Genomic DNA, 144,179 nt, shown 5'->3' on the forward strand with positions numbered 1-144,179 from the left:
GGCACAAAGAATCCTGCTACGAGGTTGGTGCTCTCCTCGTCCTCAATCGCTGAACAGAAGTCAGGTCAAGGGACACCCCCGACGACCGCACCAGAACGGTGCTGGCACGCCCACGCAAGAAAAGAGATTGTTGACAAGCTGCAGCAAAAATGGAGCCAAACAAATTGTACTTAAATCTCATGTATTTGAATGATTTCTTTTTTTGAATTAAGGACAACCGTTTATATCGAATGAAACTAAGGAGTACATAAAGCGATGTGAACGGATCGAAAGAAAAGCAATGAAATGAAACAAGATGCGCAAATACATCTAAAATGAAAAGTAACCAGAACATTACTAAATACTTAAATGTATCGAACTGCACAGCATATGTCATGTGAGCAGTGTAAATGTAGTAATGGCTGTAACCGTAACTAGGGAGATACATCTTAAAAGAATTTTCAGTACCAGTCTACCAGACCAAGGTGAGGCCTCGGAGACTCGAGAGAATGAAGGAGACCAAGGGTGTCAAAAACTTGGACGTTAGCAGAAGAACTCTTAAGAACAAGAATCATGAATTTTGATCCCAAATCCAAAGACGAGCCAGAACCGAGCATTTTATACGGACTCAATAGTGCGTGGGCTAATAATTAAAGCCTAAACAAGGGCGCCACAAACCAAACACAAGCCCATGCCCATGAAAATATGTTTTGGTCCCCCATACCTTCATCTCGTCCTCCACCGTCACGGGCAAGCCACAATGTTGTGCTAGTATATTGTTGAACCCACCTTGTACGTGGTCATGAATGCCTTAACTACTTTCAATTTGGTTAAAAATTTGCAGAAATGATCTACTCATGAATATCTAAACATCTAAAGGTTAATTTATTGAAATGTGATCGAAAAGTAGGTCTTACAACTATCAATTAGAAAGTCCTCGTGAAGTCCTCAATTTAATGGTCCTCATTAGAGTCCCACCTTCTAAATACATTCAATTAGATGAATTTTTTTTTTTTTTTGGAAAAAGATAGCATTATATTAAGGGTTTTTGTCCATTTACCCCAATTCTAGGGATTTTTTTCCCACTTACCCTATTAAGTTTTTTTTAATTCCCCCTTACCCAAAACACTCTAAGGAGGTCATTCCCTAATACACCATTAAGTTTTTTTTTTTTTTTTTAAACTATTTTACCCTCACCCCTTTGTTACATAAAGAGAGAGAGAGAGAGAGAGAAACCATTGGAGACTTCGCCGGAGTCCGGCCACCGGCTGCCGGATTCCGGTCATCGGTCGCCTGAATCTGGTCAACTTTCACCGGAATCCGGTCATCGGTCGCCGGATTCCAGTCGCCGGCCGCCGCCCACCAGACTTCTCTAGAAACGTTGCCGGAGGTCCCCAAAGAGGTCGTCGAAGATCTCATAGGTCACCGGAAAGGTTTATTGCCCCCCAATAGACTTCTATTGCCCCAATAGAGGGCAATAAACCTCTATTGCCCCCCAGTAGACGTATGTTGCCCCCCAATAGAACTTTCGGTCGCCAGAATGGGAACTAATCTCCCTAAGTTTAGACAAATAAACTTTGATTAAAGAAAAAAAAGAGGAGATTACATCAATTCAAAACATCTATTGCCCCCCAATAGACGTCTATTGCCCCCCAATTGAACTTTCAGTTACCGGAATGGAAACTAATCTCCCTAAATTTAGACAAATAAAACTTTGATTAAAGAAAAAAAACAAAGAGATTACATCAATTCAAAACGTCTATTGCCCCCCAATAGACCTTTAACAGACCTCTATTGCCCCAATAGAACTTTTTTTTTTTTTCATTTTTCTTCCCTTCTGGGCCTTCTGCCCCCATTTTACCCAAAAAAAAAAAACGAAAGAAATAAATTGATTTGTGGCCCCAATAAAACTGTTTTTTTTCTTTTTTCTTGCATTATAGGGCTTTGACTTGATGCATTAACTCTCGCAAGCGTACGAATCGTGTCAAGTAAGGGAAGTATTAAAACCTTGATTATCGTACCTCGAGGATTAGATGTTGGACCTAACCGATGTAATTGGCGCTAGAATAACTTAAAAGCATACAATGAAAAATAAAAATAAAATAAAGTAAAATAATATTCACAAGGCACCAAGCCTCGGCAATGCTCGGCTTAGTTCACACTAAGCCTAATCAAAGCCACTGACTTGTAGCCCAAATGAGTTATGCACAATGGAAGGTAGAATTTTGTTCGGGAGTTTTGAATTGGGAATTAACTAAATTAAATGCAAACTCAAATAAAAGCAAACAACTAATTATCAAGCAAGAAATTAAAATTGGAATTCAAATTAATGGAAACATGGGAGTGTCGGGTGATTCACACTAACTATCTTGCAAATATCAATGCCAATTTCAGGAATGCATGCATTTCCTATATGTGTTAAGTCTCGTATCTAGTACCGGTCAAGGCTACTAAACCAATTATCCTTTCGGTGTATTGACTATGCCGGTTAGGGCCACAATCAACTCTCTAATTTAGGCATTACGCTAGAGAGCAAGATAATAGAGACCCAAGCAAGCTTAGCTACAATTAAGCTAGCTAATAGTCACCACACTTAAATCCTAGATGCAACAAGACTAATAAGTTGTCAATTTATCAATTTATTCATCACAATTGCCCACAACATAATTTCAAAGGTTGACAAAGCCTAGAAACATACTTCTAAGGACCAATAAATTCGGATTTAAAGCATACACAATGGAAATTGCATTTATTGAGAGTAAAGCATCAACATTTATACAAGATGAGTTAGGGCTTCACAACCCTAACTCCCAAAATAAAACTACTCACAACCTATTATTAAATACATCATCAAATACATAAGAAATTAAGAGAAATGATAGAGGATAGAGGGAACACAAGCTAGACTCACAATTTGCTATAGGCAAACATGAACCCAACTTGAAATTAAGCCCCCACTCTTTACCAAAGCCAAAATCCCTTTATGGTGATGAGCCTTGATGATGTGAAGTGAAATCTCCTTAATTATTTCTTGAGAAAAATGGTAGAGAGTGATATTGGAAAGTGGGAGAAAATGGGAGAATAGAAATGGAGGTGGGTTGCGGCACTGTTGGAGAAGAGAGAGGATAGGGAATAGCCTTTGGTCTGTGTGGTCTCGGTTTTTAAGAGAGAGCAATTAAAAGGGTCTCTCCGTTATGTGGCTGCAAAGGGAGTGAATAGAGATAAGGGCCACATGGCAAGAAAGGAGAGGGAGAGGGACGAAAATCGGCGCGTCGTGAAGAAGAGATGGACGAGGTGAGAATCATGGTTTAATTAAACCATGGATGCCACGTGTCAAATCTGGATTGGTTTTCAACCAATTATACAAATCTGCACGTGCATGCTGGTGGCCTAACTCCTGACTTAATTAATCAAATTAATGATTAATTAACCAAATCAATAGTTAATCAACACTTTTCTTCAATTTCCTCCCTCTTCTTCTTGTAATTTCACGCACATGCCCACAACTATGCGTAATTGCCTTATGCTTCTTTCTTGGCTTTGACCTTAGTTGACCACATCGACAATTCGTCTTTTTGTTGGTAATTCCAATTAGCTCCATTTTCACACAATTTCATCTCGATTCCCGCAACTCCGCTTATTTACTACAAAATAAATAAAAATGGATTAATTACATAATAATTAACTTGAGGATTAACTTATTTCTAGTGTTATAGATACAATTACATGCATAGAAATACGTGTAATCAGGCTTCTGCCCCTATTTACCCAAAAAAAAAAAAAAAAAAACGATGTCGTCCAATAGAACGGCGCCGTTCGAGCCCTGACAGCAAAGCCTGGCGAAGTTGGCGCATGGAGCAGAAGCATCTCGAACCCAGATCAACTCCGGCCTTGAAATCAGAGCTTCCCTTGAACTCAGATTTACTCCGGAATCTCGACGTAATCCTGGCCATCCTATTCGGCCTCTGACGAGGCGTCTGGGTGGTGCAGCTTCGCCAAGCTCCTGTACGCCGACTTGATCTCCATCTGCGACGCGTTGTTCTTCACCTGCAAAACCTAATAGAGACTCGAGGATCTGGCCAGATCGTGAGAGAGAGAGAGAGAGAGAGGACACAGTGGCAGTGCTTGTAATTCTTTAATTGGGTTGATGGCAAAATGGTCATTTTTTGTTAAATTGTGTAGGTGGGAACAAAAATCTGTTGCTGGGGTAAGTGAGATAATTTTTGTTCATTTTGGTGCTTTGGGTCAAGGACCCTTATATTAATATTGATCAATGGCAAAGGCTAGAATAATGCGTACATCTAACATCTAACGTAGAATCTCTAATCTAGTAACTCAGACAGACTTTTGACAAAAACTACTCACTACAAACAGCTCGCTTTAAGGCGAGCTTCGTTTTCAAAGACAAAATCATTAACTATCTATTACTCCACCTAAGCGTGCAACTATGGTACGAGAATAATAAATATTTATTGAGAAAACTCATAGAAAATAACCCAATGAACCTAGACTCACAAAAACCAAGAGAAATAGCTAACCCCTTGCCCATAGAGTTAGAGTTAGAGTTAGAGGAATTTGTGTCCTTAAGCTTGTTGCTAGTTGTCTTTGACATACAAGTCTTACTATACTCCTTGGCTTGAGTAAAAAGTGTTAGAATATGTGGACTTAACATTATCTAAATCACATTGAGATAAAACCAGTTGATTTAATTAATCCTATGTAAATAACAAGAAGTACATGAATATAACTCTAATTCCAGTTATCTACGTGGGTGTATATCTCCTAGTAGAAGTAGGGAACTCATTTGTAATCAACCTGAATTACATTAAGTGTTTGTGATAAACTCTAAGTCTCCTATGTCAATAAACATGAAGAAGTGTTGGACTCCTTATGGGATGAGTCCAACTCGTGGTTTTGGCCAATATATATAGGGAGCAAAGTCCCTGTATTCAACACCGAGTATTGCATATTGTTCAGCCCCATTCTGAAGCTTTTGGTGTTGACATACAGAAGACTTTCTTCTCGAGTTCTGCTGCTGCTATTCATTCTCGTTTCCAGTTGCTCAAGATGTCTAACTTTGGTCAAGTTGTTTCTGCAGGGATCCAGAACGTCAATGATGCAGGTGGAGTCCTAGTTCCACTAGGAAAGCTATTCTGCAGTTTCTATGTGGATGTTGTGCAGCTGGTTTAATTGATATTGTATATGTGTTGTATGATATGGTCTTGTGGTTGATGTATGTTGTTTGTTGCATCATGTAGAATTAACAATTGGTATCAGAGCTTAGGAATTTCATAAAACACATATCATGCGTTTTGTTTTGATTCAGAAAACCATATTGTGAAGAAACTATTTTCTGGAAAATAAAATATATTTTCTATTTAAACTAAAGCAGGCCTTAAGTGTTTTTAACCCGGTTTTAGTGCTAATCCAATTCATTAAATAAGCCCAAACCCGAGTACAGAATTTATATTATTTAAAGAATATTACCGTTAGAACATAACGGTCACATTGTGCTTTAGGGATCGGATTGATAGGGCTTACTGAGATGAATTCTCAGTTATGGGATTCAAGACCCCTTTTAGAATAAATTGGATCATGTGGAAAGGGTTGAAATTGCTGCTTATTTTCTTTTGCTTCCGCTATAAAATAATTGTTGCAGCGCTGTAGCAGAGGCCAAGGTATGTTCATTGGGAATCCCAGAACTTGTATTTCAAATTCTGCATATGGAAAGGGTTGTCATATGGATTATTGTTTAGCATATGGAAAGGGTTGTCATAATCATATTTGGAATGCTTGATCATGCATATTGAAGGAATTCTGCATATATGGTTGAATGCCTTACTGTAATCATGTGATATGAAGTTTCGTTTTTGGAAATTGTATGGTTACTGTGATGGTATGATTTGATGATTTTGATTGAGTATTGTTTGGTTTAAGTATGCTATGGTTTTTAGTTAACAACTAGAAATATGTCTCCCAACATTAAAATCTGCAGTATTGTTATTATCATAGCATAAATTAATAAGTTCATACAGAAACTGAACATAAGGTTATTAATTTTAGTTTTGTGTGATTCTTTGGAAAATTGTATTGATTATTTTGCACAAAGCAAATCTTCACTGTCGTTTTTTCAAAATTTGAGTATTAACAAAACTGAAACTTGTGTTACTGCATTTAAAATTGCACTTATATTTTGTCTTCCAAAGAAGTTGTTCACTGTGTAATTTTGAATGCAGAACAGCATCATATGTAATCACAACTATCTATTTAGATACCTTGAAGCTTTTCTTGTCCAAAGATCTTGACTGGTTCAAGGAATGACTGATTTTTGTAAAATGCAGTATGGTGATTTAGAACTTTAGAATGTTGAGTTTTATGCCACAAAGGTGTTACTTGATATTAATTCAGTTATGGGGTTTTATGGAAAACTAATCATGTATCTGCCTAATTTTAAAGCTCATGACTGTTTTTGAATTTTATGTCTTTTGCTTTATTTTGGTTGTGTTATTCAAATACATGATTTTGTTTTAAAGATTAACACACAGATAAAAGTTTTACTGCAGAAATCTTATTTTCTTTATTTTTCTGTGTTTTTAGGTCTAAATGTGGTCACTATAGGCCAAATTCAGTTGCTTAATGGATGGAATTATAAGAAATGGAGAAACCAAGTTGAATTTTATCTGTCTATGCATCAAAACATGGATCTTTGCTTGATTGAGGAACAGCCATTAGAGCTAGACACTGAGAGCACAGAAGAAGATAGAAAATATTTTAAGGAGTGGCATAGCGCCAACAGGAAAGCCAAAAATGTGATAAGAACCTCTATGTCTGACACAGTTAGGGGCTCGATCATTGAGCCAGAGCTTGCCATGGATTTCCTAGAAGCCATAGGAGATAAGTATCAGGAGAGTGACAAAGTTGAGGCTGCTAGGCTATCCAAAATATTTAATGAGCTGGAATTTACAGGAAAAGGAAGTGTGAGGGAGCACATTATGGAGCTGATTGACCTCAACTCGAGGCTGAGGGATTTAGACATGGGAGTTAAAGACTCTCAGGTTGTGCATGTGGCACTTCAGTCATTGCCTAACACCTACAGTAACCTGAGAACCTCCTACCATGCCCAAGAGTCTAACTGGGACTTGAACAAGTTAATTTCTATATGTGTAGTAGAGGAAGAGAGGATCAGAAAAGAAGGCAGACCAGCTACTGCAGTAAACCTAGTTGAGAAGCCTAAATGGAAGAAAAGGAACCAACTTAAGGCCAAGAAGACTACCACCACTAAAGTACCTGGCAAACCTGCAGAACATAAAGCTGAGAAACCTTTTAAGTTTAAGTGCTATTTTTGCAAGAAAATAGGGCACATGAAGAGAGATTGCAGTGGTTTCAAGGCTTGGATGATAAAGAAGGGTGAGTCTTTTCCAAATTCTGTCTTTTCTCTAGAAGTTAATTTTGTTAATATAGCATCTCACTCTTACTGGTTAAACTCAGGCTCACCTATACACATTACAAATTCCTTGCAGGGTTTAACAAACAGGAGGACACCAAAGAATAGTGAGGTTCAAGTCTGTGTGGGAAATGGCTCGAGAGTAGCAGTTAAGGCCATTGGGACCCTGAAGATTGATTTAGGCTTAGGAAATTTTCTTTTTCTAGATAGTGTTTATTATATTCCTTCCTTGAAAAGGAATTTGATTTCAGTAGGTCTTTTAGTTAAGATTGGTTGCAAACTCATTATTGATTTCAGTGGAATAAAGTTGTTTCAGGGTTCAAATTATCTTGGCTGTGGTGTGTTTATGCATGATTATTTGAAATTAAATTGTTCTGTTGCTCAACAGGAGATTATGTTGATTGAAAATAATCAAAACACTATTAAGAATAACACTGTCACAGGTACAAAAAGAACATTGTTCAATAATAAGTCTGCAAATATATGGCATAGAAGATTAGGCCATATATCCAAAGAAAGACTAAAAACACTCGAGAAAAATAAAATTTTACCTGCATTGGATTATACAGATTTGAATGACTGCATTGAGTGTTTTAAAGGGAAATTGACAAACTTCAGAAAGAAAAAGGCCTTAAGAAGTCAAAACCTATTAGAACTAATACATACAGACATATGTGGTCCATTTAAACACAAAACTATCTGTGGAAATTTTTACTTCATCACATTCATAGACGATTTTTCCAGGTACTGCTATATCTATTTACTATCAGAAAAATCACAAGCTCTAGATGCATTCAAAATTTATAAAACTGAAGTTGAATTGCAGCTAGAGAAGAAAATTAAGTTAGTGAGATCTGATAGGGGAGGGGAGTTCTATGGAAAACACACTGAAGCAGGCCAGCAAAAGGGTCCTTTTGCACTATATTTACTGGAAAATGGCATTAAGGCTCAGTACACAACTCCCTATAATCCTACACAAAATGGAGTAGCAGAGAGGAAAAATAGGACTTTATTAAACATGGTGAGAAGTATGATGTGCACTACAGGTCTACCTATATTTTTATGGGGTGAGGCTCTTAAGACTGCAAATTATATTTGCAATAGATCACCTAGTAAATCAGTAGACAAAACACCTTTTGAGTTATGGTGTGGAAGGCAACCTAGCTTGCATCACTGCCATGTGTGGGGATGCAAGGCTGAGGCAAAGTTGCCAAATGCACAGACACACAAGCTTGAATCCAAAACAGTTAGTTGCCATTTTATTGGCTACTGTGAGAAATCTAAAGGCTATAGGTTCTATGCAGCTCAAAATTTTACCAGAACTTTTGAAACTCATCAAGCAAAATTTTTGGATGAAGGTTACAGTAATACTAATTTTGAAGACTTGTCTTTGGAGTTAGAAGAAATTACTGAAAACGAAAATTTACAGAATATCTTGCCCTTAATTCAGACAAATAATGCAGATACAGAAACTCAAAGCCAAAATCAAGTTTTAGAAGAACCAGTAGCCTTAGAACCTCATACAGATGAACCTATGAACGATGTCCATTTAGAAAATAACCCTACAGAAGAACAAATTCCACCTCAGCCTAGGAGATCTCAAAGAGAGAGAAGACCAGTGTATGGAGAAGATAGTGATTTTGTAGTATACCTGCAAGAAACTGATATCCTAGGTGAAGATAATGATCCTTTAAGCTTCAAGCAAGCTGTTGAGAGCCATGAAGTTGAAGAATGGCAGAAGGCCATGAAGGCTGAGATGGAGTCAATGAAGCAAAATTCAGTATGGGAACTAGTCAGACCAAATCCAAGCCAAAAACCAATTGGCTGCAAGTGGGTGTTTAAGACAAAGAGAGATGCAAATGGCAATATAGAAAGGCATAAAGCCAGACTAGTAGCTAAGGGTTTCACACAAAAGGAAGGCATAGACTATACAGAAACATTCTCTCCAGTTTCAACTAAAGACTCATTTAGAATTATAATGGCTCTAGTAGCTCATTATAACATGGAACTGCATCAAATGGATGTGAAAACAGCCTTTTTGAATGGAGAATTAGATGAGGTCATATATATGAAACAACCTGAAGGTTTTGTGAAAGTAGGAAAAGAAGATCATGTATGCAAACTGAAAAGATCAATTTATGGACTTAAGCAGGCTTCTAGACAATGGTATAAGAAGTTTGATTCAGTGATTTCATCTTTTGGTTTTTCAGAAAATATTGTAGATGAATGTGTATACATTAAGACAGTTGGGAATAAATTTATTTTTCTTATACTGTATGTGGATGATATTCTTTTAGCTAGCACTGACATTAAATTGCTTAAAGATACTAAAGCTTTTTTGTCTAAAAATTTCGACATGAAAGATTTGGGTGAGGCATCCTATGTTTTAGGAATTGAGATTAAGAGAGACAGGGCACAAGGCTTATTAGGCTTATCTCAACACAATTACATCACAAAAGTGTTAAAGAGATTTGGAATGGAGTCTTGTGCATCAGGTGATGCTCCTATGACTAAAGGTGACAAACTGTCTAAAAACAAAAATTCTAAAAATGGGGGGAAGATGTCTGATATGGAAAGTAAGCCTTATGCTAGGTTAATTGGTAGCCTAATGTATGCACAGGTCTGCACTAGACCTGATTTAGCATTTGCAGTTGGAATTTTATCTAGGTTCCAGTCTAATCCTAGTCATGAGCACTGGGTTGCAGGAAAGAAAGTACTTAGATATCTGCAGAAAACAAAATCTCACATGTTGGTTTACAGACAAGTTAAGAAGCTTGAACTTGTTGGCTATACTGATTCAGATTTTGCAGGCCATTATCCGGATTCTAAAAAGTCCACATCAGGTTATGTCTTCATGCTTGCAGGAGGGGCTGTTGCATGGAAAACCATGAAACAGTCATTGATTTCAACCTCCACTATGCAGGCTGAGTTCATAGCCATTTATGAAGGAGTCTGTGAAGGCTTGTGGATCAAAAATTTTCTATTGCATACTAAAGTATTAAGTTCAATTGTTTCAGATGCATTGAAAATATTTTGTGATAATGAGGCTGCAGTATTTTTTGGTAAAAACAGTAAAAGGTCCAACAACTCTAAACACATAGACTTAAAATTCTATAGTGTTAGAGAAAGAGTGAAGCATGGTGAGATAAATGTTTTGAATATTGACACTGAATCACAACTTGCAGATCCTTTTACTAAAGCATTATCAGTTACAAGTTTTCAGAAGCATACCAAGAACATGGGAATTCTAAATGGTTTGGAGGCTTGAGCTCAGTGGGAGCCAATTTTAATTTTTAGAATTTATTTTGTAATAGGATTCTTGGTTCAGTCATTATCGATTTTAGTTTTGCTTGTAATCTTTGATACTGCAGTTTTTGAATAAAATGAGGTATTTCATATATGTGTTCTTTTGGTTTTAGCATTATTTTAATTTCTGCAGTCTTGAAAATTACAGTTTTTGAACTTTAAAATATCAATGTGTGTTATCAAGTGAACTTTTCTGCATTGAGGAATTGTTGCAGGTTCAGTTTCAGTTTTCAGTTAAGCAAATACCAGTTCACTAGTGTTTCAGTTTTTTGCTGTTAAGATTTTGAATTGTCAAAATCATTCTGTTGGACTGTGAGCATTGGATTTTGCAGGTAGATATACTTATCCAAATTTCTGCTCTTATTATCACTTTGAGCTTATGTGATTGCAGTATTTGATGTTAGTGATCTTTAATCAATCTGGTTATTTAATCAAAATTGGTTTGAGGTTCTGCATTATTTTCTGCAAATTGACCAAGCTGAATGAGCTATGAGTTTTTGTGTATTTCAGTGCACACTTCAGTTTGTTGTCTATATAGGGTTATTGGTTCAGTTTTGTTGTGTACAGACAATGTTAGTCCAAGTGGGAGAATGTTAGAATATGTGGACTTAACATTATCTAAATCACATTGAGATAAAACCAGTTGATTTAATCCTATGTAAATAACAAGAAGTACATGAATATAACTCTAATTCCAGTTATCTACGTGGGTGTATATCTCCTAGTAGAAGTAGGGAACTCATTTGTAATCAACCTGAATTACATTAAGTGTTTGTGATAAACTCTAAGTCTCCTATGTCAATAAACATGAAGAAGTGTTGGACTCCTTATGGGATGAGTCCAACTCGTGGTTTTGGCCAATATATATAGGGAGCAAAGTCCCTGTATTCAACACCGAGTATTGCATATTGTTCAGCCCCATTCTGAAGCTTTTGGTGTTGACATACAGAAGACTTTCTTCTCGAGTTCTGCTGCTGCTATTCATTCTCGTTTCCAGTTGCTCAAGATGTCTAACTTTGGTCAAGTTGTTTCTGCAGGGATCCAGAACGTCAATGATGCAGGTGGAGTCCTAGTTCCACTAGGAAAGCTATTCTGCAGTTTCTATGTGGATGTTGTGCAGCTGGTTTAATTGATATTGTATATGTGTTGTATGATATGGTCTTGTGGTTGATGTATGTTGTTTGTTGCATCATGTAGAATTAACAAAAAGAACCCGAAAACTTAAAAACCAATAATAGATCCCTCAAAACCCTAGTAAATCAGCTTGGATGATTGAGGCCCATATGCATTAAGGAAGGAAAAACCCTACCACCAACACCAAGACTAATTGTCACGAGCAGATCCCCAATTGTAGCACTTTCCCTGGTAGAAACATCTTCCTTGCCACCACTATCCACAATAATGGCTTCATGCATGCATTAGTAGACTTGTTTGGCTTGATCTCGAATTACTCTACCACTATATTGAGGTGTCTACCTCTGTATCAAACTAGTATTAATACATCTATTATAGATGAACCATCAACAATTTGGTGAGTAGAAGAAACAAAGCATGCAACGTATGTTTTGCCAAGTACTTTCTCACATACATAGTGGTAGTCAACTTTGATGTACTTAGTATGACAATGGAATTCAAGATTAGAGCAAGACAATAGCAAAAATATTGTCACATCAAATGCTAGGATAAATGAGAAACGCACCAAGATCAAGAAACAAAAACCTGAGTCATAGAATTTCAACAACAAGCAAGTTAATGAAAACCATAGATTACACTTGATGTAGAACGGATCGACAATGATCGAAGAACAGTTCGATCGTGAAAAGGGAAAACCCGATTTGCTGCAAATCTGGCGTTCAGTGTCAGAATTGTGATTGTTATACCTTTTCGGAAAGGGAACGACGCCAAGAACAAAACTTGTCACTTTGCCATGACGTGTGGGCTTTTTCGAGCTTTCGGGATTGTTTCGGGCCTCAAAACTGTAATTTACTATTTTTCAGAATTTTCGATTTTCTAGTTCGATTTGAATTTGTTTTGTTTTAACCCATGGGCTTTAGGGTTTCATTGTTAGTCGCCTTAGGGTTTCTTTTCTCATATATAAGCAACTTTAAACGGCTGCAGAACCTATCTTTTATCATATTATTAATCAAATTGAGAGTTTTCTCATCTATCTCTGGTGGACTCCAGAATTCTTGTTTTAGGTTTATTGCTTGTAAACCTAGGGTTACTTTCCGACTGCGTCAACACTAAAGCGTGAAACAATCTTGTGTGATTTGGAACTCTATGAAACTAGATTGGGACCTAGATAAACACAATAATCTCCTATAAAGTGTCGATTGTCCTGATCCCCAATATAGTCTGCATCTGAATATGATTAGATAATAACTTATGTTTGTATAACGAACCATGTGTGAAAATACTAGATGGAACAAGTATTGATAAAATGTTTTATCTCAATGAATTTAACTAAAGAGAGTACGATACACAACACGAAGATTTGCTAACGCAGTGTAAACCTCTCCACTGAGGAAACTTCACTGCGTGGCTTTTAACGTAGCCAACACGAAAAGAACAATCCAATATTAAACACAAAAGTTTACAGAACACAAGTAGTGTTGTTCATAACAAACACTTTCTCTTAGCAACAAATGCTAACTTGTTTTACAACCGTTCTAACTCTTAATTCAACATTCTAGGCAATCAATCTTCAATCTTCCTTTCACTCAAATGAATCACTGATCTTGAGAGTGAGTATGAATGATTATGCAATATCACACATGAAACAATTAAAGAGGGTTTTTAGAAAACGATTTGAACAAAACAAGTAGTTCAATAGAAAACAGTTTATCCGATCAAAAAAACCCCAACAAAAACTTTTGTTTTGAAACCTTTTTATAAGGGAGAAAAACTCGCCCTCAATCAAATCTTTTCTCAATAATTAATTAAGATAAACATGGAAAGGTTTAAAACAGTTTTTGAATATGCAATCGACATTTTCCTAAACAAGATTTCAAATTGATATGCATGTTAAACACCACTTTAATGCATAAGTGATTATTTATTCAATACAACGATATGCATATCAATTTAGAATTATACCAACTAATATGGAATGAATACACATTAAACTCAAGATCAGTGACTCGATTTGGCTTGATCTTTTCTTCAAGATCCGATCTTGTGATCTTTCTCTTTGTTTTTCTTGAAGCTCCGGTTTCCTTGTTGTAATGGGAAATCATTTGTTGAATGGCAATGGGCCAATATACTTACAATCTCCCCCTTTGGGCATTCCCATTCAACACATGATTTTTCCATCTTTTTGTCCTGCATGTTAGTTTTCACAGAGAAACACAAAGGGTGCTACTTGGATTAAGGAATCAGTTTCCATCCTTTTCCAGATCCAAGTTGCCAAAATAAAACAAGATTATCTAATAATAGTAAGCATCCAACAACAAATAGTCTGTGCTTATGCACTTACAAACCAACAAGAAAAAATAAACATTGTTTGATAGAAAATAAACTGCAGAAAGCATAAGTAGCAGAAAAATTAAAAGAGTTGTTACTTCTCCCCCTTTGAATGGGAAGGCACGTCAAATTCCTCACAAAGCCTGGTGACGTTGTCTAGAAACTCCTCGTCATCCATGGAATCCGAGCTCTCCTCCGGTGTAACAGGCTCCTGCATGGCGTTGGATGGACGGGGAGCGTCAAACCCGGGAGGGGGGCGCTGCATGTGCCGGATCTCCTGTGTGAGGGTGGTCAGAGCATGACGAGTACGAACCAGAAGAGAATGCATGTCGTCCATGTCCGTCGTGAGACAAGCAATGCGCCAGTCAGCCACCAAGATCTGGTCACGGAGACTTTCCAGAGAGGCAGGAGGAGGAGCAGCAGAAGATGCGCTAGACGAGGGTGGGCGAGGAGGAGGACTCCGACTGCGTACACGGTGCATGCCGGGATGGAGAATCCCAGCTCTGGCAGCGGCCTGACGGCCGTCTTCTGGAGGAGGCAGTCGACGATGTCCTCCAAGTCGAGTGGTCTGTTTTGTGCGAACCATGGTGAGAGAAACCAGTTAGTGAATGAACCTGCACACAAAAGAGAACCAAGAGTAAAATCCGAGGGAGACAAGAGAGGCTAGATATAGGGAACAGTTAGGGTTAAGGAAAACCAAAGAACACACCGATTGGGATAGCGTCTCAATAGAAGAGAGAAGTTATGACAATTTATTGTCCCTAGATATACGCATGCAGAAAACTTCTCCCCCTAAACTTAGGCATAATCATTATGGAAATTAAGAGCAGTCATAATGCCATCAAGGAAAGAAACGAAGAGACAAAAATATTCATAATCTGCAAATAAATCAGAGGATCGTTTCCTTTGCTAAGTATCAAGGCAATGAATGCATAGGTCATATCGAGAAGAGAAAAAATAGCATAGTTTAATCACAGAGAGCACAGAACATGTAGTGAGAAGCACATAGTTCAGAGTACGAAGCATGATGTATTCTATCAACAAAAAGAACTTGTACTCATGTGTAGACCTTAGGAAGCAACCTGTGATAAAAGTGAGTATAACCATGATGTGGGGCTTAGAAATAAGTTTAGTGACAGAGAGAAGGAGGGAAGTAAGAGAACTGAACATGTGATTTAAGCTCATGAAATCTCCTTAGAAGGAGGAGGAACCATTGTTCCCAAGCACGGATGTAATTTGAGTCATTGACTTCTTTTAGTTTGTGACAATTGGAACTCATGTAACAAGACTCTTCTCAGCAACTCCCAGAACAGATGTTCTTAGGGTACTAAACATAACAAGGATGTTCCATGGAGAGAATCTCGAGTAGTTGTCTGCAAGATTTTATTTTACGTGCAAAGATCACTCACCAGCTCGTTTCTTGCAAACCTTAGAAAGTTCACCACAACTAAGGCCTGATTACTTTGAGAGATGGGATACAATTATCCGTTCTCGTTTCTTACAAATCCTAGAAAGTTCACCACAACTAGGACCTGATTACTTTGAGAAAAGGGAATAAGCCATTTGAGCAAGTTGAGCAGTTCGTCTACTTCACTGAATCTCATTGGTCAAGAAACAAAAAATTGCCACCACATAGGTTATAGGTGAAAGTGCATAGTATGGTTACGTGATTCAGTGACTAAACATGAGTACACAATTTTATTTGTCCAGAATAAGGCATGGCAACAAAAGATACATAGCAGAAAATATGTACATTTCACTAGTGACTGTGGTCAAGGGATACTAAGATCACAATTTTCTCAATCAATAGTGGACAGTCATTCTTGTGCCTTAATGCTTAGAGCAAATCCCTAGGGCATTTCTCAACATCTCAAATCTAGCAGTGTCAAGAGGCTTAGTGAATAAATCAGCAAGTTGATTTTCAGTGGGCACAAAGCTTAACTCAAGGATGTTTTGTTCAACCAAATCCCGAATAAAATGATATCGAAGATCAATATGCTTTGTTCGAGAGTGTTGAACTGGATTCTTTGTGATGTTAATGGCACTAGTGTTGTCACAGAAGATAGACAACTTACCTTGAGTGATGCCATAATCATGAAGCATTTGCTTCATCCATAACATTTGGGTGCAACAACTCCCAGCTGCAACATACTCAGCCTCTGCTGTAGATAGAGAGATGCAATTTTGTTTCTTGCTGTGCCAAGCCACAAGATTATTTCCAATAAAGAAACATCCCCCAGAGGTGCTTTTTCGATCCTTTAGATTTCCTCCCCAGTCAGCATCAGAATACCCTGCAATTTCCACATTAGTGTCAAAGGTATAGAAAATTCCACAGTTAACTGTACCTGATATATAGCGAATGATTCTCTTGACAGCTTCCAAGTGTGATTCCTTAGGGTTAGCTTGAAAGCGAGCGCATACTCCCACACTGAAAGATATGTCTGGTCTGCTGGCAGTGAGATAGAGTAGGCTCCCTATCATACTACGATATAGTGTGGGATCAACGGATTTCCCATCCTGGTCTTCGCTTAGCTTTGTAGTGGTACTCATGGGATTGCTCACAGTCTTCTTAGATTCAAGGCCAAATTTCTTGATCAAATTTTCAGCGTACTTTGTTTGGGAGAGAAACAAGCCTGTGTCCATTTGCTTAACTTGCAGTCCAAGAAAAAAAGGTTAGTTCACCACACATGCTCATTTCAAATTATCTTTCCATGACAAATTGGAATTCTTTGACAAGATATCTGGAAGTGGAACCAAAAACAATGTCATCAACATACACTTGAGCAATGATAATGTCATTTTTGGTTTGTTTTACGAACAGTGTTTTATCAATAGACCCTCTAGCATACCCTTTTTCTACAAGATGAGTGGAGAGCCTCTCATACCAGGCTCGGGGAGCCTGTTTTAACCCATACAGAGCTTTCTTAAGCCAGTATACATGATCTAAGTTATGTGGATCTTGGAAGCCAGGTGGCTGTTCCACATAAACTTCTTCCTGAAGGTTCCCATTTAGAAAGGCAGTTTTGACATCCATTTGAAACAATTTGAACCTAAGATGACATGCTACAGATAATAGTAATCTCACAGATTCTAACCGTGCAACAGGAGCAAAAGTTTCATCAAAATCAAGTCCCTCGACTTGTGAGTATCCCTGAGCCACTAACCTAGCTTTATTTCTAATCACATTTCCTCTTTCATCACTTTTGTTTCGGAAAATCCACTTAGTTCCTATAACATTGCACTTACTAGGTCGTGGTACTAAGTACCATACATCATTCCTAGTAAACTGATTCAGTTCATCCTGCATGGCACTAATCCAGTTATCATCCAACAAGGCTGCCTTAATATTTTTTGGTTCAACAATGGACACAAAACCAAAATGAGATATAATGTTCATGCTTACCAAATTTTCGGTAATGAAGCACAGTAATACATTCTCTTCACTTACCTCAGAGGAACTTACCTGAATTGCAGCCTTTCTCCTTGTTATCGGGCCATCAGTTAGATTGCCGATGATATCTTGAGTGGAGTGGTCTTTTTGAACTTGCTTGAACCCTCTTCTTTGGGTGGGAGCTGGTTCAAAAATGTTGTCATGGTTTTCCTCTTCCTCTTCCTCAGATGATGTTTCAGTATTCTGTGATGGTGTGACCGAGAAGGGTGAGGTATCTGCAAATGTTACTTCCTGTTTCACACATTGATCATCAATAGCAACATTAATGGATTCCATAACAACACGAGTTCTTTTATTGTAAACCCTATACGCTCTACTGTTCAGAGAATACCCCAAGAACACACCATCATCACTTCTAGCATCAAACTTACCAAGGTGCTCTCTATCTCGTAGAATGTAGCAAGGACTGCCAAAGACATGAAAGTGTCCAACATTTGGCTTCTTACCTTTCCACAGCTCGTAAGCAGTTTGCTCAGTACCTGGTCTGAGGCATACTCTATTTATTGTATAGCAAGCAGTGCTGATCGCCTCAGCCCAAAAGTTTGTGCTTAAACCTGCAGCATGTAGCATTACTCGTGCCATGTCTAGCAATACCCTATTTTTCCTTTCCACTATCCCATTTTGTTGAGGAGTAATTGGAGCTGAGAACTCATGTGACACACCAAGCTCACGACAGTAGTTAGAAAAAGAGGCATTTTTAAATTCAGTTCCATTATCTGATCTTATTCTCACTAAGCAGTTATTAGATGACTGTTTCTCAATGATTAATTTTTGACTTAAGTTCTTAAAGGACTTAAACGTTTCAGTTTTGTCTTTTAAGAAGTTTACCCAGATGTATCTTGAGAAATCATCCACAACCACTAGTATATAGCTCTTACCTCCAAAACTTTCGGATTGAGCTGGTCCCATGAGATCCATGTGTAATAGCTCCAATACTTGTGTGGTTGTTGCAGAATTTACCACTCTGTGAGGTGCCTTAGTTTGCTTTCCCACCTTGCAGTCTCCACACATCTTGTCAGTTTTACCTTTTAAATTTGGCAAGCCTCGGACACATTGTTTGGAAGATAATTTCAGCAAATCCTGATAGTTGACATGTCCCATCTTTCTGTGCCAAAGTTCAAAGGTTTCCTCTGTGGATTTAACAGACAAACAAGACTGCAAACTAGAAGATTCATTAGCTTGAATATGATAACAGTTATCGACAGATCTCTTACCTCCCATGATACCTTCTCCTTTCTGATTTAGGACCAAACATCTCTATTTGTTGAACCGCACATCTTCATAGTCATCAGCCAAATGGCTGACGCTAATCAGATTTGCAGTTAATCCTTCAACGAATAACACATTTTTAAGGTTAGGTATACCTGGAGTGTTTACTGTACCTCGAGCTAGAATGTTAGCTTTCCTTCCATCTCCAAACGTGACTGATCCTGTGGTATTTTCATCCTCAAACGAAGTAAACCATGTTTTGTCTCCAGTCATGTGTCTAGAGCAACCACTGTCAACATACCAAAAATCTCGTCGCTTGTCAGCTAATGCAGTTAAAGCTACTAAACAAGTTGCTTCAATGTGAGAGCGTTGATGAATTTGGCTAGCACAAACAAAAAGACATGTATCATCAGTTTCATTAACAAGGGATCTATGATTTTTGCTTTCAATTTTTCTGGTCCAGACAACTTTTCTTCTTTCAGTATGAGGATTCTTCTTAGAAACAATTTCAGTTAATTTGTTAATGAGTTCCTTTTGTTCTTTAAGCTCAAACTGTAGGGTTTCAACAGTGCATTTTTCTTGAGAAAATTGTAAGTTTGAAAACCGTTCATTACATCTAGGTCTGATATGGCCAATCTTACCACAGTGATGACAAGTAGGAATAAAGGTTCTAGGGTTTGCGTACCTGTGTTGACCAGTGGGGGATTCTTGGTCAAGTTTTACCTGATGGTGTTGGTTTGAGTTACCTTCCTTTACACTTTTGACATGCTCATCAATGGAGACATCTTTCTGCTCTACCGATGGTTTTGAGGCTCGTACGAACTTGGTGCTTTTGGAATTTTCTCCAGTGTATCCTAGCCCACATGTATCATGAGGAGCTTTTCCTGATCCGAGCAACTTTGACATGGAAGTGGAGCTGATATCGAACTTGATGAATCTTTCTTGAGTTAATTTTAACTCATCTTGTAAGGACTCATTTTTAGCTAATAACTCCAGGTTTAGGACTTGTTGTCCCCTCACATCCAGTTCCAGCATTTTGATTTTGTTCAGAAGTTCACCTTTTTCAGCCTTCCAATTTGATGAGTTCTGATCACTTGACGGGATAGCCATCTCAGTTACAAGGTTTCTTCTTCCCTGTTCCCATGTGGATTGTGAAGTCTCCAACATGTGCTCCATTTTTTCTTTTTCTGTTCTTAGAAATTCAACTTCCTTTTCTAAGCTCAAGTTTCTGAGTAATGTGGCCTTTGAAGCTTTGTAGAGTTGTTTGCAGCGGATATTTGTTTCATCATCAGAGAATGTCTCATCACTGTCTGAATCAGGTAGAAGTGACGATACAAGTGCCAGATTTTCCACTTCTAGAGATTCATCATCACTCCAAGTTGAGAGAAGAGACTTGTTGATGTTGTTTCCATGCTTCCTATTTCCACAGTCAGTAGAGATATGGCCATAGCCACCACACTCATAGCATTTAGGTTTTCCAGAGTGAGTTCCCTTGAGGCATCCTTTTCCACTCTTGCCATTGTAGTCACTGCTGCTGCTGCTTCCCCCATAGGTGTTTTTCCTAGGAGCATTAGGGTTTCTAGAGGAGTTCTTGTTTTTTAGAAATCTTTTGAACTCCTTTGTGAGTAGAGCAAGATCTAGTGTTTCTTCTTCCTCTTCAGCCCCTTTTACTGCTTTGAAGGCTACACCCTTATTCTTCTTCTCAGGTTTTAACCTCATCTCATAAGTTTTGAGATTGCCGATGAGCTCATCAAGTGGGTACACATCAATATCAAATGAGTCCTCTATACTAGTGACTTTTGAATGAAATTTTTCTGGTAGAGCCCTGAGAATCTTTTTGACAATCTTATCTTCATCAAATGGTGCTCCCAGACTACGATACTGACCAGAGATTTTAAGAATTCTACCGTGGAAATCATCAATGGTTTCATCATCTCCCATAGTCATAGTTTCGAACTCAAAAATCAGTGCTTGTAATTTCTGAGCGCGTACCTTTTTGTTTCCTTCATATGTAGTCTGTAGAAGATCCCATGCTTGCTTGGCAGTATCACAGTGACTGATTCTCAGCTTTTCCCGTTCAGATAGGGCTGTGAAAATGCTGTTCTTAGCCTTGAAGTCTGCTTGCAGATCCCGAACTTCTTCCTCAGTCCAATCCTTCCTTGGTTTAGGGGTGGCAGTGGAGGAGCTTTCTCCTTTTGCTTTTACCATAGGTATAGTCCAGCCATTTTCTACAATATTCCACACATGTTCATCTTGAGCATAAAGATATGACTTCATGTATATCTTCCACTGAGTATATTTTTCACATCCACCTTCGAACCATGGAGGACTATTTATAGATCCACCAGCAGCCCTATCACGTGAATGTTCCATCTTTCCTGGGATCACTAGAAAGTTCTAGAACCCGCTCTGATGCCAATTGAAAATACTAGATGGAACAAGTATTGATAAAATGTTTTATCTCAATGAATTTAACTAAAGAGAGTACGATACACGACACGAAGATTTGCTAACGCAGTGTAAACCTCTCCACTGAGGAAACTTCACTGCGTGGCTTTTAACGTAGCCAACACGAAAAGAACAATCCAATATTAAACACAAGAGTTTACAGAACACAAGTAGTGTTGTTCATAACAAACACTTTCTCTTAGCAACAAATGCTAACTTGTTTTACAACCGTTCTAACTCTTAATTCAACATTCTAGGCAATCAATCTTCAATCTTCCTTTCACTCAAATGAATCACTGATCTTGAGAGTGAGTATGAATGATTATGCAATATCACACATGAAACAAGTAAAGAGGGTTTTTAGAAAACGATTTGAACAAAACAAGTAGTTCAATAGAAAACAGTTTATCCGATCAAAAAAACCCCAACAAAAACTTTTGTTTTGAAACCTTTTTATAAGGGAGAAAAACTCCCCCTCAATCAAATCTTTTCTCAATAATTAATTAAGATAAACATGGAAAGGTTTAAAACAGTTTTTGAATATGCAATCGACATTTTCCTAAACAAGATTTCAAATTGATATGCATGTTAAACACCACTTTAATGCATAAGTGATTATTTATTCATTACAACGATATGCATATCAATTTAGAATTATACCAACTAATATGGAATGAATACACATTAAACTCAAGATCAGTGACTCGATTTGGCTTGATCTTTTCTTCAAGATCCGATCTTGTGATCTTTCTCTTTGTTTTTCTTGAAGCTCCGGTTTCCTTGTTGTAATGGGAAATCATTTGTTGAATGGCAATGGGCCAATATACTTACAATGTGTATTTAAGTATTTTAAGTAACAAAGAATACACTTTGTTGTTGTCCAATATGTAGTAGCTAGCAAGAGACTGCATAAATTGCACACTTGAGTGAATAAGAAATATTTGATAAGTCTACATTAAGTACGGTAATGCCCCAACAACACTTCAAAATTTTGTAGGATCTATTAAAAACAACTTATTTAGCTAGTGTGGAAACCGATTTATCCTCCAACACGTTTATAGGTTTCAGCAAGTAAACAACGTACTTTGTTTGGGTGAGAGAAAGATAAGACTGGTATGTAATTTCACTATGAACACAAACAAAAACCCTTCGGCAATCCACCTTGCCAAGAAATCTACCGACCATGGCCACTACCACGACTTCATTGAGCGGTCAGTTCCTTCGTCAGATATAGAAAGCCGATAATCTAAACAAAAACATCACCCAACCAATGCTCAAACCAAGATCACTCTCTAGCAAAATGTAGGAATCCCAAAAGGCACACCATTCCCAACAATACTTGGAACCACTATGGCAAAACATAAAAAGGTCGAGAGAACGGCCCTGGCCGATCGACCCCAAGTCGGACGCAACCAACACAAGAAAATAAAGACAAGCCTTTGAAGATAGATTTGGTGCTAGACACTGCATAAGGAGCCTCAATTCTCAATGGTAAGACTTGAAAGAATCCTCATGCTTTCCTTAAAGAATCGCCATCCCATTAAACCCCTACATAAGGAAAGACCAAGGTTTGACCTCCATGGTCAATTTTGCTCAATTTTGACCACTGCTCTACGTTCTAGTCTCTTTGGGAGCATCATTCTTTTTGGGAAGTTTGGCAAGTGCATCGAGTTTGATTAAGTATCTCTTGATTTTTAGTGGCTTGCAGATAATAGGAGAAACTTCTATTTGTTTACTTTGAAGCAACTGAAATATTTGTAATTCGATTGAAACTAGCATTTAGAATCGATATTTTAATCAATGCTCGATATTTTTTCTGAACTTTTTATAAATTTGAAATACCGAAATCTCCATCAAAATGGAAATTTAAAACATTAATTTATTCTTATTATGTTTGTACCACAATTATGTGCATTAGTTTAGGGAACACTAGACAAGTTTTCTTTGAAACTAACACAAATTTATATTTATATTTTATTTATCAATTTTGGGTGTCAATCCATCAAAGGTATATAAAGGCATACAATACACAATAACCCATGATACGAAGGGCCGTCAGAAATGAGCTACTGCTAAGAGCGCTAGAATCCTAGAACCCTACGTAAAGATGCCTTTGATAGCAACCGAAACTAAGTAACCAAGAAACCATAACACTATCAGGAAAGGAATCGGACCAGGCCAAGTTCCCCGCCCAATTTATTTTTAAAGCTTCTGGGACCCCCTACGCAGAGGGGGCTTCCCAAAAGAAACTACCAACTGACTTGAAGCCTCAGCCGGAAACTTCAACTTCCTCTTCCTAGTCTCTTCTTAGGAAACTTGCAATCTTTAGCCAGAAGAACCTCACCCGCCACTTTAGGCTTATTCTTGCTGCCATGCGGCCTACCCAACTTGCGTTTTTTAGCAGGCAACAATGCCTTCTACCTTCAAGGCAAGGGCCAGGAATGGCTCAAAATCCAACTGAATATATGCAAACTGCACCAGCTGCTTGAAGCGTCTGGCGTAAGTCAACAGTTCTGCCTCCACCCGTCGTTTAGATCCAGCCACCGGTGGCACCTCGCTGGCGTTGTCACAATCGTACTTGAATCACACACAATTTTTTTATGGATATGCATGTCCATAAAAAACAATTAGGCCAGAAGAGACTTACCATAGAATCAAGGTCCATTGACGATCTAGTCTCTCTCTTTCTCCACAGTGAATTTCAACATGAAGTGCTCTCCCTGCTCACACACAAATAACCTATTCTTCAGGTTCCAGACAGAGAAGAGCGTCCCCATGAACGCTCTGACATCCGGCCTGCGTGTGGAGGCCGGACAATAGCCTCCCCATCGCATAGTGGTTGTTCGAGAGCATCGCCGCTCGCCAACATCGTCCACCATTTTCCAGCCTGTTACGACATGATGTAGAGAAAAATCTAGGAAATCCTATTATAGCTGTTTTCCATTTTAAAAAAAAAATTATAGCTGTTTTCTCTTTCTTTCTTTTTTTTTTTAATTCGGAATCAAATTACCAAGTTGAAGGGGGAGAAAGTCTTTGGGAGAAACAGAACGCGCCTCACGCGCGGAAAAGTAAATCACTGATCGAGCGTTTCTCTCCCGGCCGAACGCCGGCGGGCCCCCTGCCGCTGCGTTCCGGTCCGAGAGGGGATGAGGATGGAGGCTAGCGGCGAGGCTCTATGGCGGGGATCCGGTTCGGAGGTGGAGATCGACAGTTCCTACTTGGATCGGGGAGGTGCTTCCAGATCGGTTTCTCCTCTCCGTCGATCGTGGGTGGGTGACAGGGATTCCTGGCAGCGTGGTCCTCGGTGGGCGAAGTCTGGTTGGTTCAGGGTGTGGATGGATCTGAGTTTGATATGGGTTTGGGTTAGGACGTGGGTCTGCAGGCGGGGTTCCGTGTTGTTTCTAGGGCAGTTGGAGTGGCTCTGGGACACGGATGGCCAGCGGCGAAACGTGGAGGCTCTGCGGCAACTGGGGGATGGGGGACGGTGGCTGAGATCTCGATCTCAGGGCTTGGGCTTTAGGTTCTGGTTCTGGGTTCGGGCACCGATATGGTTGAAGAAGGGCCTGCACAGCGTCGTGGTGATGCGGCGGTGCAGGGTTGCTGCGTGGTGGGGGCGGTCGGCTGTCGGATGGTGGACGGCTTCTGCTTTGGCCCTTTGGGAGAGATGGTGGATGGGCCGGGTTTCTGCTTGTGGGCTTTGCTGCTGTTTTTTAATTTCTGTTTGTTTTTTTTCCAGGTGTTGGTGTTTGTTTTTTTCGTTTGTTGTTGGTTTGGGTTGTTTTGTTGTTATGTTTTCGTTTGTAATTAGACGTGGCTTTATGCCGGCAATAAGTCCCTATCCAGTTGTGGTAGGGCGACGTGGGTTCTATCCCGGACTGCACCTTTTGTGTGCCTGGTCTGCCCTAGTTAGGCTGCGAGTTCCTAAATGGTCGCAACCTCCTAGTGGCAGGATGAAACTTAGTGTCACCGAAATTATTTTTCGGTGGCAACATAGTGGGAAAGCTGATAGTAATAGTCAATTATGGCTCCGCGTGAGCAAAATCTTTCTGTTATGTCACCACCTTTGTAAAGCGAATAGAGTAGCCAATGTTGCACTCTTCGCTAATTGGTGCTCGGTAGAATACATATTTTCTGTTGAGACTCTCGTTATGATCTCGAGTTGTTCTCTTTATGCTTATTGTGATCTGGGGTTTAGGTATCATGCCCCCCCATGTATTCTGAGGTTTCATTAATGGACAGGGCTTGAGGGCAGCCGTGCTGACCCTATTTCAAAGTAGACAAAATTGTTCTCTTGGTTTGTAGGCTCCCTATTTCAACCGTTACAAATAAAAGAATGGTAAATTGCTCTAGATTTATATAGCGCGTTTGTTAGTAGGGAAAAGGAAATGGGAGAGCAAGTTCCCTCCCATCTTTCTGGTCACATGCTGCCTTTCTCTGACCTTTCTTTATAATTTGCTCCGACTTCTTATCTTTGTTTGTCTTCATAAAATAAGAGGTCAAATTGGAAAACTAAACAATTAAAATGACACCTCTCCAGACCCAGACCCAGACCCAGCTCTCCTCTTCTTCTTCTTCCTCCTCCTCTTACTCCTATTCCCATTATCCCATTCTCATAGTTGTCCCATTCCTTTCTTTCCTCTTTGGTCTTGCTGTTACTAGTTTGTGAGGTAAACTCCTTTATAACTCTCGCAGAAAGACTTGTTCTTTGTGTGCCTGCCGCTCCTTTTATTATTCCTTTTTCAGGTTCTTGGTGGGGTTTATTCCTTTCCTGATTTCTTTTATCTACTCGTATTCCAGATTCCTACTCTTCCCTTTTTATTCTTTCTTCTTGTTACAAAAAATCTAAAAAAGTTAGTGCCATTTTGTTTCACTCGCTTTCCACCCACATGCATGTTCTTCTCTCTGTCTGATCTGGATGGGATCACAACCATATCTTCTTCCTTTTTCTCTAAACTTGCAGGGGAGATAGTGCAAATTTGGTCTCTTTCTTTGAGGGGTCAGGTCACACAAACAAGAAGAAGAAGAAGAAGAAGCTCAAGAAAGAAAGGTGAGATTTCTCGAGACCTTTTTGATCCTCCAGTTGGGCCCACGCAAATTTCCATTCTTGAATTGGGTCTGATTCGTTTCTGGGGATGATTACAACGACTTTGTCAGTTTCTTAATCATTTCTGAACTGGGTCTTGTTTCTTTTGTTGAATTTACTGCTCAGAATTAACAATTGCTTTCTGGGTTCTGATTATACTCTATCATTTTGGGGCTGTGTTTGAGTTCCAGTATTGATTTGGTTCTCCTGAGGCATGGCTGCAATTGATGTTCTCAAGTATGCTCATAGTCCTGCACACAAAGCCATAGTCACCAAGGACTATGCCAGTCTCAGGAGGATTCTTGCTGCTCTTCCGCGGCTCTCTAATCCTGCCGAGATTCAAACTGAGTCAGCTTCATTAGCTGAAGAAGAGAAGGCCGAAGCCATTGCTGCCGTCATTGATCGACGGGATGTCCCAAACCGTGACACCCCTCTTCACTTGGCTGTAAAACTTGGGGACCAGACAGCCACTGAAATGCTTATGGTTGCCGGGGCAGACTGGAGCTTGCAGAATGAGCAGGGGTGGAGTGCACTCCAGGAAGCAATTTGCAATAGAGAAGAAGCAATTTCCATGATTATAGTTAGGCACTATCAGCCATTGGCTTGGGCAAAATGGTGCAGAAGGTTGCCTCGTTTAATTGGAACTATGCGGAGGATGAGAGACTTCTACATGGAAATTACATTCCACTTCGAGAGTTCTGTGATTCCTTTCATTTCAAGGATTGCTCCATCAGACACATACAAGATCTGGAAAAGGGGTGCAAATTTGAGAGCAGACATGACATTGGCTGGTTTCGATGGTTTTAGGATTCAGCGTTCTGATCAGAGTGTTCTTTTTCTTGGTGATGGGTCTGACGATGGCAAGGTGCCTCCTGGGTCACTTTGCATGATCTCACACAAGGATAGGGAGGTGATGAATGCCTTGGATGGTGCTGGGTCTCAAGCAACTGAAGAAGAGGTTCGGCAAGAGGTGGTTGCAATGTCTCAGACTAATATATTCAGGCCTGGCATTGATGTGACTCAGGCAGTTCTCTTACCTCAGTTGACTTGGAGGCGGCAGGAGAAAACAGAAACGGTTGGATCATGGAAGGCTAAGGTATATGATATGCATAATGTGGTTGTGAGTATCAAGTCTAGGCAGGTCCCTGGGGCTATGACAGATGATGAGTTTTTCTCATCTTGCAATGAAAATGAAACAGAAAGTGAGGAACTTGATGATATTTTGACAGAGGATGAGAGGAGGCAACTTGAAGTTGCACTGAAACTGGATTCATCTGAATCGACCAACGAGAGTGGTGATGGAATTATTGAGCATCGTCATAGTTGTTATGAGGCAAGAGAAATTCCTGTTGAGGATGTAAGCAATTGTAGAAATGGAGAGACCAAGCAGGAAAAGAAAGGATGGTTTGGTGGATGGAGGAAACGAGATACCAAAAATGAAGGACATAAAAAGACTGTCCCACCAAGAAGTTCTCTTTGTGTGGATGAGAAGGTGAGTGATCTGCTAGGAGATTCTCCATCCAGAAATCAAAGCAGACCCAGAAGAAATAATGTGGACGCTGTTGTGAGGGGCGATGATCACAGGAGAGGAAGGGATATAAAAGCATCTTCCTCGCTGGGTTCTGATAGCAGAAGTCGTCATAAGGATGCAAGCAAGGAGAATGAGTATAAGAAAGGGCTAAGGCCTATTCTCTGGCTTTCCCCCAACTTTCCGCTACAAACAGAGGAACTGTTGCCGTTGCTTGATATTCTAGCAAACAAGGTTAAGGCCATCCGTCGTTTGAGGGAACTGCTTACTACCAAACTTCCGGTGGGAACATTTCCCGTCAAGGTATGCTGCCGCCACTTTTTATCATTTGTTACCTGATTTGGTTTTATCTTTATTTCTGTAGATGAATTGCATTCCAATCTACTATAACTTGTTTAAAAAGCATTGTTTTTTCTTTTTACTTTTCTGTGCGGGCCTGCTTCTCTCTTTAAGTGAATAACTTTTTTTAGGAGTTCTGGTTTCAAGTCTGAGGCACATGTTATCATATTTGACCAACTTAGGCATGCCAATCTTTTTAAGAAAGTAGGACTCATACTGTAGTTCTTGCACAGAAAAGCTTTGTCATATCAAACACTTCTAGTTATCTACATATTTTATTAGAAAGTAGATTCTGATTGTCTTATTACCACTTGATCTTGCCATGGCATGCGCTAGTTGATTATTGTATTGTTATATTCATTTGAGTCCTCAAATTGATGATTTCGTGCATTTTAATCTGTTGCTCACCATATTATTGTTATTATCATAATTAGTGTTTCTATTAGTACTATCAGTACTTTTTTTTTTTTTTCCTTTAAATTGGTTAGACTTGAGCATTGGATTGATAGACAATGTTACGTGATCAAAGAACTGATATCATCAAATCACAAGTGTGTCACTAGAATTGCATATTTGAGCGAGCGGCTAGCCCTTGTAAAAAGTACCAGGAATGGAAAAGTTGGTTCTTAATCTTTTGCCTCCGTCCTTGCAAATAGGAATTAGAGATGAGACTTTTTAAAACTTATAATTGAGGGATTGTCTGGTAGACAAAGTGGGTTGACAAAACTAAGTTCCTTGCGAGCTTTGCTCCAGCCTATTCTATGGCGCATGAGTTGATCTAGAATTTTCAGCTAGCATAGTAGGTTCTTGAGCACTGGCACATAAAAAATATATATTTACATGAATGTTTGATTTCCGCCCTTTGAGCTCTGGTTCTCCAACAACATTAGGATTCAGGTTCATTCAACAGGAAGTCTGTTCGAAGTTCTGTTTCTTTAATTTTGCTGGATTGGAATGCAATTGTGTTGTAATGGGTTAGCTAGTTTTTAGTTCTCTTTTACTGGATGTAAAAGCCTAGCTATTCAAAATAGCTCTGTTTTTTTTCGTGGACTTCTTGAGCACTTCTTCTCCAATAGTTCTCTTTTTGTTTTCAATAACTTTTTGTTTCTTATAAAAAATAAATATAAACTTCTGCAAATGAGTTGAACTCGACTCCTCAGCTAGCATACTGGTCTTCAAAATATGTGTTTTTTCACATGAATGTCTGATTTCCACCCTTTGAGCTCTAATTCTAATCCAATATTAGGATTTAGGGTCCATTCAATTGGGGTTCACAGAACTGATCCCCTTGTTTTAACTTTACAAAAAAGCATGAACTGGACTACCATTTAAAATTGTAATTGATCTCTGGTCATTGAACACCGATTCTAATTCTTGTATTCTGGGATTTTGGGTTCTTTAAACTTCTTTGCTTAGTTCTAGGCTAATAAGCCGTTGGATTTGACTATGGATTTCCCATGCATTAGTCTCTTTGTTTCTAACATTCAATTTTGCCTTTGATGTGGACTTTGACGCACCTTTACATTGTTCGAAGGCATGGGCTTTTGCATTGTGATTTTTTGTTCATCTGTAAAATATAATGGGATGTTGTACCACTTGCTAAAATGATGGGCACCACAGAATGTTAATTTTTTTACTGGAAGTCAAACATAATGGGATTCAATAACTTTTCAGCTACACTATGCTGAGTATACATTCCCATGATTTCTCTGCCCTTCAGTCATAAAATCATTCTATAACTTTTCAGCCACACTTTGCAAAACACAGCCATCACACCCAGATATCTTCATAAAACCTCACCCCTTTCCCCTCCCCTAACAAATTTGTGTTTTCCACAAAAACAATGCAGTACAAGATGATGGAATGGCCCACCTCACTCTAGCTTTCCTAAACACCTTCCCCATCAATTTAATTCCCCACACAGTGAAGAACAAATGGTTTGCAGTTTCAATCTCACCCTAATGGGGAGAACAACAATCATTCTTGTTTAAACCATATCACAATCATTAGGTTTGTTTTCTTCTTTTTCATTTCTTTTACTTCCATGTTCAAGTTGTGCGGCTTTAGTGTGATCTCGTTACTGGACTGAACTCAATCTATAACTATATGCACATCTCTGTCGATAACATTAAATCAACTTGTGGGTACTCAAATAATTAGTTTGTATAATTGTACAAATCCACAGATATTGATGTGTAGTTTTGTTTTGTTTTTTCTCTGTTTTCTTCAGCTCACGATCATAAAATCCTGTGAGTTAACCATGAAGTATTCAGTGGTGTGACTTTTAGAGTGTATTTGTAACTGATATCTGGAAGAGGTGAAATTGTAGGGCAATGTCTTTTGGTCGACCTAAGCATTTTGGAAAGATTTTTTGAAATGCTGTATTCTAGAAAGTGCTTCAGTGACATTACCATACCTCAGAGCTAGATAAAGGTATGGCTTAGCTAGAGGAAGATTTAACCTCAATAAGAGCTAGATCAGGAGTCACATAGCTGTAGGGCATAGCGTTTATGTACAAACAATTAAATACCTCTTAACAAGATGCTGACTTGATCTTCACCTTTCCTAGAATGTTATCTCTGTTGTTACACACTTACATGTTGCCTCATTGGGTTGTTTGTGCACATGTTTTTGCTTTATAGAGGTTTTGGTTTCTCTTTGGACCAATTTAAATGAGATCGAGCTGTCTTTTGTGGTGTGGATGCCGTGATCTTTTCCCTTGTGGGTGGTTGCCTGAGAAGATAATGAATGCTATTATAATCATTATGCGCCAGGGATTAAGTTGAGTGCTGAAGCAGTTGTTGATCACAGTATATCAAGCATATGCATGAGTACGAACACTAGTGCAAGCAAACAGTCTCTGCGATAGAGGAAGTCTGTTGTCTGATGTTGGTAAAACCTAAAAGGGGATTTACCACAGATGGCACACGAACAAAGTCATGAACAAAAATGGCCTTTGTAATAACTTGTCATTGATGTCAGAAAATGTTACTAGCTTTCTAAGAAATTGCCATTTTGTGCCTCAAAACTTTGAGTGCCATTTTTGGTATTCCCCAAACTAAGAAAGAAAGTCAATTGACTTTCGGCTGTTGTTGTATGCAATTCATTATTTTGGTCAACAATAGGAAGTGCTGTAATTGATAAAAATGATTTAGGTTTACAAGCGGTGCTTGTATCTATCCTGTTGCTAGGTGTACTTCACTGGTAGCAACTAGTCCATAGTTATATAAAAAATGATTTTGAAGAAGTATTTCAACTTGGTGGAAATTAATGGGAATGTTAACGATAAGATAGGCAGAGAATATTTATATAATAATCAGAAAACTACCCCTAGGAGACGTTATATTCCTGCAATATGTATTATTAACCTATCGGATTACGTGAAAAAAAAAAGTGCTGTGCTTTATCAACTCTTTCATAATGGTATGTTAAGGGATGATACTCCATTGTCTGATTATTGCTGCTGATTAAGTCATATATCCGCTTTATGTATTGTAGTCTTTAATGTGAAGTGAAAAAAGCCAGTTTTAACAATCTGGTTGCAGTTTATAAGCATAGGGGATGACCATGGAACTTTCCGTACTTATAGTGATTCATTGTACTCAGTAATTATTGGTAGCACTTTCTTCCTGTTGTTATTAGCATTGATATATACTGATTCAGTCTAATTAGTAGTTTGTGTTTTTGGTTCAGTTTCTGAGTGGTTCCCATGTGTTTACATCTAGGTTGCTATCCCAGTGGTTCCCACTATCAGAGTAATTGTCACTTTTACAAAACTCGAAGATTTAGCCCCATTGGATGAATTTGCAACACCCCCTTCGAGCCCCACTTCTGCAGGCAGAGAGAGCCCAGCAGGGATGCAATCCTCGAGTTCATCTTGGTTTCAGTGGATACGCGCTCCTTACCATCGCCCTGGCTCGTCCACTACTGGTTCTAGCAGTAGGATAGAAACTATTCCGGACCCATTTGCAATTCCAGCAGATTATACCTGGGTTACAGTCGAAGCAAAGAAGAAGAAAATGCAGGAGAAGAACAAATCAAAGAAAGGGAAAAGTCACCACAAATGAGGTCAAGACGGGAATGTAAAGAGGATTTAGCTCACTAAAGGAACTCAGCAGATACAAAATAGACAAATAGTATTTCATTCATTGTGATATCGTGAATACTGTAAGGAGAAAAAAGACTAATACTAGAGAAGGCTTTGGTATAGAAATGAATCATCCTTTGTCAAGGGAAAAGCTACTGAAGCATTGTGGGGTTGGGGTGGGAAAGATTTAGAAAAATACTGTCATTCTTGCTTGCAATGGTGGATGTTTACACCAGTTTGATTCCTTAATTCATTTCACTTGCATATATTGAACTTGGCTTTAACAATTAAGTGACTACCTGTTGGAAAACAGGACTTGTATTCAGCTGCTGTTTTATTTTTTATTTTTTTTTATTTTTTCTTTTCGTTAGTTGTTTTACTTGAAGGTCTGCTTTTTGTTTAGTAAGATCTTTTAACAACTGCTGTAGCGGGAGCCTTCATAAACAGAGGAAGTAATTTGTGTCTTTGGACAGTCTTTTTCATTGCATTGATGCAAAAGCTACATGCCAAGGCTAAGATAAGCATGCTTGCCTGGACTCTCATACAGCCCTGTAGAAAATGTCTAATGCTTCTTCTGATGCAAGACACCAAAAGAGTTTCTTTGGAGGTAATAATCCAAAAGAATTCAAGTAACATCTAGTGTAACAGTCAAAGAAATAAGCAGGATCAGGCTGTTCACTTTAGGCGCGCACTCACCCATATATATGGCGATGACCGTTGGTGTATTCTTCCAACTTCAGAATATAACATATTCTCTACTTGTATACCAGTAGAGCAACAGTTAAGAAGACTTTTTGGCACAATGAAAATCATAATAAACCACCTAGTACAAGTCAAATGAGCATGGCATGGTGAAAGAACGCCAACACATCCAATAATCAGTATTTGGCTGCATGCCATAGCCAAATCGCAGTACCTTCTGGGATAGATTGGACACTTTTTTCGATGTAACCATATCATAGCCAGCAATTGAGCGTCTACAATCTATTTCAGGTGGCCAACTCAACCCTCATCAATTAACATGTACTCACCTTGCTAGTTGGGAGTTAGTCTGTAGACCTAAAGAGTTTGGTGGCCTAGGAATTAAATGCACTAAGGATATGAATCAGGCTATGCTTGCTAAGATTGGGTGGAGAATGTTCCAAGGTGATAAGGGTCTGTGGAGCGATGTTCTCCATAATGAATATGTCAAGCAGGTCGACTTTCTCCATCCTCAGTATTCTTGCCCTACTAGGTGTTCTAGCACTTGGCGTGGGGTAATATTTGGCTCCAAATCATTGCAGAAAGGTCTAACATGGAGAATTGGTGATGGAAGCTCAGTTAATTTTTGGACTGATACATGGTTTCATGGAAAACCCTTAACCCTTACTTTTGCTCCTTCTAGTATCACTAATTTTCAAGCTAAAGTAAAGGATTTCTGGAATGAGCATGGCTGGAACATGGAGTTATTAAGATCGGTGCTGCCTGATGATCTGATTAGCCAAATTGTGAAGATCCCTGCTGGATATGCTGGTTGTGGTTCTGATAAGCTCATATGGGGTGCTACTTCGACTGGTAAGTTCTCAATTAAATCTGCATATATACCTTACTTTACTTCAAGATGAGAATTATACTCCCTTTAATTGGGCTTTTATTTGGAAAATGGCTATTCCTCCCAAGCTGAAATCTTTTTTCTGGCTTATATATCATGGAAAATTGCTAACGAATGTGGAAAGAGTCAAGAGAAGAATGTCCTTTGACTCTTCTTGCCCTCTTTGCCATAACGCTCCTGAAACTATTATGCACTTGTTAAGAGATTGTTCTCATGCCTCCTCTATATGGAATAAGATCATTTGTTTGGATACCATTACTAGAGCTATGCATCTGGATTGGATGAGCTGGTTGGCAGCAAATATTCGATGCAAGAGAACTTGTTATGGAGAGTTAAATTGGTGTATTGTCTTTGTTTTTGCTTGCTGGTACATCTGGAAGTGGAGGAATAAGATTATTTTCGATGAGGAGTTTCATTATCCAATTAATCCCAGCAATCTGATCATTGACGCTACTAAGGAGTGGAGCTCAACCACCTCAAAGAAATTCTTGGCCAAAAGACTACTATTATGCTGCATTGTACCATGCCTCCTCTGAACTGGTGCAAGCTGAATATTGATGTCGCAAGAGAGCGGAGTGGAAAGATTGGTTCTGGTGGGGTTCTCAGGGATTCTTCTGGATCTTGGATTTCTGGGTTCACTGCTAATTTAGGTTGTGGCAGTGTTATTCAAGCTGAGGCCTGGGGTTTGTTATTGGGGCTTAGAATATCTGTCACTGCTCATTGCCAAAAGATCATTATTGAAAGTGACTCTGATATCCTTGTCACTTTAGTGAATCAAGAAGTGGATGAACTGCATCCTTTGATATCCATTATAAATAGTTGCCAGTACTTGATGCAGAAGTTTGTGAGCTGTGAAGTGAAGCATGTTTTCCGGGAAATTAACATGGTTGCTGACATGCTATCCAAGTGTAGCCTTACTGAGGATTTGGGTGTGCATTTCATGGAGCAACCTCCTCCGCAAGTTATCAATCTCCTTCTTGACGACTTGTGTGAAAGTCCGAAGTTTAGGACCGTAGTCTCTCATATGTAATTTTTTCTTTTGGGCCCTTTGGGTCCCCATATATCCAAAAAAAAAAAAAATCATAATAAACCACCTAGTACAAGTCAAATGAGCATGGCATGGTGAAAGGAACACATCCAATAATCAGTATTTGGCTGCATGCCATAGCCAAATCGCAGTACCTTCTGGGATAGATTGGACACTTTTTTTGATGTAACCATATCATAGCCAGCAATTGAGCGTCTACAATCTATTTCAGGTGGCCAACTCAACCCTCATCAATTAACATGTACTTAAACAACAGTTCGAAGAATGCAAAATGTTGCTTAAACAAGCAACAGCATGGTCTTTTCGGGCCAAATTTTTAGTTCATTTCTCAAGGGATATTATATACAACAATTTGGGTTCTTGGCAGCTGTTGAGGATAAGAATTGCACCTAAAGACAAGGTTAGACTAGACATATATGACTTGTATCTGATAATACTAAATATTTATGCACAAATGAGGTTCCGGCAGGTAAGCTAGGCAAATTTATTACAAAATTGTATCTCTAATCACACGTGCTATTACCCGTGAAGATAATCGGCTGAGCACTTCAGGGAGCACTTTGGAAGAGATACTCGGCATAACAGGAAGAAACTCTTGGATAACCTGAGACACATTTAATTCCTGCGCATGTCCCGATACCACAGAAAGTACAGCATAAAATTAAAATTAGATCTTCAAGGAATATCATATGCCAACAGTCTCCCATGAAGTTTTTTATTAACAGGGTTGGGTGTAAGTACCTGATTGGACGTTCTTGATATCGAACTCCCTGCAGCCAGGAACTCGACTACTCTTTGAACATTGTTCAATATAACTCTATCCTCCTCAGTTATTGTTGGTAGAAGTCCTGCAGGCTTGAAAGGCCCAAAACTAGGAGCCATGCTGAAAACTGGAAGAGCATTCCCGAATCCAAGAAGTGCCATTGCACGAACCAATTGTTCTCTTGTAACTGCATCAATGCCTTTCACAATCTGCTTTGCACGTAGAAGACAATAGTTAAAAGACATTTCATTGCTGATGAACATTCTAATGCAAACTGCAGGCAGGGCTCAGTAAATATGTTATACTGAGAGACCTATTTCAGACAAGATAGTTGTTAACTAAGGAAAACACCATGAAGCAAGAGTCCAATATCTTTAAGGACAGGAAGATAAACAAAATCGAGGTAGAGGTGTTCTTTCTTTCCTAGTTAATTCAATTTTTATAAAAATGATCAAACCATCAGGTGACATATGACAACACATTTCAATATTATAGATCTATTAAGAAATGCCTATATCCACCTCAATCTGCTAACGGAAAAAATGGGTGTTTACATGAACTATCACCAATAATTTCTTATGTACTTTCCAGATGAACAATTTCAACCAGGGAAAAACAGCTTTTGCAGAAGGATGTGAAGCTAAAAAAAGAAGATACTATAAGTCACTTCTAAAATTACCTCATCCAGAAGAAATTCTCTGAAAAAGTTTCCTTTATCAGACAGTACAAATGCTAAAGCCGCCCTTGTTTGAACTGGTTGCACATTTGATGCAAATCCAGGAGGGGTATACTCTGTTCGACTTTGCAAAAGTCCAAGTTCAGCCATACCACCATTCATTTCCTCTCCACCTCCACTTTTAGCAGCAGTTATGAAACTCTCAAAGGCTTGCATGACATCAATAAATCTTTCCGCATCAAAAACTCCAGATTTCCCATAAATTGTGTAACGTAAAGCATTCCTTAACCGTGGGGATTCATCTGTCAGTAGCCTCTAACAGTGAAAAAATTGTTAGAAACATAAGAATGTTGAACCACATCAAGCTGCAGCATTTCCTACGACAAAATAAAAAACACAGAAGAGATAACAAATATGTTGCAGTCTATTTAAATAGCCATTTCCTGTTTCTCACTACAAATTTTTCTCAAGAACAGTTCATTAATACATAAGCACACATTGACATATTGCATGGAACATTAAATGCACTACAGACCAAGATAATGATTTGGAATACAGTTAATGTCTAAAAAGAATCATATTAATGAGTACAAATACCTGGGCAATATATGGATAGGCCTCATCCACAATAGCAAAATCAGGATTTCCCACTAAAGCTATGCCTTCCAGGACCCCAATTGCTCTAATTATAAGAGCAAAATAAGGCGGTATCTTAAATGGATAGTCAAATGTGATTTGTGCCAAATCTGCTGCCAAGTCTTGGAAGTTGATATTTTTTGCTCCTCCACCTTCAAGAGCCTGATCAAAAACCTTGGCCAGAACAGGCAAAATAGGTTCTAGATTAACCCCCTCGTCAATAAAACCAAGCTTGACAAAGTCTTTGACTATGGCTCCATAATCACGATGAATAAGGTGAGCAATTGCCTCGATCATTCCATACTTTTGATCATCAGTTAACTTGGTGACCAGACCTATTACAGAAAAAAATAGAACTAATGAACTGTGCTTGACAATGAGAGACACCGTATATAAATGCATATCAGTATATATACTGAATGTTGAGCAGGATCATGTCAAGGAGTGAACAGAATGTCTTTAAGAGTTTAGGGTTATGCATAAAAGGCTGCAAGTACATTTGGTGAACTATTTCTACAATGAAAGGCATGCCTAATAACTGTCACAAATTTTATGGTCATATAAACTTGAAACTACATTCAGGGTACATATATGCACCAAGGTTAATCCTGATTCCATATTTTAAAATTTGGTTTAATTTGTCTCATGTCTGTTTTGGTGCTAAGTCATCACTTCAATTTCAAGAAAAGATACTGATCCTGACTTGAGTATTACACTCAGTATGCTTTTAATCTACTCATACAATTAGATAAATAGTTCATCTCTCAAAGTTTGGAGCTAATTTGGCCAGTAATAGGGTTTGAACTACTTTGACATAAGAATGGATATCATAATGACTCATGAGAACATGAAAGGAGAAGAAACTCCACTAAATAGAAGAACAGCAGTGAATTCTCATTTATCATAACTTGAATCTTTGATCTTGTTTTCTTTTATTTATAAAAGCTAAACATAGTACTTGGAAGAATGCAGAGGCAAGGGTTTTTTTTTTTTTTTTTGTTTGGAGAAGAAACAAAAGTTTGTTAAAAGAACTGGAAAAGAGTATAAACAGTGAACAAGGAGTCCACTGAAAGATACAACAAAAGCCCCAGAAACAGCTAGGTTGCTATACCAGAAACAGCGCACACAACAAAAGAACCTATCTAGCCCATTAGAATTCGCAGCATTCTGATCCAACAAAGTTAAGGAAACTGAGTACCCCACAACTTCTGCAGAAGTAGATTCCCATAATGATGCCACAAGGCAAATCCTCTCCCAAAATATCACCAAGTAATTTAATAGATCCTAGTAGTAAAGGATGCTTCTGTGTTCTAACCAACTAGAGTATGACCTTTCAGCAAATACTTTAATGAAGAAGAATATTACCAAAATCAAGTATGGCAAGCTTGCCATCTGGAGTGCGAATCAAATTCCCAGGATGAGGATCAGCATGAAATAATCCAGTGTCAAGCAACTGTAATAAAAGATAAGTTATGAAACTTGGTTAATATTGTTAAGCTGGTAGAAACGAAAACCTATCAATACAAGGCTGCTAAGTAGCCTTTGTATTTAACAGGAAAGAGATAAAAAGAAGACTTTGCAGTTACATGTGCTGATGTTCAACTATCAATCAAGGGAGAAAAGAGAACACGAGCACCACATTGCCAATATTATCATTTATCATGTTACAGTCGGTATTTCTACACAACTAATCTATTCAACTCAGCACAATGAGCAACATAAATTGCCAGTAGATCAACCATTAGGCTTTCACATCCAGCCAGCTCACCAAATTTGGTTCACTCAATAACGATGTGGTGTTTTTTTATACCAATTTGAGCCCACTTTACACAATTACAGTAGCTATTGCAGGTAAGTGAAAAAAGTACGCTAAGTATCACCAAATTCCAGGAAGCCAAAACGAAGCAACTACTCCATGAGCACATTAAACAATGGAGAAAAGAGATAATTTTTTTGGTAAGAAAAGTCTACGTAAAGTATGCCTCCAGAAATACCAAGTCTGTTATTGTTTTACTTTACTTTACCTGCTTCAGGTAGCATATGACTCCAACATTGACCAGTTCTCCAACATCACTTTCAGTACTTTGTGATAGCTTCTCTCCTTCTAACCATGATGTAGTAAGAACCTTTCTTGATGTATATTTTGGGTAGGTTTTTGGTACAACCACCTGAAAATCATGAATCCATGATGAGTAATACATATGTTCTAGATCAGATACTACTACAAATTAAGCAAATTACAAGAGAATGATAGGTGTTTTGCTTGGGAAAATCGTATGATTGAACCGGAAGAAATTAACAAAAAAACAGGAGATGATTTATAATTTTTTAATGTTACGTAGGATGGATGAGGACCTTGAAGGAACAGAGACTGTATATGAAGGTGCTAAGGTCAAAGTTAATTCTAGTCTAATCCTATCACCAAAAAAGTATCATATGCATTTGTACCATATTAAAGGATTCTACAGCCAGCTACACCCTAGGACGCGAACAGGCAACTGGCATTAGACCAGTATGGGTCTTACATCTTTTTTTATAATTTCTCTATTGTTATCATAAGAAAATAACTTCCATTGTAGTTATACAGGCATAAAACCAAATTATGCCTCCAACACCGATGTTTCTTGGAATAAGGAGGGCTAAAAAATATAAAATTAAAAATTAAGAAAAATCTTTCCAGCATCTGGTTCCTAGGCTAGCTGAAACCTGCCTAAACACCTAATTAGACCTGGCACAAATGACTTCAAAGTATTGCCCAATGCATACCGTACTTTCAGTATAGTATAATTACTGGCCTTGGAGTCCTTTATCTATTTCCATTCCAAGTATCAGTTCATGTAAAGAAGATACAGCATGTAAAAATCTCAATGGGTTCATCAGCATGTTAACCCGTAATGGAGGCTGCTTGAAATATACAAAAACTACAATTCCACCCTTCTTGGGAGAAAGCCGTACTACTTATCTAGTCTTGATGGTCAATGATAAACCTGGAGTTTATTTTGAAATTAGAACAAATATGTGGTGTCTGTAATTGCAATTTCTCTAGATATTGCATAATCTTGATAGGACTTTTGAGCATATAACTTCCTTGTAATTATAGTCAAAATCAAGTATTTAAAACCAAACTTGATAGGCAAAATTCCACCAGAAATCCTTCGGATGTAGGAATCAGACTCACCTGTGGAAGATCTTTTCTCATCATTTCAGCAAAGAGTAGTCCATTCTCACCCTCATTAATATAATCCAACTCTTCAAAGAAACGAGCTGCCCATTCATCAACTAATCCAACCACATCTACAGAGATCTGGAAAGATAAAGGAAGGGCAAGAGTAAATGGAAGCGAGGTAAGAAGGAGAAGATGATAGTAACAAGCTAGAAAGCAGGCTAGGAAATCTGAAGAGAAGACCTTAAGTGGATCATAGTGATACCTGAGGAAACCTCCGGAGAACCAAACCCAAGTTCCGTATGATAAACAAATCAACAGTTACTGTTTCAAGAACAAAAGGTCTCTGCACTTTAACAGCCACGAGATCTCCATTTTCTTTTAGCCGGCCCTTATATACTTGCCCAAGAGATGCTGGCATAGATTTTGGACAGGGAGAATAAATTTTATAAGAGCACAGAACCTCAGAAGCTAGAATTTTGTTGAGAAAAAGACTGGAAAAATAAAAGTGCTATATTTAAATAGTTATACGGTTCTTAGAAATTGTTACCAGCAGCAATTGGAGAGGAAGAGAGCTCAGAGTACATGTTTTGCCATGGCTGACCAAGCTCCTCCTCAATGAGAGCCATAGCTATATCATCCGGAAATGAAGGAACCTTCAGATATGATCAAATAAATATCAGCTATGGTAAAGATAACATTAACTGTACATATGATGGCATGACTACCAACAGTCAACCTGTATGTTCACATACAAATCTAGGAGCTGTTTCTATAACATAAAAGAGCAAGACGTTAACTCAAGATTGTGAGGGAGGTTAGCAAAACCATATCAAAGATGTTCTTCCCTACAAGTACGCTATCTTGAACCTCAAGTACTTTAAGAGAAGTAAACTAAAAACTTTCTGAAAAGTGCCGTCGGAAGTTCAGGGAGATGGATCTAATCAGAGTAGCACATAATTACGTGGTGGAGCTTCTAACTGCTTTCAATCAGTATATGATATATGAGTGATATATTTGCACTGTTCTTTTGAAGGCTGCAAGATATCACTTAAATGAACAATATAACAACTTCTCTCTCCCTATTGCTCTCCCATTTTTTTGAAAGAGCTTATACAGGTATTGCAAGGCAAATTTGTCACATTAAAAATGCCAACTCAAATAGATATCTGTATATGGTATATACACATATATGCTTTTGAGAAAAAAATGAAAACTTATTAAAATAGGTAACAAAGAACTCAAAATTAAAAATGTATAGGAGCCAATGACAAAGATTTTTTCTTCTTCTGATAATAATCAATAAATTACCTTATCACAAAGCTTTTGCAGCTCAGTCATTGCAGCAGGTGACAGTATATCTGGTCGAATGCTCAATGCTTGCCCAAGTTTGATATATGCGGGACCCAAAGAGGTCACAATTTCCCTTATTTCAATGGCCCTAGCAACTTCATTCTGATTAAGAAAATTGCTATGTCAATATTATTACAGCAACAATGATGAGAGCATGTAAAAATTGAGCATACAAAAGGCATTTCAACCTTTCAACCCCAACATTCATGTTCTGAAGGAACACAGAAACTTACCTCTTTGATTTTCTTGTTTATAAAATCCCCTGCAAGACGTGAAAGGAAACCCCCAGTTACAGAGAGTAATTGAATTACACGTGTCACAACAGCACGAGGCCGTTTTCCCCAATAAGAAGAGATGCTAGCAGGATCATATACCACAGGCAAAAATTCACTGCTTTCATCTACCTACGAATGCAAAAAATTAGATTGTTCAACACAAACATATACGAGTACAAGAGACCAAGTTATCAGGTACAAATCTTTGGTAATTTATGGCTCTAGTTGGAGAGTGCATTAGGGAGCACCAGAGTGAGATATATCTTTTCATATTAAGCTGTCATTGCTCGATTTCTACTGGAAGGATGTAGCTATTAACGAATTGCATGTTATTATTGTCTCATTTATCAAAGCGATGCTATCTTTGATGATGCTCGCTAACACCGTTTAACATTTAAAATGTCAACATTCAGAACCGGGTTTAGAAATCCAGTTCACCAGTATGTAGCATTCATGTAGCCCCAAACTCATCCACGTCTAAGAGGAAAACTGTGAATACATGGCCATAGAACTTGTAAATTGTAAGATCATTACTTATCAAAGACCAAATAAAAATGACTAGTATCTAGCTATTGCCTAGAAAGTAAAGCCTCTTGTCAACTCGCATATTACTTTCCACTATTAATCCAATTGCATTATTTCACCATCATTTCTGGAATCCGATCGATATACCTTGGCGCAAAAGAAGGACATGAGACAAATTACTATCCCAAATCCGTTGACAGGATTATGTAGTAAAGAAAATTGAATATTATTCATCAATGGAATGAAGGGAAAAGAAAATGGTAGATACCTCAACAAGACGAAGCTGAACGTCATCCTCAGCAAACTGTGAATCCTTCAAATTTTGTCCGCGAAGACCTTTCATGAGTATTGCCAAGTCTTCGTTTTCTTCCATCTGGGCTCGCACCCTTTTGATTTCCTTTGAAACATCTCCAATTCTCTGCCATTTTTTTTTTTTTTTTAAGCCAAGCATGTATGAGTGAAAGAAATGCGGCTAAAGATGTACGCATTAAGAAATAAATTAATAGACTTTAACCATAGTAAACAGCAATTCAAGTAATGAAAGAAGGAAGCACATGATTAGTTGTAAAAAGCTGACGAATTATGGAACTCACCGTGGAAACTCCATTGATAGGCGGGGACCTCGAGGAGGAGCCATTGAGCGATGGAGATTTGGGTGGTTTTGATGGTGATGAGCCGGACTTGGTGGGTTTGGGGTCGGTGGCAACCGCAAGAACCCGGTTAAATCGTTTCGGAACGCGAACTCGAACTCTACTGGAGGTTGTGGTCGGGAATGAATGCTTGGAGCTCCGGCGAAGGGATTCGATTCCAGTGGAGACGAGCTGAGGCGCTGCCTCCATCGAGACTCAGAGATAGAGAAAGTGTAGATATGACAAGACAAGCTCTCTCTCTCTCTCTCTCTCTCCCTCCATGTGGGTGGGTTAAAGAAACAAATAGTTTTATTTGGGTTTGGCCAAGGACCCAAACAATTGGCGGTTGGAGGAACACGTGGCGTGATGCGGAGCAAGAGAAAGAACATAAGTGGGAGTACCCCCTGTAGCTGTGTCAGACTTCAGACTTCAGACTGACCTCAGGTTTAATTGGTTGGTATTCCCGCCCCCAATATTAAAGCGGGTACAAGTACCACTAGTAGCCCCATAGTGATGTTCTAGTTGGGCTCACCTCAAAATAAGCCCAACAACACCCGACCCGACCCAAAACCATCTTTAGGTGAAGGTCGCGAAGATCCATGCCACCTTCCTCATTTCCAATGGCATTCCACGCACAATCAAGGTTGCTATTTCCTCAACCCTAGTTCATTTCTTGAACTAAATGATTAATGTTTGATATATATGGATGTTGCATGTGTTTATGTTTATTACCAATACCACCGAGACGACAGATAATTCTCATGGTTGTTTGCCGAATGAATACACCTATCAATTAAGGAGAAGAGTGACAACGCTGCTGACGACTTGAGAAAAATATAGGCCTTAGCAGAAAGTACACTTCACTTTTGACTGTGAACCATTTGATTTAACTTCCTCGATCTTAAGTGAAACAGATGGTAAAATAACTATAAAAACTCCAATGAGAGTTATAGGAGCTAGTTTAGAACCGAATTATCACTTACAAACGTACCATTGAGTTACTTGTATAAGAATATAATAATAATGGATCCAATATAAATATAATAATAAAATATCCTTAATTACAAACTACAAACATTCCATGAATATTGGAGTTGCATTCATATGCATTTAGGTTTAGGTATCCATAAAAACATGGAAGAGCTAGCGTACAAACACAGATGCAAACACACTTGGGAAGAGTTTCTTGATCGACTTAGTGATATATTTGCTTCAAAAGAAGCAAATATATATATCATAAGAGTGGTCATGCTTATTTTCAAACGTAATATAATGTATAGTACTAGTGTGGACGTGTCGACATTCTTTTTCAGATTATTTGGTGAGAGCACTGCTATAAATACATATTAATCATATGAACAGCTTAATTTAGTATCACGATCCTATAACATGCATGTCAGGATTTCAAGATGTAAGCATCAGAATGCGTCGGCGGTACTCCCCGAGAGCCCATGTCGGGAAGATCGATATTTCGATATGAGGAGTAGTTTAGTGTACAATTTCTCATGAATACTCCAGTAATTTCCTGTAGTAATACGAGAATGAGCTCATTAGGTATGCATGTAAAGTGTAAACACATGAATACATACAAGAAACAAGATAATGGATTAGAGACATGAAAAAGAGAGAGTACGTATATGTATGATTAAAGTACCTGTTGTGGGAAGTCACCATCCTCCATTTGTGAATTGATCAAAACCCTTATTCCACGATGAATGGGGGTTGGATCTACATCACCCTGAATTTGATCACCAAATTTAAGATTTAATTTGGGTCTAAATTTATGTTGGTTAAGATGTATGGTGTGGTATAATAATAATTATTGACCTGCCCGGCATCGATGAGGGACAATAAAGCCCATGCAGTGTGTACCAGATTAGCGCGGTTGCCTTCTAGATTTGTATAAACCTGAAAACATGCATCGACATATATAATTTTGAGCTAGTTCTTGTGCATGCTTAAGTAGTACTGGGCTATCTTTTGGCTTAATTAGTTAATCACCTTATTTTGACTGGAAAGGTAGCTCTCTCCCCATCCACCATTGGGTAGCTGCTTTGATAGCAAAAATGCACAGGCTTTGCGCAATATGGGACTATTCTGGTACTTCTTTCCACAGGCTGCTAGTGCTCCTACACCAAACCAGGTACCATATGTGTAGCAAATACCCCAGCATCCGTACCTGTTAATAATGCAATTTTTTTTTTTTTTTTTTTTTGATTTGTCAATCACACGGTGTCCTCAAAGGCTTCCTAGGCCCAGAGACTAATCCGTGCTCGGGGGATCTTGTCAGAACGCTTCCTCCCCCCTGGCCACCAAGAATATATTGGGATTTAACTCCAATAAGCGTCGGCGGGATTCGAACCCGGGTGTGGGGGTTCCACACCTGGAGGCTCTTACCAACTCGACCACCTGTGGTGGTTATTAATCATGCAACTTAAGTTTAGTCGAATGTGTGCTTACCTACTATATCTATAGGTTCAAAAAGAAAAAAAAAACCCGGTACATACGTCTGGGGTTAAAATTGTTGCACACGAAACAGAACTAAGTAAATATTGGTCATTAGTTATATATAGATTAAAAAAAAAAAAGTAACAAGATAAATATGGATGCCATACGATTATATACTTATATATTTTTTGACATGGGCTGTAACGTAGTTTCGGAAATAGAAAAAAAGAAAAACCTAAAACTAAATTACCATGAACCATCAGGGTTTTGTGTTTCTTCAATGTAACGAATTGCTCTTGATATGCAACTGTCTATTTCCTTTCTTCGATGGTTGGGATACAATCTTCTAAAGAGTGCTAGACCTTGAACTGCTGATGCAGTGCATTCTACGTACCTAAGATAATTAATTACATGTTTCCATATACAATGAGCCTTAGAAATTAATTAAGAAACACTCGGATATATATTGAAGCTTTCAAAGAAATTAGTGATCGATCATACTTACTCTCGTTCAATAAGAGTATCTTCAAAGAACTCTGTGGGGTTGAATTTCTGTAAAAGAAAAAAAGTTTTTACGAATGTATCAAATATTATGTGTTCATATATCTAAAAATTGACTAATTAGATCGATATTAAAGTACAATAAGCATTACGCACTACTAGCAAAAGTAGCAATACACACAGATTTTAAACCTACTGACTTTCACACTGATAAAAAATCTGTGGGATTTGATCTTTAGCTACAGACATCAGTGTGAGATGATCAACTGGACCCTACAACGCACATGTTGCCAATATTACCCACTGAAATCTGTGTGACATAAAATTTCTCACAGATATCCATGTGTCCCAAATATTAAACAGATACTGACATCTGTGGGAAAAGTTCTACACACGGATATATATGTGTAATAACAAAAATATAATTTATTAATTACTTTTATATAGATAGACATCTGTAGCAAAGGTTTTACACACAGATATCTGTGTCTAATAACAAAAAAAGATTTATTAAACTATTGTATATTCATAGATATCTGTAACAAAGGTTATACACACAAATATCTGTGTCTAATAACAAAAATATGATTTATTAAATACATTTATACGTATAGATATCTGTAACAAATATTTTACTCACTGTCATCTGTGTCTAATAACGAAATAACATTTATTAAACAACTTTATACTTACAGATATCTGTAACAAATGTTTTACTCACTGTTATCTGTGTCTAATAACAAAATAACATTTATTAAACAATTTTATACTCATAGACAATTATAATTTTTTAATTCTTTCCCTAAAATTAAAAAAAAGTTAATAGGTTTTGAATTTCAAAACAGAATAACAATTACTCATAATAATAAGAGTAAGTAAAAATTACTCACAGACATCAGTGTGAGTAAACAATTCTCACCGAAGTCAGTGTGAATTTAAACGAATTTGAATTAACAATGCAAGTACACAAATATCGATGAAAACTCTAACTGCCACTGTTTTCTGTATGTAATAAATCTGCATTTCTCTCTCTCTCTCTCGTCCCATTTCCCAGTATATGTTATGTTATGAGTTCTATCTTCAAACAGTCTACACATATCCAAGTGGAGTGCATGTATCTCTCCTTTCCCATAGCCTATCTTCCCCTTCCCAGTCTCAGTCTCATCTTCTTCCCAGCCTCACGCGCATAGAGAAAAATATGATGATGCAGCTCTCTTCCACCCCTGCCCGGATAGATCAGGAAGAAGCAGAGCCCAAACATTGAAGGCAGATCGTGTTGCTGGATCAGAAAGGATATTGCGTTGGTGCTCCGATCGAGGTGGTTAATGATATCGTCGGAGGGTGCAGATGTTTCGGGTTGATTCTCCTCTCTGATTTCTGATACCATCGATCAATATTTTGTTTCAGATCCCACCTGTGTTAGGCTGGACTTGGTCCGATCTGTTGGACGACTGGGATGGATCGTTTCGGGTTGGCGGCGTTTTGAAGTCGAATAGCGGCTGCATCTCTCTTTTGTTTCTGTTTATGTTTTTTGTGCTTTGTTTTTCGTTTCCTTGTTGTTGTCAACAAGTCCTTAGTACTCCGATAAGGTTATAGATCTAGAAATCTAGTCGGATTCTTTAGGGTGGAGGATTTGGTCTGAGGTAAGTCTTGCTGCGATTTGTTGGCAATGATTTAAGCCCAGATCTGCTTTTACTGAGGAGAGGAATTAGTTTTCATGGAGTTCTTGTATCATTTTTTTAATAAAAATTGAGAATTAATGCTATATAAAGATTTATAATTAGAAGTGAATACTATTTTATTATTTTTGAAGGAATACTATTATTTCCAAAATTTAATAAATCCATCAGATTGTATTGATTCACACGGATTGCACTCCCTTCATTTCACACTGATTTGATGGATATATAGAAAATGAAATCTGAGTGGGTCCCATAGAAAACTCTCGCACAGACTTTTTTATATGTGTGCAAAGGCCAATGGCCACCCCCCTCAAATGGGACAGAAATCTAATCTGTGAGTGTAGCGTGGCCAATGAGCATCACACACAGATTTCAGTGGGTAATAAGACTAATACATACGGATTAAAATCAGTATGTAATAGCCTTTTTGTTAGTAGTGACGGATTACCTCCAACCATCGAAATGCTCTTTGAGGCTCCCAAGCAGGGAAACCGCCACTGATGCTCTGAAATTAATTAATATTGTTAAAAAGGTAAATTAGTTAATGAAATTGAGGAAGAATGCGTGTACTTTAAAAAAAAAAAAAAAAAAACACACACACACACACACACACACACACACATATATATATATATATATATATATATATATATATATATATATATATATATATATATATATTACTATAGCTAGCAAGTACCTACCTAAGAGCAAGTGCACCGGTTGTGTATTGACCGGGCAAAGCATGGCTTTGGTGAGGTGGCAGTCATCAAAGTTGAAATTGTGGCTTCCACCAGTTTGTCCTTGACCAGTCATGATTTAGCTTTTCTTGACCCAGGGCAAGAAAAAGGGCAATGGGTTGACATAATTCTTGCCCAGTCGAAGAAGCTGCCAGCTTGGTCCAAGTGTGAACATGGGTGACGTCAGCCGAAGGAGGGGAGAGGCTGAATGGTGCAGACGCGCGTGAAGGAGCCATTTTTTTGTCGCCTAGCGCGGGAGGGACAGCTGCAGGGACGTGGCAGTCATCTGTTGGGCTTTTGGAATTTTAAAACCAACGGTCAATTAATCTTGGCCGTTGGTTGCAATTGATGTGAAGATCTGATGGTATATAATTAATATGTATGATTATATAGGTAACAGTTAAAAAATGAACAGTGAAAAAATCAATGAACAGTGAAAAAAGTGAACAGTGTTGACCGGGCAAGAAAAAAAACGGGTGCAAATCTATGTCCAGTGGCAGTGAATAGTAACTTGACTGGTCGAATTCTTGACTTCTCGACTTTGCCTTTTCTTGACTACGGGTGCACTTGCTCTAATGCTCAGATAATTGGTTCTTACTTGTAAAGAAAGAATAACATTCACAACATCATAAAAACATTCTTTTTCCATTCCTTCCCCAACTAGTTTCTCTGGCATTTGCGAGAGCAAGAGTGCAACTTGAAATTGATTAATACAGAAAAACTAAAAAATAATTAAAGAATCTCGATATCGATCTTGATGACCCAACTTATTTTGGGTCGTTGGAGCACCAGCTAACTAGAAACCTTTAGTCCTTCTGAAGTGCAGTCGGAGACTTGCCAACCATGGTCCTGTACTGAGAATGTCCATGCGCCTTTAGATATGTGTCGGTACATAGCTGCGAAGTTGTCACCAGGATTTTCTCGAACCTTTGTTTTGATTGGGTTCAGTTCAAAATAACAAATTTATCAGTATCAAATACTGTGTGTGTGTGTATATATACACACGGCTTCTCAGGAACGGAGGTCCGTTCCTTAGCTAAGGAACGGATTTCCATATTTTGACCTCTTTTCGATCACATATTCACATCTTAACTGTTCAGTTTTTAGGTCATAATGTATAGATCAATTCTGCAAAATTTCAGCCAAATTTATGATCGTTAAGGGATTCAAAACTGCAATTTACCATTATAAACACCAACGGTTCAGGTTGGACAGATTCGGTTCGTTCATTGATTTAATCGAGTTCGATACCTTAACGATCATCAAATTGGCTGAAAATTTGCAGAAGTGATCTATATATTAGAACCTAAAAACGGAATGGTTAAGATGTGAATATATAATCGAAAAATAGTCAAAATATGGAAATTCGTTCCTTAGCTAAGGAATGGACCTCCCTTCCTGAACAAATTCCTCTCTCTCTCTCTCTCTCTCTCTCTCTCTCTCTCTCTCTCTCTCTCTCTCTCTCTCTCTCTCTCTCTCTCTCTCTCTCTCTCTCTATATATATATATATATATATATATATATATATATATATATATTATATCTACATGAATGTGCATATATATGTATCTGATCAAGATTCAAGGGATATCGATGTAGATATAACCTGTGAAGCCTTCACAAAGTCGTGCGCTTTTCGAAGTGTTGTCCCATACTCTTCATTTAGGTCACAAGAGAGTATTGCTTGGATTGCAAAGGCTGCGTCCCACATTTGACTACCAAAACTCTGAAGTACGTGCAGCATGTACATAATAGTGAATATGATATACATTGGTTAAGTGATGGATCGTTCGATTAAAAAAAAAAAATTGTTCAAGTAAATCCAGAATATGTGTCTGGCCCAAACTTTAAGTTACTTGACCTAGTTGTAATAGGGTTTTAAATTAGAGATATTCATAGATATCCGATTAATTGTACGATTATCTTTCATTCTACAACTCTGATTCTATGTCTTGTAATCCTCTATATAAAGAGACCCTTATTATCAATGAAAGTACGACTCAATTCTATCCCAATTTCAGTTTTCCTTAAACACGTTATCAGCACGAAGCTCTAACCCTGAAATCCCAAAAACCAAAAATCCTAAAACCCTAGAACACCTTGCCACAGAGAGCCACAGCTCTGCCACAGCGCGCCACAGCTTGCCACAGTGCTGCCACACCTTGCCACTGCGAGCCACAACCATGCTCCCACCTGTCACTACGCCACCTCAGCAGCTGGGACTGGAACTGCTTCTGCATTTGGTACTCCCCGGGCGAGTGTCTGGTTATCTCTCTGAATCAGGTTATTCAATGGGTTGTTAAGCCATCGGGTGTGCGCCATAGCGAGCCACAGTCCTGCCACAGCGCTCCACACCTTGCCACAGCACGTCACACCATGCCACACCAGAAACCCTAATTAGAGGTATGTTTTAAAGTTCCCGTTTTTAGAGTTTTTGTTCCTTTTCTCGGGGACTTGCAAACTCCCTTCTTCTACCCCCCTTTCTTCATCATAGGGGAGACCTAATTAAGCAGAACTGTGGGGGTTTGTGCTCACTCCAAACTTAGAGTTTGTAGAGAATTTATGATCGACCACTTACGTCATTGTTTCAATCTAATCCAATACCTTTTGGAATTGAATTTCTTGGAAGCGATTACGCTCAGAAATTCCTAATTTATTGGGAGCGATTACGCTCAGAAATTTTATATGTTTCGTGGTAGCTTTTTTTGCTCCGAAACTAACCCATTTTCTTGTTCTCTTTCAGGATGAGTAACCTGAACAAATTGAACTTTGCTCCATTGGGAACAACTGGCTCTGGATATCACAGGTGGGTTCGTGATGTCCGCCAGCATCTCAAGACCGATGGAATCCTGGATATGATTCTCGAGCCTAGCCAGGACGTGCTAACTGTTGACCAAGCTCAAGCTTTGGAAGCAAATAGTTCTTTACTACAACTCGGAAGCACTTCGCATTAAATCCTTAATGGATTTCTGTGGTAAAGAGATCACATATGCGATGTTGATTGAGAAGACTCTCTCTACCTTCCCCGTCTCTGCATTGATGGTTGCTAAGAACTATCGAATCAATGTTACTGCAGGACGGATCACAAGGTTTCGATCATGACTCATTGGAGCTATGAATGTCCCTGAAAAGCATGACAACATCCTTCTGAAGAACTATAATTTGAGATCCGTGGAAACAGAGCATATTCCAAAATCCAATTATAGTCGCGCCCCTAAGAGAGGGCGCCAAGAGCGAAACCCTAGTCTTTGGGATACTTCTGGACGTTCTGGTCCATATAATCGCTCTACTTGGGAAGGTAACCGCCAAAATAGGCGAACACGGAACCGAAGAGGTCAACGTGGAAAGAGAGAGGGAGGCAATGCCTGTGGCCATGTTGGTGGCGCCACCAACACTAAGAGCCATCTAAATGACGCTTTCAAAGCGCCTCAATCAATGGAGTCTGAGCAAAGAGATGTATATTCTCGATGTGGAGTATCCGGTCATTGGGCACACATTTGTAGAGCTCGCGAAGAAATTGTCACCGCCTACAAAGCATATTATGAAGCAAGAGAAGCTCACTGTGTGGAACAAGAAGATCAAGAAGATGATCTAGAGTGAAGGGTTGAAGACTACAAATCTGGCTGGGATCAATAGATCGCCAATTCTGTTTAAGTCTATTTTTCCAAGAGATGTAATAGGCAATTTCCATATATTTTGTAGTAAATGTCATTGGTTTAGTTTTTCTTCACATAGACTCATCCAAAATGAGTATGATGTCTAGGAGGGTTTTGAGATAAGTGGTACTTAAGCGAGTTTTGCTCCACCGACATCTCTGTACTCACCTGGTCATATTTATTTTGGAGTTACCGAAAGAAGTCAAACAACTACCTTTGTTTTGCATTAGCAAGCATTTGGATTAGATTCTCCTAATGGTTAAGAGACAATGATGTACTCCGTTGGCTTATGAATAAAATTTCGAGTTCTTTTCATTATAACTCCATTTTTATTCTGAACATATTACTTTATGACTACGATGGTTGTGCCATCAATATTAATTCAAGGACATGGAATAGCCCAAGTTCCCCTTGCCAAACGGCACCTTGATTACTGTCACAGAAACTCTCTACGCTCCTAGGGCAAATCACACCTATGAATAGCCAACGGATTCCATGAGAAAAAGCATGTAGAGAACGGAAATAAGTTCCTTTGCAATACCTCTAACGATTGCGAACAAATGCGCATCTTAGAGAAGTTTATGTGTCTCTTTAGTGGACTCTATGTCACTATTCGAGCTATTAAATCCAATAAAGTTATGAGAGAAGATCTCTTGGATTTAGACACATATTGGCTTTGTCATGACAGGATAGGTCATCCCAGTCATGATATGATGATCCATGTACTAAAGACTTCACATAGACATCCTTTCACTCGAGCGAAACGAAGCATGAATCAAAGGTTGATTCCTGGACTACGTGTGACCGTCGTCGCTGCCTCTAGCGCCGCCGCTGTCCACTACCAGCCCAGGGCTGGCACAATCCCTATCCATGACGACATGGATAGGGCCTGAGGTGATGGCGCCCTAGGTGATGCTGCAATCACCAACTTTGCTTCAAATAGCGTTTCAGATGCTCAGGCCCAACCAAAATCATCATTGATTGCTTCTAAAGCCTCTCGCTCGTTTTACAAAGCTTGTTCCTTAGGGAAGTTAGGACTAAGACCATCCTATGCAAAGGATATGAAAATACTTATTATGTTCTTACATAGAGTCCGTGAGGATTCTGTGGACTAGTTCAACCAACTTACGGACATTTAAATATCTCATGATGTTGGATGACAAGCAAACATGTTGGTCACGTGTTGTGCCATTGTCCACTTGTAAGGCTGCTTATGCTACACTCCTAGCACATATCATGTGACAACGGGCTCACTCCTCGGATCATCCTATTCAGTCAATTAGACTTGACAATCCTAGAGAGTTTACATCAAAGACTTTCGATGGTTATTGCAATGAGACTGATGTTGGACAACATATTCCCATGTACACACCTAAAAGGTCTCGCAGAAACGACTACGATGGTAATCCAGACATTGGTAATGCGCTCAAATCTCCTTATTTCCGCTTGGGGTGATGCAATATCGCATGCAGCTATGTTAATTCGTCTACGACAGTTCCACTCAATCTACCTCTGCGTTACAGCTAGTGACTGGGTACCAGTATCGTACTTACGCATATTTGAGTGTGTCATTTATGTGCCAATTGCACTGCCACAACGCACTATGATGGGTCCTTACACACGAATAGGCAACTACGTTGGATTTGAGATTCCAACAATCGTCCGCCACTTAAGGCCTTTGCTAGGTGATCTCTTTACCGCATGTCTTGCGGATTGTCACTTTGATGAGACAATCTTCCAGTCGTTAGGGGGAGATAAGAACACGAATGTTTAGCAGGAACGACAGGAATTGTCGTGGTCTGTCCCCACTATGTCTCATCTCGATCCCTGTTAAAGTGACGAGATCATACATCTGCTGCAAATATGCATGCAAGAAAGGACGTCCCTACGAGAGGACATAGTGCCACCCTACACGGAGGTAGGCATAGCGCCAACACCAAAGAGAGTGGCACTCTGGCGTTATAGGCCATGGCCCCAGCTAGGATGCGTGGGAGGCCCGTGGGTTCGAATGATACTTTGACACATTCCAATCGTTTGATCATCAAGACTCAAAATCCGTCTCATGAGAATCTTCCGAATTATGGTTATCGTTGAGGGTCGCCTCAACGTCAGAACCTATTCCTGAGAATATAGAGCTCTTTGAAAATTACACTAGTGTACATGGGACGTGGGATAGAAACTCCATCATAATTGATAATGTAATCGCGCATTTCGTTGTGCATGAGTTTGTTGAGTCCTATGATATCGAACTACGCTCCGTTGATGAATGAATGCCAACGTGAAGAAATTTGGCCTAAATGGAAAGATGCGATCCAGGTTAAGTTGGATTCTCTAACGAAGAGGAAGGTTTTTGAGCCAGTGATGCCAACACCTCCTAACATAAAACCTATTAACTAATGGGTCTTCGTTAGAAAGCGTGTTGAGAAAAAGATATGGTAATCTCTCCTTATGGCGCAAGGCTTCTCACAAAACGCCCTGGAATTGACTACGATGAGACATATTCTCTCGTAATGGATGTCACTGCACTCCACTACCCTGTCAGTTTGGTAGGTTCTGAATAACTGAACATGCAGCTTACAAATGTGGTCATTACGTATCTCTATGGGGATTTAGATATGGAATGTACATGAAGATTCATGGTGAATTTCATTTACCCAAGTCAAGTGGCTCTAGACTACGGAGCGCGTTTACAATAAAGTTGAAACGCTCACTAAAGTGACTACTTGATTGGGAAGGGATATGCCTGCGCATTTTCATAACAAGTTTCGGATTTCATCACGGTTCATGTTGGACATGATCTTCATTGGAAGCTCTTAAAGAGTTAAAGGAAACCGCTGAACACTTGAAATCCGGTTTTGAGATGAAGGATTTTGGGAGAACATGATTATGTCTCAGTTTGGAACTTGAGCATCGTGTTGATAGATGCTTAGGCATTTTGAAAATGTCAAACCTTCAAGCACCCCCATGATCGTCCGTAATCTTGATCTTGAAAAGGATCCTCTTCGTCCAAAGGATGATGACGAAGACGTGCTAAAGACAAAAGTGTCATGCTTAAGTACAATAGGTGCATTATTGTACTTATCTAAATGCACAAGACCGGACATCTAATTTGTAGCGAACTTGTTAGCTAAGGTATAGCTTTGCGCCAACGCGATGCCATTGGATTGGTGTAAAAGATATCTTTCGGTACTTGAGATGTACAATTGATATGGGCTTGTTCTATCTCTACTGAGAGATGATGGATTCGGACCCATCACACACCAGGAATGCCGCCAACATTGGCCTGCGTCCTCTATCCCCATCCCAAAACAACATGTGTTTTGGAAGGTTTTGCTGATGTTGGGTATCTCTCTAACCCACAAAAAGGTCTTCCCAAACTGGTTAAGTGTTCACCATGGGTAAAGACCGTGATATTTTGGAGGTCTACAGAACAGACCCTAGTCGCTATATCTTCGGACAATGCAGAGATTATTACTCTTCACAAAGTGGTTCGTGAATGTATATGGATTGGATCCATAATTACCCATGTTCGAACAATTGTGGTTTGAAGTCTACCACAGATGAGCCTACAAGCATTTAGGATAATGCTGCTTGTTTTGAACAAATGAAGCAAGGCTACATCAAAAGCGACAACACCAAGGATAATCAGCAATAACAGACTCTCCTCAAGATCAAAGTGAACTAGGTTCAATCTGAGGACAGTGTGGCAGACTTACTCACTAAGTCATTGCCTAAATTGCACTTTCGAGAAACATGTTGATAGCATCATTTGCGGAATTTATCCGAACTCCCACGACTGTGGTCATCAGGGGGAGATGTAGACATCAGGAGGAGATGTCTACATGTATGGTATCTAAACGTGAAGGGTGTGTTGTGCTCTTTTTCCCCTTCGACCGAGGTTATTTTTGTCCCACTGGGTTTTTTGTTACTCGGCAAGGTTTTTAATGAGGCAACGAGAGGAGCACCACGTTTGGGCGACACAAGGGGGAGTGTTCAAGTAAATCCAGAATATGTGTCTGGACCAAACTCTAAGTTACTTGACATAGTTGTAATAGGGTTTTAAATTATAGATATTCTCGGAGATATTCATAGATATCCGATTAATTGTACGATTATCTTTCCTTGTACAACTTTGATTCTATGTCTTGTAATCCTCTATATAAAGAGGCTAGGCCCCTATTATCAATGAATGTACGACTCAATTCTCTCCCAATTTTAGTTTTCTTTAAACAAAAAGAACAATATATAGCTTTGGGATTTTAAAGACTGAAATTTTATGGTTTTTATTTAATAATGAAGGCGGCCTCTCTTTTAATTATATCTATGTATTTACTATTTTCAATATAGATGATCGATCTGAGTAACCTGAAATTTCAAGCCATCTTCAGCGATCCAAAAGTAATCTGGTATTCTAGCCAGGTGAAGCTTGTACGCTTCCGAATTTGGATCTTCAACCCAACAAGCAATCAAACATAACACCTGCGCGTGCATGAACACAAGTAAGTAGCTAGGATTCATTTACATTAAAATTAACTAAGCTGTTATATGAAGTTTGATTTTCGTTCTTTAATTTTTGCACACGGTACCTTTTCAACACTTCCAATGCAAAGATATCTGCTATTCTCGTCTTCGTATTGTACGTGCTCGATTGCTACTTCTAAGGCCTTCTCTCTCAGGATAGAAAAGGGCCAACGAGCCAGAATTGGTTCAGCAACATGGTGAAGAAATCCCCACAGCATATCTTGCACCAGGGGGTGTGGATAATACAAATCTTCCTGAAATATACATATGTTTGTATATATTGCTATAATTAGTTCTGAACTTTAGGTATGCATCATGCTGTTAGTTCTCAACTAGCTAGATAGCTAACCTTTGCAACAGTGTTTCTGGCTTTAGTCCAGTTAATGTCAGAGTAAGGCTCAGTGTAGAGTTCTTGTCTAAGTGATCGAACCAATCCGGTGATTTGGCCAACAAACCTCTTCCCATATAAGTAGGGCTGGCCGTGGTACGGTTGCCGGATTTTTTGGCATCAGCCGAATACCGACCGAAAGTCATCGGTTTCACCAAATGTGTTGCCGTAACCGTGCCGGAGCTTTCGGTTACCGGAAGTTCGGTTTACCGATTTCAACGGTCGGTTTTGGCCGGTATTTGAAAAGTCCAATCGTCGAAATTTGGAGGACTGCAGAGATAAAATCCGGCGATAATCTGGCTCTTATGTATAATCTGCCTCAGATTTGTAACTCAAGTGAAGGAGATGAGGATTGCAGTATGAGGAGGAAGAAGAAACAGAAAGAAGGAAGAGTACAGAGTTGAGGTGAAAGAAGCTGAGAGTGAGAGAAGAACAGCAGCCCTCCTAATTCCAGATCTAGAATTCAGTTGCAGATCCAATTTTTGATTCATATCTAGAGGTGAAAGAAGAAGTGGAAGGATAAATAAGAAAAATGATGAGAAAATGGAGGAAGAAGAACAAGAATCTAGGAAGAACAAAAGTCAGAAATGAAGAGAGAGAGAGAGAGAGAGAGATAGCAGAAACTCAGAAAGTACGAAAACAAAAGAGGAAGAGAAACTGAGAAAGAACGAAGAAGAGAGAGAGAGAGTCGTCTCGAAGTAGAAGACTTGAAAGAGTTTTTAATTTTCATGATTTCTGATTCAAGTATATTTTTTAGTTTTTGCGCAATTGACAACAAGCAAGCTTGTGGCCTAGTGGTAAGTGGCTCGAGTTTGTAGCGAGATTGGCAAGAGTTCGATCCTTGGCAGACGCAAGAGGGGTAGTATTTTTGGGAATTAAATCCAAAAATTTCTATCTCGGCTGGTTCGGTAACACCGAACCTATGCAATTGGCTGTACCACTACCGAGCCAAAAACGTTGCTCCGGTACGGTACTACCGTACCGACTCTTCGGGTACCGGATTTGTCGGCGCCGACACCACCGGTTCGGCCGGTTTTCGGTTGGTTCCGGTAGGTATGGTAATTTGAGCCAGCCCTACATATAAGTATGACGTAGGCATGTACACCAACCGACAATAGCATAACATCTTCCCTGTTGGGATATATATATCATTTAGTATTGTTATTACGTCTACCAAATACATGCTTTGGAATCTTATGAAACAGTTTGCAAAATTAATATAGACCAACCTGGATGAATAGGAGACATATTTGGTAGAAGCCATAACTCAGGGGGCAAAGGGTTGCACCCTGACCACTCATATACGCCAAGTACCTAATTAATTTAAATAAGGGGAAAGGCACATATGTCAACTTATCAAATTTATTTATTTATTTATTATTATTATTATTATTTTTTATGAGAATACACTACTAGAATTTAACATGAATTAGTTGTCTGCAAACATGGATAGAAATATTGTGGGGTTATTGACCAAAAGCACTAAAATGAGCTAAAATTATCTCACTTACCCCAGCAACAAATTTTTATTCTCACTTACCTAATTTAAAGTAAATTGACTTTCTACCCTCCACCTAATTAACAAACTACATCTTTGTCCTCTCTCCTCATTCTGCAGATCTCTCTCTCTCTCTCTCTCCTCCAAAATCCAATTCCGGACTCCGACGTCAAGCATCAAAGTTCAAAGTGGCGCGGCCGACTAGGAACCACAGGGCAGTCTCAACATTGGCGGCGGCGCCAGGCAGCAGGTCTCGGCTTCGTTCGTGAACTCCTTCCTAGTCACCGCCGTCGCCGATCACCTGCTCGTCCACGTCCAGTCTGCGGTTGCGCGCCAAGTTTTTGCTTCTAGTTCAGAGCTTGATCGATAGGGTTTTGGAGAACCTGCAAGGGAGTTTCCATTTGGAGAGCATAGAGAAGGAGAAAGCAAAGAGTGATGGTTTCGAACAGCGGGCGGAGCTACTGGATGATTCGAGAAAGGAGTTGAGAGATGGCGGTGGTGAATTGGAGAGCTATGTTAGGGTTTTGGATAGAGTATTGGAATTGGACTGCAACCGGTGGTGGGAGTGGTCTTCTGGAGTGCGGGAGGTGAACTCGCTTCCGGTCTCGGTCTGCAACCGGCGAAGAAGAAGACGTGGGTGGCCAATTTTTTTTTTTGGGTTAACTTTGGGCAGACGCAGGCCTCAAGTGTAAACAATCGGAATGGAGGCTCATAAACTTTGGGCTTGCAAGGTCACTGCGCCAACCTAGAAGTAATGAACAAAAAGAGGCTCATAAACTTTTGGCTTTGAATTTTTTTTTTTTAACAATGCATTTTTGGTTTTAGTGGGTTTGTATGGGTAATAAACTTTTTTATTAAGGGCAGAAGACGTAGAAAGAAAGAAAAAAGAAAAAAAAAAGTGTATTGGGGGGCAATAGACCTCTATTCGGGGGCAATAAATGTTTTGAATTGATGTAATCTCATCGTTTTTTTTCTTAATCAAAGTTTTATTTGTCTAATTTTACGGAGATTAGTTCCCATTCCAGCAACTGAAATGTCTATTAGGGGGCAATAAACGTCTATTGGGAGACAATAGACTACTGGGGCAATAGAGCCTCCATTGGGGGGGGGGGGGCAATAGACGTCTATTAGTGCAATAAACCTTTTTGGCGACCTCTTTGGGGACCTCCGGCGAGGTTTTCAGAAAATTCCGGCCGGCGGCGACCGGTGAAAGGACTCCGGCGAAAGTTGGCCGGAATCCGGCGAAAGTAGTCGGAATCCGGCGACTGGCGACGGGCTCCGGCGAAGTCTCCTAGGGTTTCTCTCTCTTCCATTTTTTCTCTCTCTCTAAGTAACAAAGGGGTGAGGGTAAAATGGTATTAAAAAAAAAAAACAAAAAAAAAAACCTTAATGGGGTATTAGGGAAGACCTCCTTAGAGTGTTTTGGGTAAGAGAGAATTAAAAAAACTTAGGGAAATTCGTCCAAACAGTGTCTGAACTTTTCCAGACTATTAATTTTCATACCTATACTTTGAAAAATGTCATAATGGTACCTGAAGTTTTGGCCCCGACCTAATTTCTGTACCTAGCAACAGTAAAGTCGTCAAGGGTGTTAAATTTTGAGGGGTAAATCTGGAACTTCAGGTATTCTCAAGGGAAAATCTTCTAAACAGTGTCTGAACTTTTCCAGACTATTAATTTTCATACCTATACTTTGAAAAATATCAAAATGGTACCTGACGATTTAAGCCTGACCCAATATTCATACCTAGGAACAGTAAAACGGTTGACTCCGTTGAACAGTACCAGAAAAGTATGCCAATAACTACCATGCCCAATACGAGATTCAAATACCAATATCAACATGGTATACCTAGATCTAAATATTCATATACCCGTATCCAGAAGAACTCAGGAAGATACGCGTACGATGCCAGACCACCGCCAACAGCCGTGCTCAGACCCATACTTGATCGGAACCCGACCTTCATCTACATCGACGACCTGAATTCGGAATCGTCCTCCGACACCCCAGAACCTGACTTAGGGTCCCGCGTCAAGGCTTTCTAGCAGATTGCCCAAACTACGACATCCCGTTTTGACAGAGATCGGAATCGCTTCGCCATTCCATTTCCGACAGAGATCGGACCCAGACTTGACCCAAAGTGGAATTACCAAAATTTCAGATTCCTTTGTTATTAGACTCGTCGGATTCCAACCTAAAGCATTGAAATTTCCTTGTGCATCCACCCAAATAATCTCCATGATTCCAATTATCTGGTGAACTAGGCTTAAAACCGAGCAAACACTTGCAAACCAAACCATTTTTGCTGTTATAGCTACCAAAATTTCCACATGCATCTACCTAATCACGACTTTTCTTTCCTTCTTCTCTGTTGTCTTCTCCCAAACCCATCAAAAAAAGAAAAATTGAAATTGATTTCAGCTGCAAATAATTGAATTTGATTTTTTGGATTGTGGGTTTTGGGATTTTTGATTGAAATCGAAGCAGAGAAGATGCTGGAGAAGATCGCGTTGCCGGCGAAGCCATCACTGAGAGGGAATAATTGGGTGGTTGACGCCTCACATTGTGGATTCGATCTGTACTAGCGAATTCCAACATATCTTCTAGTACCAGAGCTTCTGTTAGGAGTAAAGAACCCGAGTTCAATTTTTTCTCCTGATAGAAAACTGAGGTAGGTAGCTGAGTTCTGCGGCTCTCAACTGCTTTGGAATCAACTCCCATATTCGAAGTTGCGATCGGATCATACATCTATAGATGTAAGACGAAGACCTTTGACTTCGAGGTCTGGGGGGCAATGTTTGAACCCAACGGTAGTTATTGGCATACTTTTCTGGTACTGTTCAACGGAGTCAACGGTTTTACTGTTCCTGGGTATGAATATTGGGTCGGGCTTAAATCGTCAGGTACCATTTTGATATTTTTCAAAGTATAGGTATGAAAATTAATAGTCTGGAAAAGTTCAGACACTGTTTGGAAGATTTTCTCTTGAGAATACCTGAAGTTCCAGATTTACCCCTCAAAATTTAACGCCGTTGACGACTTTACTGTTGCTAGGTACGGAAATTGGGTCGGGGCCAAAACTTCAGGTACCATTATGACATTTTTCAAAGTATAGGTATGAAAATTAATAGTCTGGAAAAGTTCAGACACTGTTTGGACGAATTTCCCAAAAACTTAATGGGATAAGTGGGAAAAAAATCCCTAGAAATGGGGTAAAAACTCAAATATTGTTTATAACAAGGATGCATTAGATGTAAGGCCATATGTACGTACGTACCGTAAGCCAAAACTTTCCCCAAGATGGAATTCCAACCGCACCACCATGATCAAGAATCCATTTCCTGGATCTTGCCACGGCCATGGCTTCCCCATCATCAGGACCCTCTCCTAGCAGCCTCAACGCAATGTAGCTTAGCGCTGACCCAAACATCGTGCTATGACCTTCTATGTGGTTGTCCCCAACCTCCATCTTCATTCTGATGATTGTAGATGTAACGAATAATTTCCTTCTGGTGTTCAGGTCCTAGAACGGCACACAATGCTCCAGTAACGTACAACGCTATAACCAAAGGTTGAATGAAGAACAAGGGACCGGCAGATTCAGCAGGCCAATGGCCATCATGGGCCTGGAGGGAGGAATAGAAGCTGAGAGACCTTCTTATTGTTGCTGTCACTGTCTTCTCTGTTATATCCTCTATTCCCTTCACTTTAATTGCAGCCGGAATTGGTCCACTAGGGTTTTCCTTTGTAAGCTGCATGCGCATGGGCGCAGTTAATTATTTAATTAGATATTAATTAATTAATGAGCTCGATACAAGATTTATATGTGGCATAATATATAAAAGACCGATACCTGCATTCTCATCAAAAGATCAGCACTTTGTTTGATCCGAAAGCGGTTTCTCGTAAACTCCTCACGAACTCTCTCCACTTCGGCTCGTTCTTCTGGTGTTCCGGCATCTGGATCAAACTCCCAGTGTTGTCGACCCATGTGGTTGTTTAGTGTCCTCAGCCAGGGTCCTCCCTCCGCAATCTTCAGCTTCCACATTCTTCCTATAATTATGCGACAAGTTAATTGAAATATTGATATATAAATTTAAAGTTTGTATTATTTGAAGAGATGGAATCGAAGAGCATGCATGGGTGAGCTTGAGGAAGAAGAAGAAGAAGCAGAAGAAGATATGTACAATTAAATACCTTAATTAAAGTTTGTATCAAGAGACAAGTCCTACTAGTACATGTGAAGAGCTAGCTCGATCTGAAACTATAAAAGGTAATTAATAATTAAGAACAGTTGCATATTTTCATAGAGAGCTAGACTGCAATGTATTTAGTGATTAGCAGCAGGCTTAACCCAGTCTATATATAAGTAGTAGCCTGGGTGACAATAACTAATCGAATGGTTATACATACATACAAATATATAATCATATATAGCTGTGGAATTTCAAACTTAACTTATTATAACATATAGGAATTTGAGAGGGTCCATTATATTGCTAGTACGTTGCTGTATATGACATACACGAGGGTGCACAGTCTTTAATAATCTAAGGATTAATTAAGGGGATCATTGTGAACCATTTTGTCAAACTCAATCTTAACCATTAGTTACAAAGTAGTGCCCTCGATCAGTGGTGGCGGCGCGGATCCAGAAATTTTTCTCAGATAAGGTAAGATTATTAATAAATTAATTTCTTTTCAATTGGTTTTCAAAGAAAATTTTCTTATATTTAAATTGGAGTTATAAACTCTTAAATATGTAGCAATTACATACATGCAAAAGTAAAATTATGAAAAACAAAAAGAAAAATTATCAATGGGCGAAGAGATAAGTATAGTATGTAGTTTATAAAAGTATAAATGTTATGTTATCTTAAAAAGAAAAAAGTTTAAACAAAAAATATTTAAAGAAATACACAATTCTCTAAACCTAGTGTAGAATAGTGATGCTGATGCCACATGCGCTATGTTATATCTTTAACAAGTATTATCTATACTATATTTAAGAGAAGAGCGATTGCTCACCATAACTGAAGTCTTTTACTCTTATACCCCTAAAATATTAAATAACTTTATATATATTTCTAATTGTTAGGCATAAAAAAGTCAAAACTTAAATAAATAATTAATAAGAAAATTTATTATTTTCATAAACTAACTACCCACTTCTAGACGGGTGACCACCCACTTCTCCACAGCCATAGGGTGTGAATAATTTCTAGTGTTATTTATATGGGTGCGGCTATTGCCACCCTATCATTTACTTTGTTCACCCTACATTTTAATTTCAATTATTAAATTTACTTATCTAACCCTTTTCTCTTTCCAAAAATATCCTTATATGACACATCTAATTAAAAAAGATTTTTTTTAACGAAAATCTCTCATTTAATTTATACCAATAACAAAACTAAAATATATTAAAGTTTTTATTATCATAATCTGATTTACTTCCATTTTTTTTTCTTTCAGTTTCAATGTTCGTCTATTTCAATCTATATCAAAAAATTAGTAAGTTAACAACTATGAGCAATGAAGAAAAGTTTTTTTTTTTTTTTTTTTCGTGTTTTAATTTTTTACTTTCATTGTTCATAAATAATATTGCAAAGATTTTGATGAAGTTAACACTAATGGTTTTGTGAATTGAATAACAAATTAACCATGAGAGAAGGGTGTGTGTGTTTGGTGGGGTGGTAAGGCTTTGGTCTCATATATAAGAGGTCAGGAGTTCGAGCCCCATCAAGGGTGGGAATGGGGTGGGGGGTTTTTTTGAAAAAAAAAAAAAAAAAAAAACCATGAGAGAACAAAAGGACACAAAAAAAGTAATAAATTCAAATTTGGGTGGAGCTAGAAGAAGAAGATTAAAAAACATTCATATATATTATCTGTAATGACAGAAATCTACAATCAGGGCTCTCGGAGGTGAATAGGGTTCCAGAGCGGAGGCGAAACTAGGGCTCTCGAATGGCTGCCTACATCCGTCCGACGGCACGTCTATGGACGCTGTCGTCGGACGGGATCTGTTTCTAAGCAATCTAAGGTCCCGTTCTCGGGGTGTTATCGCTCCAGATCGAGGATACCAGTTTCAGGGGGCTGGGGTGTTCGCGGTGGCAGGGAGGGTTTTGCTCGATTCTGGCAGGACGAAGTGGTGGGTCGGTTGGGTTGTGGAGATCGGATCGGAGGTGGCGCTTTGCAGGCTGGTTGCACGAGGATGGTGGATGCGAGGTGATCCGCTTTGTTTCGGGGATGGGAGTATTTCCAGATCCGATCGTGGCATGGTGGCTGGCAGTTCAACATCTTGGGTCAGCTGGGTTGCAGAAGCGGTGGCCGGCGGCGAGCTGTTGCAGGTTTCGATCCGATTCGGTGGTTGCCCCGAATTTGGTAGTAGGTGGTGGCTGGACGCAGGGGAGGGAGGTCCGAGGCAGGCCGGAGAGAGTCCGTTCGGGCGGTGGCGACCCGGTTCTGGTGGTGGAGGCCCACTGCTTGGGCTCGAAAAGAATTGGGCTGGGCCTTATACTGTTTCTGTGGCATCCTTGTCTGTTGGGATTATGCTTGGGTTTGGGCCCACTGTTTGGGTCCGGCCCAAGCTGTTTTATGTTTATTTTTTACAATTTTTATTTGTTTAATTTATCTAGGTTGGATGCATTTTATGCAACCAATAAAATCCTACATATACTGTGTAGGCCTAATCGGGCTTTGTGCCTGTGTATGCACTCTACGTGCCTTGTCTGCTCTAGGTCGGCGGCGACTTATTTGCTTTGTCAAATGGACGCTACTGCCTAGTGGCAGGATGAGATTAAGGGTCGTCGGATTTACTTTTCGGCGGCAACATAGGAGGAAAGCTGTGCTAAAGCAGGTAATTATGCTATGTTGTACACGGGGTACATATCGAGTTTTCTTTCCGCTATGTCACTGCTATGTTAAAGCAAATGGAGTAGCTATTGCACTCTTTGCTAGTTGGTGCTTGTTAGAATACAAGTCTCCTGTAAAGTTTTCTGATATTGTTTCGGAAAATATTCTAGATGCTTATGGTAATCAGGGGTTTAGGCTCTATGTCCCCCCCTTGTATTCGACAGTTTCATTAATCAAGGCTTGAGGGTAGCCGCACCAGCCCTTTATTCAAAAAAAAAAAAAAAAAAGAAGATTAATGTTATCCAATAAGAAATTAAATAGTATTTGTATTTTTTTTTTTTAGAAGTAGATAATTTCATTACTTATCCATGGCCAGAAGGCACGTACATCATATGCTGTCTTACACCAAATAAAATCAAGTTGGTCTAAGCTGTTAAGCACATAACAAGTAACCCTCATTGGGAACAACTTGAGCACAAATTTTGACCTAGCCATCAGGAGACAAATCCAACAACTACCTAAATCGTTGCTAGAGTAACCCTAATTGCCTAAGACCTCATTTGGTGTACAATCAGAGAAACTAAACTTAAATAGCAATCAACTGGAATCAAAAGCTAGGTACCGAAAACAGGAAGCTCAGAGCTTTCCTTCGCCCTTATCCTTAGGGCTAAAACTCCTGAACAGCAATAGCAATAGGGAAAGTGAGACACAACAGAGTCTCGCCCCCGTCTTTTGCAGATTTGAGCCCGAGAGAAGGCCCAATTGGCCTCTGGATGGCGAAAAACCAAGCCCAACGAATGGGCCCCACAGAGGCCCAATACCATTAGGACCCGGTTTGATGAGGACACCCAACACTGGGCACCCCAAATCCTCTGTGATGCCCCGGAAATTCGTATTTACTTTCCGAGGATTTTCCGGAATTTAAATTGTGGGTATTGGACGATTTCGTGGCTCGTGGACGGAGCTGAAGTGTTTCGGATGAATTTGTATTCGAAAAGTGTGGATTTAGGGGGGGTTCAAGGTTGACTTTTGATACGTTGAGATTCTCCGAAAACGTCCTTCACGAAAGTTGTAGACCGCGTCGATACGAGTTCGTGGACATGTGGAACGCGAGAATCAGAGTTCCTATGAGAAAGTTATGGCCATTGGAAGGAGTTTCCATTTTGGTATAAATAGAAGTTTCCCGAGTGGGAAACTTACTATTTTCATTTGGTTTCCTTTTCCGGAAACTCACTTCCTCTCTCTTCTCTCTCTCGACTCCTTCAGTGTCGAAATATTTCGACTGACCCGACCCGAACCCGGAAACCCGACCCGGCTTTTCCGGCGAGCTCCGGCGACGAAACTTTCCAGATCGGTTCGTCATTGCCGTCCGCTCCTCCCTGTGGTGTCCTCTTGCGGCGGTGATGGTGATAGAAGGCGGCGCAGTTGGTGTTTTCAGACCCGGTCGGAAAATGCAGCTCCGGCGACTTCGTGGCTTCATGATTCCATGGTTGAGTTCAGAGGAGGCTCCCTGATCGATCTGTGGTGGTTGTTTGGATCGATTTACGTGGAACTTGGTTCAACTCGGTTTGAACAGTAATCCACGAGTTGTGAGGTAGTTTTCGACCCTTTATGCTTGTTTTCTGACTTCGAGCTAGTTATGAGAATTCACAAGCATGCTTAGATGAAGCTTTTTGATGTTGGGAGTTTTGTGAAATAATGAGTTTTTGGCCGGCGGCGGTGCGCCACCGCCTGTGGCGGCGTTCCGGTGGTGTTCCGGCCATGTAAGGGACTGTTTCTGGTATTATATATGTTCTACTCGTTGATACGAGCGTTTCGATATATAATATGCAAAATTTGGAGTTCGTATGAAATTGTTATGATTTTTACGGTTTCATACCAGTTGATTTATTCGATCCGTGAGGATTCGAGCGTCCGATCGACTTGTGGTTGGGACGTATCGATCGTGGATGTATTCCGGAGACTTGGGAGGTCTCGGATGTGGTTTCGCCTCGATTGGCGCCACTTTGGGGATTTTAGTTCAAAACAGGGGTTTCAGACTTAAATCGTTTGTGGATTGTTGCTAAGTTGCAACCGTATGTGATTAGGTGCTTGACGAGGTATCCTTGGACGGTTGTTTTGTGGTGTGGCTGCCGTGTTCAGTATTGAAGATGCAGCGGGAGTTTCGAGGTGAGTAATCTCACAAGGTTCATTATGAACGGAATTACCATTATTGTTTTGGCGTTAATTGTTTAACTGCAAACTATAGTTGGTATTAGTAGGCATTCCTGAGCGAATGACTACGTATATATATATATTTACGTGAAATATATATATTCTTGTGGATGATGTGTGATGAATAATATGCATGATGGTGTTCATATTATTGTTGAATGCGACTTTTCATTGAAACAATATTGTAGAAAAAGATGTTTTCTATTGTTTGAAAAGTATTGAACTTGATGTTACATTTTTGAGTCAAACGTGACTCATTTTAAATGTATTGGTCCTTGTACCAAGGGTCACAGATGGTGAGCAGGGATGGGGAAAGCCGAACTAGATGGTCGTAATGTTTTTAGGTCAGGTGTGACTTACTTAACGTTGACTTGAGACCAGATGGGGTCTGAAAAGCATGGGTCGCAGATGGTGACCAACGGTTGGTTCTAAGACCAGACGGAGTATGAAAACCAAGAGTCACCGACGGTGATAGGTTGCAGATGGTGACCAATGATTTATCTGTGTTATGAGCCTAGTTACCATATTGTCTTAGAGTTATGGGATTAACTGTGACTATAGATGGTATTAGTGGCATTTCTGAGTGAATGATTATGTGTGTACATATATATATTATGGGATATATATATACATATGTATTCATGTATTGGTGGCATTTCTGAGTGAATGATTATGTGTGTACATATATATATTATGGGATATATATATACATATGTATTCATGTATTGGTGGCATTTCTGAGTGTATGACTATGTGTGTACATATATATATTATGGGATATATATATATATATATATATATATATATATATATATATATATATATATATATTCATGTATTAGTGGCTTCGTGGTGAATCTGTGTTGATGTGTTGTGTGTCTGGGTTAGACTGAATTGTTGTTGGTACATCATGGGGGGTAGCGGGGAGCTATCTGATGCTCATGAGTACGTGTTTTTAAAAGAGATTTTCGGGGATTCTTTCTTTTAAATGTCCTGGGAGGACTTGTTAATCATATTTGAATTGTTAGGTTAACGATTTATATGATTTTGTCACGGTGTGACTTTTGTGATTTCCCTTTTGGAAAAGAGTATTGTTTTGGGAAGCATGGTATGTTTTCCTTATTCTCGAGTCGAAAGTTTTCCTCGTGTTTGGCTTGAGTTTTGCGGGCTTTTATCCCGTGATTTGGTGTGAGTTGTTTTGAGTTACTCATACGGGCTTGCAAAAGCTTACCGGATTTGTTGTGTGACAACCCGGTGCACTATTCAAACGGTGTAGGGGTTAAACTTGCAGGTCAGGGAAATCGTGGCTGAAGGTGAGGTATCTTGTTGGCAGCAGAACTGGTAGGAAGCAAATTTGTTTGGTTTTGCCATTGTTATGACTTCCGCTTTGTAGTAAACTCTGATGAGCTTTTACGTTTTATCTTGTTTTTGACAATTTAATTTGTAAACTTATGTAATATATGACTCTGTGAGCGGGTCAATATTGACATAGTGGGTTCAGGGCATCAACATGTATATTGTATAAAGGGAAAAAGTTTTCCAGATATTTGGTATTGATGGCTGAACGTTCACGCATGTATAATTATGGGGTTATATATCGATTTTTTAATTGTGTTAAAAATCAGGGGCATGACATCCTCCGTTGCTGGACTGTCGTTGTCTTCTGGGCCGTCGAGGACCATCACAGCCTCGTTGTTCATCTCCTCGCCCAACGTCAGCCAAACGGTTCTGTTGGCTCAGCCGCAAACGAGCAGTGCACCTCTATCAAAAAATTTCGGTCTCAGCCGCCCAGTTAAAGCGACGGTTGCGCTGTCGTACCAAAACTGTGCACCCTCAGTAGCCTCGAGGAAGTTCAATTGCAACCACAAAGCCGTCAAAGCACCGATCCCAATCCTTGTAGGAGGCAACCCAGACGAGGAGATCGGGTCACCATCGTGGATGAAGCGTTCCACCCTGTCACCGTAGCCATGGCTTTCGCCAGCCCAAATGATCAGGGCCTCATCACCGCCGCCACGATCCTTATCCATAGTAGGGGTCAGATCCGGCGAAAACAGATCAATGGAAGGGCATAGGTGCCCAGATACTTGAAACCGGCCAGAGCTGCTATGCGCCCCACCGGTAAGAGGAGGCGGCGTGAAGGTCAGTGCGAGGAGACACGCTACTAGAGAGAATAGGGTTTTCATTTTTCTTCCCTATACTTTACGGGAGGTTTTTTTCTCCTACATAGTATTTGTATTTAATTATCTGGTTATGTATTTAGTTTTCTTTACAAATTTAGATTTTAGAAAATTAGTGTACCTATTAGTTATTTTGCACTTGGGTAATATGGTCTTTCAATAATTCAAATGTTTGTAGGGTGAACTAAGAAAATTGTAGGGTGGTAATAGCCGCACCCTATTTATATTTAATTGTATTTAAATATAGTTATGACTCTTATCCCTAATTAAAGATTTCAAACTATCAGACAGCTTCTTTATTAGAGAGAAGAAACAGAAAGGACGTGCAAGGTATTATCCCAACCCTCTTGCCCTCTCCTTCATAAAAGAATTCTGCAGAACCCTAAGATCAAAGAGACTTCCATAGCTTATCTTAAGTTTTGAGGTTAGGCAGCTGCCTAGACTAGACCCCCCCTGAATCCGCCCCTGCCCTCGATCCATACTTTCTGTACGTATTCCACCTCATTGTGACTTGTTGTAGACGACACTAAGAACCTGTCACTTGCAGGGCTGAACTAGCCTCTAACTATCCAAGCCTTTGGGTGGGGGGTTGTCAAGCCCTATTAAAAAAAAAAAAAAAAAAAAACACCAACTCCACACTCTAAAATTGAAAATTAACCAACTGTTTAAGGACATCTGATTTATGTGTTGTAGGGGCTAGGCGCCTCTCGGACGTTACTTATGCTTGATGACATCATGTGTATAACTCCCCAACCAAGAAGCTCATCTTACTTGGGGACTTCGGGGACTTGTACATACCTCCACTATTATGGATGATTTGCTATGTCACCAAGCATGTGTAACACCCTCTTTGGGGGACCCACAAGCCTTTGTGGGACCCAACCGCGACATGCATCCCGTAGCCCGATGTCCAAGCTACGCCACGGTAGTCGGAAGCGGCCAATACCTCGTCGGGAAGCCACCTTCCCTGCCTTGCCAACATGTCTCCACAACATGCTTTCTACACTAGCATAAGAACTCTTAGTCCCACATAGAAGAAAATGTAAAAGAGAGGGGTTCCCTTACCTATAAAAGGGACCCCTCCTCCCACTTAAACATCCATCCCATTACAACTCTTGTAATCTATGTTGGGCCGCAAGGCCCAAACACATATAGTGCAATATTCAAGTGGACGTAGTCTCCCGCTAAGGCGGGAGACGAACCACTATACTTCTTATGTCTCACACTCTCTCTCTCTCTTCTCTCTAACGTTAATTAGAGCCTTTGGTTTCTAACATTAACATTGACGCCGTCTGTGGGAAGCCAACACAATTACTTCGTCACTTTTCACACGCTCAACATCAATTCAAGCTCAGTCAACACCAAGTCAATGCGTGGTCAGCGTCAAGTCAACTGACTGAACGCTAACAAAAAAAAAAAAAAAAAAAAATTTGGCAACTTGTGCTCCGTCAACTTTGTACTTTGCATGCTGCTCTAGCGTTAACACAATTCCATCCTTAGCGGTAAAACACACACAAAAGGGTGCTTGGCGGTGAAACGAAAAAAAAAAAAAAAAAAAAAAAACCAACTTTTGGAGCCTACTCTGGACACCCAGAAGTGTACTTTGGGCACCCATGAGGACAACTTGGCGTCTCTAGCGTCAAACTGCTTTCTCTTGTTGGCCCGCCAATGTCAAAGTTTCACCCTCCAGCGCTAACGATCTCGACGCAGTCCGTCAAGCATAGCAGACATCACACCTCCGCCAGCTCCAGCGCCAACTATGACGTAGTCCGTCAAGCCTTGCAGCCCACAAAGTTCTCTATGCACAACGAGGCCGTCAAGCACAGTGTCAAGCATCATGATGATCCCTTGTCATCACAGCTCCTTTGACACCCAATAGTTATCCTTGTCACGTCAATTTTGGATTCAGGCATTAGGATTCCAGTCTCCGTGGTAGTCAAAGCCTCCGACAAACGCCGAAAGCCTAGCGTCAAACTGGCACCTACAAGTACAAAGGGTCTCCGCCAAACAACGCCTCAGCCATCCGCCATCCGCTAAGAAAAGCCTCCGCCAAGAGCCATCCGCCAAGGGCAACAACGCACCAACTTGACGGAAGTTAAAGCTTCAACAGGTTGACGACCGTCAATACAACTTGTCGGAAAACTCTCTTCATCTAGCTTGTCGTCGCATAAAGCTCTTCAATCTCCTTGACGAAGTCTTCTTGACGCAATTATGCTTCATTCGCAACCTTGCTTGACACCCAGAATCTTACTCTGGACACCCATCAGCAAACGACCTCACTATCGGTCCGTCAAGCAGCTCTCCCGTCACCCAACCTCTATGTCTTGCAGCGCCAAGGCTCTATCCGTCAAGCACGTTCCGTCAGGGAAAGATCCGCCAAGCTGCACCGCCAAGCGGCAACTGTCAAGCACCGCCAAGGGATTTCGCCAAAGGCTTTGACACACCACCAAGCCTTGCACCGTCAAGCACCACGCATGACGGCAGCTTTTTTTTCTCTCGGTGATCAACCCAACTCAGAAAAATATTCCGACACCCATTGCCTTACAAAAACAGAGAAACAGGGGGTCTGCTTCCCGTTAATCCTCTCTCGGCACCTAGCAGCCTCAAATATGGTTTTGCTGCTGCAGTTTGGAACAGATGCCAATTCAATCCCTCTCACAGCCCGCCACAAGCATCTGCATGCTCAATAGCGCTAACTCCAACATCTTGATTCAAGCACCTGATTTCATCAGACTTCATTTGCAGCCAGACTGAAAACCAACAAGATAAGTCCAACTCTCTCATTATCTGATGCGGGTGCCATGTGCCTAGCAGAGGCGTGGTCAATAATTCAACTGCCACTTTATAATTGTAACGTCCCGAACCCAAATTCACCGGTTTACTAGTCATTTGGACAGTAAACGGTAATTTGTTTTACTTTTACTCTTTTTCAGCAACTTTAGTGGCCCTAAAAGTTGATTTTTTGTTCGGGTCAAAATTTGGGAAAATGTTCTTCATGGAAGTCGTAGAGGGCGTTAAACCGAGCCCGTGCATATGTAGTACGTAAAAATCGGACTTAGTATGCGAGAGTTATGGCCAAAAATGTAGAATTTACTGTTCATGGTAAATTGGGTATATATATGGAAAGTTACCACAGTAGGTTTCCATTTCCGGAAACCCACTCAGTAACTCTCTCTCTCTCCTTTCCCGATCTGTCCTTCCTCTCCCCGTCGGCCTCTCCCTTTTTCTTCTTCGATTTGACGCCGTCCGGCCACCAAACGGTGAGCCCTCAATGGCGGTCGACTCGGCTCCCCCTTCCCTACACAGCGGTGGTCGTGGGTCACGGTGTCTTGGCCGAACAAAGGAGATCGAAGCCCAATAGCCCGAGGGTGGCAGCTGAGGAATTCCGGCGATTTCCGGCGATTCCGGCCGTTTCCGGCCACGAAATTGGCATCGAAGGTTCGGTTTTCATCACTGATCATTTCCCCTATGGCCTTGTGTCACGATTTGTTGTGTAGAAGTCGAATTGATGAATTGAAATTTTAGGGTTCTTGAGAAATTTCTGGGCTTGTGTTCATCGGCCGAATTGGAGCTCTTTCAGGTAAAATTGGAACTTGTTGTAGTTGAATGAATGGTTGGGTGTGTTGAGTAGATGCTACTGTCCAAAGTTGGTGGCCATCGGAGGTGGTGGCCGCCGGCGCGTGGGCCCCACGCGCCGCCACTGTTGGTGGCGCGTGGAGGCGTGTAGGGCAGTGTTTTAATTCCAGTTTTTAGCCCATTAAATTCTATAAATGTTGTAGAGCTTGTATGTGAAGTTTGGTGATTTTTGGAGAAGCTTGGAATTAATTATGAATTTTTGAAGTTTAGGGTTTCGATTATCGAATTACGAGAATCCGACCGTCGGATATCTCTCGGTTCTGCTTTGGAACCTTTAAATTAACGAATTGGTATTAGTGGTATAATTTGGGCTGAATCCGAGGAGAATGGGAGATGTAAATTATGAGGAATTGAGTTTAGGAATTATATTAAATTGTTGAATAATTATTCACGGAATATAATCGTGTACAGGATGTCGTACCGAGCCCTGGCTCGATGAAGGAACTCGTATACGTGATCGTCGGAATAGTACTGTGAGTGGACTTTTGTTTTAAATAATGATGCATGCGTTTATTTCTTGAATTAATTCTTTATTTAATTATCATATTACTTTTCAAGCATATTATTTGTTTCCGGAATTTGATTATTGGTTTATCTCATGGATTTGCTTTCAATAATGATTTGCTGAGATGGATTATGATTTACCTCAGTCATGAATTTCGGATATTAATTCGTTATGCTCGGATTCGAGTTTGTGATTTATGTTGATTTCCGGAGTTTCATATTTAATTTCATTCATCGATTTGAGATTTTTGAAAGATTTTCGAAATGGGATTTCGATGGAATTATTTCTTGTTTATTTATTCGATCTTTGGTTTTGGCATTGGGAATGCCTTAGTAATGATTTCGGTTTGAGAATTGTGATTTTGTTTGATCTCGCCTTTCTGCCATTGATTTGAGATACTTTTGGCGTGTGGGACACGTCGTTGGAAATTCTTTTACGAGAGATGGGGGAAAGCCTTATGTATTTTGGATTTACTGGATTTTCGGTTATGTTTCCCTGTGCCATACTAAGGGGTGATTTTATCATGCTAGCATTGATTTTCCGCCTTTGTGGCGCGGTGATGGGATCACCGTAGCCCTTCCGCCTTTGTGGCGCAGGTTACTGTCTCTGTGATAGTAATTCTGTAGCCCAGTATCCTATCGCTACACTTAGTGGCGTAAGGGTATATTACGGGAGTTATGGGAGTTCTTTAGCCTGGGAGGCTATCACCCAAGCCTGAGTGGCTTATTCGTATGGCTATCATCTTCCCCTACTTATACTATTTTTGACTAGCGGGGACTAGTCTGAGTTCCTTAACCAGCGGGGCTGGACTTATATTTTCGAGTATTGAAATTTCAATCTTTTACTTTGTTGTTTTGACTAGCGGGGCTAGTCGGTTTTCTGGAGTTCAACGTTTTTCGGATTATTTTCTTAAGTGTTCTATAAATGTTGCATGCATCCGGATTTTATATATCGAAAAATGTGGGAAAGTATGAAGTTTTATTTTGTTTTATTCATATTAAATTATTTATTTTTGTCCACTCACGCTAACGTTTTTATGTACTTTCCCCTGGGCCCTTCGGTTTCAAATGCCCAGTTTGCAGGCAAATTAGTGGAGGTCGGGCGTACATGACATTTGAGGCATAATTGTCACCACTTCCGCATTGTAGGATCCCTTGATCATTTACTCTACTTTTTTATTTCCTTGTGAATTAGTATTGCTCTGATAACCTTTGGGATTTGTATTGTTAAGTTGAGTTTTGTGTTTTGCGAGTTGGGGAATGTTGTTTGGGGGAGCAGGGTGGCTCCAGGAGAATAAGGATGGGTGATTTAGAAGTGTAAATTTTCTTTCTACAGGTTTTGGGTTGTCCACTTTAGGGGAAGTTCTGCCAAATTTTTGGCAAAATTTCTTCTAAGGTGGGCCCCGCAGGTCCACTTCGGATTTCAGGGGGAAATCCGGGGCGGGTTCTGTCAATAATTTATCACTAGCTCCCAAGCACGCTATCATAATATATTGCACCCTTGCAAATACTTACCTGCTTGTCATGTTTCAAATGCATGCTTTGCTATGCTATAATTCAATGCCATGTATTAGAAACATCATACACTTGTCTATGTGTGTACACCTACAGTACGCATCTATCTGCTGCTTATACATGTTCAATTCTTTAAACATGTTACAATTGTAGGGCATTCAAAATGACGGCAGCTTGCTTAAACACATTCAACTTGTTTATGTGCATGAGATTATTAATGTGAAAATAGACCTTCATGTCTTAGTTCTCCAAGTGCTGTGACTCACTTGCTGCTCATAGACTCAACGTACATATCATTTGATTATTGTTAGAGAGTGCATATCCCATTCTTGATACGATTCACAAACACTTGGAATTCTCATGCTTCATTCATGCAATTATAATAGAACCCAAGCATACCACTTATTTTACACCTTTCGTGGGAAGGTCATGCATTCACAAGTCCACAGATCCCAATGTTTTCAAACATAATCTCATATGTTTCTCTGCCAAATTGATATATAAAGAGACACATGTGATCAAAGCACAGACTCTACACTTTGCTCCTTTAGGTAAATCTAAAGCATGCTTACAATGCTATATGACGCACAGATCAGCCCCATGATCTATTAAATTGCATTAGCTTGCTTATTGAATTGCATTGGATTGCTATTTTCCGCACATTCATATTCTCGCTGCATTGGTTATCGTATGACATTCAATTAAACACAAAGCATCAATGCCACTCTTTTGTCCTCTTCTGGAAGCTAGCTGCTGTGTATATGTTAGAGACTAGCTCATTTTCCATGCTTCAATTATCATTATACATTTGAGCCATGCACCAATGCCTTCAAGTTATACAATTGTAATGGAATTCAAACATATTTCTTATTCTTCTAGCAAGAATAAGTCAAAGGTCTCCCACTATGAACCTTACATTTTCAAATGCCTAAATGGTGTTGTTCTCTATCAATTTGACATTCAAAATGGATATTCATGCAAGTTATTTGTCATCAACTACTACATTGCTAATACACTTTACTTACAATTTTATCAAAGTACATATGCAAACTATTAGTGTTGATTTTACAAATTCACATATTAATCATCTATTTTGTTTCAAGGATATCCAACTATTCCTATTGAGCATTCACTTACTTACAAAGAATATCTTGATGACTATGGTGCACTTCATTGGAACACCTCACTCATCGATCAACATGGAGCTTCATGCTAGGACAACTCCAACATAATTTGGGTACTTATATCAATGCCGACTCCAACTCACTCCAAATCGGCATAAGATAAGTAACTATATCTTCCTTTTTTATGCTCTTTCAATTTGAGCTAGTGCCATGTCAATGCTATGCTTTTATAACTCTTGAGCATGCCTACAACATTTCGTAGATTTGGCAACACTTTCTAGGCCTTACATGCTAGATATGTCATGCTTCCTTAATCATGTTTACAACAATGCAAAAATGTTATTAGTAACTTTACTACAAGTACATGCTATACACATGTCACACTTATATTTAATTACAATCTAATTAAATAAATATGTGACACTCACTTAAACAAACTATACCATGCTTATTTGTCGTTGTTCATACAATTAGCAAAATTTACATCTACTATATGTATGTAAATATTTTGTCTAGCCTCTTGGCCACCATACTTTGTCAAACTCTCCCCATGGAAAAAAGACCTAAATCGGTCTAAGACTCCACGAGTCTATGGTCCACGACCAACCGCCAAGCGGTAAGGCAACGCCTCATAATGACAATGACGCTACCCGGCATTGCAGTCAAGCTTTTTCTCCTCCGGGAAAGAGTAAAGGGACTGGTTAACGTAGCTCACGGCAGCCATTGATCCGGCAGTTAACCCCCGACGCTTGGGTATCAAAGATTAGGTTCGCTACCTAACACCCACTGCTTATACGCAGCTCCCCTCATCAAACAATTTTCCGACCATACGGAGGTCTATAGCCAGGAGTGGGGGACTCCTTAGAGGGCCTAGCAGGGGCCCACCCGAAAGGGCATAAGCGCTCGCTCGGACCAATTCTAGATGGACGACGCACTTGCACTAATTTTGCTCGCAATACGGCACAAAGCTAAGCTTTGGTATCAACCCCGCAAGAAAATCCTCATTGACTGGGGACTTCGAGGACTTGTACATACAGCCCATCATAATTACCAACGGTTAAGTTTACGGCTCAGGGCATCACATTCGAGCTTCCCGCTCATGAGCTCTAACGCTCACGCCTTCGCGGCAACCCCGAGCTTTTACGCTCACGCCTTTGCGGCATCCCCGAGCTTTCAAGCTCACGCCTTCGTTGCATCCCCGAGCTTTCTCGCTTACGCCTTAAACGACAACCCCGAGCTTCACGCTCAAGCCTCCCTAGCACCCTCGGGCTTTCACGCTCTTGCCTTCCAGGCAATCCCAAGCTTCACACTCACTTCTCCTCGGAATAATATACATTAATGGAATATTGAATTCTTCTACCATTTGTCGTTTGCAACAAATCGAATTCTTTTTGCGTTCCATTAATACGAGCGAAAACCAAACAAACACAAGCGTTCGTGTATTCATCGTTCACGAATTACAAACGCTTGCCTTCATGGCACTCATGCAACTTACACCGAGCGTAACCTCGTCAACTCGATTCGTTTGTTTTCTTGCGACCACCACGTGCATCATATGCTTATTCGTGATATGTTCACACAACTAAACGCGTTCTCGAGTTTATACGTCATAATCGATCGTACTCGACGCCATTCACATGTATACATCAACATGTATCATGCACCTCGTACATTCGTATATGCCAACGCATATCAATGCAAGTCACATTTGTTGCCCAATACAACAACCATTCTACATATGCGTGCTTTTGTCTTTGTTGTGCAGGTTAACGAGTCACTTCTTGGTTACGGAGTTTGGGGACTTGTAGGGGCTAGGCGCCTCTCGCACATTACTTATGCTTGATGACATCATGTGTATAACTCCCCAACCAAGAAGCTCCTCTTACTTGGGGACTTCGGGGACTTGTGCATACCTCCACTATTATGGATGATTTGCTATGTCACCAAGCATGTGTAACACCCTCTTTGGGGGGCCCACAAGCCGTGGTGGAACCCAACCGCGACATGCATCCCGTAGCCCGATGTCCAAGCTACGCCATGGTAGTCGGAAGCAGCCAATACCTCGCTGGGAAGCCACCTTCCCTGCTTTGCCAACATGCCTCCACAACATGCTTTCTACACTAGCATAAGGACTCTTAGTCCCACATAGAAGAAAATGTAAAGGAGAGGGGTTCCCTTACCTATAAAAGGGACCCCTCCTCCCACTTAAATATCCATCCCATTACAACTCTTGTAATCTATGTTGGGCCGCAATGCCTAAACACATATAGTGCAATATTCAAGTGGACGTAGTCTCCCGCTAAGGCGAAAAACGAACCACTATACTTCTCGTGTCTCACTCTCTCTCTCTCTTCTCTCTAACGTTAATTAGAGCCTTCGATTTCTAACATTAACATGTGTATGGCCCAAACTCTAGTGACTTGTCCAAGTTGTAATAGGGTTAGTCTTACAGATATCATCGGAGATATCATATTCATTGTACGATTCAGTTTTCTTGTAAGACTCATATTCTCTGCTTGTAATCCTCTATATGAAGAGGCCCCTATTATCAATTAAAGCACCAATTATTCTCTCCCAATTTTTGATTTCCTAAAACACGTTATTAGCACGAAACCCTAACCCTGAAACCCTAAATTTGTAACCTTGAAACCCTAGTTGCCTCCGCCGCAAAGCTTGAAGCCCTTGATCCCAGGAGTCCAGAACCAAAAGCAGAACCACCAGAATTGGCCTGAAAATCCTCGAACCGGCCACCAGAAGTCCAAAACCAGTCAAGTTAGCCTCGCTAGTGCTTCTGCCTACCGACATCAGCGCGCCTCTGCTCCCGCAATAGCCTCGCTAGTGCCTCTTTCCATCTGCATTAGCCTCGCCTCACCCCAGCGCTGTTAGCCTCGCTTCGCCTCGATAGCATAGCGCCCCCGCGCCTGTCAACCTCGCCCAGCCCCGCACGATTAGCCTCGTTAGCCCCTGCTAGCCTCTCCCAATACCTCGTGCACGTCCCTGCCTGATGCAAGTTCCGGCCACCACCGTTTACCTGCGATTTTTCCGGCCATCTTCCAGCCAATTTTCCGACGACCATATTTCAAGGTAAATTTTTATAAAAGTTTGCGCTTTCAAGTAATTTACTTTCTTTTTTTTTCCTCGGGGACTTCCAACATCTCTTCTTCTACCTCCCACTTCTTCTTTTCTGGGAAGACTTAAGCCAAACTGTGGGAATTCGAGCTATCTCCAAACTTAGAGTTTGCAGAGAATATACGATCGACCACACACATCATTGTTTTGATATAATCCAAGATCTCTTGGAATTGAATTTCTTGGGAGAAATTACGCTCAGAAATTTCGTGGCTTTTTGCTCCGAAACTAACCCATTTTCTTGTTCTTTTTCAGGATGAGTAACCTGACCAAACTAGACTTTGCTCTGACAACTAGCTATGGATATCACAAGTGGGTTCGTGATGATCGCCAGCATCTCAAGGCCCAAGAAATCCTGGAAACAATTCTTGAGCCTAGTTAGGACGTGTTATCTGTTGAGCAAGCTCAAGCTATGGAAGCAAATAGAGCAGCCTTGGAGGCAAATAAGGCGAAAGCTATCAACCTAATGACTTGTCATATGGATGATTCGCTCTAGTACGAGTATCTGAATGAAGAAGATCCCAGATGGTTGTGGGTCTCACTCTAAGAATGCTTTGGCAACGTCTGTGACTCAATGCTTCCTGACTTAGAAAGGAGATGGCGTAATCTCCACTACTGTGATTTCAAGACAGTTCTTTATTACAACTCGGAAGCACTTCACATTAAATCCTTGTTGTGGTATATATTTTAATTAAAACTCGCAAGCGCACGAATCATCGTTAGTATAGTGTGCAAGTACGAGGTCGTTCCAACTGAGGATTGATAATTAATTTAAATCCTAACCTAATTAATCCAAACACAAAATCACATAAACAATCAAGTAAAAGAAGATATTGATTTTTGGGTTTAAGAATAAAGGAATAATGTGAAAATTAAAGAAACAAACAAATAATGATAAAACCTAGGGTTTCGAAATCAACCACTAACAATTCTATTTATGTTTCAATGCAATTAACAGATTCTTTTGTTCCTCTAGATGATAATTCCCGTATCTAAGTCCTTCTCAGGTACTCTAGACCATAGTTTTCCTTAAGTGTATGATGCTCTCCCTCTCGGGTAAAGATCTTATATCCTAACTATGCAGTTTATCCTTCTCAGGTATAAATTTAACATGCAAGACTCATTACGCTTTAGAAAACAAGGGAATCAAGCAAACCATTAGTCTTTCTCAAGTAATAATGTAATTTACCACACTTAATCACAAGAAGCTAATCAAATTATATTGCATCTCTGCTTCAAATTTGTCTTCCAATTACTATATGCAAAGCCCTAAGGTGATCAATCAAATAACTTAAACATAATGCATCAATTCAAATAGTGATTAAGCATTCATCATAAAGAAACTATAAATCCATCAATAAATCATTAAAGTACATAAACAATCTGTCACGCCCCGAATTTTGAATAACCAATTCAAATCCGAAACATGAATAAACAATTAATACAAATAACGTTCTGAATTTTTATCTCACAAACAAACACACCACTCGCCACTCAACACAAAAACTCGAAAACCTCGAGTTAATTATTACAATTCACTCTTACAAAGTAAAATTGCAAAGCTCTAAATGAGCATAACACACCTCACAATATAATGCTGTAATTCACATAACACTACTCTAAGCAGCCCGATCACCGTCCTGGTTCTCCTGACCTGTAGGATTTCCCGCTACACAATTTGAATAGTGTACCGGGAGTTGCAACAACACAAAACCCGGTAAGCTTTTTACAGCCAGTATGAGTAAACAAGAAAGAACTGTTGATTTTAAATTACAATTCTTATAACTCAACAACACAACCAACAATCTCAACATCCACGACGCAAACGTCAAACCCATTCAATATCACCACTTTGGTCTTATCACACAACACTATCACCATTTTTGGTCCTATCTCACAACACTATCACCACTTTGGTCCCATCCCATAACACGTTAGAGCTCTAACTGCCTCGTTACCTCTGACACCTTGGCCTAGGGTCAAGCAACGGCAAAAATACTTCGGTTAACACTATAACCGTCGCGCTTTGGACATCCCCGTCCTCAGCACCATATACTTCGGTTAATAATAAACCGTCGCGCTTTGGACATCCCCGTCCTCAGCACACAACTTCGGTTAATAATAAACCGTCGCACCTTGGACATCCCCGTCCTCAGTACTCAAACACTCCGGTTATCCTTAACCGTCGAACTTCGGACACCTCATCCTCAGAACCCTACATTCTCTAACTCTATACATCCTCCAATGTAAATCATGAATATTAACAAGAACTCATCAATCATGTTCATCACATATAAATATGGTAAGTCACATGTCAATTCATAATAATTTAATCATCCCAATTTCACACTCTTCAATGTCACACCATTCACATATAATCACGTAAATATATATATACGTAATTATCCGCTCAGGGATAATCACTATTACCAACTATAGTTCACATGCAATAAAACCGAGAAATTCATTTGTATAGTAAAAATCATTTTACTTACCCATGGACCGTAGTTGATCAAGTCCATATGATTTTAAAACAAATATTTATTTCATAAATATTTTCACGCAATTACGACAAAATAAGGTAATTAAATTTATTCTGTTCGTAATATGAACCACGTGAGGTTTACTCACCTCTAAATTCCCGCTGCGTCTTCTTAACAGCTCAAAATACAATTTCACGAATCGTCCGCCAAATCCAACCGTCGATCACCTAATCAAACATGACCTTAACTTAGCCAATAACTCAAAAACATAATCAAACGACAATCCAACGGTCGGATTGAAATTACATGATGATCCAACGGTCGGATCCTCACGGATCGCCTTCCTAATCACTGTTTTGCATTTATACGAAGATCCAACGGTCGGATCTTCGCCCATGACCACACAAAGCCACTGGGACAGTCATAAGATCATCATATCAAAACTACAAGTCCATCTGACGGTCCTAACTTCACAGATCACAAATCTAACGATCGAAATCGATCTAAACTTAAAAATTCATAACTTAATCATACGATATCCAAAAATTGCGTATAATATATCGAAATGATCGTATTGAAATATAGAATCTGAAAATGTACAGAAACCATATTTTTGATCCCCGGAGGTGGCCGGAAAGGGCCGCCGGAGTTAGTGGCAGAGCCGCCGCCGACCACCACCAATGGTGTCGGGGCCGGGCTGCTCTTCTTCCTCTCATCATGCTTGACAACTTTCATAACTAGCACGAAGTCTGAAAATGACCGGAAGGGGTCGAAAATTACCTTGAACAGTATGAAGGTGGCCGGAATTTTCCAGAAACCGGCGAGAAACTGCAGAAAACGGCGAGCTCCAATTCGACGTAAAAACGTCAATTTAAGGCTTCGATTCCTTCTGAAGAGTTGTTAAGAAACTCAAGAAGAACTCACTGGTTCAAGAATCACAGAAAAATATGGTCTGTAGCTCGAGATATACCGATCGAAAGCTTCGGTGGTCGGAAAAATTCCAGAATTTTGCAGAATCCGGCAAGGCTCGATTTCGACGTCAAAGCTTCAATTTCAGGCCTCGATGCCTTCTAGATAGTTGTTAATAACATCAAGGGGAACCCACTGGAAAAAGAATCAATCAAAACGATGCACTACAGCTCGAGATATCTTGATCGATAGCTCCGGTCTCGTTTTTGGTTGGGTTTGACTTGCAGCCACTGCTACGGGCCACGCCGCCGTGTGAGGCTGCTTCTGGGAGTTTCAGGAAGTTGAGGCGAGCTTGTGGATGGATTTTGGTGAGGATTGGTGACCGGTAGCTTGAGATATCAAGCTTGTTTCCAAAACGAGCTCAAACCGGGCGGAGCTTCCCGCCGCCGCTGGTGGCCGTGTCACGGTGCAAGGCTGCCTCTGGCAGCTGCGCAAGGCTGAGACGAAGCAAAAGGAAGTGGTTCGACGCCGTTTGGTGGCCGGTGGAGGTAGAGAGAGACCGAAGAGCCTTTGCTCTGTTTTCGGTTTCGGTCGAGCGAGAGAGAGAAAGAAGAAAAAAAAAAGAGAAAAAGAAAAAGAAGGAAGGAGACCCGGAGGAAAGGAAAAGGAAAAGGAAAAGGAAGAAAAAGAAATTTCTAAAAGAGAATCCGAGGAAAAGAGATTATAAAAAGAATCTCATATTTCCAAAATTCGTAACATAATCGTACGAACTCCAAAAATTTCGTTCGACATATGCACGCGATCATATCGACGAGCTCTACAACTTTTATGAAGGAAGTTTTTTCCCAAATTCCGTACGTAGAAAAGTCGATTTTTCTTGAATCGCACAATTCGAGCTTTTGTTAAAACGAATATTTCGAAACTTCGATAATTCAAAAAGTTGAATTATTTCGGGTAATATTCGTGCAAAAGCACTTTAATCAATTGGCACAATTTCACGAGACGAAATGGAAAATTGCGGGTATTACAATCTACCCTCCTTAAAGAAATTTCGTCCCGAAATTTAATCGCGAGTCCATTTCTCCCGATTTAAAGTTTTCTGTAGTTTATACAGAATAAACTGTAGAAATTTTCGAAACTACTGCTCTACGTATAAAAATACGTCCGTATACTGAGTATATACAAGATTCCAAAAATAATGTAAGAGGTAAGTTTCGAACTCCTGACCTCAAACACGAAGGTCTTGCTCCCAACCACTGAAGCAAGAACTGCTTTCATTAATATATGCTCACTTGTTATATTTATTATGTCATAAGCGACATAAATAAAATATAAGTGGAGGCAAGTCTCGAACTCCAGACCCCCTAAACCAATGCTTCGCTCCCAACCACTGGAGCACAAGCTATGCTTAATATAATGTGTACAAACGTTAAACTTATTATGTCTTAAACGAACATAATAAAAATAAACGAGAGGCGAGGTTCGAACCTCAGACCTCTTGTACACGAACTTTACACTCAACCACTCGAGCACGGCTGCTCACGTTATTATCCATACCAATCCTTTTATTTAAACCAACTGTTTCAACTGTTTCAACAATTCGGCCCAAAACATCCAAGACTGTTGCAGAAACCCAGCCCAACGTATCCAAAACTGTTACAGAAATCCGGCCCAACTCATCCAAAACTGTTTCAGAAACTCGGCCCATCATGTCCAAAACTGTTTCTGAAACTCGGCCCATCAGGCCTCCACCCACAGCTACAGTGATGCCTTGATCCGAGACAGGCCCAAGTACGGCCCACTTGTGTCACGGCTTATCCCTTCCGTGATTTACGGCAGTCAAATCTGCTTTCGGCTACAGCTGTCTGCCACAGCGCCTCGAGATTCCCTCGGTCCCCTTACACGCTCTCCACGCGCCAACAACTTTTCCGGGTTTCAGGGCGACTTTAATCCAACGCGTAGAATGAATCACAGGAATCGTCCATCCAACGGTGGAGATCTGCTCACCTTGTTCTATAAATAGGTGCATTCTGGAGATGCGACTGTTCACTCCAAAGAAAAAGAATTTTCTTCCGAGTTTTAACCATTCTCTCTCAAATCTTCAGCCTTTCTCTTCTCAAATCTCCAGTCTTTTCCTCCGAAATCTTTAATCCTTCTATCTCAGATCTCTAGCCCTTCTTTCACCAATCTTCAATCCTTCTCTCACTCAGATCTCCAGCCCTTCTTTCACAATTCTTCAATCTTTCAACAAAATCTCCCTTAACACTCAACCATGTATTCCTCGATTTTCTCATCCTCTCACCCCATGACCAAAGAACCACAAACTCTGCAACTAATGGAGCTACAAACCCCGCAACAAATGGAACTACAACAACAGCAACCAACAGAGGAGGGAGGAAACACCCAAGCAGCTGGAAGTAGTGCCAACATGGATTTCTGGCGAAGCCGTACCAGATGGATTCCTACTCCAGAACAAATAAGAATCCTCAAGGATCTTTACTACGTCAAGGGATTTAAGTGCCCATCTACAGAGCACATTCACGAGATCTGCCTCCAGCTGAACCAGTATGGACATGTTGAGGGTAAGAACATTTACTTTTGGTTCCAGAACGTCAGGGCTCGAGAGAAGCAGATGAATAGGTGTAATCAGGCTGCTCCAGTGCCCATGGGAACTAGTTCTCTTGGTACTGGTGGATCCATCGATCTCAATTTTGGGTCCACTGGTTCTACTGGTGCTGGTGGATCCATCGACATCAATTTTGGGCCAGCTGGTGGATCCATCGACATCAATTTTGGGTCCACTAGTTCTACTGATGATGGTAGATCCATTGATCTCAACTTTGGTTCCACCTATTCTACTGGTAATGAAGGATTTCTTGATTTAAATTTTGTTTCATAATCTTCCTCACACTTCAACACTAATACCAGTACAACTCTTTTGGCACAACAGGAGGACAAACATCCCTACAACAACGAGGAGGAGATCACCAGGAGGTTCAAACTCTTCCTCTGTTCCCCGTGCACGGCGAGGACGTCTTTGGTAACCTGAAGACTACTTCCGAGGAAGGTAGCGCATTTGGTTACTATTCTGGTGGCTCAGGCGGTTACCACAGTGGCTCAAACGTTTCTCTTGAGCTCAGCCTCAACCCATCCGGAGCTGCTGACTAGGCTTAGTATAGAATAGTCCTCGTTTCCCTTTTTGTAATATAAAATCAATAAGATTGTGTGCATGTTTTCTTTTCTTTTTGTTTAACCAACAACAACACCAAGGATCGAACCTTGGTCACTCAATACTCTTTTCAAAACCATCGAGAACTCTGCTGCACACATCTTTCATAATGATGCAATAAAAACAATCACTCAAAACCTAGCAATCAATTAAGTCACACAGAGGTCAAGCTAGTATCCTCTGAGTCAAACCAAACACAATAATTTCGTCGCTAGAATTAGGGATTAATAAAGCTAAACACTTCCTGAGTTAGTTAGGAAAAACCCACATCTTTAGAGTTACACTTACAACTCTAAAAAAAATCTCGATCATTCCATCTATCAATTGCTTCAACAAGCAATATGTACCATCTTAGCATCCACTAATCGATACTGGTACAACACTCAGTATCTCACCCACGAATCACCTCACTGCTCATTTGGTGGTAAGTCAACATCTAGTGGTCAAAATTCTGTGATTATAGCACTTCACACTAACCAAGTCATAATCCATAATCTGTCCTCACAACAGTATCTGGCCTCATAAATTAGTTATACAACCCTAGCACTCCTAGAGTTGAAAACAACGTTATTACCTAAGCTCATACATCAACACAATGTCTCTTCACAGTCAATCCTATCACGAGGTCATATCAATCTTTCCATAAGTCAACCATACACAAAATCCATCATAGTAACAACGAATTATGCATTACTACTCAACAATAGTCAGTGAAGCAGCACTCCACAATAATTTCCAATACCATCCGCAGACCTCAAACCACACCCCGACATTTAGCTAATATATAGTAGCTATCCTAAACACCAAACAACTGAGCATGAATGAATGCTCCATTATAACACAATTCCATCACTAAGCAACCAATAACTGCTAAGTATTCTTCAACTCAAAACATCTGCATATCCAACTAATGGAAAATATCACAACTACTAGTCAAATACTCGTAACGACTTTAGATACAAGCATTGGTCAAACACCATGACCCCAACAACCAACGACTACAATGCACATAAGGATACTGTTTTTCGTGGAAACCATCCTCAATAACTCCACCAGAGTTTAATCCAAAGGTTCCCATTCCTCAAAGGTTATAACTCAAAGAAGCTACACAAACTCCACCACTTCACTTACAAAGTCAACCTATGCCATGATCACTTAACATACTACCCTTATTAAAGGTAACATAAGTATCTCCCAAATTACATCACTACACTCGTACACCAATATAGTCTTGAGAATTCTGTCTCATAATCTCTCACACTCCTATCATCTTGAGTTGGTGAGATCAATTCTCTTTTCAACTATTCCTAGGGTCTCAATCTCTTTCACCATTTCAACCCAAGAATAACATCCATCACATCAACTACAGGTAGACTAGGCAACTCAACCTCTAATGCCTCCACCTCATCCTCAACTGTCTCCATAGAAAGATCCTGTCCCTACATCAGACTCGACCTCTACCTCACCGACTCATCAGAGTTAAATCCAGAGGTTCCTATTCCTCGAAGATCACAACTCGCGGAAACTAAACTTATTCTAATACGAACTTAGTAGACAACTCTACCGTCCTACGGACTTACACGTTGTCTAGACCCCATACTAAGACATACCCAATGATTATACCAGTACCGAAGAGTATATGATGGGGATCCGCTGCAGACGGGCCATCACTCGGGAGGTACTGATTATCACCAAATATGTACCTTACGCTCTGATACCAAACTGTCACGCCCCGAATTTTGAATAACCAATTCAAATCCGAAACATGAATAAACAATTAATACAAATAACGTTCTGAATTTTTTTCTCACAAACAAACACACCACTCGCCACTCAACACAAAAACTCGAAAACCTCGAGTTAATTATTACAATTCACTCTTACAAAGTAAAATTGCAAAGCTCTAAATGAGCATAACACACCTCACAATATAATGCTGTAATTCACATAACACTACTCTAAGCAGCCCGATCACCGTCCTGGTTCTCCTGACCTGTAGGATTTCCCGCTACACAATTTGAATAGTGTACCGGGAGTTGCAACAACACAAAACCCGGTAAGCTTTTTACAGCCAGTATGAGTAAACAAGAAAGAACTGTTGATTTTAAATTACAATTCTTATAACTCAACAACACAACCAACAATCTCAACATCCACGACGCAAACGTCAAACCCATTCAATATCACCACTTTGGTCTTATCACACAACACTATCACCATTTTTGGTCCTATCTCACAACACTATCACCACTTTGGTCCCATCCCATAACACGTTAGAGCTCTAACTGCCTCGTTACCTCTGACACCTTGGCCTAGGGTCAAGCAACGGCAAAAATACTTCGGTTAACACTATAACCGTCGCGCTTTGGACATCCCCGTCCTCAGCACCATATACTTCGGTTAATAATAAACCGTCGCGCTTTGGACATCCCCGTCCTCAGCACACAACTTCGGTTAATAATAAACCGTCGCACCTTGGACATCCCCGTCCTCAGTACTCAAACACTCCGGTTATCCTTAACCGTCGAACTTCGGACACCTCATCCTCAGAACCCTACATTCTCTAACTCTATACATCCTCCAATGTAAATCATGAATATTAACAAGAACTCATCAATCATGTTCATCACATATAAATATGGTAAGTCACATGTCAATTCATAATAATTTAATCATCCCAATTTCACACTCTTCAATGTCACACCATTCACATATAATCACGTAAATATATATATACGTAATTATCCGCTCAGGGATAATCACTATTACCAACTATAGTTCACATGCAATAAAACCGAGAAATTCATTTGTATAGTAAAAATCATTTTACTTACCCATGGACCGTAGTTGATCAAGTCCATATGATTTTAAAACAAATATTTATTTCATAAATATTTTCACGCAATTACGACAAAATAAGGTAATTAAATTTATTCGGTTCGTAATATGAACCACGTGAGGTTTACTCACCTCTAAATTCCCGCTGCGTCTTCTTAACAGCTCAAAATACAATTTCACGAATCGTCCGCCAAATCCAACCGTCGATCACCTAATCAAACATGACCTTAACTTAGCCAATAACTCAAAAACATAATCAAACGACAATCCAACGGTCGGATTGAAATTACATGATGATCCAACGGTCGGATCCTCACGGATCGCCTTCCTAATCACTGTTTTGCATTTATACGAAGATCCAACGGTCGGATCTTCGCCCATGACCACACAAAGCCACTGGGACAGTCATAAGATCATCATATCAAAACTACAAGTCCATCTGACGGTCCTAACTTCACAGATCACAAATCTAACGATCGAAATCGATCTAAACTTAAAAATTCATAACTTAATCATACGATATCCAAAAATTGCGTATAATATATCGAAATGATCGTATTGAAATATAGAATCTGAAAATGTACAGAAACCATATTTTTGATCCCCGGAGGTGGCCGGAAAGGGCCGCCGGAGTTAGTGGCAGAGCCGCCGCCGACCACCACCAATGGTGTCGGGGCCGGGCTGCTCTTCTTCCTCTCATCATGCTTGACAACTTTCATAACTAGCACGAAGTCTGAAAATGACCGGAAGGGGTCGAAAATTACCTTGAACAGTATGAAGGTGGCCGGAATTTTCCAGAAACCGGCGAGAAACTGCAGAAAACGGCGAGCTCCAATTCGACGTAAAAACGTCAATTTAAGGCTTCGATTCCTTCTGAAGAGTTGTTAAGAAACTCAAGAAGAACTCACTGGTTCAAGAATCACAGAAAAATATGGTCTGTAGCTCGAGATATACCGATCGAAAGCTTCGGTGGTCGGAAAAATTCCAGAATTTTGCAGAATCCGGCAAGGCTCGATTTCGACGTCAAAGCTTCAATTTCAGGCCTCGATGCCTTCTAGATAGTTGTTAATAACATCAAGGGGAACCCACTGGAAAAAGAATCAATCAAAACGATGCACTACAGCTCGAGATATCTTGATCGATAGCTCCGGTCTCGTTTTTGGTTGGGTTTGACTTGCAGCCACTGCTACGGGCCACGCCGCCGTGTGAGGCTGCTTCTGGGAGTTTCAGGAAGTTGAGGCGAGCTTGTGGATGGATTTTGGTGAGGATTGGTGACCGGTAGCTTGAGATATCAAGCTTGTTTCCAAAACGAGCTCAAACCGGGCGGAGCTTCCCGCCGCCGCTGGTGGCCGTGTCACGGTGCAAGGCTGCCTCTGGCAGCTGCGCAAGGCTGAGACGAAGCAAAAGGAAGTGGTTCGACGCCGTTTGGTGGCCGGTGGAGGTAGAGAGAGACCGAAGAGCCTTTGCTCTGTTTTCGGTTTCGGTCGAGCGAGAGAGAGAAAGAAGAAAAAAAAAAGAGAAAAAGAAAAAGAAGGAAGGAGACCCGGAGGAAAGGAAAAGGAAAAGGAAAAGGAAGAAAAAGAAATTTCTAAAAGAGAATCCGAGGAAAAGAGATTATAAAAAGAATCTCATATTTCCAAAATTCGTAACATAATCGTACGAACTCCAAAAATTTCGTTCGACATATGCACGCGATCATATCGACGAGCTCTACAACTTTTATGAAGGAAGTTTTTTCCCAAATTCCGTACGTAGAAAAGTCGATTTTTCTTGAATCGCACAATTCGAGCTTTTGTTAAAACGAATATTTCGAAACTTCGATAATTCAAAAAGTTGAATTATTTCGGGTAATATTCGTGCAAAAGCACTTTAATCAATTGGCACAATTTCACGAGACGAAATGGAAAATTGCGGGTATTACACAATCATGATAGAGCATCATCCTAACCCTAGAAAAGGTTTAACAAAATATATTTAATTAAAACATAGGAAAAAAAACATAAAAAGAATGGAAGGGAAAAGAAAGGGAAGATGGATGAGTCGTCTCTGCTCCTTAGGCGTCTACATTGTGCTCCGAGACTCCTTTCATGTAAATTCGTGCTCCCTTATATAGGGAAGATTTCTGCTCATCTTTGGCTTCATGTTTCCTTGTAAAACTTGGATTTAGATTCCTTTCTTCATTTGGAATGGGAAAAGCTTGAAATATCTCTTGTAGAAGTAGGAATAAGTTCATCATTGAATCCTCATCTGAATTAACTTCCTTGAAACATTAGGATTGATGATCTTGTGCCACGGAACTTGAGTTCTCCACGAATGGTTGTAAATTCCCGAGCAGATTTCCTGTCCGACCTATCTTCACTCAAATAATCATAACTTTTTCCAGAAGTATCGAAATCGAGATCTGTAAAATTCTGCAGAAAGTAGACATCCGTAGCTTTCCAATGATATAAGGCTCATTGTCTGATTCGATCTGAGTAACTCCCAGTAATTCAGCGAAGTTGGATGTTCTGCACAGACAGATTCTGGGACCTGGGCGTCTTTTAATCCTAGTTAGCTCATTTTAACTTCTTTTCTTCTCTTTATGAGACAAACCTACAAAAACACTATAACAACATAAATGACTCGAAATAAGGAGGACTAAGCATAAATACTAAGATTAAGAGGCAAAGAAATATAGGAAAATATGAGCACATCAAATACCCCCACACTTAGACTTTGCTAGTCCTCGAGCAAAACAACAAAAACTAAAAACATAAAGACACAAAACAAAACAAACAAAAACACACTAAGCCTTTCAACGTTAGTCTAAAAAATTTCATACTTTCATGGCAACAAGATTAGCACAACAACCAATAATCAATCCAACATTTATTCGAGAGTTAACAAAAACATATAACTTAACATATAAACATGTAGGACATGGGGGCAACATTGGTGATATTAATCTCAGCATGCTTCAAACAAGTTATGACTCAAATCCTCACCGGTTTACCCTCTTTCTTTTCTCAGATTCACGGCTCATGCAAAAGCATATATTCACTCAAGTTATATGTGAGAGAGATAATATATAAGACAAACAAATAGCTCACATATAATAGAAATAAAAACCTTTTTCTGAAAATATTTTTTTTCAAGTATGATCTCATGAAGGATACCAACTACTTGCACAAATGAACCCAAGCCATAGGTTCAACTCTTATAACTCATCTCCACAGATCAAAGACTGCTCTTTTCAAGGATCAAAGAGGTCTTATAATTAAGGTTGTAATGGGGCCAAGGCTTAGGGTTTATAGAAACGAAGGGATAGAAAAATCACAAAGTATCCTAAAAACCTAGTAGAGCTCTTGTTGATGTAGAGAGACAATCTTGAAATTCCACCAAGTAAAAACGTCATAGACTCCTTCAAAGTCTTCATAAAGGGCCAAATGTCATCATTGTTGTGCTTCATTCTAAACATCCTTTGAACACTTGTGAATTGGACAAAGACCAAATTTTCTTGAATAGGCCTTCACTTCAAAGCAAACTCCAAATCCACAATGGGGGGACTAAAATCCATAAACAATTATCATATTTTTTTCTTCATTGCCGTACACTTATAATTTTTTTTCAATTTTTTTCTTCTTCACGGCATATACATACATATATTTTTCTTTTATGGACAAGTCTTACCCCCGCACTTAAAACTTCCTTCTCTTCTCCATCTTCATTCTTGACGCCAAAAACCTCTTGTATGTCTCAAAATTAGCTCTACTAAGTCTTTAGAACACGGGTAAGGATAAAACTATACTAAGGTTTATGGTTTAAGGATTATGAGGGTGATGAAAGAAAAGGCTCAATGTAGGCTCAAAGGGGTTTATCTAGGGGGGTTGCACATCTTGTGCACACAAATAGGGACACATGGCAATTTGGCAATGATGATAATTTCCTAGGGTGCCTTTATCCTTTCCAAGGTCCAAGCATGTATTGATAAAAGTCTCAACAAGTATAAGAGTGAATTCTAGCATTCTATAGTCCATTAAACTTAATCTGTGGCAAGTAATCAATCAAGATGAAAGAATAATGAGATCAACAAAATCATCGCCAAGAAAATAAGATGACATATATTTTTTTCATTCTACACTCAACGAAGAAAAGGCAAATAGGCTCAAATATCTCACATAGGTTATGTAATGAATCAAAAACTTATCCTAACATGCTATTTTCTGTACCATGTAAGCAAGGCCACATCCACTACACATACATATGACAATCATACATCCTTGTTAACCAAAGAATAAAGTCAAACATCATCTCAATTATATGATCCTCTTAAGCCATGATTTCTGAAATATATACTCATCATAGTTGTTGAAAGGCATCTTAAGACTCAAGAAAACAAAAACCAAAAAACAAAGACGCAAAAAGAACAAAGAAAACAAATTTTTAAACTAACAACCTAATAGAAACAAAAATTGAAATCCCTTCCCCCACACTTAAATCTAACATTGTCCTCAATGTTGAAAGAATTAAAGCACGCAATGCACATAAAAGCATGGAAAAGAGATAAGTAAGAAAAAATAAAAACAAGAAAGTAAAGAGAAGAGTTTAGAGCTCCCTGGGATTTAGATTTAGTGAAGATTAGCACGAAGCCGATGTTGAAGTTGAAAAAGATCATAGAAGTCATCAGGAAAATTTCCGCGCAGATTGAGCATTGTTCGGTATTTCTCAAATATCTCTTAGCTCACAGCTCCGAATGATGATCTGCTTAGTGCGTTGGAAACTAGGCTCGTGTAGCTTTCCGGTGATATGCAATAAGCCTAGTAAAACTTCCAGGAAGATATCTAGAATCTACGTCAAAAAGAAGGTACAGAACCTGAAACACAAAAAGATAAATGTTAGCAAACTTAAAACCAAAAATTGTAGAAACTAAATAAACAAAATATAAAATCAGATTGGTGATCAAGTTAGAATCAAATTCAATCATCGATCCCCGGCAACGGCGCCAAAAATTTGTTGTGAAATTTTAATTAAAACTCGCAAGCGCACGAATCGTCGTTAGTATAGTGTGCAAGTACGAGGTCGTTCCAACTGAGGATTGATAATTAATTTAAATCCTAACCAAATTAATCCAAACACAAAATCACATAAACAATCAAGTAAAAGAAGATATTGATTTTTGGGTTTAAGAATAAAGGAATAATGTGAAAATTAAAGAAACAAACAAATAATGATAAAACCTAGGGTTTCGAAATCAACCACTAACAATTCTATTTATGTTTCAATGCAATTAACAGATTCTTTTGTTCCTCTAGATGATAATTCCCGTATCTAAGTCCTTCTCAGGTACTCTAGACCATAGTTTTCCTTAAGTGTATGATGCTCTCCCTCTCGGGTAAAGATCTTATATCCTAACTATGCAGTTTATCCTTCTCAGGTATAAATTTAACATGCAAGACTCATTACGCTTTAGAAAACAAGGGAATCAAGCAAACCATTAGTCTTTCTCAAGTAATAATGTAATTTACCACACTTAATCACAAGAAGCTAATCAAATTATATTGCATCTCTGCTTCAAATTTGTCTTCCAATTACTATATGCAAAGCCCTAAGGTGATCAATCAAATAACTTAAACATAATGCATCAATTCAAATAGTGATTAAGCATTCATCATAAAGAAACTATAAATCCATCAATAAATCATTAAAGTACATAAACAATCATGATAGAGCATCATCCTAACCCTAGAAAAGGTTTAACAAAATATATTTAATTAAAACATAGGAAAAAAAACATAAAAAGAATGGAAGGGAAAAGAAAGGGAAGATGGATGAGTCGTCTCTGCTCCTTAGGCGTCTACATTGTGCTCCGAGACTCCTTTCATGTAAATTCGTGCTCCCTTATATAGGGAAGATTTCTGCTCATCTTTGGCTTCATGTTTCCTTGTAAAACTTGGATTTAGATTCCTTTCTTCATTTGGAATGGGAAAAGCTTGAAATATCTCTTGTAGAAGTAGGAATAAGTTCATCATTGAATCCTCATCTGAATTAACTTCCTTGAAACATTAGGATTGATGATCTTATGCCACGGAACTTGAGTTCTCCACGAATGGTTGTAAATTCCCGAGCAGATTTCCTGTCCGACCTATCTTCACTCAAATAATCATAACTTTTTCCAGAAGTATCGAAATCGAGATCTGTAAAATTCTACAGAAAGTAGACATCCGTAGCTTTCCAATGATATAAGGCTCATTGTCTGATTCGATCTGAGTAACTCCCAGTAATTCAGCGAAGTTGGATGTTCTGCACAGACAGATTCTGGGACCTGGGCGTCTTTTAATCCTAGTTAGCTCATTTTAACTTCTTTTCTTCTCTTTATGAGACAAACCTACAAAAACACTATAACAACATAAATGACTCGAAATAAGGAGGACTAAGCATAAATACTAAGATTAAGAGGCAAAGAAATATAGGAAAATATGAGCACATCAATCCTTAATGAAATTCTCTGGTAAAGAGATCATATATGTGATGTTGATTGAGAGGACTCTCTCTACCTTACCTATCTCTGCTTTCATGGTTGCTAAGAACTATCGAACCGATGTTACTGCAGGATGGATTACAAGGTTTCATGAGCTCATTGGAGCCATGAATGTCGCTGAAAAGCATGACAACATCCTTGTAAAGAGCTATAATTCGAGACCCGTGGGAACAGAGCCTATCCCAGAGTTCAATTATAGTCGCGCCCCTAAGGGAGGGCATCAAGAGTGAAACCCTAAATCTAGGGACAATTCTAGATGTTCTAGTCCATATTCTCGCTCTAAGCTGAAAAGCATGACAACATCCTTGTGAAGAACTATAATTCGTGACCCGTGGGAACAGAGCTTATTCCAGAGTTCAATTATAGTCGCGCCCCTAAGGGAGGGCCCCAAGAGTGAAACCCTAAATCTAGGGACAATTCTGGATGTTCTGGTCCATATTCTTGCTCTAATGAGGAAGGCAACCGCCAAAATAGGTGGACACGAAACCGAAGAGGTCAAAGTGGAAAGAGAGAGGGAGGCAAAGTCTCTGGCCATGTTGGTGGCGCCACCAACACTAAGAGACATCCTAATAACGCTTTCAAATCTCCTCAATCAAGGGAGTCTGAGCACAGATATGTATGTTCTCAACATTGGGCACACATTTATAGATCTCCTGAAAGTATTGCCATCACCTACAAAGCGTATTGTGAAGCAAGAGAAGCTCACTATATGGAACAAGAAGATCAAGAAGGTGATCTCGAACTAAGGGTAGAAGACTTCAAATCAGGCCAAGATCAAGAGACTGGCGATTTTGAATAAAGCTTTTATTTTTCAAAAGATGTAATAGGCAATTGCCATATATTTTGTACTAAATGCTATTAATTGGTTTGGTTTTTCTTCAACTAAGCTCATCCAAAGTGAGTATGATGTCTAGGAAGGTTTTGAGATAAGTGGTACTTAAGCGAGCTTTGCTCCACTAACATCTCTCTACTCACCTGGTCATATTTATTTTTGAGTTACCGAAAGAAGTTAAAGGATTACCTTTGTTTTGCATTAGCTAGTTTCAGATTAAATTTTCTTTTGGTCAAAGAAATAATGATGTACACCGTTGGCTTATGAATAAAATTTTGAGTTCTTTTCATTATGACTCCATTTGAAATTCTGAGCATATTATTTTGTGACTACGATAGCTGGGCCATCAGGATTAGTTCAAGGACATGGAATGACCAAAATTCCTCTTGCTAGATGGCACCTTGATTACTATCACAGAAACTCTCTACTCTCCTATGGCAAATCGAACCCTATTTATGTAATACCCCAGAAATTTGTTATTAATTCGGGAGTTATTAAAGTGTTCGATAACACGATTCCGTGGTTCGAAGGTGGAGCAGAAAGTATTTCGAACAATTATTCGCTCGGAATGCTTCGTCTCAGGAGTTGACTTTTTATACGTTTGGATTATGTAAAAACTTCATTCACGAAAGTTGTAGAGCGCGTCGATATGAGTTTGTGGACATGCGGAACGCAAAAATCGGAGTTCGTATGAAGAAGTTATGGTTTTCGGAAAAACTTTCCATTTTTGTATAAAGGACTTTTTTTTTTTTGGAAAAATTGCAAAAACGCCCAGATTTCCCAAAAAGGAAACCCGAGCTCTCTTCTCTCTCCTCTCGGCCAGAAATCGCCCGATTCCTTCGATCGGCGATTTCTTCCTCCTCCGGCCACCGTTGGACGTGAAATTTCTTGGGTTAGGATCGCCCTGACCTTGTGAACTTCCCTGTGGTCACATTTTCCCCTCTCGAGGCGGCTACACTGCGGTGCAAGCAAAACCCGATTCGGGCTCCATTTCGAGTCAACGACGATTTCTCCCAGCTCCGGCCACCTTTACGTGAGTTGTTGGGCACCCTGGGATCACCTGAGGACGCTGATGATGCTGCTAGAAGGATCAGACTTGAATTGAAGCATGGACGGAGAAAAGCAAGCTCGCCGAAATCTGGAAAATTTTCGGCTAAACCGACTGTTCTAGGTAATTTTCGACCACTTCCTTTCATTTTCAAACTTTGTGCTAGTTGTGAGTATTGTTGGGCATGATGGGACGAAGAAGTGCAGGTAGGTCTCATCACCATTAGCGGTGGTTGACGGCGACACCGCCGCCGTCTGTGGCGGTGGTTTCCGGCCACTTCTGGCCACCCCAAGAACAATTTCTGTTCCTCTTTTTAATCTACACATCGATACGATCGTATCGTATCGTATCGATGTACAATGCATATTTTTTGGAGATCGCATGATTAAGTTATGAATTTTAGGCTTTTAGGGTTTTCGGTTCGATCAGTTTTCGATCCGTGAGGATTCGGTCGTCCGATCGACTTGTAATTTTGATAGATTGATCGTATAAGTATTTCGGAGATCTCGGGTGGTTTCGGATGAAGTTTCGCCTCGATTGGCATTACTTTCGAGATTTTAGGGCAAATGGGAGTTCGAAATATAATCGTTTTCAATTCGCGTACTAAGTTAAGATCGTATTGTACTTAGGTGACTGAAGAAGCGTATTTGATACATTATCGGTTGTAAGAGAAGACGCAGTAGGATTTTGAGGTGAGTAAATCTCACGTGGTTCATTTACGAACCGAGTTATTTAATAGTCGGAATTGATTGATAATTGTAAATCTTTTTCAAAAATAAAGATTTGTTTGAAATAATATGAACTCGATCGACTACGGTTCATAGGGCTACGGCTCACAGGTAAAAAAATGAATTTAAGAATAAAATGAATTTCTTGGTTTTATTACGTATGAACTATAGTTAGTAGGCATCCCTGAATGGATGACTATGTATATATATATTTACGTGAAATATATATATCTGGATGGTATGGCATTGTGATATGTAGACTTTTGGTGATTTCATTCATGTTATTGAATTGAACATTTACTTATGCCGGAGGTATATTTGATGATTTATATTATTGAAAGAGTGATTTGGAGTTATGGTGTGACATTTGTGAGTCGTGTGGGATTTCTTTAAATGTCTTTTTCCGAGGGCCGAAAGGTCTGAAATCTGAAGGTTACAGTGGTAACCTGGGTGCAAATATATCATAAGGCTAAACCTTAGCCGAGGTGACATGTTACGATTCAGTTAGAGCTCTAGTCTGTTGCATGCGTACCGTCATGGTGGTAACTGTGTTACTGCATCATGAGACGTAGTCTGTTGTATGCGTGCGGTCATGGTGGTAACTGTATTACTGCATCATGAGTACATAGTTTGTCGTATGCGTGCAGTCATGGTGGTAACTGGGTTACTGCATCATGAGTACGTAGTCTATTGTATGCGTATGGTCATGGTGGTAACTGTGTTACTGCATCATGAGTACGTAGCTAGTTTGGGGAGAATGTTTTTGGTGTTCTTTCTTTAATTTATACGTGAGATTTGGATTACTATGAATTATATTGTTTGATTTAATTGTAATCTCCTGAACTAAAATACACGCAGGGATTACTATGATTTTGGATTGAGTGCTTTTGGGTGATCCCCTGAACTAATTTTCTATGCAGGAATTACTATCTTTATTTAGCTTATTTACAAGTACAATTGTGGTTATCTAGGTTTACTCACACGAGCTTGCAAAAGCTTATCGGGTTTGTCATTTCAACTCGGTGCACTATTCCACGGTGTAGGGGTTATTGTGTAGGTCGGAGTAACAGCCATCGAAGTTGGCTGTTGTACCTTGGACGTTGAACTGTACGTTAGTTTTATTCTTCCGCTGTGTAGTGAGTGTGTTTACTTATTGAATTTTCATCCAGTTTAATTTGTAAACTCTTTGTAATATGTGACTCTAAAGAACGAGTTCATATTGATGGTGGTGAGCTCAGTTTGCTTTAGCGCTTAATTTTAATGAAGAATTTTCTAAGTGTTTTTCTTGTGCTTGTTAAGTTATCGCGTTTCGGATTCGAATATCTTTATTCGAAATTCAGGGCGTGACAGTTTGGTATCAGAGCCAATAGATTCCATGCAGAAACTCATATAGAGAACGAAAAAGAGTTTCTTTGCAATACCTCTAATGACTGCAAATAAAGGCGCATCTTAGAGAAACTTATGTGTCTCTCTAGTGGTTTTTATCTCACCACTTTTTGAGCTATTAAATCCAATAAAGTTATGAGAAAAGATCTCTTGGATTTAGACACATATTGACTTTGTCACGATAGGATAGGTCATCCTAGTCATGATATGATGATTCCTTTAATAAAGACTTCACACGGACATCCATTTTTTCGAGCGAAACGAAGCAAGAATCAAAAGTCGATTCTTGGACTAAATGTGACCGCCACCATTGCCTCTGGCGCTGGAGCTGTTCACTACCAGCCTAGGGCTGGCGCAGTCCATTTCCATGACGCCATGGATGGCGTCCATCATGATGATGGATCCCCAAGTGATGCTGCAATCACCAAACTTTGCTTCCAATAGAGTTTCAGACGCTCTAGCCCAACCAAAATCCTCATTGGTTGCTTCTAAGGCCTCACACTCGTTCTACAAAATCTGCTCCTTAGGGAAATTAGGACTGAGACCATCCTACGCAAAGGATACGAAAATTCTCATTCTGTTCTTACATTGAATTCAGGGGGATTCTATGGACCGATTCAACCAACTTGCGGACGTTCAAATATTTGATGATGTTGGTTGATGTGCAAACACGCTGTTCACTTGTTGTGTCATTGTCCACTTGTAATGCTGCTTATACTACACTCCTAGCACAGATCATATGGCGACGGGCTCACTCCCCGGATCATCTTATTCAGTCAATTGGACTTGACAATGCTAGAGAGTTTTCATAGAAGACTTTCGATGATTATTGCATTGGGACTAATGTTGGACATCATATTCTCATGTACACACCCAAATGGTCTCACAGAAATGACTACGATGGTAGCCCAGTCATTGGTAATGCGCACCAATCTCCTTATATCCGCTTTGGGTGATGCAATATCGCATGCAGCTATGCTGATTCATCTACGACCCACCGCCACTCAATATATCTCTGTGTTACTGCTAGTGACTGGGTACTAGTATCTCGTACTTACGCATATTTGAGTGCCCCATTTATGTGCCAATTGCGCCGCCCCAGCGCACCATGATGGGTCCTCACAGACGAATGGGCCAATACATTGGATTTGAGACTCCAACAACTGTCTGCCACTTAATACCCTTGCTAGGTGATCTCTTTACCACTAGATTTGCAGATTGTCACCTTGATGAGACAGTCTTCCCGTCATTAGGGGAAGATAAGAACACGGATGTTCAACAGGAAAGGCAGAAATTATCGTGGTCTGTCCCCACTATTGATGAGATCACACATATCTGCTGCAAACATGCCTGCAATGATGGACGTCCCTACGAGAGGATGTAGCGCCATCCTACACGGAGGTAGGCATGGCACCAACGCCATATATAGTGGCACTCTGGCGTCATATGCCATGGCCCCAGCTAGGATGCGTGGGAGGCCCGTGGGTTCAAAGGGTACTTTGGCACAATCTAATCCTTTAATCATCAATACTCAAAATCCATCTCATGAGAATGTTTCAGATTAAGGTTATCGTTGGGGGACGCCTCAACGTCAGAACCTATTCCTGAGAATATAGAGCTCTCTGAAAATTACACTAGTGTACATGAGACGTGGGATAAAAACTCCATCATGATTGATGATGTATTCACGCATTTCATTGTGCATGAGTTTGTTGAGTCCGATGATATCGAACCACGCTCCGCTGATGAATGAATTCCAAAGTAGAGAAAATTTGCCTAAATGGAAAGATGCGATCGAGTCTGAGTTGGATTCTCAAATGAAGAGAAAGGTTTTTCGAGCCAGTGATGCTGACAAATATGGTCACAACATATCTTTATGGAGATCTAGATATGGAATATACATGAAGGTTCCTGGTGAACTTCATTTATCCACAGAGCGTGTTTGTAATGAGGTTGAAACGCTCACTACGTGACTACTTGATTAGAAAGGGATATGTCATTGATAAACTATGCCCGCGCGTTTCGATAACAAGTTTCGGATTCTATCGCGGTTCATGTTGGTGACATAATTTTCATTGAAAGCCCTTAAAGAGTTAAGGGAAACCTCTGAACGCTTGAAATTTGAGTTTGAGATGAAGGATCTTAGGAGAACACAGTTTTGTCTCAGTTTGTGTTAATGTCTAAAAGTTCGGCGGTAGCTGAACATTTGTTAACGCTAATCCGGTGGGCGGATTGATACTTGTGGTGCTCTCAAAGCTTCCGCTACCTGTCAAGTAAAATACAAAGGGCGTCAGAGGGAGACCGCGCTGGGCGGTCTTCAACTCTCCGATGCCTAAGTTAGTCAATGTATTTATGTTGACAAAGTAACAGTAGGTAAGTATTGAATGCGTCATTAATGAGGAGAGAGGAGAGAACCTTTTATAGGTGAGGAGGAGGCTGACCTCCTCCTTGTTTTCGATGTGGGACTGATGTGCTTCAGTTCCCAGCTTCAGAAGCTTCTGATGCTATCTTGGCGCGGCGCGTGGCGGCGCGTCGGCGGTGATCTGGAGGTGATCCGACGCTGAGGTTGTAGCCCGCCTGGCGGTGTGTCTGCATGTCATTCCTTTGGTTGGAATTAGTACATTTGGCGGTACAATGAGCGTGGCCCATTATAGCTAATTATGCTTGCAAATGTACATGTATGTACAGTTTGGAACTTGAGTAAGTAAAGAAAATTGAATATTATTCATCAGGGGAATGGAATGCAGGGAAAAGAAATGGTAGATACCTCAACAAGACGAAGCTGAACATAATCCTTAGCAAACTGTGAATCCTTCAAATTTTGTCTGCGAAGACCTTTCATGAGTGTTGTCAAGTCTTCGTTTTCTTCCATCTGTGCTCGCACCCTTTTGATTTCTTTTGAAACATCTCCAATTCTCTGCCATTTTTTTTTAAAGCCAACCATGTATGAGTGAAAGAAATGAGCCTATAGATGTATTAAGAAATAAATTAATAGACTTTAACCATAGTAAACAGCAATTCAAGTAATTAAAGAAGGAAGCACATGATTAGTTGTAAAAAGCTGATGAATTATGAAATTCACAGTGGAAACTCCATTGATAGGCGGGGACCTCGAGGAGGAGCCATTGACAGAGTTCGGCGATGGAGATTTGGGTTTTGATGGTGATGAGCCGGACTTGGTGGGTTTGGGGTCGGTGGCAACCGCAAGAACCCGGTTAAATCGTTTCGGAACGCGAACTCGAACTCTACTGGAGGTTGTGGTCGGGAATGAATGCTTGGAGCTCCGGCGAAGGGATTCGATTCCAGTGGAGACGAGCTGAGGCGCTGCCTCCATCGAGAGAGATAGAGAGTAGATATGAGTGGAAGTGGAGTTGACAAGACAATCTCTCTCTCTCTCTCTCCATGTGGGTTAAAGAAACAAATAGTTTTATTTGGGTTTGGCCAAGGACCCAAACAATTGGCGGTTGGAGGAACACGTGGCGTGATGCGGAGCAAGAGAAAGAACATAGTAGTACTCCTCTGTAGCTGTGTCATACTTCAGACTGACCTCAGGTTTAATTGGTTGGTATTCCCGCCCCCAATATTAAAGCGGGAACAACTAGTAGCCCTATCACTATGTTCCTTTTGAGCCCGAGTAGTTGGGCTCACCTCAAAATTAGGGCTGGGCGTCTGGACCCGAGAACCCGACCCGAACTGAGCAAAAAAGCCCGATTCGGTTCGGTTTTGTGTTGGAAAATGTCGGATCGGTGCAAAGCCCGACCCGAATTACAGTTTATCGGGTCGGTGTCGGGTTTGATATTTTCCGGGACCGAAAGACCGACCCGAATCGATTTCTCCTCCATCTCAGCCTCTCGAGATTCTCTTCCCAAGCCAGCTCTTCCTCCTCCTTCTCCATACTCAAATGTACAGAATTTCAGAAGAACCCAGAACCTATATGAAACAAACTATTAAAATTTGAGCATAGGACATGGGAACACAGAGAAAGTTGTTGCTTTGAGTAATCTTACCTTGGGAACCAGTGAAGCCGAGAAACTCCTTCACCTGCAAAAACTCTTTTCTTGATGGCCTCCTGAGCTTGAAGCTCGGAGCGGAGTAGATCGAAGTCGCCGAAGAAGAAGAAGATATGGTAAATAGAGAACTGCATAATGGGGATTGGGGAGGAAGAAAAGAGAAAAAAGAAGAAGAAGAAGAAGAAGAAGAAAAAGATGAAGAAGATAATCAAGATATGGTAAAGACTAAAGAGAGAATTGCATAATGGATTAATGGGGATTGGGGAGGAAGAAAAAAAGGGGGACAAAAAAAAAACGAAGAAGAAGAAGAAGAATACGGCTAGAAAAGAGAGAGAGAAGAAAGTGAAAGAGGGTTCTGCACTTCTAGGTTTTGTTTTGTTTCATTTCTCCCTCTTAGGATCAAATAAATATAAACTTTGGACAAATTATGTTGAGAGCGTCTCGTGCTCCAGTGGTTGGGAGCAAGGCTTTCGTGTAGGAGGTCGGGGGTTCAAACCCCGCCTCTCACCCAATTTTGTGTGTATTTTGCATAAAGCTGGGAAACTGGATTTGGGCCCGAAAAGCCCGAAGACCGAACCGGCCCGTTTGGGGTCGGTTTCTGTCGGTTTCCATTTTTGAAAAAGCCCGAACCGGCCCTGACAGATTCTTTCGGGCTCGGTCTCCGTCTCACCAAATTTTGAGCCCGGCCCGACCCGAGCCCAGGCCTACTCAAAATAAGGAGATCTCTCATCAACAACACCCGACCCAAAACCATCTTTAGGTGAAGGTCGCGAAAACCATAAATTAAAGATCCACCTTCCTCATTTCCAATGGCATTCCCCGAACAATCAAGGTTGCTATTTCCTCAACCCTACTTCGTTTCTTGAACTAAATGATTAATGTTTGATATATTTGGATGTTGCATGTGTTTATGTTTATTACCAATACCACCGAGACAGATAATTCTCATAGTTGTTTGCAGAATGAATACACCTATCAATTAAGGAGAAGAGTGACAACGCTGCTGATGGCTTAAGAAAAATATAGGTCTTTGTGGAACGAACACTTCACTTTTGAATGTGAACTATTTGATTTAACTTCCTCGATCTTAAGTGAAACATATGTTACCCTAGTCGCTCTCTCCCAAACCCTAGTTTCTCTAGTAGGGGTCTCCCGCCGTCCTTGATCTTTCCTTACTTTGCCATGGCTACAATAGACGCTGTCACTGCCAGTTTTGCTGCCTCTCTGGCGCTGGCTGAAGGGGGTAAAGCCCGGATTTGGGAAAGATTGGAGGAGGTCCGGTTCGGCGATCTACTCAATCTTTTCTCTTCGGGAAACCACTCACTCGGAAACCGGTGGACTCCAACGCCTTCAAATCCCAGTTCTTCCGGACCTGGATGGTGGAGAAGGACTTCCGCATCCAAGAAAAGGCGGACAATAGGTTCCTCTTCTCCTTTGATTTGATCAGGGATCGGAACAAGGTGCTTAAGGGTGGTGTTTGGTGCTATGACCGGGCTCCGGTCTGTCTGGAGGAGTATGATGGTATCACCCCCATCGCTGATGTCCCTCTGAAGTATGTAAGGATATGGGTTAGGGTTTCGGGTATCCCTCCCCTCTACGAGGAACCCAACAACCTCATTCTCATTGGAAACCTTCTGGGCGGCTATTTGGATTATGATAAGAGAGAGTTTCGCAAAGGTGTTGTGCGCATCTTCTTCAAATATGATATTTCAAAGCCAGTTCTTCTAGAGCGTAGGGTTTTCTTGGCCCCTGGTGTAGAGCCCTTTCTTCAGTTCCAATTCGAACATCTTAAGGGTAGATGTCCTCAGTGTGGTATGATCACGCATTCTGGGGCGAAGTGTGAGGAGGTTGTGGCTCTTTCTGATCCTAGGGTTGTGAATTTTGGTGGCGGCCCTTCTTCCTCGGGCGGCACTTTTGCTTTCTCTGCTAAGAATCCCCGTGAGTTATCTATGCCTTCTTCCTCCCTGTTGAAAAAGAAGAAGCCCGTTATTCGACGTCTAGAGCGTTCCACCATTGAACCTACGGGTCCTGAAGGTACCGTGCTCAACACGGCAGATTTGGAAGGCACGAATCATGAGGGTGCTTTACCGGACATGGCTACTGAGGTGTCCTCGGTGGAACCTTCTGATTCAGGAACAAAGGATCTTCCACCGGCCTCCATCATGCAAGTTGGTCAGAAGCAATCTTTGACCTATAAGAAAAGAGGCTGACAAGAGGCAGCTGATCCCTCTCCTAAGAAATTCAAAACTATTTTGGGTGGCAAGCTTCTCACTCTGCATGCGGAAGCTCTTGGTTTGACTGAAGTTGAGGATGATGTCGCGCTTGTGACACTGAAGAAGAAGTTGGGCAGGCTACTTGGTAGCAAAAACAAGGGCTCCCGGCCTCACAGGAAGGTGGGATTGACCCCTTTGCGTCTTACCTATCCGGCTGCTACTACTACTCAGGAGATTGGCCCTAAAGCTAAGGGCAAGGGGAAACTCTAAGTTTTCCTGTTTCTGTGCCTAGTATTTGTTTTAGAGTCTAGTGCTATGTAAGTTAGCTACTTTAATCGTACACCAATTGAGGTCTCTAGGCGGTTGGGTTGCTATAACAAGAGCTTAGATAGTTTTGGGTTTTGAGCATTTAGCTAGGCATAAGTGAGCGCATTTGTTTTCAGTGAGGGTACTTGTCATTTGCTTAGCAACTTGTGCCAGCTAGTTCTGTTGGTATGAGACAGCTTGTGATGTATGTGCCTTCTGGCCATGGATAAGTTAATGAAGTTATCTATTTCTCAAAAAAAAAAAAAAAAAGTGAAACATATGTTACCATAACTATAAAAACTCCAATGAGAGTTATTGGAGCTAGTTTGGAACCCAATTACCACTTACATACATACCATTGAGTTACTTGTATAAGAATATAATAATAATGGATCCAATATAAATATAATAATAAAATATCCTTAATTACAAACTACCTCCATGAATGGAGTTACATTCATATGCATTTAGGTATCTATAAAAACAAGGAAGAGCGTACAAACACACATGCAATTAAACACACTTAGGAAGAGTTTCTTGATCGACTTAGTGATATATTTGCTTCAAAAGAAGCAAATATATATCATAAGAGTGGTCATGCTTATTTTCAAACGTAATATAATGTATAGTACGTAGTGTGGAGGTGTCGACATTCTTTTTCAGATTATTTGGTGAGAGTACTGCTATATATACATATTAATCATATGAACAGCTCAATTTAGTATCACGATCATATTTCCCTATAACATGCATGTCAGGAATTTCAAGATGTAAGCATCAGAATGCGTCGGCGGTACTCCCCGAGAGCCCATTTCGGGAAGATATTTCGATATGAGGAGTAGTTTAGTGTACAATTTCTCATGAATACTCCAGTAATTTCCTGTAGTAATACGAGAATGAGCTAATTAGGTATGTATGTAAACATATGAATACATATAAGAAACAAGATAATGGTTTAGAGACATGAAAAAGAGAAAGTACGTATGATTATTAATTAAGTACCTGTTGAGGGAAGTCACCATCCTCCATTTGTGAATTGATCAAAACCCTTATTCCACGATGAATGGGGGTTGGATCTACATCACCCTGAATTTGATCACCAAATTTAAGATTTAATTTGGGTCTAAATTTATGTTGGTTAAGATGTCTGGTATGTGGTATAATGATAATTATTATATATGCTGACCTGCCCGGCATCGATGAGGGACAATAAAGCCCATGCAGTGTGTACCAGATTAGCGCGGTTGCCTTCTAGATTTGTATAAACCTGAAAACATGCATCGACATATATAATTTTGAGCTAGTTCCTGTGCATGCTTAAGTAGTACTGTTTGGGTTATCTTTTGGCTTAATTAGTTAATCACCTTATTTTGACTGGAAAGGTAGCTCTCTCCCCATCCACCATCGGGTAGCTGCTTTGATAGCAAAAATGCACAGGCTTTGCGCAATATGGGACTATTCTGGTACTTCTTCCCACAGGATGCTAGTGCTCCTACACCAAACCAGGTACCATATGTGTAGCAAATACCCCAGCATCCGTACCTGTTAGTCATGCAACTTAAGTTAGTCGAATGTGTGCTTACCTACTATATCTAAAAAAATAAAAAAAAATAAATAATAATAATAATAAAAAAGCCAGTACATACGTCTAGGGTTAAAATTGTTGCACACGAATGACGAAACAGAACCAAGTAAATATTGGTCATTAGTTATATATAGATTACAAAAAAAAAGTTACAAGATAAATATGGATGGCATACGATTATATACGTATATATTTTTTGACATGGGCTATAACGTAGTTTCGGAAATAGAAAAACAGAAAAACGTAAAACTAAATTACCATGATCCATCAGGGTTTTGTGTTTCTTCAATGTAACGAATTGCCCTTGATATGCAACTGTCTATTTCCTTTCTTCGATGGTTGGGATACAATCTTCTAAAGAGTGCTAGACCTTGAACTGCTGATGCGGTGCATTCTACGTACCTAAGATGATTAATTACATGGAAACATGTATAATGAGCCTTAGAAATTAATGAAGAAACACTCGGATATATATTGAAGCTTTCAAAGAAATTAGTGATCGATCATACGTACTCTCGTTCAATAAGAGTATCTTCAAAGAACTCCGTGGGGTTGAATTTCTGTAAAAGAAAAAAAGTATTTACGAGAAATATTATGTGTTCATATATTTAAAAATTGACTAATTAGATCGATATTAAAGTACAATAAGCATTACTGATTACCTCCAACCAACGAAATGCTCTTTGAGGCTCCCAAGCAGGGAAACCGCCACTGATGCTCTGAAATTAATTAATATTGTTAAAAAGGTAAATTAGTTAATGAATTTGAGGAAGAATGCGTGTAGTTCAAAAATAATATAAACACTCAATGACTCAAACACACACACACACATATCTATTATATTAAGCAAATTCTTAATTACTTCCTATGGTTAAAATTTTAAACTCCTATTATGCCTTTTTGTTAATTGAATTGTTTAGAAAATAAAAATTACAATAGAAGGCTAAAATCGTAAATAAATCAAATCAGTTATTTCCCCAAGAAATGATAGACAAAAGATAAGGAAAAAAACTCCCACATTTGAAAGAGAAATTTTATTCACACATACCAAATTACTTAATGCACACCCCCATTTTTTGAAAAAAATTTTAATACGTTTTTACCCTTTTTGATAAAGATGAACAAAAACAAAACTACAAAAAAACAGAAAATAAAATAAAGAAAATAAAAACTTTGACCTAGAACTGGAGATGACCAGGACGACCAAGATCCTACATTCAATAACAACACAACTAATTTATCCATGCACTCAAAAAACTTCTCATACTCTATTCAAGTTTTTTTCATGAATTTGATAGGATGAAGTAACAAATTCAAATTTGAATATTGATTTTTGAGTTTCTCTACATATTTAGGACTCCAAGTGGTCTACGGTCTGCAAGCGTCCTGGTGATTTCAACTTTCTCATGGTACATTGATTAATTGAAAATCTTGGAGGTTAATTGAATGAGAAATTAATATTAAAAAAATCTTCTCTCACTTTGTCTCCATTGATTGTTTGTTGAGTTTCATTTGCTTGCCAATTTCCTTCGATTTGGTTTCACTTGGAGGATGGTGGTATGGGTCATAGAAGTGAGACCATGAGAAATAGGGTGCAAGATTGAGGAGCAACATGCTTGGGTTCGATTTGGCAGAAGGAAGAAGATGATGGATTTAGGGAGTGTGTATTAAGTAAAATAAAAGAGGGCATAAGAGGAAATTTGGGGAAAAAATTTGGACAAAAAAAATTTAAGAGGTGTGTATTAAGTATATAGGGGTATGTGTATAAAATTTCTCCATTTGAAACCATCATGCTGCCTTCAATTTTTTTCTTTTTTATTTTCTTAAAATTTCACTTTTTTTATTTAAAAAAAAATTCACTTTTAATATTTTTTTTTTATTTTTATGAAATCAAATTAACAAGCGCAGAGCGCATGCCAAGAGGCTAGTATATATTACTATAGCTAGCAAGTACCTACATATACCTAATGCTCAGATAATTGGTTCTTACTTGTAAAGAGAGAATGACATTCACAGCATCATAAAAACATTCTCTTTCCATTCCTTCCCCAACTAGTTTCTCTGGCATTTGCGAGAGCAAGAGTGCAACCTGAAATTGATTAATACAGAAAAAATTAATTAAAGAATCTCGATATCGATCTTGATGACCCAACTTATTTTGGGTCGTTGGAGTACTAGCTAACTACAAACCTTTAGTCCTTCTGAAGTGCAGTCGGAGACTTGCCAACCATGGTCCTGTATTGAGAATGTCCATGCACCTTTAGATATGTGTCGGTACATAGCTGCGAAGTTGTCACCAGGGTTTTCTCGAACCTTTGTTTCGATTGGGTCCAATTCAAAATAACAAATTTATCATTATCAAATACTATAATACACACACACACGAATGTACATATCATAGACGAGAGTACTTATATGTATCTGATCAAGATTCAAGGGATATCGATGTAGATATAACCTGTGAAGCCTTCACAAAGTCGTGCGCTTTTCGAAGTGTTGTCCCATACTCTTCATTTAGGTCACAAGAGAGTATTGCCTGAATTGCAAAGGCTGCGTCCCACATTTGACTACCGAAACTCTGCAGTACGTGCAGCACGTACATAATAGTGAATATGATATACATTGGTTAAGTGATGGATAGTTCGATTAAAAAAAAAAAAAAGACAATAGCTTTGGGGATTTGAAAGATTGAAATTTTATGGTTTTTATTTAATAATGAAGGCGGCCTCTCTTTTAACTATATCTATGTATTTTCAATATAGATGATCGATCTGAGTAACCTGAAATTTCAAGCCATCTTCAGCGATCCAAAAGTAATCTGGTATTCTAGCCAGGTGAAGCTTGTACGCTTCCGAATTTGGATCTTCGACCCAACAAGCAATCAAACATAACACCTGCGCGTGCATGAACACAAGTAAGTAGCTAGGATTCATTAACATTAAAATTAACTAAGCTGTTATATGAATTCAGTTTGATTTTCGTTCTTTAATTTTTGCACGCGGTACCTTTTCTACACTTCCAATGCAAAGATATCTGCTGTTCTCGTCTTCATAGTGTACGTGCTCGATTGCTACTTCTAGGGCCTTCTTTCTCAGGATAGAAAAGGGCCAACGAGCCAGAATTGGTTCAGCAACATGGTGAAGAAATCCCCACAGCATATCTTGCACCAGGGGGTGTGGATAATACAAATCTTCCTGAAGTATACATTAATTAGTTCTGAACTTTAGGTATGCATCATGCAGTTAGTTCTGAACTAGCTAGATAGCTAACCTTTGCAACAGTGTTTCTGGCTTTAGTCCAGTTAATGTCAAAGTATGGCTCAGTGTAGAGCTCTCGTCTCAGTGATCGAACCAATCCGGTGATTTGGCCAACAAACCTCTTCCCGTATAAGTATGACATAGGCATGTACACCAACCGACAATAGCATAACATCTTCCCTGTTGGGATATATATATATATATATATATATATATATATATATATATATATATATATGTCATTTAGTATTTTTAATACGTCTACCAAATACATGCTTTGGAATCTTATGAAACAGTTTGCAAAATTAATATAGACCAACCTGGATGAATAGGGGACATATTTGGTAGAAGCCAGAACTCAGGGGGCAAAGGGTTGCACCCTGACCACTCATATACGCCAAGTACCTAATTAATTTAAATCAGGGGAGAGGCACATATGTCAACTTATCTTTTTTTTTTTTTTTTTTTTTTTGAGAATACACTAATAGAATTTAACTTGAATTAATTGTCTGCAAACATGCATAGAAATATTGTTTATAACAAGGATGCATTAGATTTAAGGCCGTATGTACGTACGTACCGTAAGCCAAAACTTTCCCCAAGATGGAATTCCAACCGCACCACCATGATCAAGAATCCATTTCCTGGCTCTTGCCACGGCCATGCCTTCCCCATCATCAGGACCCTCTCCTAGCAGCCTCAACGCAATGTAGCTTAGCGCTGACCCAAACATCGTGCTATGACCTTCTATGTGTAGTCCCCAACCTCCATCTTCATTCTGATGATTGTAGATGTAACGAATAATTTCCTTCTGGTGTTCAGGTCCTAGAACGGCACACAATGCTCCAGTAACGTACAACGCTATAACCAAAGGTTGAATGAAGAACAAGGGACCGGCAGATTCAGCAGGCCAATGGCCATCATGGGCCTGGAGGGAGGAATAGAAGCTGAGAGACCTTCTTATTGTTGCTGTCACTGTCTTCTCTGTTATATCCTCTATTCCCTTCACTTTAATTGCTGCCGGAATTGGTCCACTAGGGTTTTCCTTAGTAAGCTGCATGCGCATGGGCGCAGTTAATTATTTAATTAGTTATTAATTAATGAGCTCGATACAAGATTTATATGTGGCATAATATATAAAAGATCGGTACCTGCATTCTCATCAAAAGATCAGCACTTTGTTTGATCCGAAAGCGGTTTCTCGTAAACTCCTCACGAACTCTCTCTACTTCGGCTCGTTCTTCTGGTGTTCCGGCATCTGGATCAAACTCCCAGTGTTGTCGACCCACGTGATTGTTTAGTGTCCTCAGCCAGGGTCCTCCCTCCGCAATCTTCAGCTTCCACATTCTTCCTGTATATAATTATGCAACAAGTTAATTGAAATATTGACATATAAATTTAAATTCTCTATATGAAGAGAGATGGAAGAGCATGCATGGGTGAGCTTGAGGAAGAAGAAGAAGAAGAAATGTACAATTAAATACCTTAATTAAAGTTTATATCAAGAGACAAGTCCTAGCTACTGGTACATGTGAAGAGCTAGCTCGATCTGAAACTATAAAAGGTAATTAATAATTAAGAACACTTGCATATTTTCATAGAGAGCTAGACTGCAATGTATTTAGTGATTAGCTGCAGGCTTAACCCAGTCTATATATAAGTAGTAGCCTGGGTGACAATAACTAATCGAATGGTTATACATACATACATACGGATATATAATTATATATAGCTGTGGAATTTCAAACTTAGCCTTATTATAACATATAAGAATTTGAGAGGGTCCATTATATTGCTAGTACGTTGCTGGATATGACATACACGAGGGTGCAGAGTCTTTAATAATTTAAGGATTAATTAAGGGGATCATTGTGAACCATTTAGTCAAACTCAATCTCAACCACTAGCTACAATGAAGTGCCCTGGATCCATACTTCCTGTACATATTCCACCTCATTGTGACTTGCTGTAGACGGCATTAAGAACCTGTCACGCGGAACTAGCATCTACCTACCTAGCCTCTTTTTTGTTTTGGGGAGGGAGGCGCTCGGGCCCTATGAGAGGAAAAAAAAAAAAACACCTACTCCACACTCTAAAATTGAAAATTAACCAACTGTTTAAGGACATCTGATTTATGTATATGGGTGGTTCAAACTCTAGTGACTTGTCAAAGTTGTAATAGGGTTAGTCTTACAGATATCCTGTGAGATATTCTATTCATTGTACGATTCAGTTTCCTTGTAAGACTTATATTCTTTGCTTGTAATCCTCTATACAAAAGAGACCCTTATTAGTAATGAAAGCATAGATCATTCTCTCCCAATTTTTGATTTCCTAAAGCACATTATCAGCACAAAACCCTAACTCTGAAACCCTAAATTCGTAACATTGAAACCCTAGCTGCCTCCGCCTCACACCTTGAAGCCCTTGATCCCAGGAATCCAGAACCAGCGGCGGGACTACCAGAACCAGCCAGAAAACCCCCTAACCGGCCACCGGAAGTCCCAAACCGGTCTAATTAGCTTCGCTAGCGCTTCTTCCTGCCGACGTCAGTGCGCCCCTGCGCCCACGTTAGCCTCACCAGCGCTAGCCTCGCCTCACCCCAACGCTGTTAGCATCGCTTTGGCTCGATAGCATAGCTCCCCCGCGCTTGTCAGCCTCGCCCACACACGCTTAGTGCCCCGCGCATGCCCCTGCCTGCTGCAAGTTCCAGCCACCACCGTCCACCGGCGATTTTTCCAGCCATCTTCCGACAATTTTCTGGTAACCCTCTTTCAAGGTAAATTTTTATAAAAGTTCCCGCTTTCAAGTAATTTACTTTCTCTTCTTTTCTCGGGGACATCCAACATCCCTTCTCTACCTTCCACTTCTTCTTTTATGGGAAGACTTAGGCCAAACTGTGGGGATTCGAGCTATCTCCAAACTTAGAATTTGTTGAGATCTCCAAACTTAGAGTTTGTAGAGAATATATGATCGACCACACACATCATTGTTACTATCTAATCCAAGATCTCTTGGAATTGAATTTCTTGGGAGCGATTATATATGCTCATAAATTTCTTTTGTTTTTGTGGTAGCCTTTTTGCTCCGAAACCTACCCATTTTCTTGTTCTTTTTCAAGATGATTAACCCTGAACAAACTGGACTTTGCTCTATTAGGGACAACTGGCTATGGATATCATAAGTGGGTTCGTGATGACCGCCAGCATTTCAAGGCCCAAGGAATCCTGGAAACGATTCTTGAGCCTAGTCAGAACGAGTTAACTGTTGAGCAAGCTCAAGTTTTGGAAGCAAATAGAGCAGCCTTGGAGGCAAATAAGGCGAAAACCATCAACCTAATGACTCATCATATGAATGATTCGCTCCAATATGAGTATTTGAATGAAGAAGATCCCATATGGCTGTGGGTCTCACTCAAAGAGTGCTTTGAGAACGTCTGTGACTCCCTGTTTCCTGACGTAGAAGTGAGATAGCATAAGCTCCGCTTCTGTGATTTCAAGACAGTTTTTTATTACAACTTGGAAGCACTTTGCATTAAATCCTTAATGGAATTCTGTGGTAAAGAGATCACAGATGCGATGTTGATTGAGAGGACTCTCTCTACCTTCCCCATATCTGCTTTCGTGGTTGTTAAGAACTATCGAATCGATGTTACAACAGAATGGATCACAAGGTTTCATGAGCTCATTGAAGCCATGAATGTCATTGAAAAGCGTGACAACATCCTTGTGAAGAACTATAATTTGAGACCCATGGGAACAGAGCCTATTTCGGAGTCCAATTATAGTCGCGCCTCTAAGGGAGGGTGCCAAGAGTGAAACCCTAAATTTAGGGACAGTTGTGGACGTTCTGGTCCATATTCTCGCTCTAATAAGGAAGGTAACCGCCAAAATAGGTGGACATGGAACCGAAGAGGTCAATGTGGAAAGAGAGGGAGGCAACGCCTCTAGCCATGTTAGTGGCGCCACCAACACTAAGAGTCATCCTAATAACACTTTCAAAGCTCCTCAATCGAGAAAGTTTGAGCACAGAGATGTATGTTCTCAATGTGGAGCATCTGGTCATTTGGCACACATTTCTAGAGCTCATAAAAGTATTGCCACCGCCTACAAAGCATATTGTGAAGCAAGAGAAGCTCACTATATGGAATAAGAAGATCAAGAAGGTGATCTCGAACTAAGGGTAGAAGATTTCAAATCAAGCCAAGATCAAGAGATTGGCGATTTTAAATAAAGTCTTTATTTTCCCTAAACCCTAAGAGCCATCCTAATAACACTTTCAAAGCTCCTCAATCGAGAGAGTTTGAGCGCAGAGATGTATGTTCTCAATGTGGAGCATCTGGTCATTTGACACACATTTCTAGAGCTCATAAAAGTATTGCCACCGCCTACAAAGCATATTGTGAAGCAAGATCGGAGAAGCTCACTATATGGAACAAGAAGATCAAGAAGGTGATCTTGAACTAAGGGTAGAAGATTTCAAATCAGGCCAATATCAAGAGACTGGAGATTTTAAATAAAGTCTTTATTTTTCAAGAGATGTAATTGGCAATTGCGATATATTTTGTACTAAATGTCATTGGTTTGGTTTTTCTTCAACTAGGCTCATCCAAAGTGATTATGATGTCTAGGAAGGTTTTGAGATAAGTGGTATTTAAGTGAGGTTTGCTCCACCAACATCTCTCTACTCAACTAGTCATATTTATTTTAGAACTAAAAGAATTTAAACGACTACCTTTGTTTTGCATTAGCTAGTTTCAGATTAGATTTTCTTTTGGTCAAAGAAACAATGATGTACATTGTTGGCTTATGAATAAAATTTTGAGTTCTTTTCATTATGGTTCCATTTGAAATTTTGAGCATATTACTTTGTGACTACGATAGTTAGGCCATCACGATTAGTTCAAGGACATGGAATGACCCAAATTCCTCTTACCAAATGACACCTTGATTACTGTCACAGAAACTCTCTACGCTTCTAAGGCAAATCGAACTATATTGAGCTATTCGAGCTAATGGATTCCATGTGGAAACACATATAGAGAATGAAAAAGAGTTTCTTTGCAATATCTCTAATGATTGTAAATAAAGGCGCATCTTAGAGAACCTCAGGTGTCTGTCTAGTGGTTTTTATGTCACCATTATTTGAGATACTAAATCCAATAAAGTTATGAGAGAAGATTTCTTAGATTTAGACACATATTGGCTTTGTCACGACAGGATAGGTCATCCTAGTAATGATATGATATGATCCCTTTACTAAAGACTTCACATGAACATCCATTATTTCGAGCAAAACAAAGCAAGAATCAAAGGTTGATTCTTGAACTAAGTGTGACCGCTACCACTGCCTCTGGCGCCGGCGCCGTTCACAACCAGCCTAGGGCTGGCGCAGTCCATTTCCATGACACCATGGATGGCGTCCATCATGGTGATGGCCCCCCAAGTGATGCTGCAATCACTAAACTTTGCTTTCAATAGCATTTCAGACGCTCTAGCCCAACCAAAATCCTCATTGGTTGCTTCTAAGGCCCCTCATTTCTACAAAGTCTGTTCCTTAGGGAAATTAGGACTGAGACCGTCCTACGCAAAGGATATAAAAATACTCATTAAGTTCTTACATTGAATCCGGGGGGATTCTGTGGACCGATTCAACCAACTTGCGGACGTTTAAATATTTCGTGATATTGGTTGACGCGCAAACACGCTGGTCACTTGTTGTGTCATTGTCCAAGTTGTAACACTGCTTATACTACAGTCCTAGCACAGATCATATGGCTACAGGCTCACTTCCCGGATCATCTCATTCAGTCAATTCGACTTGACATGCTAGAGAGTTTACATCGAAGACTTTCGATGATTATTGCATTGGGACTAATGTTGGACATCATATTCCCATGTACACACCCAAATAGTCTCGTGAAAACGACTATGATGGTAGCTCAGACATTGGTAGTGCGCACCAATCTCCCTATTGTTAAGAGTATATGTCAAAATCAACAGAGATGGTCAAAGGTCAAAGTGATAATGTCAAGTTAGTATATATAGGAATTCTATCCTTTACTGTAGGTAGCAAGTCATCTTTGTAAAGATTTACGAAGAGAAAAACCATTTTCAGATTCCTCTGTTCTCTCTCATTGTTCTTCATCTTCTCCATCTTCAATTGAGGCTTCGTTCTTAGTTTTTCCTTCAGATTTTTACAGAGTTTCTATATTCATCATGAATTTTAACATGGTATCAAAGCTCATGGTAGCCTGACCTGTGCTCATCTCGTTTCTTTCCGCTGCAATTTTCCTTTATTTTTTTAGTACCGAACAGAAATTCCCAAATTACTAGATCAAGAACCCTAGAAATTGCATCTTCATCATTTGTACAATTACCAGATCAAATACCAAATTCCTGTACAACTACGAAGCAAAATCATCAAGCAAAGCACGATTTTTTGTTCGAAGATTCAAGTCGATTTCATCCTCAAGATTCAATCTTGTAGCTGTTCTCATCAAGATCTGATATGGCAACCTCGAGTCAACTTTGTAATGCTATCTCTGTTCGACTTGACTAAACAAATTACCCTACCTGGGGTTTCCAGATGCATCACTACCTTCGTGGCCATGGTTTACTAAAATATGTTGATGGGTCTCATCCTTGCCCACCCCAATTCCACATCTCTAGTGACAGTTCTCTCGTTTTTGATAATACTGGAGCTTATGAAAAATGGTTGGAACAAGATAGCTTACTCATCTTCATGATCACAACTACACTTTCTGTAGAAGCTTTGACTTGGGTAATCGGTTGTCAAACATCTATGGAGGTATGGGTTACTTTCAAGCAAAAATATGCTATAATTTCATAATCTCATGTGATGAAATTGAAAAGAAATTTGCAATCTATTCACAAAGGCTGTGATAGTATTGACAAGTATTTGCTGCGTTTTAAATCAATTAGAGATCAATTGGCTGTTGCTGGGGTGTGTATTTCTGATCAAGATGCTAAAGCTCTTATTCTTGCTGGATTACCTAGTGAATATGGCCCCACAAGACAAATCATAAGGGCTAAAGATAATATAGATTTGGAAGAAGTTAGGTGTTTGTTGCTTTCTGCTGAGTATGAGATTGAATTAGAACACAAAGTAACTACTTGATTGGGAAGGGATATGTCAATGATGAACTATGCCCGCGCGTTTCTATAACAAGTTTCAGATTCTATCGCAGTTTATGTTGGTATATGATCTTCATTAGAAGCACTGCAAGAGTTAAGGGAAACCTCTGAACACTTGAAATTCGAGTTTGAGATGAAGGATCTTAGGAGAACACAGTTTTGTCTCAGTTTGGAACTTGAGCACCATGTTGATGCTTAGGTGTTTTGAAAATGTCAAGCCTTTAATCACGCATGATCGTCTGTAGTCTTAATCCTAAAAGGATCATCTTCGTCCGAAGGATGATGATGAAGATGTGCTAGAGGCAGAGGTGCCCTACTTAAGTGCAATAGGTGCATTATTGTACTTAGCTCAATGCATAAGACCGAACATCTCATTTGCAGTGAACTTGTTAGTTAGATATAGCTCTGCGCGAACACAACGCTACTTGATTGGTGTAAAAGATATCTATCGACACTTGAGATGTTTGATTGATATGGGCTTGTTCTATTCCTATAGAGAGATGATGGATTCGGACCCATCACACACCAGGAACGCCACCGACACTGGCCTGCGTCTTCTATCCCAATCCCAAAACGAAATTAATGTTTTGGCAGATTTTGCTTATTTTGGATATCTCTTTGACCGACACAAAAGTCGTCACAAACTGGTTATGTGTTCACCATGGGTAAGACCATGATATCTTGGAGGTGTACAAAACATATCCTAGTTGCTATATCTTCGAACCATGCGGAGATTATTGCTTTTCACGAAGTAGTTTGTGAATATATATGGATTGGATCCATAATTATGCATGTTCGAAGAAATCGTGGTTTGAAATCTAGCTACCACAGATGAGCCTACGAGCATTTATGAAGATAATATTGCTTACTTTGAACAAATGAAGCAAGGCTACATCAAAGGTGACAACACCAAGCATATATAATCAGCAACAACAAACTCTCCTCAAGATCAAAGTGAACTAGGTTCGATCTGAGGACAATATGGCAGATTTGTTTACTAAATAACTTCCTAAATCCACTTTCTAGAAACATGTTGGTAGCATCGTTTGCGGAAGTTATCCTAACTCCCATGGCCGTAGTCATCAGGGGGAGATGTAGACATTAGGGGGAGATGTCTACATGTATGGTCTTGAAACGTGAATAGTGTGTTGTACTCTTTTTCTCCTTCGACTGAGGTTATTTTTATCCCACTGGATTTTTGTTACTGAACAAGTATTTTGACGAGGCAAGGAGAGGAGCACCACGTTTAGGGGATACAAGGGAGAATATTTAAGGACATCTGATTTATGTGTCTGGCCCAAATTCTGGTGACTTGTCCAAGTTGTAATAGGGTTAGTCTTACAGATATCCTCGGAGATATCCTATTCATTCTACGATTCAGTTTCCATGTACGACTCATATTCTCTGCTTGTAATCCAAAGAGGCCCCTATTATCAATGAAAGCACAAATCATTCTCTCCCAATTTTTGATTTCGTAAAACACCAATAAATTTAATTGATCATTGATCAATAGGACTAAAATATAAACAAGAAAAATCATAATAGTTATACCTATAAAAATAAAATTGTGATAAAATTACATATTTGAAGTCAAACATTTTTTTTGCTTAATCAAGGCTTATGGAGCAAAATTTATATGAAAAAGTATCTTCATTCTAGTTCTTTGTTGCAGAATAATTATAAAAAGCCCTTGAATTGCTCTAGTACGTGGTCTGGTATTGTCTATGGAGCTGATCTCTTGAGGAAAGGTTTAAGCTGGAGAATTGGAAATGGTGTTAAGGCCAAGTTTTGGACTGATAAGTGGTCTCCTTGTGGTATTCTTAAGAATTATGCTCTAAATCATGATACCATTGATTTAAATTCCTCTGTTCAAAACTTTTGGATTGACAGGAGATGGAACCTGCCTATGTTACTAGACAATCTTCCTATTAAGATTGTGGACAAAATCATTGCTATCCCTATTGTTGGCCGTGGTCTTCCTGATCAAGTTATATGGGGAAATACGTCCTCTGGGTTGTTTTATGTCAAATCTGCCTACCGAATTCTCTGTGATGAGCAGGGATTTCATAATTACTGTTGGTTGAAAAATTGGTCTCTCCCTATCCCTCCCAAGCTCAAGATCTTTCTATGGTCCTTTGTTTCAGGTAAGCTTTTAACTAATGAACAGCGGTTTAAACGACGGTTCACCTCTAATCCTTCTTGCCAGGTCTGCACAAGTGCTCAGGAAACTATGTTACATCTTTTTCGTGACTGCCCCATGGCTAAACAGGTTTGGCAATCCTTTGATATCCCTGCTAACATGCTAGCGACTTTCAATTTAAATTGGGAGGATTGGATATTTGCCAACTTATTACAAAAAGGATACCATATGAACAACCTGAGCTGGAATATCTTTTTCATTTTCTGTTGCTGGTTCATCTGGAAATGGAGATGCAAGAATGTGTTTGACGTTGGTTTTCATTATCCTTATAACCCCCCTGATGTCATATATAGCTATGCCACTGAATGGTCTAAAGCTACTGCCAAGGCTAATGTTAGTTTGGCTAGAAATGTTGAAATGCTATCTTGGCTTAAACCTGCTGCTGGTAATCATAAGCTCAACGTTGATGGCTCAAGAGTCAGTTCGAGTGCTATTGGTGCAAGTGGTGTTATAAGGGATGACTCGGGGTCCTGGTGTGGTGGTTTTATGGTCAATATTGGTGCTGGTGAGGTTTTACAAGCTGAATCTTGGGGTCTTTTTCATGGCCTGCAGCTGTCTTTGAGTTTAAGGATCACTAAATTGGAAGTTGTGTCTGATTACTTTGTGCTTATCAATCTTATCCATAGTGACAATATTGATCTTCACCCCCTAGGGACCTTGATCATGAACTGCAGAAGTCTGATGCAAGAGTTTGAGTTCAGTCAGATTAAGCACATTCATCTTGAGCGTAATCTGGTTCCAGACGTTCTGGCTAAGAACAATATCCTCCATGCCAAAGGAATCTGCATTTTGCATGACCCTCTTGCCTTGATTACTGAATATTTGTTGGACGATATTGTTGGGCCTCCTAGAGCTAGAGGTTTTATGGCCAGCTGTGCTGGCTAGTTGTTTCTCTTTTGTTTTCTTTTTGGACTGATGGCCCCATATGTACCAAAAAAAAAAACATTTTGTTTGCTTTCGCAATTGACACTAAAAATAAGAGCCAAGAGAAAAACTATTAGCCTATATGGCCAAAAGAAAATCCTAAATAGCCTATCTGGGATAATAAAAATGAATTATTTTCACTTATGTTATTTTTATTACAATACTTATCTGAAGCAATAAATCAATCAATATTTGATTAATTCTGATTACTATTCAGATAAAAAAACATAATACTTATTACTATTGATTTTTGGGTGGTTCTAATTGGACCTCCAACTTTTTTCAATTATTAATAGACTTTGTCAAGTTATATGAAAAGACAAATAAGGACAAATAGAGAAAGAAGGAAAAAAAAGGTATATGTTTAAGGAAAACTGAATTGGGAGAGAATTGAGTCATGCTTTCATTGATAATAGGGGCCTTTTATATAGAGGATTACAAGGCATAGAATCAGAGTTGTATAAGGAAAGATAATCGTACAATTAATCGGATATCTATGAATATCTCCGAGAATATCTCTAATTCAAAACCATATTACAACTAGGTCAAGTAACCTAGAGTTTGGGCCAGACACATATTCTAGATTTACTTGAACACTCCCCGTTGTGTCGCCCAAACGTGGTGCTCCTCTCGTTGCCTCATTATAAACCTTGCCGAGTAACAAAAACCCTGTGGGACAAAAATAACCTCGGTCGAAGGGGAAAAAGAGCACAACACACCCTTCGCGTTTCGAGACCATACATGTAGACATCTCCCCCTGATGTCTGCATCTCCCCCTGATGACAACGGTCATGGGATTTCGGATAACTTCCTCAAACGATGCTACCAACATGTTTCTCGAAAGTAGAATTTAGGCAATGACTTAAAGAGCAAGTCTGCCATACTGTCCTAAGATTGAACCTAATTCACTTTGATCTTGAGGAGAGTCTGTTGTTGCTGATTATCCTTGGTGTTGTCGCTTTTGATGTAGCCTTGCTTCATTTGTTCAAAACAAGCAGCATTATCCTATACGCTCGTAGGCTCATCTGTGGTAGACTTCAAACCACAATTGTTCGAACATGCGTAATTATTGATCTATTCCATATACATTCACGAACCACTTCGTGAATAGCAATAATCTCTGCATTGTCCGAAGATATAGCGACTAGGGTCTATTATGAAGACCTCCAAGATATCATGGTCTTTACCCATGGTGAACACTTAACCAGTCTGGGAATGACCTTTGTGTGGGTCAGAGAGATACCCAATATCAGCAAAACCTTCCAACGGACGCAGGCCAGTGTTGGCGGCGTTCGTGGTGTGTGATGGGTCCAAATCCATCGTCTCTCTGTAGGGATAGAACAAGCCCATATCAATCGTACATCTCAAGTACTGAAAGATATCTTTTACACCAATCCAATGGCGTCGCGTTGGCGCAGAGCTATACCTTAGCTAACAAGTTCACTGCAAATAAGATGTCTGGTCTTGTGCATTGAGCTAAGTACAATAATGCGCCTATTGTACTTAACTAAGGCACTTCTGCCTTTAGCACATCTTCGCCATCATTCTTTGGACGAAGAAGATTCTTTTCAGGATCAAGACTACGGTCGATCATGGGGGTGCTTAAAGGCTTGACCTTGTCAAAATGCCTAAGCATCCGTCAACACAATGCTCAAGTTCCAAACCGAGACATCATCGTGTTCTCCCAAAATCATTCATCTCAAAATCGGATCTCAAGTGTTCAACGGTTTTCCTTAACTCTTTAAAGGCTTCCAATGAAGATCATGTCCAACATGAACCGCGATAGAATCCAAAACTTGTTATGGAAACGCGTGGGCATATCCATTCCCAATCAAGTAGTCACTTTAGTAAGCGTTTCAACCTTATTGTAAACACGCTCCGTGGTCTAGAGCCACTTGACTTAGATAAATGAAGTTCACCATGAACCTTCATGTATATTCTGTATCTAGATCCCCATAGAGATATGTAGTGACCACATTTGTAAGCTGCATGTTCAATTATTCGGAAACTACCAAACTGACAAGGTAGTGGAGTGCAATGACATCCATTATAAGAGAATATGTCTCATCGTAGTTGATTCCAGGGAGTTTTGTGAAAAGCCTTGCGCCATAAGGCGAGATTGCCATCTCTTTTTCTCATCACGCTTTCTAACGAAGACCCATTAGTCAATAGGTTTTATGTCAGGAGGTGTTGGCATCACTGGCTCAAAAACCTTCTTCTTCGTTAGAGAATTCAACTTAACCTGGATCGTATCTTTCCATTTAGGTCAAATTTCTCTACGTTGACATTCATTCATCAACGGAGCGTGGTTCGATATCATCGGACTCAACAAACTCATCAGCAACGAAATGTGCGATTACATCATCAATTATGATGGAATTTCTATCCCACGTCTCATGTACACTAGTGTAATTTTCATAGAGCTCTATATTCCTAGGAATAGGTTCTGACGTTGAGGCGTCCCCTAACGATAACCATAATCCAGAAGATTCTCATGAGACGGATTCTGAGTGTCGATGATCTAAGGATTGGGTTGTGCCAAAATATCCTTCGAACACACGGGCCTCCCATGCATCCCAGTTGGGGCCATGACCTGTAACGCCAAAGTGTCACTCTCTTTGGCGTTGGCGCCATGCCTACCTCCGTGTAGGGTGGCGCTACGTCCTCTCGTAGGGACGTCCATCCTTGCAGCCATATTTGCAGCATATTTGTGTGATCTCGTCACTTTAACGGGGATCGAGATGAGACATAGTGGGGACAGGCAATGACAATTCCTGTCGTTCCTACTTAACATTCGTGTTCTTATCTCCCCCTAACGACGGGAAGACTGTCTCATCAAAGTGACATCCGCAAATAGCGGTAAGGAGATCGCCTAGCAAGGGCATTAAGTGGCGGACGATTGTTGGAATCTCAAATCTAACGTAGTTGCCCATTCGTTTGTAAGCACCCATATAGAGCGCTGTGGCGGCGCAATTGGCACATAAATTGCACACTCAAATATGCGTAAGTACGATACTTGTACCCAGTCACTAGCTGTAACGCAGAGGTAGAATGAGTGGCGGTGGGTCGTAGACGAATTAGCATAGCTGCATTCGATATTGCATCACCCCAAGTGGATATAAGGAGATTGATACGCATTACCAATGTCCTGACTACCATCGTAGTCATTTCCGCGAGACCATTTGGGTGTGTACATGGGAATATGATGTCCAACATCAGTCCCATTGCAATAACCATCGAAAGTCAAATCCAATTGACTGAATAGGATGATTCAGGGAGTGAGCCCGCTGGCATATAATATGTGCTAGGAGTGTAGCATAAGTAGCATTACAAGTGGACAATGGCACAACACGTGACCAGCGTGTTTGCGTGTCAACTAACATCATGAGATATTTAAACGTCCGCAAGTTGGTTGAATTAGTCCATAGAATCCCCATGGATTCTATGTAAGAACAAAATGAGTATTTTCATATCCTTTGCATAGGATGGTCTCAGTCCTAATTTCCCTAAGGAACGGGCTTTGTAAAACGAGAGAGAGGCCTTAGAATCAACCAATGAGGATTTTGGTTGGGCCTAAGCGTCTGAAACGCTATTTGAAGCAAAGTTGGTGATTGCAACATCACCTGGGGCATCATCACCATGATGTACACTATTCATGGTGTCATGGATAAGGACTATGCTAGCCCTAGGATGATGGTGGACGGCGGCGGTGGCAGTCACACTTAGTCCATGAATCAACTTTTGATTCATGCTTTGTTTCGCTCGAAAGAAAGGATATCCATGTGAAGTTTTTAGTAGACGAATCATCATATCATGACCAGGATGATCTATCATGTCGTGACAAAGCCAATATGTGTCTAAATCCAAGAGATCTTCTCTCATGACTTTATTGGATTTAATAGCTCAAATAGTGACATAGAGTCCACTAGAGAGACACATAAACTTCTCTAACATGAGCCTTTGTTCACAATCGTTAGAGGTATTGCAAAGGAACTCATTTCCGTTATTTACATGTGTTTTTGCATGGATTCGTTGGCTATTCATCGGTGCGATTTTCCCTAGGAGCGTAAAGAGTTTTTGTGACAGTCATCAAGGGGGAACTTGGGCTATTCCATGTCCTTGAATTAATACTGATAGCCCAGCCATCGTAGTCACAAAGTAATATGCTCATAATTAAAATAGAATCATAATGAAAAGAACTCGAAATTTTATTCATAAGCCAACGGAGTTACATCATTGTCTCTTTGACCAAAGAAAATCTAATCCAAAATGCTATCTAATGCAAAACAATAGTAGTCGTCTAACTTCTTCGGTAACTCTAAAATAAATGTGACCAGGTGAGTAGAGAGATGTCGGTAGAGTAAGGCTCGCTTAAGTACCACTAATCTCAGAACCTTCCTAGACATCACACTTACTTTGGGTGAGCCTACTTTGAAGAAAGACTAAACCAATGGCATTTACTACAAAGTATATGGCAATTGCCTATTACATCTCTTGAAAAAATAAAGAATTAAACAGAATTGACGATCTATTAATCCTAGCCAGATTTGTAGTCTTCAACCCTTCACTCTAGATCATCTTCTTGATCTTCTTGTTCCACATAGTGAGCTTTTCTTGCTTCACAATACGCTTTGTAGGCGGTGACAATTTCTTCAAGAGCTCTACAAATGTGTGCCCAATGACCGGATACTCCACATTGAGAACATACATCTTTTTGCTCAGACTCCATTGATTGAAGCGCTTTGAAAGCATCATTTAGATGGCTCTTAATGTTGGTGGTGCCACCAACATGGCCAGAGGCATTGCCTCCTTCTCTCTTTCCACGTTGACCTCTTCGGTTCCGTGTTTGCCTATTTTGGCGGTTACCTTCCCAAGTAGAGCTATTATATGGACCAGAACGTCCAGAAGTATCCCTAAGATTAGGGTTTCGCTCTTAGCGCCCTCTCTTAGGGGGGCGACTATAATTGAATTCCGAAATATGCTCTGTTTCCACGGATCTCGAATTGTAGTTCTTCACAAGGATGTTGTCATGCTTTTAAGCGACATTCATAGCTCCAATGAGCTCATGAAATCTTGTGATCCGTCCTGCAGTAATATTGATTCGATAGGTCTTAGCAACCATCAATACAGATACGGGGAAGGTAGAGAGAGTCTTCTGAATCAACATCGCATCTGTGATCTCTTTACCACATAATTCCATTAAGGATTTAATGCGAAGTGCTTCTGAGTTGTAGTCAAGAACTGACTTGAAATTACAGAAGCGGAGGCTATGCCATCTCACTTCTAGGTCAGGAAGCAGGGAGTCACGGACGTTGCCAAATCTTGCTTCGAGTGAGACCCACAGGCTTATGGGGTCTTCTTCATTCATACACTCGTACTGGAGCGAATCATCCATATGGCGAGTCATTAGGATGATGGCTTTCACCTTATTTGCCTCTAAGGCTGCTCTATTTGCTTCCAAAGCTTGAGCTTGCTCAACAGTTAACACGTCCTGGCTAGGCTCAAGAATCGTATCCAGGATTCGATCGACCTTGAGATGCTGGCGGACATCACTAAACCCACCTGTGATATCCAGAGCCAGTTGTTCTCAGTGGAGCAAAGTCCAATTTGTTCAGGTTACTCATCCTGAAAGAGAACAAGAAGAAGGGTTAGTTTCGGAGAGGAAAAAGCTACCACGAAAACATATAAAATTTCTAAGCGTAATCGCTTCCAAAAAATTCAATTCCAAGAGATATTGGATTAGATCGAAACAAGACGTAAGTGGTCGACCATAAATTCTCTACAAACTCTATGTTTGGAGATCTCAACAAGATCCAAGCTTGGAGTGAGCACGAACCCCCACAGTTCGGCTTAATTAGGTCTCCCCTATGATAAAGAAAGAGAGGTAGAAGAAGGGAGTTTGCAAGTCCCCGAGAAAAAGAAGAGAAAAACAATAAAAACTTCAAAAAGGGAACTTTTAGTAAAAATTACCTTGAAATAGGTCGCCAGAAAATTTGACCTGAAAAAGTCGCCAGAAAATGGCAGGAAAAGGCGCCGGAAAGTTGATCGGAAACGGTCAACCGGCGTTTACCGTGCTGACGTGTCAGGCTGATGTGGCACTGGTGCTGACGTGGCAGAGATGTTGACACCGTGTTGAGGTCAGTTGTGGCTTGGGCTCCTTTTTTTTTTTTTTTTTTCTCTCTGCCGGTTAGTCTGCAGAAGGTTCAGTCAGCCGGTTCACTGACTTTTAGGCAGGTTTTCACTATTTTTCTTCCGGTTCGGGAATTCTGGGATCAAAGCGTTGCTGCTAGCAAATTTTGGTAGCAATAGAAGGTCCGAATGGTGGTGAACCGGTAAAGTATTTGCTGCGGGTGGTTTGGAAATTCCGGCGGCTGGTTCGGTAGTTTTTCGGCCCGTTCTGGTGGTTCTGCCGCCAGTTCTGGATTCCTGGGGTCGAGGGCTTCAAGCTATGTGGCGGAGGCAGAAACAGTTTCAAGGTTTTGTATTCGGATTTAGGGTTTTTGCTTCTTGAATAGGGGTTTGGCTATTTGTTTCAGGGTTAGGGTTTCGTGCTGATAACGTGTTTAAGGAAAACTGAATTGGGAGAGAATTAAGTCATGCTTTCATTGATAATATAGGCCTCTTTATATAGATGATTACAAGGCATAGAATCAAAGTTGTACAAGGAAAGATAATTGTACAATTAATCGGATATCTATGAATATCTCCTAGAATATCTCTAATTCAAAACCATATTACAACTAGATCAAGTAACCTAGAGTTTGGGTCAGAGACATATTTTGGATTTACTTGAACAATATATATATTATGGGTGCGGCTATTGCCACCCTATCATTTTATTTGTTCACCCTATTTGCTCATTACACCCTACATTTTAATTTCAATTATTAGATTTACTTATTTAACCCATTTTCCTTTCCAATTAAAAAATAAATGTTTTTAACTAAAATATCTCATTTAATTTATACTCATAAAAAGATTAAAATTTATTAAAATTTCCTAATAAAATCATAATCTGATTTACTTTAATTTTTTCTTACAATTTCAACGTTCTCTATTTCAATCCATGTAAAAGATTAGTAAATTTACAACTATGATCAATGAAGAAGAGATTGATTTTTTTTTTCTTTGTGTTTTAAATTTTTACTTTTGGTGTTCACAAAGAATATTGCAAAGATTTTGATGAAGTTAAAAATAATGGGTTTGTGAATTGAATAACGAATTAACAATGAAGAAGCAACAAAAAGACAAAAAGATAGTAATAAATTCAAATTTGGATGGAGAAGATAAAGATTAATGTTATCCAATGAGAAATTAAGTAGTCTTTGTATTTAGTTAATTACTTATATATTTATTTTTCTTACATATTTGGATTTAAAAAAATTAGTGTACTTATCAGTCATTTTGCACTTGGGTAATATAGTCTTTCAATAATTCAAATGTTTGTAGGGTGAATTAAGAAAATGGTAGGGTGGCAATAGCCACACCCATACATTATTCTTACCTCCCTAAATATAACATTCAATTAATTATTTTTTCTGGAATTTCCTTACATTGCCTATATAATTTTATAATTTACCTAAAATAATTAAGTAAAAATAATAATTTCTATACTTGGCCCATCATTTAAAACAAAAGTAAATTCAAAACAATCTAATTTGGAATTTCAGTAAACTAAATTCATTGAATATTATGTATAGTTATTACTAATTAAGATCCAAAGTCAAGTCATTTTAATTCGATTTAATCGATATATAAATTATTTATTTGAGTCTTTTCTTGAGCCATTCATATTGAAAAAAAAAAAAAACTAACTATGATCTGGATTAACACTTTATAATTGTCTACTTGCTCGGCCCCTCCAAGAATCACTTTCGGTTTCTGTCACTAAAACTACACCGAAAATGTAGTCAGCTTCCTCACAAAATTCTTTGTGGTTAAATTGATAGAGAGATAGAAAAAAAAATTGTTGAAGATACATGTTAAATTGTTCAATGGTGTTTTGGTAAAATTAAAGAAGTGTATGTAGGTTTTTTAAGTATTCAAAAAAGTGAATTGGAGATTTAATAAGTAGAAGATGTCAAAATATCAAATTTAGAGGTCTAAGAGCATCTTTATTAGACTCTCTATTTTAGCTCCTTAACTATTTTAGAGAGCATGTTTAGTTTTTTATCTATTTTAGCAGCTGCACCAGACTCCTAAGTGACTCTCTAGTATAACGTTTAGCTATCGAGCTCCTAAATATAGAGAGCGAGATGAAGCTCTCTATAGTTTAAAACATTCATTTTGAGTTACTTTATATAATTTATAAATACATTTAAACTATTTAATATTCATTTAAAAAATAATATAAATTCAAAATTAGCTAAAATAGAGAGCACTGATACAGACGTATTTCTAAAGTATTTCTAAAGTGGCTAGCCAAAATGACTTTTTAGTTACTTTAGCTAAAATTTGACTAAAAAATGGCTAGCATTGCAAAAGATGCTCTTAGCAGACTCTCTATTTTGGCTCCTTAGCTAGTTTGGAGGGGATGTTTAACTTTTTATCTATTTTAGCAGTTGCACCAGACTCCTAAATGGCTCTCCATTATAACTTTTAGCTATCTCGCTCTTAAATATAGAGAGCAAGATGAGGCTCTCTATAATTTAAAATATTTATTTTAAGTTATTTTATGTAATTTATAAATACATTTAAACTATTTAATCTTCATTTAAAAAATTATATAAATTCAAAACTAGCTAAAATAGAGAGCATTGATGCAAACGTATTTCTAAAGTGACTAGCTAAAATGATTTTTTAGCTACTTTAGTTAAAATTTGACTAAAAAATGATCAGTATTGCTAAAGATGCTCTAATTAGAACCAGCATTGAGTTTTTCTTTATATACATGTATACTATCATGTGGGTGGAGATAGAGGGATCTACTTCAATGTCTAATAGATTATTTAATTAATTCTGTAATATTTTATATATTAATTTGATATTAGTGAAAAGGTTTGGAGTTCCAAAAAAAACCTAATGATGGTTCCGCCCCTGGTCTCTTGATCTTTATCGTGATCTGATCTTAATCTTGACTTTGATCTGAGGTGCAGTGCTGGCTCTCTTTTTAAAATTCTTTTGTCTCCTTCTAATTTGGAGCTGGCTTTGAAGAGTTGGTGTACTTGGTGCTCTTTGGGCCTTCCTCCTTTTGTTGTACTTGCTTAATTACATTCATGTAGTTTTCGTTTGGCTTCTTTTCTTAATGGAATATCCAGTTCCTGCCGAACAATACTAAGAGGGATGGGAGTATGCACTTAGCTAGCAAACATTAATTTTATATGCCTAATTCTCAACTTCTTTTTCTTCTTCTTTGATCTAGACAATTCTCAATTCAAAGGATCATCTACTTAAAGCAAGATATCAAGTCTACATCTGTGTCATGCTGATTTTAGAAAACGTGAAATGGTTCTTTCAACTTGCTTTGATATAGTGTAGCATATATAATGACTGCAATCATTCATTCTCTAAAATCTAAATCATAATTTAAAAATTGTCCTTGAAATTTATACCAACCGTACCCTTCAAATATTAAGTCATAAGCAAGTTACAGTTCCCTCTATAATTGTGTTTCTTGTCAGCGTCATTCTGAGACTATACTGCACGAGTGTAAGCCGTCCGAACTCATTTGAAAATGCAAGAATAATCTCCTTCAGAGATATGATCGATTGTCATCTACTGGAGTGCAGACGAGTAAAGGTACCATATATATTTGGAGGCATATGTGGATATATATATATATATATATATATATATATATATATATATATATATATATACAAGCCCTAAATAAGAGGGAACTTCTTGTGATATATAGGTGGAGGCATATGTGGAGATATATATATATATATATACAAGCCCTAAATAAGAGGGAACTTCTTGTGATATATAGGCACCGAGTAATACGTATTGCACTCAGTACTCTGCGTGATATTCAGTTCCAACTTACAAGGTCCAAATCAAGTTAAGATCTATTTACGTTATGATGTACATGCTCCTTTCAATTTCTTTACTGATAACGTGTGATACTTATGCAATGAGATAGTCTTACTAAAACAACTAGTTGGCACTTGCAAGCTAGTTCACATCAACAAATTGTCAAACCACTGATGTGACTAGCTGAAATCGGCAAGAGTTGGTGCTTGGCTAATTTCAGTAGCTTGCAGATATCGAAACGATCGAAGAACATTTTAGGTTGCCATTATATATATATATATATATATATATATATATATATATATATATATATATATGTATATATACAGATCCTATCCAGAGCGGAGCTCCGCTTTGAAATTAACGTGTGAAGTTCGAGTTTTGTGTCACTTTTCGTCAGCATATCCACATCTCGACCGTTCAGTGTTTAGGTACTAGTGTATAGATTATCTCTACAAATTTTCAGCCAAATTGATGATCGTTAAGGTATCTAACTCGCTTAAACCAATGGACGGACTGAATCTAGTACTAGCTTTAAGGCAGTTATCAATGCCTTAACGATCATCATTTTAGCTTTAAGGCAGGGATGATCTATACACTAGTACCTAAAAACTGAAAGGTCGAGATGTGGATATGCGACCGACAAGTGACCCAAAACTCGAACTTCACAAGTTAATTTCAAAGCGGAGTTCCGCTCTGGATCTGTATATATATGCGCGCACGCGAGATGCGAATTAATAATTATGTCTTTCGTGGATTATATTTATAATCCTTTTTAGTTAGGAATTCATAAATTATACATATAATGATACGAATGATTTGAAGAGGAAAGACGAAGTGACATTCAAACTCGATCAACTTGGAACACTAGATATCAAAAGGAAGCATGCATATACAATGTAAGGATCGACATGTTATGTAGTGTATACACTACATAACATGTCGATCCTTACATTGTGGTTTAGAGATTATTCGAATTCTTTACAGTTTTCGGATCAAAGAAGGATCGATAATGAAATGAGATCAAATTAGTCGACGTTTGTAAACAAAGACGTGATGATTTTGCATGGCGTGCAGGGAATTCATTCATATATATATATATATATATATATATATATATATATATATATATATATAGCATGGCGTGCAGGGAATTCATTCATATATATATATATATATACAGTCCGGCTACACTAAGGACGTCCTTAGTTTTTCTTAGGTACGGATTTCCGGTTTTCACCCACTTTCCGATCAAATTTTCACATCTTAACCGTTCAGTGTTTAGGTCCTAATGTATAGATCACCTCTGCAAAATTTCAGCCAAATTGGTGATCATTAAGGCATCCAAAACTGCAAATTACAACAATGTAAACGAACGGTTCCGGTTCGACAGATTCGGTTCGTTCGTGTAAATTGCAGTTTTGGACGCCTCAACGATCACCAAATTGGCTGAAATTTTGCAGAGGTGATCCATACATTAGGATCTAAAAACTGAACGGTTAAGATGTGAAAATGTGATCGGAAAGTGGGTGAAAACAGTAAATCCGTTCCATAAGAAAAACTAAGGACATCCTTACCTGAGAAAAATCCTATATATATATATATATATATATATATATATATATATATATATATATATATTGCATGGACTGCAGGGAATTCATTCATATATATATATATAGAATGTCTCATCAAGTCACGGACACCATTACAATGTAGCCTAGTACTTGAAGGATGTCTTTGAGGGGGCCGCACAAAAAAAAAGAAAAAAAAAATGTCTATAAGCTATCTTTAATGATTTATTCTACAAATCTGGGAAACCCTAATCTCTCCCAAGCGGCGCTACTCTTTGCGCTCACCCTAATGCAACTTGTTTGTGGCGGCGGCAAATACAGCAGCTCCGGCTGCATCGAACCACCAAGAAATCTCCCTCTAGTCTTTCGAGAGGTGGATGGCCCACTTTACCTTCAGGATAAACCTCCTTACCTCTCCCAATCTGGGGATGTCCACTTTGATGGCGGTGGATGCGATCCGAATCAATTTAATCGGATTGAAGATTTGGTACAGCAAGGCCATCAGACTGGCTAGTTGGCGCCGATTTGGCTGGGTCTCGCTTTGGTATTCGGGGTGGCGCTGGGCTGTCTCTTGGACTTGGGTTCCATTCAAAGGCCACGACGCTGGTGGCGAAGCACAGAGAACGATACATACTTTCGGCAGAAGCGCGGTGGTGTCGGGTCCATTTTGAATCCTTTTTGGACTGTTTGGCTTCTGATGGAGGTGGTACTGGGATTTGCAGGCGTCACTGTAATGGTGTTTCATGCTGCAATGTATGTAGTCAGTTGGCTATGGGTGAACAGAAGGAAGGAGATTCGGAGCGGCAACAGCAAGAATCCGATTCGGATCTGGGTGTCCACATCATTATGGGTGGCTATGCCTTCGGGTTGTGGTTGGACCCATGTTCAAATATGGTGCTGGGTAACGTCGATGGCAAGAGTTCTATCCTTATGGTGGATGTCTGATCGGCCAAAGTTGATGGCGGCGCCGTCGTCATGGTGGTCTGCAGCAGAGAAGCTACTTTTGGGCCTTCAACTTGTTGGGCCTCCATCTGGATTGGGTGCCCTAGTCAGTTGTGGACTTTTGTGGAGGTCCAGAATGTCTAGTGGGGCTTTTAGCCTTGATGGGTCGCTGGTTCAGCCTGAAGCATGGAAGATAAATTCTGGGCCTGGCCTTTTTGGGTCCGGAATGACTGGTGGGTTTTTATACCCACCCTCTAGGTAGTTTTTTTTCATTTAAACTTGCCTATTACTATGTGTACTGTTTCATAGTTAATAGGCTCGCTTTGAATAAGTGAGCATGAAATGTCGAATGAATGGTACTACCCTATGTATCACCGTGGTGTCTACTGCATCACAACTTCTTGTCTATCTGTACATTGTAGCGGAAGGATATGTAATGGTCATTCTGGCCTTATCCTACATTAATGAAATCTCTATAATGTTCATTGTCAAAAAAAAAAAAAAAAAATTGATTTATTCTCCAAAGTACATAAAATAAAAGAAAATTCTTCTTTGGGTGGTTCTATTCAGACCTCCCAATTTGCTATTTGGACCTCCTTAATTTTTTGCACAATTTAAAAACCAATTTTACCCCTCTACAAATATATAAAAAATAATAAAAAAAAAAACCTGCATCTACATCGTGGGAGCTGCAACTCCCCTCTTACATCTTGCAGTTCTCTCTCCAATTCTATCCCTATTCACAAAATTTAGAAAGTTAAAATTCAAACTTTGAAATAACTACTCCATCTTATTTATTTGAAATCACCATCTAATCATAGATTAAGAAGAGGAAGAAACACGTTTTGATCAAAACTGGAAAACAGATGTAGGGGCTCCGTGCCGACCGGTTACTTATGCTTGATGACTTCGTGCTTATAACTCCCCAACCAAGAAGCTCCTCTTACTTGGGGACTTCGGGGACTTGTAGATACCTCTCACTATGCATGGAGGATTGGCTACATCACCAAGCATAAGTAACACCCTCTTTGGGACACCCACAAGCCATGGTGAGGCCCAACCGCTACTTGCATCTTGTAGCCCTATGTTCAAGCTACGCTACGGTATCCGGAAGTCGCAAATCCGCCGTCGGGAAGCCACCTTTCCGGCCTTGCCAAGTTGCCTCCATAATAGGCATTTCTAGACTAGAATAGTGGGTTCTTGTCCCACATCTAAGAAAATGTAAAGGAAGAGCACTCCTTCACCTATAAAAGGAATGCCTCCTCCCACTTAAACACAATCCCATTACAACACACTTTGTAATCTTGTTAGGCCGCAAGGCTCGACACACACTAGTACAACATTCAAGTGGACGTAGTCTCCCGCTAAGGCGGGAGGTGAACCACTATACTTCGCTTGTGTCACTCTCTCTCTCTCTCTCTCTCTAAAGCTAACTAGAGATCTCACGGATCACTAACGTTAACATTGGCGCCGTCTGTGGGAATCCTTGAACAAAAGGTCATCCCACCACATCCACCATGACTAACGGTAGCGGAGGAAACGCTGAGGAACGGGCGGACCAGTCCACCATCCCCCAACCCTCCGACCCAGCGATAGGCGTTAACCGCGCACTATTTACAACCCCGGCCAACCCCGGCGGCGAGGCAAACCTAAGCAGCAGCCACCCGCCGGGCCAAGATCTCGTCACTATGTACGAGATAGCACTGGCGGATCTTCATAAGACAAACAGAGAGCGTGAGGAGGAGCGCAAGGAGAATGCTGAGGCCCAAAGACAGGTGGCTACGCTCTTGGCACGTTTTGAAGAGCTAAAGAGGACTCTAGAGCCCACCGCCCGCCCAGCACAGAGCGAGCAGTCACGCAACACCAGGCGTAGTCGACCCGGCACTGGCACATTGGTACCGGGACCAGTCATACAGATGCAGGTACCGCTGAACCCACCTGAATTGTTGGGAATGGGACCGCCGCCCATCCCCCAACTAATGATTGAGCAGGAGGCGGAATCACTGCCGCATACCAACCGTTCAGAGGCTAGGGCAAGGATTGAGGGCAATCCGCCTGCGCCAAGGCGCAGGCAGGTCCAGCGGAGTACTCGGGCTGACACCGCCGGCGATACAACCGCCCAGATATTGGAAAGGATGCACCAACTGGAGCAAAGGTTGATCCGGGCGGAGTCGGGCGCCCCAGCGCCAACTCAGAATCCACTTTTCGCTTCCAGACCTGGGCCATTCACCGCTGAGATTCTGCAAGCTATCAGACCAGCGTCTACAAAAACCCCAAAGATGTCGCATTACGGCGGAATGTCTGATCCCTTCGTCCACATGGACACCTTCAAGAAAGTCACCAACAACAAGGGATTCGATGACGCCACCTTGTGCCACTTGTTCAGCGAGACGTTGGATGGCGAGGCAATGAACTGGTTCTTTGAGTGTCCGCCGGGGTCAGTCAACTCATTCCATGCACTATCACACGCTTTCCTCTCCCGGTTCATCTTATTGTCCACCGGGCATCACAACACAAGTCAACTGTTCAGCGTCAAGCAGGGGGAGGACGAATCACTGAAGGCCTTCGTCACAAGGTGGCGGGCGGCAGCATCTCAGTGCCGCGACCTAGACAAAACAATGGCATCGGCGGCCTTCAGGAAGGGACTTCTCAAGGGGCCATTCCTCTATCACCTCAACTACAATCACTCAAGTGCGGCGTACAACCACATCAAAGTCCAGCGGACACAAGAGTGGAATGCCTTAACAGGCCAAGCATCACAAAGACCCTGGCGGAGATCTTCAATATTGAGGTCAACCCCAGCTGGATGGACGAGATCATCGCATGCAAGCGCAGCGGCACATTGCCGGAGGACAAGGTCCAGGCGAGATAGCTCAAGCGGAGAGCAACCCGCTACAACATCCAGAATGGCAAACTTTACCGCCAAGGATTCACTCATCCCAACCTCCGCTGCCTAACCCCAAAGGAGGGAAAGATCGTCCTAGCGGAAATCCATGGCGGAGAATGTGGAAATCACTCAGGCGCCAGATCCTTGGCCAACCGCACAATGCGACAGGGCTACTTCTGGTCCACACTTGGTGATGACGCCCGGCGGATTTCGAGGTCTTGCCACAAATGCCAACAGTTTGCAGATCTCCCACATGCACCGGCAGAGCCGCTATCAATTATCATCGGCCCATGGATTCACTCCACGTGGGGCCTCGATTTGATGGGAAAGTTCCAAACCGCCAAGGGCCAGTTCAAGTACATCATCGTCGCCATCGACTACAACAGCAAGTGGATAGAGGCGAAGCCACTGACTGCAATAACTACCGCCAAGGTAATTCACTTCCTCTGGAAGAACATCTATTGCCGCTATGGTGTCCCACATACAATCATTACAGACAACGGCACACAGTTCAACAACAAGGAACTCATCTCCTTTACCGTCAACCTGGGCACCAAGTTGAGTTTTGCATCTGTCGCCCATCCCCAAACCAACGGCCAGGTCGAAGCAGCAAACAAGATAATCAAGAAGCTGCTAAAAAAGAAGCTCGACGACGCCAAGGGTTTGTGGGCGGAGAAGCTTCCGGAAGTCCTCTGGGCCATCCGGACAACTCCAACTACCGCCACGGGTGAAAGCCCTTTTTGTATGATGTTCGGAACAGAGGCTGTCCTACCTATTGAGATCACTCAGCCCACCGCTAGGATCGAAGGCTACTGCCCAGAGACCAACAGCGACGGCGTCAACCTGGACAGGGACCTCCTAGAAGAAAAAAGACACAAGGCCCATTTGCACAACTTGCAAAACAAACAACGGGTATCGCGTTTCTACAACGCCAGAGTCAAGGCCCGGAACCTCCAACTGGGGGACTGGGTCATGAAGGAAGTGATTCCACCGCCAACAAAACTCCGCCCAACGTGGGAAGGTCCATACAAAATTGTGGAAGTCGTTAGCCCAGGCACCTTCTACTTAATGGACAAGGATGGCGTCACGTCGACCCACCCTTGGAATACCGAACACCTTCGGTATTACTACAAATAGTCATACCGCTACCCAAGAGCATCTTGACTTAGCTAAATTTTTGTTCAATATTTAGCTAAGGGAAGCTACCCAACGGGTACTACCCCACTTTTGTACATGCTGAATCAATCAGCTATCAATGAAACGAGGAATTATTCAAACCATTGTTACCAAGTCTAGCACTGAGGGCAACTGGCCACGCCAGCAATCGTCAGCGGACTACATCCGCTACGTGGTGCACTTGGACCAATTTTAATCCCTTTAATGTTTCATCGATTGACAAAAGAAAACTACAAGTCAAAACTCTAGCGGTACAGGCATATCATCAGAAGCACAACTTTGAAAATTCCTTTCCATTTCAAAATATTTGTTGCAAGTTATTATGCCTCAGCGGCTACACAAAAAAAAAAAGAATACAATGTGGTCCCAGCTGGCCTCAGAGGTTGCCCTCGGCATCTTCTGCTTCAGCAGGCGGCGGCACGATCGCTCGACTCGTTTGATCGGACCCTCGGGCTGTCGGACTTGGGGTCTCTATGGTGCCGTCCGCCCGGGTGTGCGCCGCCAGGAATCCAGCCCGCGACACCTCCGACGGGGTGGGATTGGGGGTCTGCTGAGACCCTTCCGGCGGATGTACGCCGCTTTCTCCACTGCCTGAGCGGGCGCCTCCCGCTGGGGCAGGCACGACATCTTTCTCCGATGGAGCACTCTTGACCGGCGGCGCATCGGGCTGTGACGCTTTGGCAAAATCGATGGCGCCCTTCCGCTTCAGCATTTCTATGTTTGCTAAGGCCCCGGCCTTCGCAGACTCGGTCATCGCCTTCGCATATTCCGCCGACTGCTTGAACGCTTCCACAGCGGCGGCCGCGGCAGTATCCCCTTCAGCCCTCAGGCGGGCAACCTGGCCTTCCAACCGCTTCAGCTTCGTCGCCTTGGCGACGGACTCCCGCTGCACAATAATAAGTTTCTTGTCCTTAGCGGCTATCCGCTCTTGCAGCAGGGCGATATCCTCCTCCAACTTAATGACGCGGTCATTCCTCTCCAAGTCCCGCTCGATGGCCACGTTGAGCTTACCGCGGACATCAGCGAAGTCACATTCCGCCTTGACCCGCCGCCTTTCTGTCTCCGCCAGCATCTCCCTTGCCTCCGCCAGCTCCCTCTGGAGGCTTTGAATCTCCTCCCTCAGCTCCCCTTCGACCAGAGGCTGCTTCTTCGCCGCCTCAAACATGTCGTGCAGCCCAGCTGATATCTGACCAAACGCCGAACTGTAGGGCGATTGGTCAACCGCTGTCGGGCGTGAAATCCCCGCTAGGCCGCCAAACCCTAGCCTTTCGCACAGATGGAAGAGGAATTCCCTCTCGCCATCTGTCATAAACTCCGCGTAGGCGGCAAATGAGTCCAGGTCGCTGGCGGTGGGCACCTCTCCCTCCACTACCGCAGCTTTTGACGGAGCTTGGCGTGCCTTCTTCTGATGCCGGGCCCCAATCGTCTCCACGTCTTCCCCCTCTTCCCCGTCGGGAGAGTCAATCTGCCGGCGCTTTCTCTCAGGCGCCCGTGGGTTCCCGGCGGTGGCCCTCGGTCCCTTCGCAGGCGGCTCCTCCCTTGGCGCGGTGACGGCCCCCGCCGGCTGCACCATTCTCTCCTTTTGCGGGCCACGCCTGAGGGCAGGCACCCGCTCCTTCTGCGGCGCGGCGGTAGCAGATCCCTTCTTCCCGCCAACCACTTGAGCCCCCGCCTGAACGACGGGCAGGCCGTCGTCACCAAGGTGAGAGTGGAGCGGCATCTGCAGCACCACCGGAACTTCGGACTGGCTTAGCGCCAGTGTCTCGGGGTTCACTACGGTCTTCTGAGCCGCCAACCCCTCGGCGTACATTGTCTCCAGGAAATTATCAATCTCCGCGCGATCCATTGCTTTTTCGAAAGCGTCGCGGCTCGATTTGTTACCTGGCGGAGTTTCTAAAAAAAAAAAAAAAAAAAAAAAAAAACGACAAACCAGTCAGTCTGGGCTACTTATTACAACAAAGGGCAGTCTGGCGGAAATGTCTTACCAACGGAGCGAGTTAGCTGCTGGCCAACCAGTAACTCCCAACCGGTTAAAAGTCGAAAGTCCAGCCGGTTACGATTCCGCCAACAACCTCGGATCCGCGCCACGCGACACTCCTTCTCGCGCGTTAGGTTGTACCGCAGTCCCGCTGCACAAACAAATCGATTAGTAAAGGTACGTAAAATACAAGCACCCGCCAGATGCAGTCAGCGGAAACTGGTTACCAACCTCGGATAGGTTGGAACTCCGACTTAATCCTAAACGTCGGCCCTCCCTCGTTCCCCACAGCCTGGTACTCCCACCCTTCTGTGGCGACGCAGAAGCTTCCCCGCCAATAGGACATTGAATCCCTTAGATTCTCAATCAACTTGGGCGCTCCCTGGCGGCGGCTCAGGTTCACTTGCCCTCTACAACCCTGGCGCTTCACGTAAACTAGCTCGTAGAAGTGCAACACTTCCGCCACAGTAGGCCCCTCGCACCCGGACAACCGCCACAGCGAGTTCATCGCCAGCATCAACCGCCACATGTTGGGGCAAATCTGACCAAAAGCAAGGCCAAACTCGCACACCAGGATTTGGAGATTTGGCACCAGCGGGAGTGTCACTCCTTGGCGGAATATCGCCTCATGCACAGCCGCAGATCCCTCTGGGAGAATCGACGCCTTCTCATCTACCGTCGGCGGGCGCAGCTTCACCGAGCCCGGCAGCCGGAACGTCTTCTTCATTCGAGTGACGGCGGTGGCATTCATCCGCCCTCCTGCCTCGTCAACGGCGGTGCCATCTTGGAGGAACCACGCTGACTCGGCATGCTCCCCCGCTGTTTCTTCTTCCCCAGCGGAGCCGCTGGCAGCGCTATTGCTCGCCAAACGCTCGTCGCGCCTAGCTTTGGCAGCGGCGGCCTCGCCAGCCCTAGAGCTCTCTGGACGTGGACCACGACCCATGACTACTTCCCAGGGTATGGTCTGTAGCGGCTCAACCTCTAGCGGTTCTGGCAGTGAGGTTCCTGCATGGGCAGACGGACGCAACGAGTCAATAAAAGTCCTATCCGCCGCGCTGAACGACACGTCAGACCCGGAATCCTCACTGCTCGAAATCTCTATGACGTTAGCCATCCCAAACCCTAAAACCCACACCAGTTAGCACAAACACAGATCTAGCCTATTCTTACATCAGTCACAGCCAAGAACATCAAGAGCAATTTACCCAGAAAATGCCAAAATAAGAACAAGCACACTCCACCCAGATTCGACCATCTAGCAAATCCCTAAACGTCAATTCTCTGCCAACCACCATAACCCACCCCCCCCCCCCCCCCCCCAAATCTCACTTCACACCTCAGAACACGGCAAAACACAGAAAACCTCCTAAAACCCAAAAACAACAAAACCCAAAAACAACAAAACCCAGAAAATAGCAGATTCAATAAAACAAGGAAAAGGAAATCCAGATACCAACCTCGGTGATGAAGCCTACGATGTGATGGTACGCAGCAGTCTTAGGGGGGTGGGATCGTCGTTTCTCCGGGAACGCTATCTGAAGGCTCTGGCAACCTCTTTCTTCGGTCTCGCACGAGCAGGGCAGGAAGACGACCACTGAGTTTGAAGCTTTTACCAAAGTGTCAAATCTCGCTGAGTTTCCCCCCCTTTTATGTCAACATCAGCGCGTTCTCAGCCGTCCGCTAAAAAACGACATCACACACCAGCCGTACACGTGTCGCGGATCTCCACTTACTCTCCGGATTAACCGAGGCGTCGCCTCGGTTACGGAATCCATAATTACTATCATTAATGGCGAGAAGACGGCCAGGCTTAGGAGACAAGCCTCCGCACGCTAACCCTCTACGGGTTGGACACGTGTCAACCACCACCAGACGAAGCGTCTGGTGGAAGTAACCACTTGCGACGACTTCCCCAACCGTCCGAAGTCTCCGCTGAGCGAAACCCCGCCAGCGGAACTTCCCCCTTGTCATCTTCCAAGTGACGAAGTCTCCGCTGAGCGAAACCCCGCCAGTGGAATTTCTCCCTTGTCATCTTCCAAGTGACGAAGTCTCCGCTGAACGAAACCCCGCCAGCGGAACTTCCCCCTTGTCATCTTCCAAGTGACGAAGTCTCCGCTGAGCGAAACCCTGCCAGTGGAACTTCTCCCATGTCATCTTCCAAGTGACGAAGTCTCCGCTGAGCGAAACCCCGCCAGTGGAACTTCTCCCTTGTCATCTTCCAGGTGACGAAGTCTCCGCTGAGCGAAACCCCGCCAGCGGAACTTCTCCCTTGTCACCTTCCAGGTGACGAAGTCTCCGCTGAGCGAAACCCCGCCAGTGGAACTTCTCCCTTGTCATCTGCCAAGTGACGAAGTCTCCGCTGAGCGAAACCCCGCCAGCGGAACTTCTCCCTTGTCATCTGCCAAGTGACGAAGTCTCCGCTGAGCGAAACCCCGCCAGCGGAACTTCTCCCTTGTCACCTTCCAAGTGACGAAGTCTCCGCTGAGCGAAACCCCGCCAGCGGAACTTCTCCCTTGTCACCTTCCAAGTGACGAAGTCTCCGCTGAGCTTCTCCCTTGTCATCTTGCAAGCGGGGCATCTTCCGCTACACACCTCTAGCGGAGCCCCTTATCATCTTGCAGGCTCCGTACTTTGTTCAGCGCAGTATCGCTCAATAAAATACCGCCAGGCACGTCTACTGGACGCTGCTTCCTGCTGCAATCAGCGGGGGGATTTCCGCCAGCGGCGGATCCCGAGGCCACGCCTCACTCTGACAACGACCGCCACGCGGCGTTACGGTCAGACGGTCCCTACAGGACACGGGGACTTGTGTCAACAGTCTACGACGGCCCTGATCAGGCACGTTGACCCCCGTCACTTGGGTGCTAAAGATTGGGCTCGCTACCCAACACCCTCTGCTCCGCGCAGCTCCCCCTCAACAAACAATTTACAGACCATCCGGAGGTCTATCTTAGCCGGGGAGTGGGGGACTCCCTGGGGGGCCTAGCAGGGGCCCACCCGAAAGGGTATAAAGCGTTTGCTCAGTAAAATCCATGGTTGACAACGCACTGACGCTAATTATGCTCTTGCAAAGTCTAGCGGAAGAAAACGCTTCAAACCGCCGAACAACTCCCCAACTAAGATTGCCCTCCTTGACTGGGGACTTGGGGGACTTGTACATACATGTACATTGGCAAGCATAATTAGCTATAATGGGCCACGCTCATTGTACCGCTAAAGGTACTAATTCCAACCAAAGGAATGACATACAGATACACCGCCAGGCGGGCTACAACCTCAGCGTCAGATCACCCCCATTAGTAGCCGCGCCAAAATAGCATCAGTAGCTCCCAGAGGTGGGGACTGAAGCACATCAGTCCCACATCGAAAACAAAGAGAAGATCAACCTCTTCCTCACCTATAAAAGGTTCTCTCCTCTCTCCTCATTAATTACGCATTCAATACTTACCTACTGTTACTTTGTCAACATAAATACATTGACTAACTTAGGCATCGGAGAGTTGAAGACCGCCCGGCGCGGTCTCCCTCTGACGCCCCTTTGTATTTTACTTGACAGGTAGCGGAAGCTTTGAGAGCAACACAAGTATCAATCCGCCCACCGGATTAGCGTTAACAAAGGTTCAGCTACCGCCGAACTTTTAGACATTAACAACAGAAAAAGAAAAACAGGTATCATATGATCTGAGCAGTAGACATCTCTCTTTCTCTCCAACTCTCTATTGTAATCCTCTCTTTATTCTCCTTTCCCTCTTCCTCACTATTCCTTCATGTCTTTCTTCTCATTCCCTCTCTCTCTTCTCGTACCCATCACCTAATTGGTTGTCACTGGCTCTAGGAGCTTGAGACGTCTTCATTGTTTCATCTCAAGTTTATTATTAGATTCTATAAATTATAGATGAAATGATATTTGAAATCTTTAAATTTAAATTTATGCAATTTCAATGTCAATATATCTTTGAAATCAGAAAACAAAAACAGGGTCAAGACTTACTTTCACTGACTTGTCTCTCAACCCAAAAAGGATTGACCAAGATTCATCAAACCTAGTTAAGCTATCAAGAATTATAAGGTTCTTTAAATTGCTCCACTGGAAATCCAACTTCAACTGCATCAAGTAATGCCAAATTGTTTGAAGAACACAAAATGGGGTTTGAAATTGAGAGTTCAAATTAGTCGATCGTAATTATCAAAAACAGAGAAAATGTTAATCTTAAAAGATTTTTTTTTTTTGGTGTGCTCCCAGTTGATCATGAAAGCTAACTGGAGTTTGGAGGTGCAATTTTTTTTTTCTTTTATTATTGGAACATCACATATATAACAGAGGTGTAAATAGATAAAAATAGGGGTAAATCAGGAAGTTCAGTGGCAAAAAAAATGAAGAGAGGTCCAAATAGTAAATTGGGAGGTCTGAATAGACCCACCCTTCTTCTTTTTCAGA

At 40.4% G+C, this 144,179-nt stretch overlaps 5 protein-coding genes, 2 long non-coding RNA genes and 1 pseudogene across 9 annotated transcripts; 2 read left to right on the plus strand and 6 right to left on the minus strand.

Moving 5' to 3' along the window:
• Window positions 1-18,899: 18,899 nt before the first annotated feature.
• On the minus strand, window positions 18,900-21,128 carry LOC133711945 (uncharacterized). The gene is made up of 3 exons (XM_062138013.1): window positions 20,306-21,128; window positions 19,537-20,206; window positions 18,900-19,233 (listed from the first exon to the last, which is right to left on the minus strand). Exons 1-3 carry the CDS (start codon window positions 21,126-21,128, stop codon window positions 18,900-18,902), a joined length of 1,827 nt encoding a protein of 608 aa, XP_061993997.1.
• A 4,576-nt stretch (window positions 21,129-25,704) lies between these two features.
• LOC133712485 (uncharacterized) lies at window positions 25,705-32,661 on the plus strand. 3 transcript variants are annotated; one of them, XM_062138596.1, is made up of 4 exons: window positions 25,710-25,966; window positions 26,260-26,346; window positions 26,574-28,213; window positions 31,975-32,661. In XM_062138596.1, the coding sequence occupies exons 3-4, from the start codon at window positions 26,597-26,599 to the stop codon at window positions 32,314-32,316; spliced, it is 1,959 nt and encodes a 652-aa protein (XP_061994580.1). In that variant the 5' UTR covers window positions 25,710-25,966; window positions 26,260-26,346; window positions 26,574-26,596; the 3' UTR covers window positions 32,317-32,661. The 3 variants fall into 3 exon arrangements, with proteins under 3 accessions (XP_061994581.1, XP_061994580.1, XP_061994579.1); XM_062138597.1 differs by having other exon boundaries at window positions 25,705-26,346; window positions 31,943-32,147; XM_062138595.1 differs by having other exon boundaries at window positions 25,710-26,346.
• A 2,576-nt stretch (window positions 32,662-35,237) lies between these two features.
• On the minus strand, window positions 35,238-43,232 carry LOC133709591 (uncharacterized). The gene is made up of 13 exons (XM_062135383.1): window positions 42,960-43,232; window positions 42,635-42,784; window positions 41,800-41,970; window positions 41,525-41,668; window positions 40,764-40,869; window positions 40,479-40,627; window positions 40,229-40,354; window positions 39,075-39,218; window positions 38,416-38,503; window positions 37,012-37,385; window positions 36,418-36,729; window positions 35,717-35,947; window positions 35,238-35,597 (listed from the first exon to the last, which is right to left on the minus strand). Exons 1-13 carry the CDS (start codon window positions 43,203-43,205, stop codon window positions 35,463-35,465), a joined length of 2,376 nt encoding a protein of 791 aa, XP_061991367.1. The 5' UTR covers window positions 43,206-43,232; the 3' UTR covers window positions 35,238-35,462.
• A 914-nt stretch (window positions 43,233-44,146) lies between these two features.
• On the minus strand, window positions 44,147-62,536 carry LOC133712766 (lupeol synthase-like; annotated as a pseudogene).
• An 18,524-nt stretch (window positions 62,537-81,060) lies between these two features.
• On the minus strand, window positions 81,061-83,135 carry LOC133708000 (uncharacterized). The gene is made up of 3 exons (XR_009845490.1): window positions 82,851-83,135; window positions 82,219-82,297; window positions 81,061-81,256 (listed from the first exon to the last, which is right to left on the minus strand). It is a non-coding gene; the product is annotated as an uncharacterized LOC133708000 (long non-coding RNA).
• Window positions 83,136-85,333: 2,198 nt separating this feature from the next.
• Window positions 85,334-86,641, plus strand: LOC133708240 (WUSCHEL-related homeobox 1-like). The gene is made up of 2 exons (XM_062133699.1): window positions 85,334-85,840; window positions 85,930-86,641. Exons 1-2 carry the CDS (start codon window positions 85,339-85,341, stop codon window positions 86,145-86,147), a joined length of 720 nt encoding a protein of 239 aa, XP_061989683.1. The 5' UTR covers window positions 85,334-85,338; the 3' UTR covers window positions 86,148-86,641.
• A 1,318-nt stretch (window positions 86,642-87,959) lies between these two features.
• LOC133707809 (uncharacterized) lies at window positions 87,960-90,095 on the minus strand. Its single transcript, XR_009845291.1, has 3 exons — window positions 89,811-90,095; window positions 89,179-89,257; window positions 87,960-88,216 (listed from the first exon to the last, which is right to left on the minus strand). It is a non-coding gene; the product is annotated as an uncharacterized LOC133707809 (long non-coding RNA).
• Window positions 90,096-106,466: 16,371 nt separating this feature from the next.
• On the minus strand, window positions 106,467-112,624 carry LOC133711998 (lupeol synthase-like). Its single transcript, XM_062138073.1, has 17 exons — window positions 112,413-112,624; window positions 112,080-112,279; window positions 111,509-111,982; window positions 111,249-111,333; window positions 110,942-111,108; window positions 110,677-110,865; window positions 110,452-110,565; window positions 110,130-110,249; window positions 109,862-109,984; window positions 109,662-109,760; window positions 108,334-108,390; window positions 108,185-108,231; window positions 107,930-108,073; window positions 107,451-107,628; window positions 107,273-107,353; window positions 107,089-107,172; window positions 106,467-106,966 (listed from the first exon to the last, which is right to left on the minus strand). The coding sequence occupies exons 2-17, from the start codon at window positions 112,272-112,274 to the stop codon at window positions 106,850-106,852; spliced, it is 2,274 nt and encodes a 757-aa protein (XP_061994057.1). The 5' UTR covers window positions 112,275-112,279; window positions 112,413-112,624; the 3' UTR covers window positions 106,467-106,849.
• Between the last annotated feature and the right edge of the window lie 31,555 nt (window positions 112,625-144,179).

The sequence above is a fragment of the Rosa rugosa genome, chromosome 5 (assembly GCF_958449725.1).
Source record: "Rosa rugosa chromosome 5, drRosRugo1.1, whole genome shotgun sequence".
Lineage (NCBI taxonomy): Eukaryota > Viridiplantae > Streptophyta > Magnoliopsida > Rosales > Rosaceae > Rosa > Rosa rugosa.

Excerpts from the sequence above, each read along its gene's own strand:
- LOC133711945 (XM_062138013.1), bottom strand. The coding sequence starts at position 21,128 with ATGAAGTCATATCTTTATGCTCAAGATGAACATGTGTGGAATATTGTA. Across the intron at positions 20,207-20,305 it reads ACCTAAATGCTATGAGTGTG|AAGTGGAAAATCTGGCACTT; the intron begins GTGGCTATGGCC and ends ATGAATCTCTAG. Across the intron at positions 19,234-19,536 it reads TCCCCCACTGGTCAACACAG|CCAAATTCATCAACGCTCTC; the intron begins GTACGCAAACCC and ends TGTTTGTGCTAG.
- LOC133709591 (XM_062135383.1), bottom strand. The coding sequence starts at position 43,205 with ATGGAGGCAGCGCCTCAGCTCGTCTCCACTGGAATCGAATCCCTTCGC. Across the intron at positions 40,355-40,478 it reads TTCTCCGGAGGTTTCCTCAG|ATCTCTGTAGATGTGGTTGG; the intron begins GTATCACTATGA and ends TTATCTTTCCAG. Across the intron at positions 36,730-37,011 it reads CCTATCCATATATTGCCCAG|AGGCTACTGACAGATGAATC; the intron begins GTATTTGTACTC and ends TTTCACTGTTAG.
- LOC133711998 (XM_062138073.1), bottom strand. The coding sequence starts at position 112,274 with ATGTGGAAGCTGAAGATTGCGGAGGGAGGACCCTGGCTGAGGACACTA. Across the intron at positions 111,334-111,508 it reads GGGGAAAGTTTTGGCTTACG|GTACTTGGCGTATATGAGTG; the intron begins GTACGTACGTAC and ends TAAATTAATTAG. Across the intron at positions 107,173-107,272 it reads CCCTCATCGATGCCGGGCAG|GGTGATGTAGATCCAACCCC; the intron begins GTCAGCATATAT and ends GATCAAATTCAG.
- LOC133708240 (XM_062133699.1), top strand. The coding sequence starts at position 85,339 with ATGGAACTACAACAACAGCAACCAACAGAGGAGGGAGGAAACACCCAA. Across the intron at positions 85,841-85,929 it reads TGGTTCCACCTATTCTACTG|GAGGACAAACATCCCTACAA; the intron begins GTAATGAAGGAT and ends TTGGCACAACAG.
- LOC133712485 (XM_062138595.1), top strand. The coding sequence starts at position 26,597 with ATGGCTGCAATTGATGTTCTCAAGTATGCTCATAGTCCTGCACACAAA. Across the intron at positions 28,214-31,974 it reads TGGGAACATTTCCCGTCAAG|GTTGCTATCCCAGTGGTTCC; the intron begins GTATGCTGCCGC and ends GTTTACATCTAG.